At 49.8% G+C, this 128,858-nt stretch overlaps 5 protein-coding genes and 3 non-coding genes across 13 annotated transcripts; 5 read left to right on the plus strand and 3 right to left on the minus strand.

The window, feature by feature from the left end:
- Positions 11,455-11,526, minus strand: TRNAH-GUG. The gene has a single exon. It is a non-coding gene; the product is annotated as a tRNA-His (tRNA).
- TRNAH-GUG lies at positions 12,187-12,258 on the plus strand. The gene has a single exon. It is a non-coding gene; the product is annotated as a tRNA-His (tRNA).
- Positions 13,740-13,811, plus strand: TRNAH-GUG. The gene has a single exon. It is a non-coding gene; the product is annotated as a tRNA-His (tRNA).
- On the plus strand, positions 19,927-40,848 carry SHF (Src homology 2 domain containing F). Of its 4 annotated transcripts, XM_005659641.3 has the most exons (7): positions 19,927-20,450; positions 30,502-30,643; positions 32,797-33,003; positions 34,489-34,629; positions 35,907-36,078; positions 36,209-36,328; positions 40,024-40,848. In XM_005659641.3, exons 1-7 carry the CDS (start codon positions 19,953-19,955, stop codon positions 40,208-40,210), a joined length of 1,467 nt encoding a protein of 488 aa, XP_005659698.1. In that variant the 5' UTR covers positions 19,927-19,952; the 3' UTR covers positions 40,211-40,848. The 4 variants fall into 4 exon arrangements, with proteins under 4 accessions (XP_005659698.1, XP_005659699.1, XP_013848497.1 ...); XM_005659642.3 differs by lacking the exon at positions 34,489-34,629; XM_013993043.2 differs by lacking the exons at positions 34,489-34,629; positions 35,907-36,078 and having other exon boundaries at positions 40,024-40,197.
- Positions 42,724-73,275, minus strand: DUOX1 (dual oxidase 1). The gene is given in 34 exon segments (NM_214096.2): positions 42,724-43,088; positions 44,014-44,142; positions 44,299-44,454; positions 45,601-45,759; positions 45,996-46,228; positions 46,747-46,900; positions 49,385-49,512; positions 50,958-51,007; positions 51,246-51,345; positions 51,888-52,118; positions 52,335-52,513; positions 53,078-53,209; positions 53,882-53,951; positions 55,784-55,959; positions 56,235-56,328; positions 56,586-56,811; positions 58,885-59,070; positions 59,700-59,899; positions 60,611-60,724; positions 61,162-61,299; positions 62,166-62,284; positions 62,468-62,643; positions 64,028-64,200; positions 64,439-64,541; positions 65,572-65,662; positions 68,005-68,101; positions 68,227-68,287; positions 68,645-68,694; positions 68,697-68,810; positions 68,911-69,112; positions 69,262-69,449; positions 70,145-70,309; positions 70,504-70,587; positions 73,165-73,275. Coding segments are annotated over 34 exon segments (4,659 nt in total). The 5' UTR covers positions 73,223-73,275; the 3' UTR covers positions 42,724-42,965.
- DUOXA1 (dual oxidase maturation factor 1) lies at positions 75,333-85,927 on the plus strand. Of its 2 annotated transcripts, none has more exons than NM_001243551.1 (8): positions 75,333-75,480; positions 76,115-76,194; positions 82,329-82,506; positions 82,820-82,877; positions 83,587-83,721; positions 83,972-84,185; positions 84,449-84,666; positions 85,372-85,927. In NM_001243551.1, the coding sequence occupies exons 3-8, from the start codon at positions 82,360-82,362 to the stop codon at positions 85,611-85,613; spliced, it is 1,014 nt and encodes a 337-aa protein (NP_001230480.1). In that variant the 5' UTR covers positions 75,333-75,480; positions 76,115-76,194; positions 82,329-82,359; the 3' UTR covers positions 85,614-85,927. The 2 variants fall into 2 exon arrangements, with proteins under 2 accessions (NP_001230480.1, XP_020935020.1); XM_021079361.1 differs by having other exon boundaries at positions 75,369-75,498; positions 85,372-85,628.
- On the minus strand, positions 86,822-90,550 carry DUOXA2 (dual oxidase maturation factor 2). The gene is made up of 6 exons (NM_001243550.1): positions 90,153-90,550; positions 89,004-89,061; positions 88,574-88,708; positions 88,118-88,331; positions 87,593-87,807; positions 86,822-87,229 (listed from the first exon to the last, which is right to left on the minus strand). The coding sequence occupies exons 1-6, from the start codon at positions 90,297-90,299 to the stop codon at positions 87,036-87,038; spliced, it is 963 nt and encodes a 320-aa protein (NP_001230479.1). The 5' UTR covers positions 90,300-90,550; the 3' UTR covers positions 86,822-87,035.
- Positions 90,659-111,597, plus strand: DUOX2 (dual oxidase 2). 2 transcript variants are annotated; one of them, NM_213999.2, is given in 34 exon segments: positions 90,701-90,795; positions 91,422-91,498; positions 91,776-91,865; positions 92,129-92,293; positions 92,880-93,067; positions 93,217-93,418; positions 93,519-93,685; positions 94,043-94,103; positions 94,524-94,620; positions 95,069-95,159; positions 95,717-95,819; positions 96,252-96,415; positions 97,217-97,392; positions 97,587-97,705; positions 98,072-98,209; positions 98,432-98,545; positions 98,718-98,920; positions 99,211-99,396; positions 100,332-100,557; positions 100,637-100,730; positions 102,652-102,839; positions 103,339-103,408; positions 103,835-103,918; positions 104,434-104,612; positions 104,745-104,975; positions 105,151-105,250; positions 105,952-106,001; positions 106,287-106,414; positions 106,649-106,802; positions 108,436-108,668; positions 108,914-109,072; positions 109,424-109,579; positions 109,736-109,864; positions 110,130-111,597. In NM_213999.2, coding segments are annotated over 33 exon segments (4,638 nt in total). In that variant the 5' UTR covers positions 90,701-90,795; positions 91,422-91,428; the 3' UTR covers positions 110,253-111,597.

Genomic DNA, 128,858 nt, shown 5'->3' on the forward strand with positions numbered 1-128,858 from the left:
TGTCTTTATTCATCTGGTCTATTTTACTTAGCATAATATCCTCAAGATCCATCCATACTGTTACAATTGGCAAGATTTCATCTTTTTATGGCTGAATAATATTCCATCATATACATATATATATACCACAACTTTTTATCCTTTCATCTGTTGATGGGCCGTTAGGTTATTTCCATATTTTGGCTACCTACTGTAAATAATGCCATGATGAACATAGGAGTGTATATATCTTTTCAACAAAATTCCGTTGTTTTAAGCCTCCTGTTTATAGTAATTTATTACTGCAGCCTTAGGAAAGTATACAGTGCCCAAAAGACAGAACTAGGCTAGAACCCAAGTCTCTGAACTCCCTTGGTCTTGCATTTGTTTCCCTGCCATTGCTTCACATCCTCTGAGTTCTGACCTTGTCATAGACATGAAGAAAGTCACACTCTTCACTGCTAAAAATATAACTTCTGAGATGGAGGCAATGAAGAATACTGTAGAGGCTGTTGCTTCCATGAGTTGATGTTTAGTCCATCTGACAACTAAGATTTCTGGGCTTGAAAGTAATATATCTGACTATGGTCTTAAGCATTAGAGAATCATTCTAAGATCTGGAAGAGAGAACTAATAAAATGCAGCCAGAAAGGTAGGCCAGTTTCCAGCAAAGTACATAAAAAGCAGATAACAGGAGTTCCCATTGTGGTTCAGTGGTAACGAATTGAACTAGTATCCATGAGGACAGTGGCTGTGGCTGTGGTGTAGTCCATCAGGTACTGCTCCGATCAGACCCCTAGACTGGGAACTTCCATATGCTGCGGGTGTGGCCCTAAAAAGCAAAAAAAGAAAAGAAAAGAAATAGGTTTCAGAGTTCCCATTGTGGCTCAGCAGAAATGAATCTGACTAGCATCCATGAGGATACAGGTTTGATCCCTGGCCTAGCTCAGTGGGTTAAGGATTTGGAGTTGTCGTGGTCTGCAGTATAGGTCACAGATATACATATGCCACAGGTGCAGTCTTAAAAAGCAAAAAACAAATTAAAAAAAAAAAAAGAAATAGGTTTCACTAAGTCTTCAAGATCTTCCTGAGTTCTAAAGGGCAGATTCAAACAGTTGCTAATCAGGGTAGAGAGGGTATGCAGAATCAAGGGAGGAGCAGTCAAGAAAGGATAGGGCAGCCTTGGGGTAGAGTCCCAGTTCCCCCTCAAGGAACACCCAAAGTGACACCTTTGAGTTCTTCTACAAGAACTATGGCCCCCACCTAGATGAAGGATGGCAAATTTAGACTGAGACCAAGATTCCTGGAGCACCTCCCTGTTGCCTCACCACCAATCAATCAGAGGAAAGTCACACACTCTGTAGCCCTCACCCCAAGTTTTGTCTGTAAAAACTTCTCTTTGAAAACTACTGGGGAGTTTGGGATTTTTGAGCACAAATCACCCATTCACCTTGCATGGCCCTGCAATAAAACTTTCTTTGCTCCAAATTCCAATGTTTCAGTTTGTTTGACTGGGCACATGAACTTGCATTTGGTAACAAGAGGAAGCCACATGCATTTTATAACTTCATCTCAGAAGTGACACGTCATCACTTCTACCTCATTCTGTTCACTGGAAGAAGCCACTGAGTCCAGTCCTCAGTCCTGAGGGAAAGAGGTCCCAGAGGGAAATGAAGCTCTACCTGTAGAAGGGAGTAGTATCAAACAATTTGTGAATATATTTTAAAACCAACACAACATTGCTGTGGCTGTGGTGTGGGCCAGCAGCTGAAGCTCTGATTGGCAACGCCTGGTAACTAGCCTGGTTAACTTCCTAGCCTGGTAACTTCCATATGCTGAGGGCGCAGCTCTAAAAAGCAAAAAATAAACAAATAAATAAATAAATAAAATAAAGAGAATTAAGGGGGAAAGGAGTTAGCAGCTTTGATGATATGGTAAGAAAAAGAAGTCATCTAGACTTAGTCTGAGGCTCATGAACCAAAGAGTAGTCATGCGAAATTATATTTGAAATTTGCATATTCTGTCATTATGTCAGATTCTCAATATTAACAGTGATATGAAGGCAACACAAATACATCTATTTCCATACTATTTTGACTACTAGGACACTAGAAAATATTCCACCTTTGATATTAGAGCTTCCTCTCAAGCATCACATCCATTCCCTTCATCTAACATGTCCATTCCCTCCCCACCACCACCTCTGAGTTCAGGAGGAAAAAACTATGAGTGTGATGTGAGGGAAGATTAGTCCGCTAGATTCGTTCCCAACCCCAACCTCAAACACCAGAGCAGGGGGCTGAAATCCTCTTCTGTCTTTCCTTTGAATTAAGACTGTCCATAACTACCAATTTACACCTCACCTTTCTAAAAGGAAAATGTGAGGAGTTCCCCAATGGCATAGTCGTTAAAAGATCCAGCATTGTCACTGCTGTGGCTCAGGTCACTTATGTGGTGCAGGTTTGATCCCTAGCTCAGGAACTTCCACATGCCACAGGTACAACCAAAAAATAATAATAATAATAAAAATAAAAGGAAAATGTGATTATGTTCTCCTTCTGCTTAAAAATGGAGACTTAGGGGAGTTCCCATTGTGGCACAGTGGAAACGAATCCAACTAGGAACCATGAGATTTCAAGTTCAATCCCTGGCCTCGCTCAGTGGGTTAAGGATCCAGCGTTGCGGTGAGCTGTGGTATACGTCGCAGACACGGCTTGGATCTGGTGTTGCTGTGGCTCTGGTGTAGGCCGGAAGCAACAGCTCGGATTAAACCCCTAGCCTGGGAACCTCCATATGCTGTGGGTGTGGCCCTAAAAGGACAAAAGACAATAAATAAATAAAAAGACAAAAGACAAAAAGGAGGAGACTTGAATGGTCCCACAATGCCCAGAAGAAAGTCTCTGAGCAGCTTTCAGGAAATCTGTGAATTCCTGATATTTTATCATAGCTGAAGAACAAGCCTATAGCTTTCAGTGGATCCCCAAAGCAGTAAGTTACCACAAAATGTCAGGAACCACCAGCTTTCCTGAAAAAGCCCTCTCTCAGTAAGGGTCAAGAGATTCATCAATTTGGCTCCACCCTTAGCAAAAAAATGTTGCCTACCATACCAGTCTTACAAGGATCAAGCCATTAGCCACCCACAGTTGCCCACCGGCAGTGTACCCCGAGGGGAATTCAGAATGGAAAAAACAGGAAACAGTCTATGCTTTGGATATACTGGCCTTTAGATAATTAAGATCTAAGGAAAATTTTCAAATGACCAAGATTCTTGTATCTTCCCAGACACAGAAAAGCACTAAAATCACTAACTTTATAAACAACAAGTTCCTGCTATGTAGCACAGGGAACTAAATCCAATCTCCTGGGATAGACCATGCTGGAAGAGAATATTAAAAAAGAATGTAATATATGTATAACTGAGCCACTTTGCTGTCAGCAGAAATAGGCACAACATTGTAAACCAACCACAATAATATATATATATACATTTTTTGTCTTTTGTCTTTTTTTAGGGCCGCACCCGCAGCATATGGAGGTTCCCAGGCTAGGGGGTCTAATCAGAGCTACAGCTGCCGGCCTATGCCACAGCCATAGCAACACTGGATCCTTAACCCACTGAGTGAGGCCAGGGATCGAATCCGAAACCTCATGGTTCCTAGTCAGATTTGTTTCCACTGAGCTACAACGGGAACGACAAAGAATTTTTTAAATTTACAATTTTTAAAAAATCACTAATTTCAGATATCTGTTCTGTGTGATTAGCCATAATCTTTTGATGCTTGACCACATGTTTTTCCCAGCAAAAAAGTTCAAATTTGTCCTGGCTCCTCCTTTAGGTCTTTGGAGAAGGTACTCACAGCTAGGTAAGGCTTTCTCTCTGGCTATAGTTCTCAGTAAAGTCCTCAGTCTTCACAACTTTACATTGTGTTTTTCTTTCAGTCCACATCTCCAGCCACTCTCCTCTCCATACCTTATGTCATAGCTTTGCCTTGTTTTTTCCAAAGTTGTCTGTTTGTTCAGGCTTCCTTGCCTTTGTTTCTGCCTTTCTCTCTGCCTAGAACACCCTTTTCCCTTCTTTGCCATGAAAATTACTATGCATGCCTTGGAACCCAGCTCACATGTCATATCCTGGAGGAATGAATGATTTAAGCTCCAACAGACTTTGCATGTACTTCTAGCACGGCTGTAATTATTTCTTCACTTATCTGATTAACCCTTCACTGACATGATCTCAGAGTAAGAATATCTTATTCAAATTTATATCTCCAAGGCCTAACACAGATCATACGAGGACTACTTTTTGTTGGGTGGATGGATGGGTGCCAGCCTGGACCACTGCCTGACAGAACAAGAACATTTCTCCTTCTGAGCATTCCTTTGTACACACACTACAAAAGGAGGACCTTTTCTTCTCAGCCTGATGCTTTGCTCACTGGGACCTGTAGGGAGCTTTGTACTTTTAGATTTCTCTGACTGGAAAATTTCAAAAATAATTTGGGAGATTAAAATAGGATTGCCAATTTTTAATTTTTCCAAGTAAAGATTTTTTTTAAATTGTCACATATTTTATAAAAGTCATTGTAAGACCTCAGAATTAGGAGAGGCATAACCTTAGCCTGGAGGATAGTTCTTTGAATTAAACATATTTAGACTCTTGAAAAGCCTCCCATGTTAACCTTATTACTCTCATTTCATGATTTAAAAAACAAACAAACAAACAAACAAAAAACTCATCCCTGTTTAATCAGCTCTAGAATAATGTTTGGAAACCACAGATTTTTTTTTTTTTTTTTTTGTCTTTTGTCTTTTTGTCTGTTGTTGTTGTTGTTGCTATTTCTTGGGCCGCTCCCACGGCATATGGAGGTTCCCAGGCTAGGGGTCGAATCGGAGCTGTAGCCACTGGCCTACGCCAGAGCCACAGCAACGCGGGATCCGAGCCGCGTCTGCAACCTACACCACAGCTCACGGCAACGCCGGATCGTTAACCCACTGAGCAAGGGCAGGGACCGAACCCGCAACCTCATGGTTCCTAGTCGGATTCGTTAACCACTGGCCACGACGGGAACTCCAGATTTTTTTTTAAGTTTTTTTTTTCCCCCCTCCATGTGGAGTGGCTTGATGGGGGATCTCAGTTCTCAGACCTGGGCAGTGAAAAGCGCTGAATCCTAACCACTAGACCACTAAGGAACTCTATGGAAACCACTGATTTAGACCTTTGCTGAATCCTAACCACTAGATCATCAGGGAACTCTGTGAAAACCACTGATTTTACACCTTTGCTTCTGAGAGGTGGTGGCTTCTATAATATTGACTCAGGAATAAGTTTCAGGCCTCATGACAGGAATAGTCCTGCAGGATCTCCCCATTGCTTTTTTTCCGTGGTGTGGAGAGAAGTACCTGGAAACAACCAACAAACAAATGTATAGTGAACACCTCTGTGCTAGTCACTCTGCATGTATGTGAGGTGCACAACTCAGGTGACACATGCAAGAATGGAAAAGGGGCACTTTTACTTATTTGCTTACTGAATTTACTTTTTTTTTTTTTTTCTTTTTTTTTTTGCCTTTTCTAGGGCCGCTTCCGCAGCATATGGAGGTTCCCAGGCTAGGGGTCTAATCGAAGCTGTAGCCACCGGCCTACACCAGAGCCACAGCAACGCAGGATCCGAGCCGCATCTGCGACCTACACCACAGCTCACAGCAACGCTGGATCCTTAACCCACTGAGCGAGGCCAGAGATCGAATCCACAACCTCATGGTTCCTAGTCGGATTTGTTAACCACTGCACCACGATGGGAACTCCTGAATTTACTTTCTATCCAAATATGTTCAACCTGGAGTTCATGTTGTGGCTCAGCAGGTTACAAACCCCACTAGTATCCCTGCTCTCATTCAGTGGGTTAAGGACCTGGTGTTGCAATGAGCTGTGGTGTAGGTCACAGAGGCAGCTTGGATCTGGCATTGCTGTGCCTGTGGCATAGGCTGGCAGCTGCAGCTCTGATTCCACCCCTAGCCTGGGAACTTCCATATGCTGCGTGCAGCCCTAAAAAAAAAAAAAAAATAAGATAAAAATAAAATTTAGGAGTTCCCGTCATGGCTCAGTGGTTAACGAATTGGACTAGGAACCATGAGGCTGCAGGTTCGATCCCTGGCCTCGCTCAGGGGGTTAAGGATCCAGCATTGCCCTGAGCTGTGGTGCAGGTCACAGACGCAGCTCAGATCCAGAGTTGCTGTGGCTGTGGTATAGGCCTGCAGCTACAGCTCTGATTAGACCCCTAGTCTGGGAACCGCCATTTGCCAAGGGTATGGCCCTAAAAAGACAGAAAGACAAAAAAAAAAAAAAAAAAAAAAAATCCTGCAGGTCCATGTAGGTCCCTACAGAGTTCTGCACACCCTGCCCACACAAGACTGTCTCAGATCTAAAGGCTCTTTATGCCACATGTGGGTCACTCTGGGTGTGAGTTTATCTTTTTAGTATAAAACTTTGATCCCTATTAAAAGGCAACACTTACTATTATCAGTCATCATACTTTGTACAGTCCAAGGAGCTGAGTGGGTACAAGGGTGGATAATAGGCAGGGAACAGGAGAATACTATATCACATTATTTTCTACTAGCACAAATTCTTTTACTTTCATTTAACTTTCTTATTCCTGTACTAAATATACATCTATGAGAATAATGCATCTGGAAGTTCCCATCGTGGCTCAGTGGTTAACAAATTCAACTAGGAATGATGAGGTTGCGGGTTTGGTCCCTGGCCTCACTCAGTGGGTTAAGGATCCGGCATTGCCATGAGCTGTGGTGTAGGCTGCAGACTTGGCTCGGATCCTGAGTTGCTGTGGCTCTGGCATAGGCTGGCAGCTACAGCTCTGATTAGCCCCCTAGCCTGGGAACCTCCATACGCCGCAGGTGTGGCTGTAAAAGACAAAAAAAAGAAAGAATAATGCATCTGTCTTATTCATTACTACAACCCCAGAAACTAGAACACATAGTAGGCTATTAATAAATTTTGCTGATAAAATGAATGGGAATGAATAAGATAAAAACACACCAAAATTTTTTTTTAAAAAAAGGAATTCCCTGGTGGCTCATAGGGTTAAGGATCTAGCATTGTCAGGTCACTGCTGTAGCACAGGGGCACAAGTTCAATGCCTGATCTGGGAACTTCTGCATACCGCCCCTGGCCATTCTGGAAGCTTATGTCAGCTCTTCCTTGGACAGTTCCCTTCCACTGTGGCAAGATTTTTTTTTTTTTTTTTGCTTTTTTTAGGGCCACACCTGCAGCATATGGAGGTTCCCAGGCTAGGGATCAAATCAGAGCTACAGCTGCCGGCCTACACCACAGCCACAGTAACACCAAACCCGAACCGCATCTTCAACCTACACTGCGGTCGCGGCAACGCTGGATCCTTAACCCACTGAGCGAGGTCAGGGATGAAGCCCGCAACCTTATAGTTCCTAATCATATTTGTTTCCGCTGCACCACAATGGGGAACTCCAAGAAATGGCTCTTTCTTCTATGGTATTTCTTGTGTTGTTTTCAGATCATTGCCTTTGAGATAGCATTCTCTTCCAGCTGGAAAATAAACTATTTTGGGCAAGAAGTATTGTAAAGAGATTGCAGTTCCCCATGAAGTATAGCACTCTAAGAGCTAAAAATGCTAGTTTACTGAATAAATGAATGACTAGAACTTGAATCCTGAACATACAGAGAATCCCTGAGGAATGAGTTCAGTGTTACAGGGGTTTAGTCCAAAGTAGTGTCTTCTAGATTGTCCTACTTCCTGAGGTGTAGCACCTCCTAGTGGCTGCTGCCTCCTTCCTGGATGCCCTCAAACATGCATGGGGCCTTCAGTAACTCCCTTCCAGAATTCTATCTTCTCATCCTCAAAACTTCAGTGTCACCCCCATCATTGAAGCGCAGTAGATGATAAGGCCCAGGAGATTCAGGCAGGTTTCTTCTAGTAACCCCAAGTATTCACAAATCAAATAATGAAGGACTCTATCAGAGCCAGGTAGTTCTCTAGACCAGAGCAGCACTTCTCAAACTTTAAGGTGCAGATGAATATTCTGGGGAGAATCTTGTTAAAATGAAGTTTCTGATACAGTGGTTCTGGGTTGTGGGCCAAGATCTGATTATGAACTAGTTTCTGGGTGATACCAATTGATGCTGGTCCAGTCTGTACTGTGTCCCTGTGGTGACTGGCAACTATAGCAGTAGCAGCTCCCAGAGGCACTGAATATGGCCAGAGGCCAAGGGGTTGAATGCTTAAGCAAACACTCTGAAGCTTATAAAACATGTCCCCTTTGAGGTTTTCCCCTTTAAGGTTTTTTCCTGTATCTTTCCTGGTGCAAAGCACGTGGTTTAAATCAAGAGGTCAAGGGGAGGGAGCTGACAAACTGCTCTGAGAGTGGGAGCAGCAGTCTTGGTGAGGTCATCCCAGGCCGGGGTCTCAGCCCTCAGCTTTGCAGCCCAGAAACTCCATTTTGGCAGTGCACCCAGAGATAAGCAGACTCAAGGGGAATGAATCATACCAACCGGACTCTTCAGAGTCTAAACTAAAATGCCAAAGGTAAGAACAAATGCCAACTAATCAGAAAACTTGTTCAGAGCAATGCTCTTCCCTGCAGGAATGTCTACATGGGCAGGCAAATCACTACCAAAATTCTATTTTGTGGGCCTGAAATCTGAGCAAGGGGAATCAAGCGAAGAGGATATCATGACATTTTGATAGCTGGAGGCACCCATCTCCAGGGTAACTGTATACCTGCCAAGGTCAGCAGTCGGAAGTTAGAGCACCTTCCCTTTCTATTACTCTTCCAGCAACCAGTAACTTTCTGTTCACTTTCTAAATTATTTATTTATTTATTTATTTTTGTCTTTTTTGTCTTTTTGCCGCTCCTGTGGCATATGGAGTTCCCAGGCTAGGGGTCTAATTGGAGCTGTAGCCACTGGCATACACCAGAGCCACAGCAACATGGGATCTGAGCCACGTCTGCGACCTATACCACAGCTCACGGCAATCGTACCCAAAACCTCATGGTTCCTAGTCGGATTCGTTAACCACTGCACCACGGCGGGAACTCCCTGTTCACATTCCTGCTTTTAGAATATATAGTTCAGTGGCCTTGAATGGATATGAAAAGCTAGAGTGGGTCACCTCCAGTGGTATACGATTGTGGTTTTTATTTTCTTGGTTGACTATTTTTACTCATAATACTCTTAGAAAGTGACTGCCCAGAATTTTTCTCCAGAATGATAGCAGCTCATTGCCTAGTAATGAAGCACCAGCAAGAAAGGAATGGGGATTGGGGGTTGGGCCGTCAGGGAAAAAGATCTTTTCCTTGCTTCCCACCCTGATATCCTATTCCAGCCTGCAAATTTAAAAACCTTTAGGGAGTTGCCTGGTAGTTTAATGGCTAGAACTTGCTCTTTTACTGCTGTGTTCTGGGTTCAGTCTGGGTCTAGGAACTAAAGGCCCACACTAAGCTACTACAGGCTGTGGCCATCCCTCCACAAACACACTCACATAAAACCTCTTCAGTGTAATTACCTTGTAAATGGTCAGAGCTGCAGAAGTTGTCACATACTCTTGGCTGGTTCTATTTTTGCTGGTTATGGTGATTTTCCATATATACAAAACGCTTAAATCAGAGTCCAAAATCTGACAATTTCTAAGGCACCACTTTCCCCATTCTACTGTCCCACCATCTGAGCTGTCCTGTTGTGCAGCTTTAAACTCATCAAATTTAGGATGAGTGTCTTACTTTTACAGGCCATTCAGTGAGCTTTTGCTAACAGATTGCCAGTAAAGGGAGCACAACCTCATCGAAAAATCCATCCTTCCTAAGACTACTTACAAACTTGCTTTGACACCTCTAGGTCCCAAAGCTGGAGAGCCCCGTTGCTCAGGAAGTCCTATCTCATTTCCTCCTTGATAGTGAAACTGCCATTGCCAGCCATCTGAGAGTCAAATCCAAAACTTACTTCCATTTGGCCTAATGCCAAATGACGGACCTAAATTCGAGTTTGGATTTTTGCATGTGTGTGTGTGTCTTTTTTTGCCTTTTCTAGTGCTGCTCTGGTGGCATATGGAGGTTCCCAGGCTAGGAGTCCAATCAAAGCTATAGCCGCCAGGCTACACCAGAGCCACAGCAACGCTGGATCCGAGCCTCGTCTGCAACCTACACCACAGCTCACGGCAACGCCAGATCCTTAACCCACTGAGCGAGGCCAGGGACCGAACCCAACCTCATGGTTCCTAGTCGGATTCGTTAACCACTGCGCCACGACAGGAACTCCTGCGTTTGGATTTTTTAATTAATTTATTATTATTATTGCTTTTTAGGGCTGCACCGGCAGCATATGGAAGTTCCCAAGATAGGAGTCAAAGCGGACCTGCAGCTGCCATCCTTTGCCATAGCCACAGCAACACCCGATCTCAGCCACGTTTTCAACCTATGCCACAGCTCACTGCATCGCGGAGCCCGGACACAGTTAGCCAGGCCAGGCAGGGATGGAACCCTCATACTCATGGATACTAGTGGGATTCATTTCCACTGCGCCACAATGGGAACTCCCAGGATTTTTTTTTTTTTTTTTTTTTTTTTTTTGTCTTTTTGCCATTTCTTGAGCCGTTCCTGTGGCACATGGAGGTTCCCAGGCTAGGGGTCTAATCGGAGCTGTAGCCACCGGCCTATACCACAGCCACGGCAACGTGGGATCCCAGCCGTGTCTACAACCTACACCACAGCTCATGGCAACGCCGGATCCTTAACCCGCTGAGCAAGGCCAGGGATCAAACCCTCAACCTCATGGTTCCTAGTTGGATTCGTTAACCACTGAGCCAAGATGGGAACTCCCTGGGGGTTTTTTTGGTTTGTTTTTTGCTTTTTTTTTTTTTTTTTAATGCTCATAAAACAAACTAAAATTTGCTTTGAACCTGAGGCAGATTAGAAAAAAATCCTCCAGGAGAAAATCCTTCTCACCTAAGAGGCACTGGAGGCCACAAACTCCTCTTTGGCACTCTCACAGTGGCTGTGGGAACCAGAGCCTCCAGAGCGGTCAGATTTTTCACCTGTCACAGTTTACTGTCTAATCTGCACTCTTCTAACCCTTAGTAAATATGTGCACGATGTTCCTAAAATCCCTGCACTCCCAAGTATTGGGTCTTTAGCCAGTATGAGGCTTTTTAAGAGAACCTAATAAATGATTTCACCATTGATAGGAAACAAATGAGGAAAGAGAGAGTACCCCACGGTACAATCTCCCTAAATTTAACAATCATATACAGCAAGGGAGAGGAAGGCTGGCTGATTGACTGGCAGATTGAGTTATAAAGAGACAGTGAAGTCCCAGAATTCATTTTTTGCCGCTTTATAATCTAGGCCCTGACCTAAAGTCCATCCGACGGGCACAATCAGAGACTTCCGAATCTAAAAAGGCGCCCCTGCCGTGCCATTGTTCCCACAATGCCGTGACTCGGATTCGAACCGAGGTTGCTGCGGCCACAACGCAGAGTACTAACCACTATACGATCACGGCGAGCTACTGGGGCGCCACGAGAATCACGTCACCGAGTGTTGTTCCTGTTGAGATGGCTGCCGCTCTAGCCTAAAGTTGCCCAATACCGACCCGGCCCCTCTGGTCCTCATGCCCAGCCTGAAGCCGGGTGGAGGCACTGGGCACTCCCGGCCGACGTCTTCGCTTGTCATCTGCAGGCACCGTATAAAACAGGACGTTGAAAGTGTTTTACAAACTAAAAGACACCTTGGGAGGTCGGGGCTGCAATCCACCGGGGCCCTCACGCAGTCTGCGCATGTGAAGCGCCGGGGCCGTCCGAATGGCGGCAATGGGCCCCCCTTCTCACACCCACCGTGCCCCGGCGCTCAAGCTATCTGAACGGAAATGGGAATGGGGATGTTTCTTAAATCCTACAAGAAGGAAAATCAGTTTGGACCCACCCGCACAACTTCCTTCCAGACGCAGGGTAAGAGAAATTCCGACACGGCCTGCAAGGAGATAGAAAAACGATGGGACCTGGCTCGCGGGCGAGCGCAGAAGAATGCGGAGAGAGCAAGACGCCAGTGAGAAACTGCGAGGTTAGAGTTGGGCGGGAAAGAGCAGTGACAAGGCAAGGTGGGCGTGGCTTTAAACAGAGAAAAGCTTCAGCGACAGAGAAACAGCGCCGGGCCTCGGTAGCTCGCCGTGATCGTATAGTGGTTAGTACTCTGCGTTGTGGCCGCAGCAACCTCGGTTCGAATCCGAGTCACGGCATTGTGTAAAGCAATAACACGGCAAGAGGCTTGTGTTTTAACGCTCTCATCAAATTTTATCTTCAGTTGGTACCACCATTCGAAAATGGATACTACTCTGCCCGTGACAGTTGGAAACAATATTTACGCCAGACGCCTGGCTAAATTGGATTCCGGAAGAATGTAGGCTTCCTGTTACCCTTGGTTACGCATGTCATTGTTCTTCCGGACAAAGCACAGCGCGCTGGCAAGGCTCATAAATGTTATAATTGACATATGTACAAATTTCCATGGCACCAGTGGAAACGGGCTCCCAGTAATAGAAAGAGAAGGATTCGCAGAGGAGGTGACCTTTGAAGCAGCTCTTAACGGCAGAAAGGGAATTTGTCAAGCAGCCAGGGTAATCTAGGGTGCTGAGGCTTAAAGGAGGTCTCTAAAAGGAACTATCACAATTCCTTTTTGTAGGTCTTCTCGCTTCCTCACCCCCACGACTCCCAAAAACCTTGGCCTGACAGGTAGTAGGCACTTCTCAAGGACGTGTTGAGCAAATGAAAACGAGTAACTAGGCAATGGGAAAGGACACTGAGGGAAGGCACAAGATGAGCTGGAAAAGGTAGACAAATTTCCTGCAGTGTTGGGGGTGAGGATAAGAGGTGGAGGAGTGAGATGTTTCTATTCGCGTTTAGCAAGATTCCTCTGGCGACTCTGCAGGGTGGAGAAGGGGGCGAGCGATTAGAGCAGACGACACGGAGAGATGGGTGGGTTCTCTGGATTCACTTGTTAGAACGAGTAGCACGTTCTCAGTTTAGCAAAAAGTCATTGCCTACTGTGGACTCATGGTTCTAGGAGCCTTGGGGACGGGAGCACGGACGTACAAGAAGAAAAATCGGACCAAGTCCCTGCTGGGCCCAGGAACGCAAAAGAGGAGGGTATCGGCTCCGGCGGGAGTCTTGTGGAGCGACGAGTCAGGGCCTTCGTGGGAGTAAGAGAAACTAGGAATGGCGGGGTGAGATGTGTTCATTGGGTCCCTTCTAAGTGGCCTGCCGGGTCCTGGGGGAACCCACGTATTCCGCAGAGGCAGCGTTGGGTCAATCCTGCGGAAATTGTCAGGGAGGAGAAGCCCCGAGGAGCGTCCCCTGCGGTTTGGGGCCGCTGGAATGGTCTCCGAGGCAGAGGAGATGGGCGTCCTTCAAGGAGAGTTATTCAGCTTGTGAACAGTCTGAGCTCGGGCCGGGCCGGGCCGGTCCCTGGATCCCCAAGTGGTCCCCACTGAAAACTTCCACCACCTTTACTGCATTATCTCCACCTTCCGTGGCTGATGGGCCAAAACAGGAGAGAACCCGAGCAGCTGGCAAGGGAGCAATGCGCCTGCGCGTTCTGAGACTCGGCCTTGGGCCGGAACCCGCCCCATAGGTGGACCTTTCAGTGACGTACAGAATGGGAAGGCCTATAACTGTTGAAGTAGACAATCAGAAAGGCGACTCTGCAGGTCCCCGGTAGCTCGCCGTGATCGTATAGTGGTTAGTACTCTGCGTTGTGGCCGCAGCAACCTCGGTTCGAATCCGAGTCACGGCATTGTGGGAACAATGGCACGGCAAGGGGCCTGCTTTTTTTAAATTATTTATCTTTTTGTGTGCCAGTCTAAAACACGTTGTATAAATCATGACTCACTTTCTCGAAATGAACCGCTGCATCTCTATTTTGAAAACTGAGCTACACCTGCGATAGCCACCTTGAGTAATTCTCATTTAATACTCTAAATACGGCTTCAGATCAAACAATTGTTAACCCCTTCCCTCATGAAAAAATCGTTCTCTTACACCAAACAGCGCCCCTGTGGTTTTGCGGGTTTTTTTCTTTTTCATGCATTTTTTCAAAAAAATAATTTGTCCATTTTCAAATAGAGAATAAAATATGCACAAGTCCACTGAAGTGTCTCCCTCTCATTCTTCACTCCTTACCCACCAATTATTGCCAGGTTTCAATATATATTTCTTTGTCAGTCTTTGTATAAACAAATATTTATCTATGTATATATATGCAAATATATATCCCCTTGCTTCTTGCATAATAGAGACGACCTCTTCCCTTCCTCCTCTTCACCTCCAGAAATCAGACTAAACTTGAAGCATTAGATTTTGCATCCTAGGCAATATCCCTTTACTGGGAAGACTATACATACCTAGAGGGAATCTCCACCCAACTGATCCTGTCCTTTTTCTCCAAAGCCCTGGCTCCTGGCTGGGGAGGGTGGAGCACTGTTTGGGTTGATAAGACAAGGGAAAGGAAGTCCTTACTGTGCCCATAAAAAGCTTTTGGATAGGCGCCTGGGCTCTGTTAGGAATCAGCCCTATTTTGACTTCAGGCTGGAAGGGCACAGAAGCATCCTGGGTTTGGAGTTGGGAAGAGCAGCTTCACTTGATAGTTCATTTGGTGACCCCCTGCACTTCCATCTCTTATCTTATTGTCAGGATCCAACTTAAATCACAAACCACTCAAGTTAGAAAATTTTAATGCATTGAAGGGCAGAACTGAATCCTACTATATTTGTATTCCAAGAATACCACCTCTCCATAAATATTTGAACAGAGATTTCTTATTGGATTCATAAATGAGAGAAGTGGCCCAGTTTACTTTATGGTTGTCTCTTACAAGTTGTATTCTTGCAACATAGAATCACGTTATTTTCCTAGCAGTCCAATGGAAAACGTGGCCCAAATGAAGCTCCATCTACATGCAGAATCTCCAAGAACAGAGTGTGTATGTGAGTGTATGGGGATGTGTTTGAACTTTCACGGTTGTGGAGAGCAGATGGGCCCAAGGCAAGGCTGGAGACAAAAGGCAAGAGCCCAGACTTAGAAGGCAGAACCAGAAGGGATGAGAGCTCAGGACAAGACTGGCCATTCAACCTCAGGCAAACAGAAGTAAAGCCACCCTAATCAGTATCCAGTAAGAAAAATAAGTGCTAAGGACTAGGCATTGGGACATGTGCAAATCTAGGAGGTTAAGGGAGGAGGAGAGGATGTGGCTTGAGAGAAAGGAAAACACTGTCATTTTAAAGAAAGTTTGGGAAAAGAAGGTTTCAAGCACAGAGGAAGTCAGCATACTCTGCAAAGGAGAAAGAGGAATAAGAAAGTCAATAGTCTTATCATTTAGAAGTCATTGTTGATGTTTAAAACCTTCTAAAAGAGTAAATAGATAACATGTATCGGGAGTCAGAAAAAAAATGTGCACTCTTTGCCCCAGTAACTCCACTTTTGAGACTCTTTCCAAAGGAAATAATCCTAAACTTGGAAAAGTTATCTGCATACAAATGTTTGTTATAGTTATTTAGAAGGGACAAGAATGGAAATAACGTAAATGCTCAACACATAAAGTGTTGAACTAAATGAAGCTATGTTTATTTGATAAGATATTAAATAGCCATTTTTAAAGTACAAAGTCAATTTCTAAATACCATTTCCAACTAAAAGGAGTAAGACTTCAGAAGTACAAGTTGAGTCTGGAATATATTGTATGAGAAAACAAGTAAATATTTAAAGATTGGCAGGACCAAGTCAAAATAAAGCAAAAGGCTCTTAAAAAGGATTCTACTGGCCAAATCTGGGACAATTCTCAACATCAAAAAGAATAATGAAGGTAATGGATTATATCACACTGAATTTTTTGTTTGTTTGTTTGTTTTTTTGTCCTTTTGGGGCTGCACCCGCAGCACATGGAGGTTACCAAGCTAAGGGTCTAGTCGGAGCTACAGCTGCCAGCCTATGCCAGAGCCACAGAAACACAAGATGTGAGCCGCATCTGCGACCTACACCACAGCTCACGGCAACGCCAGATCCTTAACCCACTGAGCAAGGCCAGGGATTGAACCTGCAACCTCTTGGTTCCTAGTCGGAGTCATTAACCACTGTGCCATGATGGGAACTCCCACACCTTTTTTTTTTTTTTTTTTTTTTTAAAGCTTTTTTGAGACCATGGGGATGGGGAAGGGGAGAAGGAGGAGGGGGAGGGAGGAGGAGGAGAAACTCTTCTTTACAGAGGAATGTCGATAATAAATGCAGAATGACAGATTTAGTCACCATTTTGTACTCCTCACTGTAACAACAAATGTAAGCACAGATCATCAATGGATGCTAAAACCACTGGGTAAAACACTGTTGGGAACTAATAGTTAAAGGTCTAAGGACATCACAACACAACTTACTTTAAATTGTCAAGCAGAGAAATCTGATAGATTCCAACTTAAGCAAGTGATAAGCCTAGCATCACCAATAAAGAACAAAAGTGTACTATTGGCCAGCCTGCCAGTGTGACACACAGCAAAGTCCACAATGTTCCTTATGTACTTTATATACTGGTCTTTTCAAGAATGTCTAACCTGAACCTAATCACGAGGAAACCGTGGAAAGATCCAAAATGTGGGACATTCCATATGACCATTGCCAAAGACACTTTTAAAATGATCAGTGTCAGGAGAAAACAAACTAGCAAGAAAAAAATGGGGAACTGCTCAAATTTAAAGAGATTAAACAAGTGCAACAGGGGGAGCTTGATAAATCCTGATTAAGGACAAAAAAAACCCCCACAGCACTGAATATATAAAACATTCAGGGGAAAAAAGAAAAAATTAATATGAACTGTGTAATAGACAATACTATTATGATAATGGTCTTATGGCCCTATAGAATTCCTTTTTCTTAGGAAATGGCTGCTGAAGTATTTAGAGCTTGAAGGGTCATGATATCTGCAACTTGCATCAAATGGTTAAGGAAACAAAGGAGAGGGGGATAGAACAAATGTGGCAAAATGTTAGAAAGTAGTGAATCTAGGTGAAGGGTATACAGATTTTCAATGTACTTTGAATTTTTCTGTAGCTTTGAATTTTTTTGAAAAAAAAAAGTTAGAAGAAAGTAAAGCTTAGATAATTAAGATGGGGAAATTATGCAATGCTAAGTGGAAAAAAACAAGGACGGAATTGTTTATACCACAATTTTAGCTATATAAAAATAAGAACAAGAGAAATGATCTTTATTCATTTCAACATTTGTTAAGCTCCTGCCACATGACAGGCTCTGCACTAAGTGATGGGAACACCCGGCTTTCTCTTCAGAATCCTGAGTCTATGGTATAATGCTTAACATGCTTAAATTCGAGACTTTGCCATCTGGCAAACTGCACTCAAGGCTCAGAGGAACCTTGCTGTCATGGCCTCACCCCTGTGTCCTTGGTTGCTAGCAAGCTCAACAACCCTTGCTTCCAGGAGCCCACACTCTGGTAGCGGAGGAAAGTAAATCAACAAATAGTTTAAAACAAGAGTAAGTTCATCGTGCACATAAGGTATTACAGCTTTTTAATTATCATTAAACTCTACCCTTATGATATCCTCTCCCTTCCTCATCCAACTTTACTTCTTATTCTTCCTCACTTTGAATCCTCCACTTTTTTATGGTATGCTGCTTCCCATCTCAATGCCTTCACTCAACCCATGCTGACCTCCTGGTTTGTAATGTCCTTTCATGCCTTTGATTTATCTGTCCAAATCCTACCCAGCTCAGGCCTAACCCCCTCCATGAAGCCTGCCATCTTTCATGCAGACTTGGTTGATTCCTTTCCTCTGAACTGACAGCTTAATTCCATATTACTTAAGAATATGTGGCTTCATTTGACACCTACCCATTGTAAGCATTTTACAGTTTACAAAGCCTGTTCATATCCATCATTTCCCCTAACCCTCAATGACAATTACCATGCTGTCATGCCTTTTGCAGATATAAGGAAAGTGAGACAGCGGCATTGAGTACCTTGCCACCAATCCTCAAAGATCTGGCTACAGCCCGTAACTATTGTTGTCAGACACCCAGTGATTGAGGAGACCATCCAATGTGGATCAACTGGACCATTCTTCTGGACCAGTCTTTATTATCTCTATGTCCAGCATTGCTTTGTTAGCCAATTTTTTTTCAGCCTTTCAGGGCTGTACCTACGGCACATAGGTTCCCAGGTAAATCGGAGCTGCAGCTGCCAGCCTACATCATAACCAAGGCAACGCCAGATCCCAGCTGCCTGTGACCCATGGCTGGCTGCAGCTTGAGGCAATGTGGGATTTGTAACCCACTGAGCAAGGCCAAGGATCAAAGCCGCATCCTTACGCATACTAGTAGGGACCCACCGAGCCAAAATGGGAACTCCCTGTTAGTCAATTTTTTAAGCTGCACATTTTTACAATGTACATGGTATTTCCTCTATCATAAGCCATGAAATGAGGAACAATATCAGATGTTTCAGCATCTACTATAGCCCTTCCACTCAGTGTGGTGGGAGGACCAGTTGTATCTGTATCATCTGGGAGCCTGTTAGAACTACACAGGGACCCCATCCCAGCGAGACCTACAGAATCTGAAACTTCAATTTAACAAGTTCCCCAGGAGATTTGTGTTCACATTAAAGTTTGAAAAACACTGTTCTGTAACACCGACTAGAATGTGAACAGGGCAAAAACTCCACGAATATTTTGAGGGCCCTGGGAATCCTAGGGGATTCTCAGTTTTACCATCACATCTTACTCTACTCCAGCTTTAAGGCCTCTTCCCTTTGCGACATCTCTTGAGTCTTTGCCCCCTTACAAGGTAAATAGGAGCCTAAGAATAAGGGAGACACTGAGGCAGTGCCAAGGGGGGTGGGAGTGGGAGTGGGATGTTGGTGAGGTGAAGCTGCTTTCTAACTGAGCCAAAAGAAAATGTTGGCGTCAGCTTCAGGGTTACAACGTTTCTGGGGAGAAACGCTTTATTTCTAAGACAAAAATGCCTATTGCTTGAGCATCCCAGCCTCTGGAAGATAAGGGGTTTGTGATAGACAACATTGGAACTGTTTCTAGACTTGATTTATTGACTTGTCTGTTTTTATTCTGTCACTAATCTGATTGACAATGAAACCCAGGATGTGACTTGAAGGGATTTCTCTGTGCGCACACTGCCCTTAGGGCGGGGAGGAAGAGGGGGCATCTGCTTAGCGCGGGTGCGCCTGTGAGTGGGAGGGATTTGCCTGAGAGAAGGATGTGTGGAAACCCCACGGGAGACGTGGGTGCCTCTAGGGAGTTGACTGTAACGTGAGGCGTATCTGCCCAGAGTGGGTTTGAGTATGTGCGGGCGGGGCGGGCAGTTAGATTGGAGGCAGTAGGTGGGGCTCCCATGGTAGCACGCGGGAGGTGGTGGTTACAGACACATCTTACAGAACAGCCCCTGTTTCATACCCCACCCCAGTTTTTCCTCCTACGATATTATTTCCCAGGTGGGAGGCCTTGGGGAGGGTAAAGGTGGGGGCGGAAGGCTCCGGAGGGCCAAGAACCCTGGAGTCTGAGGGCTCCCCTCTCGGCGTCACGCGGGAGGTGGGAGGTGGGGAGGGGAACATATAAGGACAGGTGCGCCCCCATCAGGGGCACGTTTGGGCGACACATGGGGGATTCATCCTCAGAGGTCGCATTCCCTGCCCTCGGGGTCGCCACTTTACTTCTCCAGTATTCACAAGGGCTGGAAGCCTCAGCCCTTCTTTTACATGGGGCAGGGGAGGTAGACCCTTTTAGGTAGCGGAACCCCGCCCCTCCCTTGTTACTGACGAGCCCTACCCCCTCCAGCCGCCAGTGGAGCTCCGCCCCCTCCCCGCCCCCTCCCCGCCCCCAGCCAGGCCGCTGCTCTCCCCGCGTTCAGTCTGGCTGGCCCCATGTTACTGAGCGGAGCTCCTCCGGCTGGCTCCGGCCCGGGGCCGCGGGCGCAGGGGAGCGCAGGGGGCGGCCCGGGGGGATCGCGCCGGGGCGCCGGGGGTGCAGGAGCCGGCCCAGGAGGGGGTAGCAGCGGCGGAGTGGCCAAGTGGCTCCGGGAGCATCTGGGCTTCCGCGGCGGGGGCGGCGGCGGAGGTGGAGGCAAACCGGCGCCCCCCGAACCGGACTACCGCCCCCCTACACCCTCCCCGGCCGCACCCCCCGCACCACCCCCGGACATCTTGGCCGCCTACCGACTGCAGAAGGAGCGCGACTTCGAAGACCCCTATTCCGGGGGGCCGTCCGGCTCCGCTGCCCTAGCCACCCCTGCCGTCCCCGGCCCCACGCCGCCTCCGCGTCACGGCTCGCCCCCCCACCGACTTATTCGGGTCGAGACCCCTGGCCCCCCAGCGCCCCCTCCTGAGGAAAGGATCTCTGGACTTCCCGCCAGCAGCGACCGGGTGAGTGCCGCGCCGGGCGGAGGTGTCCAGGAGGAGAGGTGGTCAGCGGTCTGGGGCTTTCGAGAGGGACAAAGGTGCCCTGGCCGGGTCCGGGCCCCGCGGTGTCACGGTTCCTGGCGGACACAATTTTAGTCCCGGTCCCCAGGGTTCGGAGCCTTCATCCACCTTTGTTCAGATTCTCGACCTTCTTACCTGGGACGTGCTCCCCAAACTCTGCCTCTATCCCCTATTACTGCCCCAGAACTAGTGACACTCCCCCCCCACCCGCCCCCGCCCAGGCTCTGCTCTCCTCATCGCAGCCCCCGGAGCCTAATCAAGGAGCCTTTTTCTAACGGAATTTGAGCTCCCCTTCTCCCCCTTTTTATGGCCTTTCTGCCCCCTGGGAGCAGCAGCTCACTGCCCTTTGATCTCTGACCCCCGCCCCCAACCCCAGGGCGGCAGAGCTAGCACAAAGCTCCTTTCTTCCTTTTAAGAAAGCCAGAGCATCTTTGTAGGTGCTGAAGCTCCAGGAAGGAGGCGCAGGCTGGGTTTCTCTCTGTGGACACAGCAAGAGCTGGCCTTTGCCTTGCCCAGTGGCACTGGAGCCGGGTGGACTGTTGTTCTCAGGAAGCCAGAACAGGCAGTATGCAGGTCTTCACCAAGGATGCTGACCATTGAGATCCAGGCAGGCCCATTCTTTGTCCCCCCAGGTATGGGAACAATCTATGCTCAGAACCTGTTGCCCATAAGGGGCTAAGCAACTGAGTCCACTTCTCCTTTCCTCTCCTCCTCTTGGCCTCCTCTTGCCCAGGTTCATTCTAAGGGTGGTTACAGCTTTTCATGAATCTGCAGGCTTGGGGTGGAGAGGAGGGCTGGGCATTCACTGTTCCTGAGAACATCCACTGTGCCTTAGAGGCCCCTGTTAGAGAAGCCACCCCCTGCCCAACCCAGTGTGGCCTTATCCCTCCCTGACAGCTGAAAGCCATCTCCAGGTCCCTGTAGCGCTAAATTCTAAGACTATGACTCTGTGGGCTGCCCTGGCGCTGTTGTCCCTCTTCACTTACCCCTGGGAGCTTAGCTCTGGGGCTTTCTCCCCTCTCCTCAGCAGAGAACACAGTTTTATTTGATTGGAGGCAAAGTTGCTGTCTGAATCCATTGGCTCCATCCAGGGTTGAGGCTTTCAGCTGAGAGCATGCCACTGTTCTGCCTGATTTCTTGGGTAAGAAAATTGTGTCAGGGTCAGAACAGTAGCCTCAGGAATGTGAATTATTTTTCCCCTAGTTCCTGCTGTGGGGCATGGCTTCCCATCCTGGGCCAGGATCCTTAGTCTACAGAAGGAAGCTGTGCTTTCTTCACTCATCCTTTGCTTTCTCTTCTTCCTAACTGTTCCCTGCTGTTGCGGGCGATGTGTGGTGATGGTGGCAGTGAGGCAGACAGAACATCAGGCCTTGTTCTTACTATTGACCAGTTAGCCTCCTCCTCCCTGACCACTGCCTGTTGGCACATGGGCCTGAATTGTCCCTGGGCCTCCTCCCCTCTGCATCGTCTTGAAATGCTCCCCTCTGCATCGTCTTGAAATGGCATAACAGGCTGCCCACCAAGTTCTGTGGGCTCCTCCTGGGTCAGGACTGGGAACATATCTTCCTCATATTGTGTCTCTCAAGTACCTGACAAAATGTTTGGCATAAAGAGGAGTGGTGCATAAAAATGTCCTGCCAGGGTGACCTGAGGGTCAGAGACTCTCTTAACTACAGTTTCCCTTGTACATTTCCCCAGAGACCTCCCCCCCAAGGAAGGGGCTGTGCCCACACAACCATGCAGAAACCCACAGATCCTTCTCACGGAGGGCATCCATGCCTCCCCCTGGGTTGCCTCTGTGGTCTGTGGCTTGGGGGCTAAGAGGTATATGACTCCTTTGTCAGCTTCAGGGACAGGATGTAATACAGCAGGATTTCCTTGGAGCCACACAATCTGTTGCTCAGTGTGTGTGTGAGAAGGACCAGGATGCCATCTGAGCTGGCGCAGGCAGAGGGATGCTGACCTGGGGCCCCCCACCATTCAGAGAGCAGCTCCACCCCTTTAGGAGCAGAGTTCAGAGTATCTTCTTAGGGAGAGCCCAGACTATGTACCTAGGCCCCTTATCCTTGCAAAGCTCACAAAGAGTTGTGGCTTCTGGACAGTGAGCTGGCCTGGTCCCCAGGTGGGCTTCTGTTCCATGTGGTTGCTTTCTTCCTGGCCTTGGTTTCCCCTCCTCTCAGCCTTGGCTTGTTGCTTTTGGGTCAACTTCCTGAGGTAAGTTGAGGCTGGGGACCAGGTTGTGCCTTGGACTGGCTCATTTCTCTCTGCAGCCCAGATGTTGGGTGGGTCAGAACCCTCTGAGAGGTGCTGAATGGTGAGGTTTGGTGAAATGGGTAGAAATGCTTCTGTGGTGAACCAGAGACGTTGAGGAGGAATGAGCTAGTGGATTTGGGGGCGAGGGAGAACCCTGAGAGGCCTTGGGGCTCAGGACCATTAGCCTTCTCCCTATGCAGGGCTCTGGCTGCTGGCCCACCCTGAGACCCATGGCTGCAGTTAGCAGGGGTGCAAGGGTGGCCATCTGGGCAGCCCTGGCATGGCAGGTGTGGGAGCAGCAGGAGGCGCATCCTGTACCAGGCAGGCAGGGCCTTGCCATCTGGCTGTGGGAAGGCTCCCTTGTGGTGCTGGACCCTGTCTGGCCAACAGACCATGCTCTGGCAGGGGGGCTAGAGAGCTGCATCTACCCTTGCTTTGCTCCCTTTTCTTAGGCCTTCAATAGGAAAAACCTGATCTGATTAGGAAAGGGGGATGGGGATGGGAGAGGGGCTCCGGCTGGAAGCAGCTTTGAGCTGCCTGTGACCATCTGCACAGTGTGTCCTTTGCCTCCATCATGCCAAGATATGTGTGTGTGAAAGAGAGACAAAGACAGAGACAGAGAATAGAGAATGAGAGTGAGAGAGCAAAACAGAGAGGTGACTTGAACAATAAGACAGTCAGACACCCGGTATGAATTGAAACTAGGGCTCTTGTTCTTAGCTCATGGAAAGACTTCTGGGGTTCATGAACCTCCAGAAATTGTGTGCAGATGTTTGGGTGTACGAGCATTTTTCTGGGAAAAGGCTCAGTGCTCTCAGATTCTCATTGGTGTTCACAGGGCCCAAAATATTAAGAACTTTAAGGAATAGATACTATACTTCATAGATGGTGTCCACAGGGACTTGGATCCTCAAGGACCCAAATTTGGAAATGAGCAAACAGACTGGAAGAAGAAAGTGGAGGATACAAAGGGTGAACGGGACATATCTACCCTGGGGCTAGGAGGGCAGGTAGGGGGCCTCCCTTAGCCTTTGTTCTTTGAGTGTTTGAGTGTCATTAAGCAACACCGGTCTAGGCACTGAAAGAAACTCACTACCTAGAAGACTGGACCCTTGTCTCTCTTTTTTTTTTTTCTTTTCTAGGGCCACACCTGCGGCATATGGAGATTCCTAGGCTAGGGTTCTAATCGGAGCTGTAGCCTCCGGCCTACGCCACAGCCACAGCAACGCGGGATCCGAGCCAAGTCTGCAGCCTACACCACAGCTCACAGCAATGCTGGATCCTTAACCCACTGAGCAAGGCCAGGGATCAAACCCACAACCTCATGGTTCCTAGTTGGATTTGTTAACCACTGAGCCACGACGGGAACTCCATCAGTAGTTTTTAATATATATAAAAAAAAAAGACATCCCAACACATACAAAAATCCTTGGGCTTAAAGGAAACCTAAGTCTGTTACTAGAAGCCTGGTTAAAAGATGCAGCTAAGAAGGAAAATACAGTGCATATTTCTCTAGAGAGCAGTTTTTAAGGAAGTTTAGGGGTAAGAAGTTTAAAGCTAGTTTGATTGGCTTATATCCCAGGCTCAAACTGAACTGGGGAAAGGTCACAGTGCTAGGTATAGAGTAATGGGACAGTGGTCACTACCCAGAGCCTTGAAATGGATCTTGCTGTCATACAATGCAGGCAACAGAGAGTGAGATAAAAAATAATCAAGCTGCCAACCAATATCTTTAGATCGCACATTCATCATGTAGGTCCAAAAGGTGTAGTCATAGGCCTCTTTTGAGTTTGTTTGCTTTATTTTTTATTTTTATTTTTTTGTCTTTTTGCCATTCTAGGGCCGCTCCTGCGGCCCCAGGCTAGGGGTCGAATCAGAGCTGTAGCTGCTCCAGCCTATGCCAGAGCCACAGCAACGCCAGATCCACAACCCACTGAATGAGACTAGGATCGAACCCACAACCTCATGGTTCCTAGTCAGATTCGTTAACCACTGAGCCACAACGGGAACTTGAGTTTGTTTGCTTTAGTTTTCCTTCTTATGACTTCCAGAGTCTGGAGGTATGATCTTTTTATTTCACGTGTGCCCTTGTGTCCTCTAATGGAGATGGAGGAAAAAAGAAGGGTCCAGGTCAAGGGACCTTTATGGGCTGGTGAGACCCCTGAACCCTTTGTGGCCAGGGCTAGCTGTCTCTGCTGCTGGTGGTGCCACCGCCCTTGATGCTTCAAGGAGGGCTGAGGTCCAAGGCTACCATGGAATAGTGTGGCATGCATGTCTACACTGTCCCCACTAGGCTCTCAGTCCTTCCAGAAAACATCTGCATCTTGTTGGCTTGGCCAGTGACTCAGTGACACTGCAGCCCTGGTATTTCACCCATTGGGAGCCAGAAACAGCTGGGACCCTGTGACCATGGATGGGAGCAGCTGGCTGGGGCCCAGGGCTTGGAGGGGTACCTGCAGCCTACTGCAGTTGCTTTCATCACAAAACCAGTGTGAAATGATATGAGAGCAGAGGCCAGGATCCAAGCCCTGCATGAGTGAACCTGTGGTGCCTCCAGAGCCTGGAGCCTAGCCTTAAGGTGCTTCACTCTTTTGGAGATTGTTTTGCTTCTGAGCTTCTAGAGGAAATAGGAATCTGTTCTTTTTTGTATTTAACAATGTAATCGTGGACATGGACTGAACCTCTACTTGTATCTAGCACCATTTGAAGCAGCTGATGTGTATTAGACCAGTTGATCATTACAACAACCTATGAGGAAAAGTCTGTTATTATTCCAGCATTACAAACAGGGAGACTGAAGCTCAGGAATGTTGTCACACCTGGAGTTCCTGTTGTGGTGCAGCAGAAACAAATCCAAATAGGAACCATGAGGTTGTGGGTTTGATCCCTGGCCCTGCTCAGTGGGTTAAGGATCCAGCATTGCCGTGAGCTGTGGTGTACGTCATAGACATGGCTCAGATCCTTCATGGCTGTGACTGTGGCATAGGCTGGCAGCTGTAGTTCTGATTCGACTCCTAGTCTGGGAATCTCCATATGCCGCAGGTGTGGCCCTAAAAAGCAAAAAAAAAAAAAAGGAATGTTGTCACACTTGCATGGTTTCACAGCTAGTAAACTGGAGAGCTGAGGCAGCCAGTGCCTTGCATGGGACCTTTGCACCTGCTGAGAGGAAATGTTCACTAAGCTTTTGCTAATGAAAGAGGGGAAGGAGGCTCTTAAAGAAGGAATGAGGAGGGCATTCTGTGCTGAGTTCACCATTTCCTGAATGCTGAAGGCCAGCACTTGCCACCCGATCCTCAAGTGGCCACAGGCACACCTTATGAGGGTCTTAAAGAATTGGTGGCATGGGAAGTTCTAGCGCTGGCTCAGTGGTTAAGGAACCCAACTAGCATCCATGAGGATGCAGGTTAGATCCCTGGCCTTGCTCAGTGGGTTAAGGATCCACCATTGCTGTGAGTTGTGGTGTAGGTCGCAGACACGCCTCAGATCCCACATTGCTGTGGCTGTGGCATAGGCTTCTGTGGCTGTGGCATAGGCCTTTGGCTACAGCTCCATTTCGACCCCTAGCCTGGGAGCTTCCATATGCCGCCGGTACAGCCCTAAAAAGATAAAAAGACAAAAAAAAAAAAAAAAAAAAAACAGTTGGTGGCATGGGTTGCATGTCTGTGGTGTTTGCATGTTATACAAGCAGGGCATGCTTAGTAATTAGGGAAAGACAACAAATTTGTTGGTGTGAAGGAATTTTCTAGGCAGATAAAATTGGGAAGGCATTCCAGTAAGTGGGAACAGAAGGTACAAAAAGTTTGATCTTGAGGAAGGTAAATAGTACACCATTTCCCAAACTGACAGATTTTTCAATGGAAAGGGGATTTCGTGGTTAAATGCTTTGGAGAAATATTGAATTAAACAAAATCAGACTATTCTTTTGGCTTCAGGACTTCTCACAGCCTTTAACACACTAAGGTGTATTTTAAACCTATAAGTAGAGGAGAGAGATGCTACATTTCCCATTTTGGGGAAGAATCTATGGCAAAGTACAGAGAGTCAGGAGGCCTGGGTATTTCTTGTCTCTGTTGCTACACCCTGCACAAGCACCGGGCTCTGAGACCTTAATGCCTGAATATAGGAGATTATCAAGGCTAACATTTATTGAGCACTGACTCTTGCCAGCCTCTGGGCCAAGGACCTTTTTTACATTCAATGTCCTCTACCCAGTCCTATAAGGTAGGTATTAGTATGATCCCCATTCTACATAATAAAAACCCAGAGGCTTCCAGACATTAAATGTAAACCAAAGAAATGGAGAAAAGGGGCAGCTATGGACTTTGGGGACCTTGCAGAGGCCAAATCCTGTGACATGTGTCCTCCTTTCTTTCCAGGCCTCAAAACCCCATGAGTGGGTCAGAGCCCAGCTGCAGAGTGGAGGGCCGAACCAGATGGCGGACTTGCCTACTACCTTAAGAGAGGCTTGGGCAGGAAGGAAAGTCAAAGCCTGACAGCTGTTTTGGGAGGGGCACTGCCCAACTGAACAGAGCAGGGTCCTGGAGGCACCCTGCTGGCTGGCACAAAGGGAGGGGGGAATCTGGCTGGCAGGAGGTATGGGAGCAAGGGACTCTCTGGGCAACTAGTTTGGAAATATTTCAGCATTTCTACAGCATTCTCACTACCAGAGGGTTTGCCTAAATATAGGTCCTGGCTTTAGGTGCCTTCCCTGACAGTTCCTTCCTTCTGCCCTTGAGTCAGAAGGCTGTGATCCACATCAAATGTTGATGCTCCTGACAGGTTGCCTCTAGAGCCCCTACTCCCTACTGGTCAGTCACAGTTAGGATGAATGGGGATCCGAGCGTCTCTGTCACTCCAGAAGATGGAGTCTAAGAAGGCGGCCTTTCAAGCATCTAGTAGATGTGCACGGAGCACCTACTGTGTGCCAGGCCCTGCGATGGCTTCAGTATACAATTGTGAGCATGTCAGAGTTGGGCGGAGGGCCCGTAAAGTAAGCAGTGTCAGAAGCCTACAGTTTTGTCTCCTCACATGATCTAGAAGCTGCTGGGAAACAGGCCCTATCTCTGACAGGGTCCTCTATGCTCAGGGCAGGTGCTGGTCCTGCCAGCCTTCTCAGCAGGTGTCCCTGCTGCTGCTCCCAGTTCCGGCCCTGTGGGTGGCTCTTGTGGGTGCCCCATCCCAGGGCGGGGGCTGGGGCTTCCTTGAGCAGGGTGTGGAGCCAGGAATGGAACAGAGGAGCCATTGAGCTGCCCACAGAGCTGCCACCTGGGTGCCCAGAGGCCCTGCGGGCTGGTGCTGGGGAGGCCCACACAGGCCTGGGAGGGGTTGCAGCTCCTGGCACTGGCCCAAGACTCCAGTGGGAAGGGTGCTGCCTGACCCTCTGACTGGCTTGGGAAGGGGTTGGGGGGCTCCATGGAGTTGGGGAGGGGGTACTAGGGCTTGGGCCAGGTGCTTCTGCTTACTGAGCAGCTTCCAGGGGCTTATAACCCCTATCTGACTCCCCAGCCAGACTCATGCTTCGTCCTCTTCTGAGTGAACAAGGAAAAGTGCTTCCTTTGTTCATTCTTCCTTCCTGTTTCATATGAACTAATTTAACAGATACTTACTGAGCACTTTTAGGGATTGGGAATATGGCAGTAAACATGGTTCCTGCCCTCAGGAAGTTCACAGTCTGCAGGAAGACAGATAATAAAACAAGTGTTTACTATAGAGTGTGATGATTGCCCGGCACAGAGGCCTAACCACCTGTGGAGGAGAATGGAAGGCTTTCTAAAGAAAAATCATCTGACCCAGGTAAAGGGAAAGCCTTTGAGATAAAAAGAGATTATAGAGCTTTCAGGTAACAAAGTGACCCAGGCTGGGTAGAGAGGACCCAAAGAGGAAAGTGGAATCTTTAAATCCCTTTAACTTTTGGACTTTTTCTTGCAGGCACTGGAGAGCCTTTGCAAGGTTTAAGGAGAGCACATCTGTTGATTCTGAGTGCCACATATGAGTGTGAGGCTGGGGTGGGTACCCAGTGGGCTGGCTCCAGAGCCCCTTGGTCAAGTAGGTGGGGCTGTGGGTGCCTGCTAGCCTGGGATGAGGCAGCTCTGGGTGGGAGTGGATTTCTTTTCTCTACTTCTTGGAGAAAGGAGGATTAGGAGTATAGGGCTCTGTGGGGAGATGGGCAATGATCTAGAAGTGATCTGGTGATCTAGTGCCTACTTTGAACCCAGTGCTTGTGGGAGCTAGAGAGACAAAAATGACGGAGTCCTAGGCTAGTAGGTATCTGGTGGTAGGGATGGGATGATCTGAGGTGGTGGTCTTCTCAGAGAGTTGAGGGAGGTAAAGGAGCTGGAAGTCTGGAACAAGGTGAAAAGAAGTGAGAGCTGAACTGAGGGATGAGATGGTAGGAGCTGTTGGGATACACTTCAGAGACCCCTCGAGGGGTTTGGTGGTGGTGGAGGCAGGGAGCATGCAGATGTAGTCTCTGAGGTAGGAAGTCTTCTTTCTCCACTTCCACCTTATCAGGGATCCCAGATCCTGTCACCCAGGGGCAGGGTGGTCACCTCTACAGCCTCCCTGCCCAGCTGGCTTCCACAGCCCTTATCTGGCCCAGAACCAAAGCCCAGATCAAGAACAGGGGAGAGGCTGGAGCAGCCTTTTCCCCATGCTGCAACCCCAGAGCTACCTCTTGTCAACATCTGGCACCCCAGTGTGCAGTGCTCCCCGCCCCAAGGTACTGGCAGCGCTGGGCAGGTTGGGCTCCGTCTCTGCCTCAGCGGGTCCTCCAAGTCTGAGCCCAGCTTGGAGAAAGGCTCTATTGTCCTTAGCTGCACCCCGCCCTGAGCACCTTGGGCTACTCTGCAGGGTGTGCAGCTTGTGGTTCACTTCACCTTGACAGGGAGCAGGGACAGAGGGGTGGCCATGAGCCATTTGTGTGGGAGAAAGGGGCAGCGTGGGATGGGGAGGGCCAAGGCCATGACTTTCCTGTCCCTGTCCTTCAAGAGCCCAAGGGATTTCAGAAGAGCACAAACCTTGTCTGTCTCAGGACTGTCCTAAAGTGTCTCTCTCTAGCCAGGATGCCCAGTGATAGCAGGTTGGACGCATGATTTTGCATAAAAGGCAGAGCTTCCATTCCTGGTTCCTCCACTTATGTGGAATTGGCCCTGGGCATGTTTTTCCCTACCTGCCCTGAGCCTCCATGTCCTTAAAATGAGGATAGTGATTCCCACACAACATTGTGATGGATGTTGTGAGGATAAACCAGTGAACTGTGACATAAAGTCAGTATTCAGCCCTTTCTTCCTTTGATGGTCAGCAAATATTTATTTGTTTAGCATGTGGGAATGCAGTGGTAGGCATGGACCAAACTAGGATTCCCCCAGTTGCCTACTGTTTTCTGCTACTCTTTGAACTCTTTCCACCAACAGTTCTCTGAATTAATTCCCTCTGGTAGGTTGTCTGATAATAGGTTCTGGTCCTGCCTGGGCCCTGACTGAAGCAGGCCTTAAGGCCCAGAGCCTCATCCTGGCCATTTAGCCTAGGGGATGGCCCAGAGTAACAAAATTAATAGAAAAGAAAGGTGTACCATTGGCAGCCTAGTGGGGAGACTCCTGCAAAAGAAGAGCCAGAGTTTGCCCCCATTCCAGCTCCTGGGCAGCCTGCCCAGAACTCTTGCTCTCATGGACAGAGCATTTGGGGAGAAGCAGAGCTGTCTTTTGTATCTCTGAAGCCTGCTTGCCTCACTCTCTTCCTACAGTTGGCAATCCTGGAAGACTATGCAGACCCGTTTGATGTTCAGGAGACTGGTGAAGGCCCAGCAGGAGCTTCAGGAGCCCCAGAGAAGCTCCCTGAAAATGATGGCTACATGGAGCCCTATGAGGCCCAAAAGATGATGGCTGGTGAGTGATGGAGTCAGGGTGGGAAGTGGGGGTTGCTCCCTGAGGCCTGAGTATCTATCTGCAGAACAGGCCCTGGGACCCACAAGTCTAAGGAATGATTCCTTGGTCCCTAGAAAATATGGAGAAAGCCTTTGCTGGGTCCTTGGGGACGGTGGCCATTTCCTTCTAGATAGCTGTTTTGGAGAAGGAGCTGGGACTTAGGCCTGAGGTGGTAGAGAAGACTGTACAACCAAAGGTCAGACAACAGAAGTATTTGGGATAGTCAGGAAGGGCAGCTAGTGGTGTGGGCTGGTGGTCATTGATCCCAAGAAGAGAATCACTAGCTTGAGGGAAGGTGATGGGTTTGAAATGATGACTATCAAAGTGAAACATCTCTGTGGCGATCGGAAACACATGACTAGCAATGCAGATGCAGTGCGTGTGAGATTGAGCAAGTAGTTCAAGGATTAAGGCCAGGGAGAAATGAATGAGACTCAGCCCTGGGAAAGGGATCCAGGGAAAGAAACCCAACGGGGGTGATCAGAGAGAAGGACAGGGATGGATCAGTGTAAGCCTAGGCCCTAAGGCAGGATGAAAGGAAGGTTTGTTTAGGGGCAAATAATCTTAGTGCTGGGCATGCAGGAGAGCTAAGATGAGAGAGACCAAGAGTGGTGGTGAAAGGCCTCAAAGGATTTGGACTTGCTCCAAAAGGGGGAGAGGAGCCATTAAGTATGCTTGAGGAAGAAAGGAACAGGATGAATATGGCATTTTAAGAGGATTACTGAGGCTCTGGTATACAGAACAGGCTAGAAGAACTGGGCATCATAAAGATGTGTTAGTAGGCTATTGTGGAAATTGTTGAGGCTTAAGGGACCAATAATTAACACCCCTTTCTTCCCCTCTGAGCTTGGAAATAATTGACAAATAGGATTAAGTAAATAGACAGATGGAGATAGCAGTGTCAGCTTTACGACTGCTAAAGTTGATTGGAGAATGTTACTTACCTATGTCACCACAATGGGCTTCTTAATACTTTGTCCAATATTAAACTTGCCCACTCAGGCTTGGGCAATGCGGGACAGCTACAGGCCTCTGCACGGGGGCAGGAGGAAAAAGAACCAGAGTCTTTTCTCTGCAAGCAGGCAGACCTGGGAAAGAAAGGAAGCATCCACTGGGCAATCAGATAAAACTGCTTTTCCTCCTTAGGAGAGGTGGGTGAGGGGCAGAGAGCAGTAGAGTGTTACTTCATGGAGGCCATGAAGCGTGGAACTATAGCATGGAGGTCTGTTCTAGCAGTAATCTAGACATGGAGAGACAAGGGTAAGTGTCATCCAGAATTAGCAGTGAACACGTGGGATTCAGAAAATGAAGGAGACAAAGGAGAGCAGTGTAGTAGACAGAAAAGGAAAAAGTGAGAGGGGCATGGACCTCCAGGAGGTCCTTGTATGTGAAAATCTGCACTTTTTTTTTTTTCCCCTGGGGAGTAGCTCCATGGCTTTTATCAGATTTTTGCTGAGGTCAGTGATCCCCAAAAGAGGACCACAGAACAGACTAGAAGAACTTTGGGAAGTTTGAAACGTCTTTACGACAGTTGGAAATGCATAGATGCAAAGAGTGCCAGAACACTGGGGAGTGAGGGCAGGGAGAAATGAGTAAGTTTTAGTCCCAGGTAACAGATACCAAGAAAGGATCCAGGGAAAGAGAGCAAACAGGGGTGATCAGAGAGGAGGACAGTCCATGAAAATGACCTGTCAAAGGAGACAGTCAAGGAGGGGGTGGTCAGCAGTATCTGAGAAGAAAGGATTTTCTGATTGCGAAACGACATAACTTGGGACATAAGGAAATCAATGGATCTAGGTAGCAAGGAGGAGATGACCCCTGCTTCAGTTTGTTAAATGTGTAAGCCTCAGCTCCTCAGCCCTTGCTGGCCAAGTCACAGGATCTTCTTTCACTTTCAAACATCTCTGCCCCTGCCTCTGTTGAGTCCCATGCTTTTGGACACCCAGAGGTGTTTTGAGGGCAGGGGATCCCACTTGCATGGCCACTGGGCTCCCCCCAGAGCCAGAAGCATCTCCTTAGAAGGCTCGTAGCTGGGGAGCACTACTGGGGTGACGGGGGGAGAGATGAGCCAGGCAGCCAGGTCTCACTCCTCCCCTCCTGCCTTGCCCTGGCAGAGATCCGGGGCTCCAAGGAGACAGCAGCTCAGCCCCTGCCTCTGTATGACACACCCTATGAGCCAGAGGAGGAGGGGGCCACCCCAGAGGGTGAAGGGGCCCCCTGGCCCCGGGAGTCTCGCCTGCCTGAGGATGACGAGAGGCCCCCCGAGGAGTATGACCAGCCCTGGGAATGGAAGAAGGAACGGATTTCCAAAGCCTTTGCTGGTGAGTCCCAGGTGGGGAGGGCAGGTCTGCTGGGGCCTCTGAGTTGCTTTCCAGGCTCAGGGGAATGGGAGGAATGAACCCTAGGGGCAGCCAGGAAGCCCCAGAACTGGGCTCAAGGGAAGTGTTGAGTCTGCACCACGGAAAGTGGTGATTCGGGCATTGTGGACACAGCAGTGTGTATGTACAGAGTCAGGAATTGATTCCCTGTATCACCACCTCTCAGAGGCCAGAAGGCCTGGGCTACTTCCATCTTTTGGGGGGTGGGGTATATTTAAAAATAAAGAAATTCCAAACAAAATGATAAAACTTGTGGCATATATTAAATGATTACACTTAACAAAGGAAGGCATTTAACACTCCAGACAATGAAAACAGCTGTGTGCATAACCTTTAGAGATAGCAGCCCTGATTAGAAGACTTTTCAGTGTCTTCCCAGTGGTAGCTATGCCAGACCATGGGCCCCTAGCCCCAAAGGGATTTCTCAGGAGTAGGAACCAGTGGGGAGAGGGAGGCTGTGAGAAATCCGCTTTGTTGAATGCTCAGGTTTCTCCTGTACTAAGCACCCCAGTGTCCATCCCAGGCCCAGAGTTCAACATGGGGAAGGTCTGAGTGGGTGGTTTATCAGTAAGAACGTAAAGGATTTAAATGCCATTAGACACTCCCACTTCCACGTCCTCCTCAGCCCTCCTTGGGCAAGGGGCTTATCCTGGTGCTGGACCCATTTCTTCCCTCTGTCTTCCACCCTGGCAGTCAGACTGGGAAACCACAGGTTTCTAATTTGTTTCCTATAAAGCGTGCACCATTGAGGATGGGCCGTTTATTTCCAGAAGTCTCCTTGGAGAATCAATACTGTTTGGATTGCTTAATGGGAAAATCTATGCTCATCATTAGGAAACCTAGTTAGCAGTCCTGCAGCCGCCAGTGGCATCACTCTTCTAATTGTCAAGGCTCAGGATTGAGGGTGTAGGGGGTAAATTTCAATAAAACATCTGCCCCTGTGTCTGAGTGTTCCTGACAGGCTGAGGCTGGGCTGTCTCAGGTCTCCCTGCCCATGAGTTCCCAGGCTACAGGTGGAAGGGGGAAGAGAGGCCAGGAGGGGGGGTGCCAGCAGGCTGTGGGGGTGCCCAAGTGGTCCTGGGAGTTATGGGCAGCTCCTTGTCCTGTGTTCCCCTGTCTGGTCCCTTTGGGACCTAGAGGCTTGTGAGAGGTCAGACAAATGGGACCTTTGGGGATCGCAGAACAAGACCCTGTGTCCTGCTGTCTGCAACCTGAGCCTCCCACCCTGGTGTGGTCAGTGTGGCTCCATCCATCCCTCCAAGAATCCTGTTCTTCCCTCAGAAGCTGCCCCTGCCTCTTCTCTGACCCTCCTCCTTTCTAGGCTGTCCTGTGTCCTGGCTCTGGGTTTTGGTGTCTCAACCTCTGCCTTTCTCTGTCTCTGTCTCTGTCCCTGTCTGTCTCTCTTCTCCCTGCTGCTTCTGGCTCCAGTTGACATTAAAGTCATCAAAGACCTACCTTGGCCTCCACCGGTGGGACAGCTGGACAGCAGCCCCTCCCTGCCCGACGGGGACAGGGACATCTCCGGTCCAGCCTCACCCCTCCTTGAGTCCAGCCTGGAGGACAGCAGCGGTGGGTCCTGTGGGGACTTCTGGCCAGGGTGACATGTATTCTCACCCCTCAGGCCCTATGGAATTGGATTGTAGGAGCTGAGAGGTGGGGCAGAGTTCAGAGAACCAAGGAGGAGTCCCTCTTGCCTTGGAGGAAGATGGAATGGATAAAGTACACATTCCTCCTTCCCCTAAAGGTGTGAGGAAGGAATCTTCTAAGGGAGGCCCCTTCTAAGAATCTTCCCCACCATGTCATGAAACCCACTATTTTAAATTCACTTACTTGGGCAGAATTTTGACCAGATCCTTCAGCAATGCAAATAACTCCTGAGCAGAGTGATGCTAGCACAAAAGTGTCTAACTCTTTCGAGTAAAGGAAAGATCTGATCTCTGCCTTTGATGCCGGAAAGACAATGAGGGCTTGAAAGTGCTACAAGGAAAGAAAAAAGAGCCCAAATGGGGAGAAAGAAATCATTGCACACTTTGCTTATGTTCCGTTCTATCCAGAATGGGCAGCCAAGGGTGTGCATGCATCTGTGCCTACAAGTGAGCACCTGTTTGTACATTTGTGCCTGAGTGTGAAGGGGTATTTTTTAAATACAGGATGAAGGAGGGCCTTTGGCACCTGTGGAGGTGTGCTTGTGTTCCTGTAGCCCACTGGCTTCAGACCTCCCCAGGGAGGCTCAGCGGTCAGGCCTGCCCTGGCCTTGGAAGGGCAGAGCTGCCTCCGCTGGGCTTCTGTGAGTGGGGGAGGGGAGCCTATGGGCAGCAACCTTGGGGCGGGGGAGGGGTGGGCTGGCTGGCGGCTTTGGGTAGGATTAGCCTGTCAGGATGGCACCAAGGGGAATCGGATAATTGTTCTCAGATCGATAAGTCATTTCTAGAGAATGGCTTGGCAGGGTGATTTGGAGAACGGTAATGAACTCTGAGGAGGAGAAAGAAACAATATTATCAGCGCTGAAGCCACCCTGAGGGGGATGGAATAAGGGAAGGCAGTCAGCTGCCCCAGAGGGAGAAGCTTAAGTGGTTTCTCATGTTGCTCCTCTCCCCTCCTGCCCAGTGTGGGGACTTGGAGGCCCTGTGTGGCACAGGAGGGCTAAGCCCTGTCCCTACCACTTCCCCCACCAGGCGTGGACCCAGGATACTGTCCCTAGAGCCAGTCAGGCCCAAGAGCATGCCCCACCCTTCCTGAATATTCCTTTGTCCTCTTTTTGCTGGAAATGGGGATGGGGCACTGGCTATTCTATAGGGCTCTACCTCTAGGGTCTTCAGAGTCTGTGACTGGTATGTTCCCCACAGCTCAGTTTGAAGGATCTGAGAAGAGCTGCCTGTCACCTGGCCGGGAGGAGAAGGGGCGGCTCCCTCCCCGACTCTCTGCAGGGAACCCCAAGTCAGCCAAGTCCCTAAGCGTGGAGCCCAGCAGCCCCCTGGGGGAGTGGACAGACCCAGCATTGCCTCTGGAAAACCAGGTGTGAGTGTCTGTGTCCAGCTGGGGACTCTCCCCTCCTGGCACTGTCTCGCCTGCAGGGGAGATCAGAATGGGTGGGCCTGGATGGCCAAGGACCCAGCAGAGATGCCCCCGTTCTCTCTCTTGTTCTCAGCTGGTACCACGGGGCCATCAGTCGAACAGATGCCGAGAACCTGCTCCGGCTGTGCAAGGAAGCCAGCTACCTGGTGCGCAACAGTGAGACCAGCAAGAATGACTTCTCCCTGTCCCTCAAGTGAGTGGGCCGGCACCTGGTGACTTTAGGCAGGATGAACCTGTCAGGATGATTTGGGGAATCTGTGGGAGGAAAACCAGCAGGACAGGAGGAGACTCCAGTATCTCCCCTACGCCCAGCCAAGCTGGGCAGATCATCATCCCTGTGAATATGTGCCAGCTCTGGGCCAGACCCTGGGCATATAGAAAGGTCTGAGGCTCAGCCCCTGCTTCCAAGAAACTTGGTGTCCACTGGGGGAAGCGGTTGAGCTATAGAATCCAGCTCAGGAAGGTTCTGTCACTTTCTAGCCCTGTGGCCGGAGCCCCTTTAACCTCTCTGGGCCTCAATTTCCTTACTTATAAAATAGAGGAATAATAATATTTGCATTATAGGGAAAGATTAAATGAAATCACTACCATCATTCTTTAATGGAAGTCCAAGCAAGTAGATAGGAACTTTGCCTAGGGTTCTTAACAGGGTGAGATGGAGGCTGGGTCCTGGGAGGAGGGTGGAGCAGTGGACACACAGCTATTCTTGTTCACTCTGGAATGGGCAGAAGGTCTGGGTGCTAGAGGCTTTAAAGGGCCCTGGAAGAGGGAGGGGAGGCAGGGCTTTTCCTTAGCCTTCCACTCTGGGCACAGATATGCTCAGGTCAGCATCAGCTTCCCAGGTTCTACTGACAGGATGGCCAGTCCTCTCCTTGGCATCCAGGAGTTCTGCCTGGTAGAACTTGCACCCCATGTGGCAGTCTGTCAGAGTGCCATGTCCATTCACATCCTCCATCACTACTGGGGCATCTGTCCCACTTCTGCCATATTTTCTAGGAGGCATCAGAGCACAAGTATACCTCTACTTAGAACATATCCAATATATGGAAAGTTGGGAGTATCAAACAGATCCATTTGGGGATAATTTATTCAACTTCACCAAAAGATAATGAAGGAAAAAAATGCCAGACTATAGTCAGATTACCTGAATTTCATTCTTTGTTTTAATAAAACTAGCTTGGGAGTTCCTGTCGTGGCGCAGTGGTTAGCGAATCCGACTAGGAACCATGAGGTTGCGGGTTCGATCCCTGCCCTTGCTCAGTGGGTTAACGATCTGGCGTTGTCGTGAGCTGTGGTGTAGGTCACAGACGCGGCTCGGATCCTGCGTTGCTGTGGCTCTGGCGTAGGCTGGCGGCTACAGCTCCAATTCGACCCCTAGCCTGGGAACCTCCATATGCTGTGAGAGCGGCCCAAAGAAATAGCAAAAAGACAAAAAAATAAATAAATAAATAAATAAAACTAGCTTGGAGTTCCCTGGTGGTCTATCAGGTTAAGGATCTGGTGTTTTTACTGCTTGGCTCAGGTAGCTGCTCTGGTGCAGGTTTGATCCCTGCCCCAGGAACTTCCACTTGTGATGGGTATAGCCCTACCCCTCCTCCCCAAACCTAGCTTTATGACCCAAGGCAAATTACTTAACCTCTCTGGGCTTCCATTTCTCCCTTTAAAAAATATGTCCACGGGTACATCTTAGGTTTCTTCCAGTTCTTATGCTTGGGGAGTCTTCACATTATAAAATCAAAGAAGTATTTGGGAAAAATTCATTTGTCAAAATTTGATTTACATAACTTCAGGAATGTGTATTGCTCTAAAAATTCATAGAGCACCTGCTATGTGCCAAGCAGCATATACACCATCACCAAACCAGCTACCATCCTGCAAGATCCAAAGAGGTATGTGACTTGCTCAAGGCCATCAGTTAATGAAGTGCTCAAAGCAGGATCTGAACCCAGCTCAGGCTGACTCTAAGAACCATACTGTTCCATTGCACTGTTCCACCCCTCAAGTTGGGTATGGTCCAAGGGAAGAGGAGATAGCAGGATCTGGCTCCCTGAGCAGAGCAGAACTGAGCCTAAGCACAGCTTTAGCCTGAGGAGTGAAAGAGGGAGGCAGGGCTGGACTCCACTCCAGCCTAGGCTGATCTGGCCCCGCCAGCGTCTGCCTGCCAGAGCCTCATTTGCATATAAATGGGCTTCTTTGAAATACAATTATGGTTTCTCCTCTCTCTGTAATGGAAGGGCTTTCACTGGTAATTAAACAGCTTCCTCCAAAAGCCTGCCAGCCTTGGCCCTGCGGCCCAGCTAGTCCCACCCTGTTTCCCTGAGAGGGTCAGGCAAGGGCTCTGCTGTGTCTTAATGGACCCTTGGGACTTTGTCCCAGGAGGTTAGTTATCCCGATGGAGGCTGAGGTCTCAGCTTCCAACTCAGTTCTCTGACCACTTGTTGCCCTTCATGGCCAGATCTGTCCCTTAAGGAGAAGATACAATATAAAGTGTTTTGGAGACGCAATTCCTCCAAGTGGACTTCTGGGAGGGGGCTGTCCCCAGACTGTGAGAGTGAAGGGCCTATACTGCTGCTCATAGCCTTGGGCCTGGGTCTCACCTGAGGGTGATCATTCACTGCCCCAGAGGCTGTACATTTTCCTCAGGCCTATGTGGGCACTGTCAACTTCAGTTGTTTATCTCAGACCAACAGATGAAGCATGGCCCCACACCCTGACATGCACACCCAGGCTTTGGAGCACTGAACCCCAAGGAGGGAAGGGAGGATAAGGTTAAGGGCCTGTGTTTTCCTCCCATCCTTTTCTTTAGTCTCCCCACTCTCTCTGAGCTTTTTCACTTGTCGGCCTAGTGAAATGGGTCCAGTCAGAGCCCTCTCTTCACAGACATGGGATGCAAGTGAAGAGGTGAGGTGCCAGCCTCACCTCTCAAGGGTGGGGGCCTCACAAGTCCTACCTCCCACACTAGCTTCTGAGCCCAGCCCTTGTCCCCAGGTAGGTCCTGACCAGCAGAGACAAGTACTCTAGCTTCAGGGCTTGCCCAAGCATTGCCTGTCTATGTTTCAGACCAGGGGCCTGGCTGCCTGGGCCTGTGGTAATTTGAACAAAGGTTCTTGCTGGGAGCTGGCCAGAACTCTGAGCAGCAGGGTCTTTGTCTCATGGGCAGGGCTGGGCACTAATGCTGATTTCCTGGATTGTGATGGGGAGATGGGAGAGGCAGTGAAGCGAGTCCTGAGGGAGGGAATGGAGCTGCAGACTCACTGATGATGTCATCCCAGGCAGAAGAGCTGGATAGATGAGCTGGGCAATTGGCCCAAGGCCCAGTAAGCAGGAGGGTGAAGGGATGCCCCCAGGACAAGGCAGCTGAGTATTCCCAGATTGGGGGGCGGGGGGATGTCCAGAGCAGCTCACCCTCCTCCCCTAGTCTCTTCAAGAGAGAGCCCCAACCAAGAGTCCCTTGGTTGTTCTATCTACCCACCCACTGCCCTGCCAAGGGTGTCATAAGGAGCTTTCCCCCCACCCCCTACAGGTGTCCTCCCCCACAGCTCAAGGAGGGGGAGGGTACCCCCTCCACATAGACTGGGGACCAATGGTAACTGGATCCCAGGGTTGGGGGGTACTGCTGATCATTCCTTTCTACCTGTACACACCCTGTACACTCACCACACACCCATTCTTGACACACCCTGTGCCCTCACCACAAAACCAATGCCTACTGCTGCCTACTCACAAAATCCCCTCCATTCCCTCCCTGCTTTTCTGGACTGACCTCCACCTTCCCTAGTTGTTTCCACTCTCTGCTGTCTTGGAACAACCGCGTTTGCTGCTGCCAGGGGAGGAGGGGGGGTACTGGAGAGGGCCCCCACTCACCAGGGTCTCCCCTCCTCTTCCTAGGAGCAGTCAGGGCTTCATGCACATGAAGCTGTCCCGGACCAAGGAACACAAGTACGTGCTGGGCCAGAACAGCCCGCCCTTCAGCAGCGTCCCTGAAATCGTGCACCACTACGCCAGCCGCAAGCTGCCCATTAAGGGGGCTGAGCACATGTCCCTGCTCTACCCCGTGGCCATCCGGACTCTGTAGGTGTGAGGCATGGACACTGTGACAGATCCGGACTCAGCCCTGTGCTCATCCCCTGCCTAAGGGCTGTGGCCCTTTTTGGGCCCCAAGATCTCATACCTTTCTTCCCCCGTGCTTGGAATACTGGAAGGTGGAGATTCCTTAATTTATTCTAAAGGGGAAGGGCTACGGGGGCCTTGGAGGAAGAGGTGGTCTGGAGCTGAGGATAAAGGAATCCCTGGGGAGAAAGGATGGCACTTGGAAGAAGGGGACTTTAGAATCTTCTGGTCTCCTGAGGAGTTTAAGATCGAGAGCTCCCAGCTCCTTTCAGCCCCTAGGGCAGAGGTGGGATCTCCTTAGCCGCCTCTGCTCTTTCCCGCCACTCTCTTGCCCTGGGGTGGCGGTGTGGATGTGGGGTGGAGCTGAACGCAGTAGCCCCGCGGGGCGCCCTGACCATCTCCATCTTTCTCCGCCTCCACCCTTAAACCTCGGCGGGTTCCGCCCAGAGTCTGGTGCGGGCTTTGGGAAGGCAGACCCTTGGGATGGAGATGGCATTGGGGGTGGGGAAGGAGGGGAAGGACTCGGCTGGAGGGAACTTGTGCGGGCCCCGGCCGACCCGGCTCCGGGCCAGAGGCAATAAATAAACCCGGTCCTGCCAGGCACAGCCGCGTCCGCGCTTCCAGCGCCGCTCCCCGGGCCGACGTGGGAGGGAGAGGAGTGAGTACAGATTCTGTTTATAAATCAGCTTTGGAGCAGAACTGGGAGGCTGTGAAAAGCACTTTCGAACCATCAAGTTCGTTCCTTTGACGAAATGTCAGAACATCCCCCGTCCCCGGCTGTGGGCACCCGGAGCGGGCTGGCCCCGCGGCGCCCCCTCCCCGCCCCCCGGGCGAGCGCGGCTCCCCGTGAGCGCGTCCAATTTCCTGCCAACAGCCATTTGTCTGGGAGGAGGGGAGCCGCGGAGAGACAAAGAGGCAGCACGCCAGCCGGGAGGGAGTGGGGCGGCCCTGCCACGCGGAAGCCGCACGCCGGCGGGGGCGGGAAAGCTGGCGCGACAGACTGCGTTTCCTTCCCAGAGGAAGAGCGGAGGCCGCCGCGCCTCCCTCGGCCCCGGACGGGTGGGTCCGGCCCCGAGACCTGCAGCCGGCCGTCCTCGGCCCAAACCGCCTTAGCGCTTACGGCGCCCGACGGGGCCGTCCGCGCGCGCCCTCTGCTGGCCATGCCTCTGCCCGCGGGGCCGCACAGCCCACAGCCCTCGTGGCTCCGAGCCGGCGCCCACAGCTGCAACCCGCAGAGGCAGGGGGCCCGTCCTTGGGAGCACCCCTGGGCCGCCAGGCGGAGCTGCTGTCAAACCACTCCAGGCCCGCCCTCCCACTCCTACCGGCAAGCTGAACAGAAACTGGCTGAACACCCTCAGGACAGCGGCCCTGGGAGGGCAGTCTGAGGGCCTCCTTCGAATCCAAAACCTCCGACTCCCAAGAAAAGTGTGAAGCAGGGGGATTTGGATTTTCTAATCCAGGGGCTAGTGTATCGACATCGAGGATATGTGATCTGACAAATGTACGAATTCTGGAGGGACAATGGAAAGGATCACTTAAAACTGGATCCTGCTTCAGAAATTCGCCCATAGAGCTTGCCTTGTCTGTAAGTAGACTTGGAGGGCATTCAGTTATTTGCAGATGAGAAAAGAGAAGCTCTCTGGTTAGGTGTTGTGCTCCCCTGTCTCCTGTCATTTCACTACATAGAAGACTCATGTAAGCACAGGTACTCGACCTCCCATTGCTCAGAGAAGGACTGGGAGTAACTGAGGTTCTAGAGCAAGCCAAGTGAACTCTGGCTCCCTGTAGGCTCTTGCTGTGTCCTACTCTGCTCTCAGCTGTGTGCCCAGCCCACCTTCTCCAGAAGCCCCAGTAGTTCTCTGCCCCTCCTGATCAGGCCTCAGAAGCCCCACACTAGCCGCCCTGAGAGGCTGTCAGGAAAGGTGCCTCTGAGCAGGAAAGAGCTCGCTAGCTGGGGCACTTGGCCTTAGGGGAGTTCCTTTATTCAGTGGATAATAGCAAGCTCAGGGAGAATGTCTGGACCAGCCTTGGTGAGCTGGCTGCCAGTGCCTGCCCCATCCTGGAGCAGAGTAAAGAAACCCTAAGGGCAGAAAAGTGTTCTATTTATGAAAGAGACTATAAGAACAGGAAGAGGAGAGAAGAACTGAGGAGCACAAGACATTCTAACTACAGTACATGTATAACAGGAGAAAAGATCAACTGTGTTCTTAGAATAGGGTACAAGGGGGTTCCCGTAAGTTGCTCTCTGTGGGTCTACCCTCTACGCTCTCTAAGGCATTTGTCAGTCCTTTTGACAGTGGGGGCCCAGAGGAGGGGAGATTTGAGGAAAGGGGTTTTAAGATGCCAGCATCTGTGCTCTCACTTCATCCTCAGGCTCACAGTCCCCTACACACACACACACACACACACACACACATACACACTTTCCAGTCTTTTGAGGTTTTTTCCTTATTTTGGAAGAAGATGTGCCACTTTACCCCAAAGCAATAATAGCAGCTCTCCTACCTCCCAACCCTTAGTCCCCACGCAGTGCCTCGCATTTGTCCAGTCTGGGAGTTTCTGAACCCACGTGGGGCGACTGACCATAGCCACCTGGACCAAGGTGGGGAGTTGGGAATGGGGAGATGGCTTAGGGAGCCAGGAACAGGAAATATAGAGGTAAGGTATAGGGTCAGACTGCTGCCCATCTGGGCAGTAGGCAGAGGCCCTGGGCAGGAAGCCTAGAAGTTCTCATAATGGTGAGAAAAATGAGTCCTGTCCTGCCTGTTGATGAGCTGACAGGCCTTTTCCACGTTCTTGGTCATGCCAGGGGGGCCACAGCTAAACACCCCAATCTTCCGGACCTGTTGAGAGAAGAAGAGTGAAGGGTAGCTCAGTGTTCAGAGGGAGGGCTGGCTCCATGTCATGTTAAAGACCAGCAAGAGTCCTTGGTGAGGACTCATTCCATCTTCCTGATGGAGGTTTACTTTATACCACATGCATGGTGAAGGCTGGCTCCATATTTATAAATCTAGCTTAATTTTGGTAGACTTGCTCTCATGAGTCTAGCCTCTACGCCCCTCCAAGGCACATGCCAGCTTTAAGCGCAAGACAAGTATTTCTTTTTTTTTTAAGGGCCTTACTCATGGCACAGGGAAGTTCCCAGGCTGGGGGTCAAACTGGAGCTGCAGCTGCTGGCCTACACCACAGCCACAGCAACACAGGATCCAAAACACATCTGTGACCTACACCATAACTCATGACAACACTGGATTCTTAACCTACTGAGTGGGGCCAGGGATCGAACCTGCATCCTCATGGATACGAGTCAGGTTCGCTACCACTGAGACACAACAGGAACTCCCAGATCAGTGTTTCTAATAGGGCCCAGGCCAATCAATGTCCAAGATGAGAGATAGCTCAGTGCCTCATTGAGGGCTAAGCACCCAGTTTTCATGAGAGTGTGGCTAGCCCAGTGTTCATGGCAAAGATTAGCTCAGCGTCCATGGTGAGGGCTGGATAGTAAGTGTATCTCTGAGTTCATGGTGAGGATTAGCTCAATCACCAAGCCCTTCCTTCTGGACAAGGCATCTTAGCTTCAGAGGTGGCAATTACCTGCTGGCTGCTTTCTCCCTTAGTCCCTCAGGGTGACCCATAGCTCCCCCTTTCCATTCCATTACCCCACCAGTCTCCCAGAGGGTGGGTTCTCCTTCCCTTATGGAGTAGGTTTGGGAGCTTTCCTTAGCCCCCAAACAGTGAAGAAAACCTGAATATGGGGTGGGAACTGACCTGTGGGTGGACCTCCTGCAGGGAGTTGAAGAAGGGCTCAAAGGGAGGGCGGCCAAAGTGGGTGATGGAGCGCAGGCCCGTGAACAGACTCCGGTTCAGCACCTTCTGGAAGTGCCGCTCACAGATGTACTGGAGGAGGGAGTAGAGGAGGAAGGTCACAGCCAGCCAGAGCCAGGATCAGCTCCTAGTCTAGATGGTGGTTCAGCCACTGCCCCTGGCCATCCTGCTTTGCCCTGCCAACCCACATACCCACCGAGCTGCCCTACCCGGCCAGCCCTGACGTACCAGCATGGTGGTCCTGAGGTCAAACTTCTCAGCCAGCTGGGTGATGTAGATGTGCACAGACACCAGGTCCCGGTGGTCATTCTCCTCCACCTCCCGGATGATGTCAGCCAGCCATTCAAACTGCCGCTGGGTCCGTGTCACCCAGATGAAGTAGATCTGGGACATAGGGCTGGAACTTAGGACCTAGCTCATCTCAGGCTCCCTACATCCCAGGAATCACCACACTATTAGAACTCTTCCAGTCTCCACCAGCTTGTGCCTCTTCCCAGGGAGCCTGAGGAGATAGACCATGCTCTGAGGCAGGAGAAGGAGTTGCCCCAGGGCGCGGAGAGGTGGAAGTGAGCAATAGCCTGGGGCATGAGAAAGGACCCTGAAGGGAACTAAAGGTCTGATGGGGTGGGAAGCAGCTTTCTCTTGTGGAGGCTGACCTGCCTCTCCCTCCAGGGGCCCTGCTCAGGCTGCTAGGCTCCCAACCTATAGGCTGCCCAGAGGAAGAGGGTTCCGCTAAAGGATGTGTCATAGAACAGCCTCTGGGAAGACCCAGCTGGTTGCCTGGAGTGGATGGGCATTGGCTCAAAGAGAGACCAGGGGAGGGGAAGTACCCTGAGTGACCTATCTCCAGCTTCTGATGGGGAGAAGTGGAGCTGTGAGCCATGGGGAAAGGAGTGGGTTAAGCAGAGACAGGGCTGGCTCAGACAGAGGAGCAGGGGAGCTGTCACCCTCAGAATGCTGACAGCATATGGGCTAGGCCTCTGCCGGCTGCATTCCTGTGTCCCTGACTCACCTGTTGTCAGGCCCAGAAAAACAAGCAGAGGCCTGCCAGCAAGGCCAGGCTGAGGTGAGGGGGCCTGGTATGGAGGGACCTGAGGGCCTGGGCTGTGTTCTTGGAGCAAGCCCAGGCTCTACCAGCCCTGTCCTGCCACCTCTCCTCCTCTTCCTCTTAAGAACAAAGCCAGTTTCACTTGTTCCCTACCCTAAATGTGCCACTCCCCCTCCCAACCCAAGAGTGCTTCAAGCGCTGGCTTCCTCTGTAAGAGGGGATGGAACCCTCTCCAACCCCGCCTGGAAAACTCTCAGAAGCAGTTCCTGAGTGGGGTACCCCATAACTGAGGGAAGAGACTGGAAGCATTAGTGAAACAACTCTGTCCTTTAGGGTCTAGGAATATCCTGACTCCCTTGGAGTCAGATCACCTTGGCCTTGACGAGGTCAAGGAGGCCAAGAACAGAGGCAGGGGACAGTCAGAGATGGACACAGTGATAGGGAGCAGGGGTCCTTGGGCTGGTGGTATGGGGGACACTCACTTTCTTACAGAAAACTTGGCAGCTGACTGATGACTTGAAGACCAGATCTTTAAGGATAGAGGCAAAGGGGGTGACCCCAATGCCCCCTCCCACCAACACTGACACCTCGAACTTATGCCACTCCTGATGGCCCTCTCCAAACGGTCCATCGAGGTACAGCTGTGGAAAAAGGAGTGGGTTTGAGTTAAATTTGGCCAGTCACTACCAGAGTTATGAAGCCAGAAATGGGAGGCAGGGAAATACAGGAGATTATTTATGGAGTGAGGGAGAAGTGGGGGACTTGTAGCATCATCTGTGACAATCAATCTCTGGATTGAGGGGAAGGGAGTAACACTGTGGGGAGTCGGATGCTGCAGGACAAAGGCTTGCTAAGGGGAATGTGGGAGCATGGGCACCTTTGGGTATTTGGCACAGTTGTCATCTGTTGGAGGTGAGTAGATCTCCCTGAGGCGGGTTGTCCAGGGGCCAGCGGCCCGGATGTGCAGGCTAAGTGTGTCCTCGTGGGGTGCAGAAGTCAGTGTGAAGGGGTGGTACTCTGTGGTCCCCAGAGCCAGGCAAGCGATCCGCACCCACTGTCCTGACTTGTACTCAAAGCCTTGGGGCCGCTGGAACTGCAGATGGGTCACTCCTGAGGAGGGGAGGTAGGAGAGAGGCTGCTGTCCTGAACACAGCAACAATGTGGCCTCCAGAGAGTTCCCCTGCCTGCAGCCTCAGTTTTTTGTTTTTTTTTTCATACTTATGTATTTATTTTTTATAATGATTTTTATTTTTTCCATGATAGCTGTTCTGTCAATTTTCTACTGTACAGCAAGGTGACCCAGTCATACATACACATATACATTCTTCAGCCTCAGCTTTGCTTTCGGAATATGACAGGGAAGGCCTCCCCCCATCAGGCATGTCTACCCTGAGGCGGCACTAGGTCAGCAGGGCAGGGTGGACAGCCTGGCCAGGATTCCTCTCTCTCTGCTGTGAGAGAGGCTTGGGCCCCCTGGCAACTCCTCTCTCATTTCTACCACTACCAGTCTCCTCCCCACTCCACTGGGCCAGGCCAGGAGATTGCAAGGTCTAGGCTCTGCCCCTGTCCTGTCAGCTTCCCCAGTAACATCCACCAGTCTGCCCCCTCGACAGCCTCTAGGTTGGTACCTGAAGGCAGCAGCTCCGCCTTCACCACACTGATCTCCACCTTCTTCCGGCTCAGGCTCACCAGCTTGTCCCCCACATAGATTAGTGCTGGGACCAGGAAGAAGATGTGGAAGCGGGGCAGCTGGATCAGAGCGAAGCTGCCATGGATGATGAGCTGGAGAGAGCAGAGAGTACAGCTGAGATCCAAGGCACACCCACATCAGTGTGGGCCTTATACCCCTGCATCCTTCTCCAATTGGTCCATCCAATCCCCCTTATCAGGTGCCATGCTCCTTCCAGATTCTAAAACCTAACCACTCCCAACCTATCCTCCAAAGCATCCAAGTTAATGAGCCTACTTACATCTCCCTGCACCATCCTAGACCAAGCCACCTGCACTCATGCAGTAGGCTCCTAACTCGTCTTCCATTGTATTGTCCCACTGTGATCCAGTCTCTTCAAGACAGCCAGTGCGACTTTCTAAAGTTCATTTCATCATGTCATTCCCAGCTCAAAAAACCTTACAGGATTTCCCAAAGTCTTCCTTAACCAGTTTGGCCCAGATGAAACTCCCTTCAATGAGCGCTTGTAACTGACTGACGGAACACTCAGCTCAACAATTAATCCTGTAGTATCTGTTCATTTGATCATTTCACATTTCACGTGCCTGGCACTTATCTCTGCAGCAAATCCTCAGTTCCCGGGGCAGAGTTTAGCATCTCCCCCTCCTCTGTTGGGCCTAGCACAGAATAAGTATATACTAGAGCTCAGCAGATAACTGTTAGTGAACTCTGGTTCCTCATTCAGCTCTCCATTCCCAGCTGAGTATTCCCCAATTTTTGAGCTTTTCCCCACAGAGCTAACTCAAACCTCTTTGGGCTCCAGTTTTCCCAAGTTCATCTTTCCTTACAGAGCACCCACGCCCAACCCCAAGGCTTTCTGAGCATCCAACCAGGCTGAGAACAATGTCAGGATGACTTCATACGCCTTTGTTTATACACCCTCCCTGCTTGGTGCTGCTGCAGACTCTTGGTTGACTGAGGAGCCTGGGGAACAGCTTGCCAGCTCAGCTTCTGCCTTGCTAGCTCCACCTTCCACAGCCTAGATCAGGAGCCCGGACACCCTTCCAAGACCCTGGGACACTGGGGTCATTTACTTACAACTTCTCTTTCTGCCTGAGGTCAAGTGACAACACCTGGAATAAATGGGCAGACAGGGGTACTTTGACTCTGATTTCTCCCCAGGGCTCTGCCAGGGCTAGGAGCCCACCTTTCCAAGAGGCTAGCTTCCATGCTGGGTCCCCCAGTGATCCCTAGAACCCAGAGATAAATCAGAAATGAGTCTTGGTCTCAGGGAACCAGGCTGACAACTCTTCTGGGTCGCCTATCTCATTCAAAAAAAGTTCCTGCTTTATCACTGGGAATAAGACCCTCATCTCCACCCCCTAACAGAAACAGTAACCCAGATGCTAGGGCTCTACCCATTATCAGGAAGGGAGGGAGGGAGGGATAAATTAGCAATAGCTTCCAAAGAAGGGAGAGATTTCTTTGGAAACAAAAACCATCAGTTCCTAGGAAACATCCTAAGCTGGGGCTGGGCAGTCATCTTCAGAACCATGAAGTACTGAGCCTCAGGCAAGATGGAACCAGATCCACCTACCTACTAGGAGAGACAGGACTGCACCTGGGAGAAGGCAGGGCAGACAGCCAGAACCAGCCTGACCCAGGCAGTGATGACCTCTCTCCCTTTGTCTCAGGACAAAGGAGACTCCTGTGTGTAGGTTTGCCTGGAGCCAGGTGACAGAGAAGGCAGCTATCTGGGCTCTCCTTGAATGCTGGCAGCCATGCTATCACCATTGGGGATGTGAGAGCTTTGGGACTTGGTTTAACCTCTCAGCAAGGCCCTCAGGGTGCCCTGTGGCAAATGCCTGTGTCTATGAGAAAGGCAGACCAAGCAGAGCCATGACACAGGAGCAAAGATGAGAGTCACCTCTGAGACCAGCCAGCTGAAGCAGTTGATGACAAAGCCAGCAGAAGGTGAAGGGAACAGGAGAGGAGAAGGAAGGGAATCTGAAGGAAGGAACCTCTCTCTCCAGGTTAGGGAGAAGGAAAGGGGAAGGGGGCGTCTTAAAAATCCATTTTATCAACAGACCAGCTGAAGACATTTCGAACCATTCATTAACTTTGAAGGTGACACTTAGCTAGCAGGGTGGGGTGGCTAACACCCCAGAAACAGATCAGAACAGAAGTGGCAGAATCCACTGAAGTTTCTCTTTAAAAAGGTGATGCTTCCCTAGTGCAGACAGTCTACCTAGGAGCCCAAACCACCACCCAAAGTGGGGAAAGACTGGCTGGGCAGAAATGATGTGGGGGTGTCTCCAAGGAAGGTAGATTGGACTGGTAAGGCTGCTACTGCAAAACCCATGCCAGGGAGTCATTCTTCCAAGTGCTGCAAAATGGGTCCGTTTACCTGAGAGCCCCCTACAGTCTTTTAAGAGGGACTGGGAGAAGTGAAGAGGGTACTTGAAATAACTAAGGGGATGGAGAACTGGTGTCTCAGCCGTCACTGCACGTCCCCCCTCACCCCCCTCCCCCGTCCCCCGCCACCAAGAACACCTGTCTAGACTCTGCTGGTCTGGTTTAAAGCCCAAAGTCCTCACCAGCATGTAGAGCAAGATGTAGAGGTGGTGGGTCAGCCAGAAGCCCCGGAAGCTGCAGCGCCGGAAGTGGTGGGAGGCAAAGACATACATGATGGCCAGAATCAGGAGCAGCATGACTCCTGTGAGGCCTGCAAAATGAACACTGGGTGAAGAATAGAGGAACAGGCCCTCACAGAGGGGGCTTTCTGAGGTTGCCAGGGTCCCCTTTCCATGCCACCAGTCTAGGTAGGGGCCGGAAAGCCCAGCATCCTTCCCTCTTGCTCTCCCTGACACTGCCAATCACAGGTGTCTTTCATTTCAGCAGACTTTACTTGTCCTTCATAGACCTTGTCATGATTTGTTATTTTCCAAACACCTGAATCATTATTTGTTTTATGCCTGTCACTTTCTTGACTCTCAGGTTCATAAGAACAGGGACCAGGCTAGGCCGGTTCACCACTGAATCCTAGGGCCTCATGCAAGGCCTGGCACACCATGGGCATTATGGAAACTGTGCTGAATGAGTGAATGCACAGGGTTGCCACCCTAGGCCCTCTGGACATTACAGGCCCTGCCCTCGGGGAGTCGAGGCTTGGTCAGCGTCTGGGCAGCATTCCACACGGCAGCCACAGCACAGCATATGAGCACTGGTACCATTAGTGAGCAAGTGGGACCATGCTGTCCCTGCTTATCACTAGAGCACCCCTGGGTGCCACCCAGACCTGGTGGGAGACCTATCCTCTCACAGGGATCCCAGGGGTGCAGAGGAGGGCAACACTGGTGCCATTCCAGAGAATAGCCCCTCAGGTGATCAAGGAGAGAGGCAGAAGTGGGAAAGATTAGAGCCCTGACATGTGGAAAAGTAGAGGTTAAGAAGGGATCTAGCCAAAGACTGTAAAGTCCTGAATGGAGAGAAGGGTATAAAAGCAGCCTAATCCACTGAACTCCAGTGTGCAGGAAAAAGCACTCTGTGAGGTTCAAGACAGATTGTTTAGGGATTTAAAAAAAATAAAAAACCAACATTCTGTGTTTCACAGAAAGGAGTGAGTGAAGAAAATGTGTTACCCCCAAGGAAGAAGACTGAAGATATAAATAGCTTCAAGAAGCATTTGAATATATTCACAGCTGATAGCTCTAAAATGGGTGATTATGGGGAGTTAGGAATATGCCCCTAAACAGCTCTTGTCAAGACAGACCATGGGATGAAGGGGGTGAGGTGAAGGGGGTGTCTGCCAGACTCCACAAAGAAGGGGGTGTCTGCCAGACTCCTGGTCCCTCCCCCATGCAGCTGGGGCACAGCATACCTCAAAATCATAGTCATGGTAGGTGTGTGTGTTGGGGGTGGAAGGGTGTACTCCCATTCCTCAGATGAAGGAACTAGTTCAGAAATAGGGCGGGAGCCCAGCTAAGCTCCTGAGAGAAGGCCTGCAATGCAGAGTTTCCTACTGCCCAGGAGAGCGCTCAGAGCAAGGGGCAGAGCCTGGCTCACCATGGCTACCTAGAGTAGACTGAACTGCTGCCCATGGGAGACAGAACCCAGAGCCTGGAACTCAGAGCCAGGCCTAGAAATTCACAGAGCAGAGAGGGCTCTCACCTGGTACGGTCTGGAAGAACCACCAGTAATACTTCTGGGGGAACTCAGACCTATGGGGAAGGGAAAAGAAGGAAGGATCCTGTAAGGAGATGTCTGAAACTTCCAGAAACGACCTTCCAGGGGAGGCACCCCGACCCAGCCACCAGTCTCCCTTTCTGCCAACTTGAGACTGGGGGCTTAGGCTCATCATTGTCCCATAAGCTTGAAGGTGACATACTCCTCTGAGCCAAGAGAATTTCTGTGAAGAATTCCTCCCCCACCCCTTGGCCCTGAAACACACACACTCACCCATTATCATGGAAGAGGCCAGGGAAGAGGCAGGAGAGGACGCTGAGTGGGCTGATGGAAAAGAGGTACACATTCACCACATGGCCTGCACTGTGTAAGACTGAGGAAGACCAGACAGGGTGGGGGTGAGTCTGGGTCAGCCCATTGAGGGTGCGTAACCCATTCAGCCCAAGGGGGAGGACTCCAGACGGCCAGAGTTGGGGGCCTGAAGAAGGACCTGAGCAACATGGACTTCTGCTCTCTAATCAACCCCCTGTTCCTCCTCTGCCCCATATATACACCATCCATGAGAACAACTGCATGGGTCTGATATTATACCATTAGAAATTCATTCCTTTGGTTTCTCTCACAGAATTATGTTTTAAGACATAAAAACTGGGAGAGCACATACATCATATGTACGCATTCTGGGGTGTTAGTAACTGGTCAGTGGGAGGCTGGTGAGGTGCGAAGAGGCACTGGTGGGCCAGTGGGGGCTCCTGGGCTTACTTTATGCCATTGTGGGGGCTACCATCATCCAATAAGAAGGACATCCAAGATGCACACTCAAGTGCAGGTAGAGAGGAGGGACCTTGCAGAGGAGGGGAAGCCTGCAGGGGGCTTGAGGACATGGAGAGAATCCCCGGGACTCCCAGGCCCTGCCTGTGAGGATGATGGCAGTGGAGGCAATGAGGCGATGGAAGTCCACAGCGGCGTCGAAGGGCACGTAGCGGTTGAGGAAGGTCTCTCGCAGGAAGGTGATGAGGTTGCGGCACATAGTGAGCAGGATGTAAGAGAACATGAAAGAGATGCTGGCTGCTGTGCCCCGTGACAGGATGATGCCCACACGGGTGGTGTCCGTGATGCCCATGTGGTGAGCTGCAAAGGCGTAGTCTGCGGAGGGCCCAGGCGGGTGAGGCCACCACTGATGCCTGACAAGCCTTCCACAGTCTCCATTTAAGCAGGCCCCTCACCCCACTCCCCAAAAGGGCCTGCTCTCAGGGCTGTTGGTCACTGCTCTCAGGGTCCACTCCAGGGCTGTCCATTACTCATAGTAGGCCTCCCACCCAGGGCTGTCATTGTAAGCCTGTCCCCACCACTGTCACTCACAGTAGGCCCTCTCCAGGAAAAGGCCCCCAGCGATGGTGTAGAACACAGCTAGGCAGCCGATGTGGCGCCGGTAGTTCTCCACAAAGCGCTTGAACTGCTGCACTGTCTGGTGACGACGGCTACGTTGAAACTTCTCTCGGTGAGCCTCGGTGAACAGCAGGGGCTGGAACGATGTTACCCTGGGAGATGGGAAGTCTTGACTCTCAGCTAAGGCAGACCCGCTCTCCAGAAGGGAGAAAGGAGCACTGAGTCACTCAAGCTAAGTAGAGTTCAGACCCCAAAGACTCCTCAATACCATACTCCTCAAGCTGCCTGTCACTGAGTGGATGGCTTGTTTCATCCCAGTGGGTGCACTCCATCTACCCCAGCTTCCACTCACACTCAGACAGCCCATTCTCCTTCCAGTCTGGGGCTCTCAACTCCCACCAGCACCGTTCTCATGCTTTACTGGAGGCTCCAAGGATGCCTCTTCCAGGAAGCCTTCCCTGACCTCCCAGGCAGAAGTGAGCACTTCCTTGAGTTCTGAAGCCCTTTGTTCTCACCACTATTATAGCATTCATCAGTGGGACACTGTAACTATCACTGTATCAGAGAATCTTATCAGACTGTGATATTCTTGGGCAGGGACTATTCATCCTGCCTGCACCCCCAGTGCCAGCGCAGTGCCTGGCACCAAGTAATCAATGTATGAATGCTGAAGGGATGGATGAACTGCCTGGTCATAAGGGGAGAAGCAGCCGTACTTTTTGCCAAACCTCCGTCGAATTTCCTGGGGAGGGTCTGTGTCTGTGGGGCACTGCAGTTTCCATGGTGTCAGCTCCACCTCGACATCCACATTGCTGCGGGGACAGTGAGCGCTCACTCTGGGAGAGGGACTAGGACAGGAATGAAGGAAATAGGATGGACCTTGGCTATCTGAGCCACCTGGTCCTCTGCTGCCCCTGGTCTGCCTCCAGACCCACTCTGTTGAGGAAGGGTCAGAGCTCTTAGCCAGGGAACAACAGGATTCCCACAGAGACCTAACCAGAGGATGAGTTGGATCCTAGGGGGTCCTGCCAAGATGTCAATACAGTTGTGCCACTCAAAAGGGCATCTGATCCAGGCACCAGGTGAGTGCTGAAATCCAGCAGGCTCTCTGTTCTTCTCCTTGAGCCAGACTATGTCTGCCTTTTTCTTTTTCTTTTTTTCCTTGTAAGGCCACCCCTGTGGCATATGGAAGTTCCCAGGGGTTGAATCGGAGCTGGAGCTGCCGGCTTACACCACAGCCACAGCACCACTGGACCCCAGCCACATCTGCGATCTACACTGCAACTTTCAGCAACACCGTATCCTTAACCCCCTGAGCAGGGCCAGGAATCAAACCCACATCCTCATGGATGCTATGTTGGGTTCTTAAGCTGCTGAGCAACAATAGGAACCCCTGTCTGCCTTTTCCTAATTTGCATGAAGGCACTGCTAGTGAGGGTCCTGATCCCAATCATTCTGCGGAAAGGAAAGGCATCCCCCTGACCCCAGCCCTCCCCAAACATTCCCAGATGAGGGCTCACCAGAGCTTCTCCTGGCTGATGTAGGAGGCTCGTCGGCAGAGGTCCTTGATGACTTCAGGCACCTCCACCCCTGCAATGCAGAGCTGGGCTAGTGAGAAGCTCAGGGCCCAAGAGCCCAGGAGGACTCATCTAAAATACCTAGTATCCACTCTATGCCCAGACACTATAGAGGGTCCCTGGCCAGCACCCTGCCTCTAGGTGCCCCAGTCTCAGCCTGTGCCCCCATTGGCAGCTAGATCCAGCCACAGGTGGTCAGGGAGAAGGCCTGAAACAAAGTTGGCTGGGCAGACTCCCCTGAGTGTGTTTCCTTCACACCCAGTTCTGGTATCAGGCTTGTGTGGTAGGGTTCAGGAGCTGTATGCAACGCCTGCTATGGCTACTCAGCCACAAAACCCTGCTAAAGAGCCTCCAGCTTAAAATCTCCCAGGAGGTAAATGTAAAATCCAGGTAGTGTAAGTATATATATGAGAAATCACTGTAAAATTCTTTTCACTTTTCTACATTTGAGAGTGTATTTTCATAATAAAATGTTGCGGGGGTGGGGGGAACCCTCCCAGGAGCCGCCAGCACTGAGCGGCAGGGCAGGACTGAGCTGCAAATCCAGGTTCTCACAGTAGGCCTGGGCATCTCCAGGTCACTTCCAAGTGCTAATCCAATCTTGATTATCCTGGTTTACAGCCCTGAGGCCAAAAGTCATTAAGCTGAATTTAATGAAATGAGTATTTAATGCAAAGTATAGATGTCTATCCTCTCAAATGGTTCAGCAAACAGCAAATGTGGCAAAATGGTAACAAATGGCAAGTCTAAGCAAAGGGTAAAAGGATGCTCCTTGTGCTATTCTTATACCTTTTCTGCAGATTCAGGATATTTCAAAGTGAAATATGGAGGAAACAGCAATTAAAAGTGAAAAAAAAATAGTACTCTACTTAATCCTCAACCCCCAATCCTGGTCCTCCCTCCATTCCAGGGGCTGGATGTCTCCAGGATTCTGGCCTGGGCTCACTTCCAGGCACCTGTCCCTGTTCTGCCCTCGGGGCCCAGGTGCCTAAGGCCCTGGCCCTCTGGGAAAGGTGGAAAATTGTAGCATCACAAGTTTTGGGTCTGCACTTTACCAGCTTTCCTTTCCAACCAGAGGCCCAGCCATGTCTTGGACGATTAGCCTCTTATCCATATCTGGGCTGCTCAGCCCCTCAAATTCTCATAATCCTGGGAGGGGCTGGGTTTGGTCTCAACATGTCCTAGTGATGATCCCAGGCTGTGAATACACCGTAACAGCCTAGAGCAGGCCACAGGCAGTCCCTCTGCCTGCTACCTGCCCCCTCCTCACCCTGACTCTAGCCACCATCCACCTGTCTCAGACACAGGTGGGGCAGGAAGAAGAGGGAGGGACAACAGAAGTAGATCTCCACACACTCAGCAAACATTTAATGAGCACTCCTCCAAAGGATAAAGCAGCAAACAAAACCAGAACAGCCCACCACCACCACACCTCAGGTGAGATGGGTATAGTCTAGGTAGGGCTGTAATGAGGAGACCCTCATCCCCCCTGATCTGAGCAACAAGCACAGGGTGTTTGACAGGATAGCAGAATTCCAGCCACCATCGCCCACCACATCCTGACCCTGCCCACTCCACCAGCAGGGCGGTACTATGACTTTTCTGGGCTGTAGGCACTACTGCCTGCTTGCACAAAAAAAATCATATTTTATAATTATGTTGATCTAAAGAGGAATGTAATCCAGGCTGGATACATCACATATTTATTATTACTATATTTAGTCTTTTTTTTCTGACTTTAAAGAAATGTAAGCATTTCTACGGGCTCCTCATAGTATGTGGGCCCCAGGCATGTGCCTGCAGTGCCTAATGGGTAAGTCAGCCCTGCCCAGAAGGTCACCTGACCTTTGACACAGAGCTGTGTGAAGCGGAGCTCGCTGTCGTGGTCCCGCAGCATGAAGTGGAAGTCCTCCCACGTCAGCTCCTGCTTGTCCTGGAAGCCAGCCTCCCGGAACATGGACTCCACCACCTCGGTCAGCTGGGCCTTGGACAGGCAGTTGTTGGAGATCTCGATGAAGGACCTGGGGCCAGGGGGAGAGGAGCCATCAGGCCCCAAGAAAGGTCCTGGGGCCTAGGCGCTCAGACCTGCTGGCCATCCCACCAGGCCTTCAGAGCAGAGCCTACATGGAAGGACTGACCAAATCCTGAGCCCCCTCCTAGTTATAAAGTCTCTGGCTATAATGGTGAGGATGGGGAGGCCCCTGCTCTTCACCCTCTTGCTTCCTCCTTCATGTCCCACCTCACTCCACCCCCCTACCCCCAGTCCATATTCTCCTGGCTCTCCCACAGGACCAACCTCAACATCCTAATGAACTCGTCCTTGGAAATGAGACCATTCCCATCAAAGTCATACATGCGGAACATGAGGCGCGACTTCTCCTCAGGGGAGCCTGAGAAAAGGAGACCCAGTGAGAGCCCCAGCCCATCTGCCTAAACCCTGGGCAGGCCGGGAGGGGCCTCACACTAGAGTGACTCACTGCTGCACACAGCAAGGGGTCGCTCTGCTTTCTGGCCCCTACCAGGGCATTCCCAGATATCTGCCATGACTGGAGACCTGGCTCCAGTGCTTCTTTATCTCCAACAGGTCAGCTACACTCCAGCCCCTCCCACATCTTCCTATCTAGACAATGGCTCCCTTTTCTCCTACCTTTCATAAAGACCACCAGGATGTCCAGGAACTCTCGGAAGGACAGGTAGCCATTTCCGTCCTTGTCAGCCAGAGAGAACATGGACTCCACAAACATGTCCTGGGGCTTGAGGCCCAGGGACTCAGCAAACTCGGCCCGGCTCAGCTCACATGTCAGGGCCTCCCGCACCTTCTGTGATGAGTCCAAGGGCAGGGCCCCTGCATCCGCCTGGTCAATGTCTAGCACCTGCACTCGGGCAGCAGCAGAGGGTGGGAGAGAAAATGACAAGGCTTCCTTGACTTGAAGGCCAGCAGAGGTTCTTGGTTCTACCTTTCAAGGTGTCTGCCCAGCACTCCCTCCCCTAAGCACTACCCCATCAACACTCTGACTCATATGTTCTACAGAGACCTGGACCCTTGGCATTAGCTGATTGGACGAGGGATGCACATCTGTTCCAAGCAGAAGATCTAGAATTGGGTCTGAGAGGTCCAGACCTGAGCACAATAGAAGGTGCGGACTACCCTGTTCCTTCAAGTGCTCAGAGACAGAGAGACAGAAGGAAGCAGGGGCACAGAAGCAGTCTGAGACAGGAGTGGCCTTGCTTGCTGATAGCTTTCCTTTTCCCGGTCCCTTCCAGGCCAGGTCATAGTCCTCCTTTTGGACTTTCTGAGACACCATTATGTCCTCAGAGTCAACTGCCCCTTTGTCAATTCTAGTTTGAGCAGGTTTCTTCTATCTCCAAAGGAGTCTGGGCTGAGAAAAAGCCTCAGCTGGGTTGAGAAAGATTTGCGCTTGGGAAGGGGGCATTCTCATCACAGGCCATCTCCAGCCCCCTATAGCCCCCTAGCCCCGGGGGGCTGCCACGGCGTAAGAATAGACAGTGAGGGAAGCAGGGCACAGAACCTGTCTTTCCTGTCTATCAACAGGGGGCCCCTAGTCCAGGCCTGGCCATGATTTAATGAGCTAAACTTTGTTACTTCAAACAAGGTGCTTTAGTGGGGCTAGAGGCAAGAGACCTGGGTTCATGTCCTAGCTCTGCCACCTGCTCAGAGCATGACCTCAGGTAAGTCTCTTCAGTTGTCTGGCATTCATTTCCTTGCCTGCCCCACTTATTTCACAGGGTTATTGTGAGAATCAAGGAGAGCTTGTATGGAAAATGCTTTGAAAGCTGAAAGCACTGTGCAGATAGAAAGGATTGGCATCTGTATCCAAAGATACAGTAACATACCCTCAGCTCTCAGCACAGGGAGTTCCCAGAGCCCTAGATCCCAAACTGAGAGGAGGTGCCCAGGTCCTGCCTGGGCCCTGGCAATGAGTCATCCCAGCTGGGGTCCCTCCATTCTGGTGCATACTCAGGTTCAATTTGTTGGAGGAGTGAGTGACATGCCATGTTCCTGGCATATAATGAATGACCATTCAATGGTGGCTTCCCTCATAAATCTTCTCCCCAGCCAGCCAACCCTGCTCCTCCTCAAACAATTTTTTGCCCTTCCACTTGCACCTCTGCTCAGTCCTTCATGCTTTTTCCTTCTGAGCCAAAATTTTTCCAACTTTTTTTGAGCATTTGCCAAATCTCACCTCCGCCATGACTTTACACCAGCCTGAAGCCTCGCTACACTTTCTGAACTCCTAGACCACTTATTTCCTGAATCTCTTTTGTAGCTGTCATCCTTTGCCAGTTATCTTCCTTTCTACACTTGTCCCATCTTTCCACTGGGATGATAAACTTCCCCAGTGGTAGCCCATGATGAATTTATTACATTGCCCAAGCTTCTCCTCTTCACTGTTTGGCTCCTAGGCTGCCTGGGCATATAGGAACTTGAGTCCTTGCATTTCTCTTCCTATATTGTTTTCCCACATCCTCCTAATAGTCTCAGAAATCTTCAGGGTGGGCATTAATGTCCCATAGAGGCCTCTGGCAGCTGTGCTGTCCCAAGGAGGGGTGACCAAGGGCTCTCACTGCCTCTCTACCCCTTACTGCTCATCTCACCCAGGCTTCTCTGCAGCCATCTGGGCAGGATGAGCTGAGTAAGGGCAGAAAAGTGGGCATCCCTGAGCAGAGAAGTGGCACATGCCAAAAAGCCCTTTTCCTGGGCACTGTCTCCCTGGAGTCTCATAGATGAGGATGGCAATGGGAAGTGAGCAGGAGCATCTCCTTATAGAAAGGTCAGGTGACTTGGTCAAAAATCACAGTAGAGATGATTATTAGCTGAGAACTCAGGGCTTCTAACTTTCCCTGGAGTCACCCCATGGTCTCATGCAGATAGGGGCACCACCACAGTCAGACACGCAAGGACAGATCTGATCCCACGTACACACCTGGGAGAAGAGGTGCCGGAAAAAGGTCTCCAGGAGGTGACTCCGCTGCTCCCGCGTCACAGCTGCCCTCATCAGCTCCTGCTCCCGAAGTTCCCACTCCTGGAAGCTCAGCCCACTCTCCTTCAGAGCGCTCTGAAGGTTTTCCACCATCACCTGCCGCTCCTCCTCCAGGTCAAACATAAGCACCTATGGAGGGAGCAGTAGGGAGAGCAACCACATGTCAAGGCCTCATGAGGCCAAGAGCTTTACATGAATTTTGTTAGAGACAAGGATGGCACTTAAGAGAACCCCTTCAAAAGAAATATTGTTATCTCCTGGGCTCAGTGAGTTAAGTGGCTTGCTTGTAGGCATAGGGGTAGCGTTCAAGGCTCATCTGCAATGCCATTCTCCCCTCTTTGTTCCTTACTGGAGAAGAGAGGGGAAGGCAGAAGGCAGAGGTGAGTCAGAGCCAGAGCTGAATATCAGCCTCTGATTGAGCTTACTCCCTAATCTCTAACAATTCACTGGATCCTGCAAACTGGACACCAAAAAGAGGGCTTTACTTCTTTCAAGTACTCCCAGCTAGGGCCTGCCAGGGAGTCCTTAAAAAAGAAAAGGGCATACTATATCTGCAAGGTTAAGAAGGGACTGCGGAGACCATGTCATCCAACAGGCTCAGAGCAGGACAAACATGTTTAAATTTATCTCTCTATCAGGAACTACAGCCAGGGATTAGAAGCCAGAAACCCTGCCTGGCCCAATGTTCCCTCCCCTCCACCTGGCTACCTTTTTGGCTCTGGCTGTGGACAAGGAGCCAGGGGCTGGCTAGGTCGTACCAGGTCATACTCCTTGGGGATCTTGAGCAGCAGGGTGCGGCGTCCGTGGTTGCTGGACAGGATGAGGTTCACCTGCTGTGGGGGCCGCAGCTGGATGGTGCGGAGCACGGAGAGCCTGCCATCCATCACGTGGATCTGGCCGGACTGCAGGTGCACAAGTACAGGCCGGCAGGGCTCCTTGCGGCCCTGCCATTCCAGTGCTGGAGAGAGACAGGGCTGGGTCAGCAGGGGTCTGCGTGGTGGGGAGGAAGAGGTCCAGCTCTGGGCTGGAGTTGGATCAAGGCCTCTAACCTCCTTGCCCCTTGTGGGATACTGAGGGTCATCCACTCCCGACAATCCTGCTATGCCTCTTGCCCATGAGAAGTATAAGTACCATTTCCTGAGTATTTACTATGTGCCCAACATTGCACCAAGTGCTTTGTATGAACCTCCTTTATCTAATCTTCATAAATCTATGAGGTAAGTGCTACCATTATTATCATTTTACAGATAAGAAAAAAATGTTTTGGAGAGATTAAAAAATTTGCCGTTTCCAATCCTCAGTGAGCATGACTCTAGACTTTCATTAATCACTTCTCTGTTGCCTGAAATTCCGGTGTGAGACGCCACATAGCAGCAGCTGTCAGGAATTTGTGCGTCATAGTAACCCTGTGAAATGTAGGCAGGGTCCTGTGACTCCTCCCCATGAGTCTATCACATTCTTTCTATTTGGGACCACTGGGAGGAGCTAAGGAAGACAGAGGACTCCAGGTCCAACTTCCACCTAATGTCTCTATGGCTCTTCTCACCTGCCCTAGCCTGCCTGGAGGCCTAGAAAAGGGAAGCCTTTTCCTCAGGCTGCTGTGGGAAGAGGGGTCTATAGCCCAGAGTCATGTCCTCCCCACTCCCACCCGAGCCAGCCCCAGGCCTACCTTTCATGCCCCCCACGAGCTTCTCACACATGATACTCTGGCGGTTCTGGACCTGGAGCCTCTTAAAATTTCTCCTCCGGAGCTGGGCAACAATCCAGGCACTGAGCAGGCTCACTGAGAGGGTAGAGGCAGTAGGATGCTCGGAGGAAGGTGGGGGTCTGGGGAGATCAGTGGCTTCTTTCCCAGGCTCCTTGGCAACACCCCCTGCTTTCTCACCTCCTAGGTTACCCACTCAATTGTCTCAAATTATGAAGCTCCCTGAGGGAGGAGTTGCTTTGGGAGGCTTTGGGTAGTATCTAAGAGGCCTGCCCAGCCTCCCCTGCTTTCATCACTCAGGTCCCTTCCCAGCCAGAGACTAAGGCAAGAGTCCTTGTGCCAGAGCCTGGACTCACTCCGCCAGCCATGTCCCTCCTGCTCTGAGGTTTTCTTCATCTGCCCAATGCAACAGTACTCTGCATGGCTAGTTGGTCGGTCATCGTTAATGGAAACACTTCAACCCCACCCCCTAGCTTCCACCTCTCGCCCAGCCCCTCCCTGCCCATAACTTTTACCCAGGGGGAAGCAGCACAGAGTCCCAATGGTGACCCCAAAGCCAAATCCACTGCCTTTAAAATAGTCCCGCATGATGAGGGGAGCACAGGCTGGCAGGTCCTTGGTGCTGAGCTGTCTTGGCTGTGGGCAGGGGTCTCCTGGGGAGACAAAGGAAGATATAATCCTCGGGGTTTCTGGGCCACAAGGATCACTGAGAAGGTTAGGGTGGCAGAAAGAGTTCTGAGTAGCAAAGGGCAGGGGGCTTCTTACCCCTACCATTGTACCAAGAATGTGGCATTTGCCCTCTTGGGTAGCAAGTGGGATAAAAAAATGAACCTCAACCAGAGTTCCCATCGTGGCGCAGTGGTTAACGAATCTGACTAGGAACCATGAGGTTGAGGGTTTGGTTCCTGGCCTTGCTCAGTGGGTTAAGGATCCTGTGTTGCCATGAGCTGTGGTGTAGTTCACAGACGCGGCTCGGATCCTGAGTTGCTGTGGCTCTGGCGTAGGCTGGCAGCTACAGCTCTGATTAGACCCCTAACCTGGGAACCTCCATATGCCTCAGGAGTGGCCCTAGGCAAAAGGCAAAAAGACAAAAAAAAAAAAAAAAAGGAACCTCAACCTATCTCTCCTTTACACATATGTACACACACACACACACACACACACACACACTCTCACACACTCACACACACTCTTCCCTCATCATTGCTGTGGGATTAGGATATCCTTAAGATATTCTTATTGTACTTCACCCTCCTCCTGTTACAACTATCCTGGCCAAAAGCTGGCCTCCAGGCCAGATCTCTCTGCTTCTCAGTCCTGCCCTTGCTTGGGCACCTGCTGGAGTTGTGGAGAAGGGAACGTACACAGCTGTATGTGGCCACCCAGGACCACAGTTCCCGAGGGCAGAACCACACCTCACTGTCCTCCTTGGAATCCAGCCTCACTGAAGCAAGCTTACAGCTGAAGAGGGATGAGGCGCCAGACCCCAATCCCTGCCAAGTGCCCCCTGGCCACTCACCAGCATGCCAGAAAAAGACGTTGGGCTGCAGGGCACCAGGGGTCATGTTGGTAACAGCTACTAGAACATCCCGTAGGGAAGTGTTTCTGATCTCTGCGATCTCTTTTTCAGAGAATAGCCTGGATGTGGGAGAGGTGGGGAGCTGTTGAGGTGAGAGAGAGAGAGGCAGGCCCCCAGGTCCAGAACTCAGAGGAAGAAAAAGACCCAGAGGGGTTGGGAAAGGAGTGATGGGAATCAAGGGCCCATGGGTGCTGTTTACAGGCTGAGGTAGAGTCTAAGGCGGGAATCCAGGTGGGCCTTACCCATTCTTGGTGTTCTCAAACCAGTAACGGTCACCATCCCTCAGTCGCACAAATTGATCGAGGACAATTGTGCTGAAGAGGGGTCCAGGGTCCCCATAGCTCTCCAGGAGCCCCCCAGGGAGTAGTTCCAGCCGGGACAGGTCCTGGTTGTACAGAGCAGCTGTGGCCTCCAGCACCTGGGGCCAAGGGACAGGAGTGAGTGCAAAGACCTAGCACCTGCCCTCTGGCCAAGAGGTGGCTCCCAGGGATCAGCTTCAGGGGTAATCATAATAAATGACAGTGATAATAACTCTCTTATCTCTGGGTACTGCTTTGAGTGCTTTCCATACGTTAATTCATCTACAAGAACTCTTTCACAGATTCAGCTGCCTATTTTATAAAGTTGGAATGAAACAGGCAGTCAGTCCCCTATGTTACTTGTTTTGAAAGGTATGAAAGTTGAAGGGTCAAAATCAGCACAAACGATGAATGGTAGAAAAGGTTTCTCTTCTTTAGAGGTAAAAAAAGTTTTTGAAAATCAAATTCCTGCATATACACTGCCTTTTATTTTATTTTTTTATTTTGTCTTTTTAGGGCTGTACCTGTGACATATGGAAGTTCCCAGGCTAGGGCGAACCAGAGCTACAGTTGCTGGCCTATACCACAGCCACAGTATTCAGCATCCAAACTATGTCTGCAAACTACACCACAGCTCATGGCAACACTGGATCCTTAACCCACTGAGTGAGGCCAGGGATCAAATCCAAGTCCTCATGGATACTAGCAGGGTTTGTTATTGCTGAGCCACTACAGGAACTCCTATGTTGCCTTTTAGAGAGAGTCTTCAACAGTATATGAGCGGTATCGTCTACCTGACCTTTACTTTAGTTCTTTTCTCCACAGGCAAATAAGCACTTAACCAGCTAAATTCCAGTGAGGCCCAGTTGAAGTTAAAGATTTGCTACTTTTGGGTACAGCTGTTGACTCCTATCTACCTACTGATTTTATAAAGTTTATAAGCCCCATGTGCATATCATTTCTTTACAGCCTTTCAACAATCTGACAAAATAGTAAGGGAAAAAGCAATTAAATAGGCACACAATTGTAGAAGCACTGCTGTGCCAAGATGCTAAGACAGCTAAAACTGGTCTGTTGGCTGGCAGTCAATGCCACTTGCCTAGGTGATAGCTCAGGGTATGACAGGGGACGCCCCAAAAGCAGCTCAAATATCACTGGACAAAAGTATATGTTGTTCCTGAGTCAGGAACCTTCTAAGCCAATTTAGGGAGCTGTTGGGAAGAGTAAAAGAGTAAATGGTATGAATGCTATTAAGTGCCTCACATGCAATAGATGCTCAATAAACACTTGCTGGATCTGCACAGTCAGAGTCTAAAGCTTAATTCTGCTGGTTTGGTAACCTCCATCCTGGTGTATGATACTGGAAAAAGTGACCTGGGGGAGCCCTGCCCCTCTCACCAGGTGCTTGTCTCTGGTGCCTGTGTCTTGCTGCCCATCTTCCATATCTCAAACCAGTGTGCTCTGGTCCTCCCACCCTGCCCTCTGGGTCCCAACCCTCCTCACAATGCCATCACTCCGGGAGAGTGCAGGGTTGATGTCCTGCCATCTGGTAACTGGAGGCAGGCCCAGTCTTGCCCTGGCCTTCGTGTAAGAGGGCAGGCCCAGATCCCGGCCCCGCTGCAGGCAACTGGCCAGGTGGTCTGTGCGAGAAAACTTCAGTGGCCCAGGCCAGAAATCTGGGGATGAGATACCAAAGAGTCTGAGGGAGCTCCTCTAGCCCATGCCCCAGGTGCCAGCCAGCACCAGGGGGGCCTGAGCATAGAGAAGGAGCAGTGGTCAGCAGATCAGAAGCTCTCAGCAGTGAAAGGATGCAGGCTCCCAGACGTGGGCACCCCTCCCTGCCTGGCTCTGGAGGTCCAGTTGAACCTCCTCCCAGGGGCCAGGGGTGCATTATAGGAACAGTTTCAGCCTCACCTTGCACATCCTCAACCACCATGTGGTCCTCTCGCTCAGCAATCTGGGAGGCCATACCCAGCAGCAGCGCATCCACATCTTCAGCTCTTTGTAGGTTTGGGTGCTTTGGGGAGTGGGGAGGGGAGAGGGATGTGGCTAATGAGGCTAGAGGTTGGGCAGCCAAGCTCCCTCCACCTACACAGTCTGTCTTCTGGGTCCACCAAGTCCCACTGTTTGCTCCTATAATCACCCTCTTCTACAGGGTGATTCCCCACTCAGGGTGAACAAGGTACCCATCCAAAGCCCATGCTGCTAGGACACAGGTCTTCATAAGCACAAGGGATCTAAAACTTTACTTCTCTTTTAGGAAATTTGATGGTATGGTTGACAAAGGCATAAGATCTAGGTCTTGGTCCTTGCTCTGTTAGTAACCAGTTGTGTGACAGGACCTCTCTGAACTCAGTGTCCTGCCTTCATGAAAAGGGCATTAGGGATTAATAAAATAATAAAATAAGTAAAATTAAAAAGGGATTAACAGGGCAAAAAGGTCTCTTACAACTCAGCTCCATGACTCTGATTCTATGCTTTCCTCCCACTTGCCTTCCCCTCTTATGGACACTCTACAAAGAGTATCTGATTTTGCTTTTAAGTCAGTGCTCTTCACCCATACTGGCCTGGTTCAGATGGACAGATTATCCCTGATAATCTCTCGGAATCCCTCCCTCCACCTTCCCCCAACACACGCACACATTCATGTGCTGCCCTGGGTGTGTCTAATTGGGAAGTTTCCTGGGGGGCTGGGGTATCCCAGTGCTTACAGGAGACCCAGAGGTATCAAGGAAGCAGGAAAACCTAAGAGGAAGCAATGGACGTAGAGCCACACATGCACAGTCTCCACTATGCCTCAAACAGCCCTAAGGTGGGGGTGGAGGGCTGACAGGTGGAGGGCTGACGTTTGACAGTGTACAGCTACCTGGTCATCGCAGACATTGGGAGGGGAGATGGCTGAGGCACCCCAGGCTTCCTCTTCCACCCCAGCCCAGCCCAGCTGGATGCCTCAACCCTCCTTCCCACCTTCACACACCTCAAACACAAACACACCCACACCGCAACATACACATATACCCATCCACATATGTGTCCCCAGCCCTGACCTCTCGGCTCCAGTAGCTGTTGCAGACCCGGAGAGCTCTGGAGACACTTGAGTTCCTATTGATGACCCCCTGGAAGTGGCAGCTGGCGTTTCTGAAATGCAAGGAGCAGGTTAGTGGTGACTGAGCCTATGAAACCCTAAAGTCCGGCATCAGCTCTGGTCTCCAAGGCTAGAGGCAAGGGCCCCAGGCCATTGCTTCCTTGAGGTGGTATGTGTTCAGGGTAGGTCCTGAACAGTCTGATTTTTGAAATGTCCCTCTCCCCACATCAGATCAGACATCTAAAAATGTAGCCTATAGTTTGCCACATTCCTCCCTCTCTCTCTTCACATATATATGTAGGTAGATAGAGAGATATAGATATATAAAATCTGTCAACTGAAAGAAAAAAATCCACAACATAAGAGTTATGAGTTTCAATTTTATTGGTGGACCTTACTGAGAACTATAGCCCAGGAAACAGCCTCTCAGTAACTGAGGGGACTGCTCCAAAGAGCATACATATATGATTTTGGTTAGGAAATGGGTGCAGTCAAGCATACATCTCAGTAAAATGATATTGCTGGTCACAAGGATCAGACATATTAGTTAATGATTTTGTGTTTTACTATTTATGGGAAGATGCAAGAATCTGGGTTCATTACAATTTTTTTCTTGAACTATCTCTGTCTTTCTACCTGCTTTTTTTTTCTGTTTGTTTTTGTTTTTTTCTAAACTGTCTTTCTGTTTTTCTAAAGCGCAGAGTGCCTTATCCTGTTTTTTGTCCTGAATTCCTTTACACAGTGCACTGTCAGAAGGCAGCTTTAGTGACTAATGACTTGATCCTTGCAGAAGTGAACAGTGGGAAACATTCTTTATATATATAAATATATAGATAGATAGATATACACATTCTTTATATATGTATATAAATTACAAAATTTAAAACAGATTAATTATTCTTTTGAAATTACTTGTTTATGGATAACTCAATTACTGCAATTTCTTGACCATCATCAGCCATATCCTGAAATTGGCTCTTGAATAATGTAAAATGTTTTTTTTTTTTTTTTTTTTTTTTTTTTTCTTTTTAGGGCCGCACCTGTGGCATATGGAAGTTCCCAGGCTAGGGGTCGAATCAGAGCTGTAGCTGCTGGCCTACACCACAGCCACAGCAACACAGGCTTCAAGTCAAGTCTTCAACCTACACCACAGCTCACGGCAACGCCCAATCCTTAACCCAATGAGGAAGGCCGGGGATTGGACCTGAGTCCTCATGGATACTAGTCAGATTGGTTACCATTTTGCCAGGGTGGAAACTCCATGAATCGTTTTAAATTATAATGCAATCGTTAAAAAAAAAAAAAAAAAAAAAAGACTGGCCTGCTTTACTTTATATTCTTTTTTTTTTTTTGGTCATGCCTGTGGTGTGTGGAAGTTCCCAGGCCAGGAATAGAACCCTCGCCATAGCAGTAACCTTTGCCACAGCAGTGACAACTCTGGATTCTTTTTTTTTTTTTTTTTTTTTTTTTTTTTTGTCTTTTTGCCATTTCTTGGGCCGCTCCCGCGGCATATGGAGTTTCCCAGGCTAGGGGTCTAATCGGAGCTGTAGCTGCCAGCCTATGCCAGAGCCACAGCAACGCGGGATCCGTCTGCAACCTACACCACAGCTCACGGCAACGCCGGATCGTTAACCCACTGCGCAAGGGCAGGGATCGAACCCGCAACCTCATGGTCCCTAGTCGGATTCGTTAACCACTGCGCCACGACGGGAACTCCACAACCCTGGATTCTTAACCTGCTGAGCTACCAAGGAACTCTTATATACTTTTAATGTAATATATGTATTTTTAAAAGTTCCATTTTCTTTTTTTTTTTTTTTTTTGTCTTTTTGCCATTTCTTGGGCCACTCCCGCGGCATATGGAAGTTCCCAGGCTAGGGGTCTAATTGGAGCTGTAGCTGCCAGCCGAGCCGCATCTGCAACCTACACCACAGCTCACAGCAACGCCAGAGCGTTAACCCACTGAGCAAGGGCAGGGATCAAACCCGCAACCTCATGATTCCTAGTTGGATTCATTAACCACTGCGCCACGATGGGAACTCCTGGGGGTCCTTACTTTATGAAGAAAGAGAGAAGATAGAGGAGAGAGAAAGGAAGGGCCCCCAGATTACAAGGAATAAAAAGGGAAGTGCTGACACAGCAGCTGAAGGCTCTCTAATTCTGTGTATTTGGGGAAATACAAGCTGCAGGAAAGTGGACACGAAGGTGCTTAAAAGCTACAATTATGTATGTTTTTAAACAACTGTTGGTCTTCTTCCCCTCCATATTCACTGTTCCCCGGGAGAATGGGCACACTTCAAACTGATAAGCTTGTCCTGAGGGCTCCTAAGGGCAGATTTTTCTCAACTGTCACCTTCCCCTTCCAAACACACAAACATCTAAGCCCCTCCCTCACCTCATGTAGACGCCAGGGGGCACCATGGTGGAGAAGAACTGCTCAGAGGCTGCCAGAAACTCTGGGGAGATGCTGGGGTCCAGGAAAGGGCGGTATCCTTGGGGGTAGTGGAAATGAGAAAGAGGACTGGTAATATTTAGCCCTTAAACCACCCAACCTTCTACCAGACACACACCATAAAAGCTCCTACAAGCTCTCCATCCTCTCTCCCCTTCCCCTCACCTGTATACTCCTGTGGCATTTTCCGCAGAAAGCTGGGCAGCCACTCATACATAGTGATGCTCTGAGGGTCAAGAGAGGGGAAAGGGGAGGCCAGCGCTGGAGCTGCTGTCCTGAAGGGATCTGAGCCCAGGAAAGGCCTAGGTGGGAGATGAGGACCAGGCTGGGGCAGTCAGGGGAGAGTCACTCAAACAGGAGAGGGGCAGAGGTGCCTGTCCCCCACAAGGAACCAGGGGGTCGGGGAGGGCGACAGCTAAACAATAATCACTAGGAAATCTCTTGTCTAAGTAACGCTTTGCCTCCTTGTCATTTTCAGGGAGACAGTAGCTCTCGGGGAGGGGGAGGGGTGTTTCTCCGTGGGGTTGTGCAAGGAGGGACGGCTCTGGGGACCAGGACGTGGGCGAGGAGCCTTGCGACTGACCTGGTAGGTGGCGATGACCCTCTTGCGCGCGTGCTGGAAGAGCTCCTCGTCCCCCAGAGCGGGTGCTCGCGGGCCAGCTTCTGCGCGCACAGGTTGTGGTAGCGGAACCAGAGCAGGCCCAGCGCCTGCAGGAAGGGCTCGCGGTTCCCTTGCTCCGCCCCGAAGGCTGCACGCGCCGCGGGGACGCAGGGGAGAAGGTGAGCGCCGGTGGGACCGAGGCGGGTGCACCTCGCCGACCCCCGGCCCGCGTCCCCGCCCGGCCTCACCGTACAGCCCCTGCGGTCCGCGCTGCCCTGTGGCAGGGTCGGGCGGCGTCCACATGAAGAGCGGGTCCTGCGCCTGGCGGGGGAAGGCGGGGTCGGGCCCCGACGCCAGCTGCCCGCCGGAGAAGCTCCGCAGCTCGTCGCTCCAGGAGTGCGAGGAGCCATAGATGGCGCTGCCGTCCAGCCAGCCCGTCACCTCGTTGGTCTGAGGGGACGGCGGGAGCGGAGGTGGGGGCTGAGCCGGGGGTCGGATGGTCGAGGCGGGTCAGGGAGGGCGAGGGTCGGGCGCGGGTGGGAGCCTCTCCCCACCTGCCTCGGGTCCGGTCCCTCGGCCCTGCCGCCTGCCCTGCTCACCAGGTCCCGGGGGTTGCTGGGGCTCTGTCCGGTGTTGGGATCCCAGCGGCTCCTCTGGAAGGGCAGCACCACGTCCCCGCTCTTGTGCGGGTCGAACACGGGGTCTCCGGGCGGGATGTGGATGTTGAGGAACTCGGCTGGGCAGCCAGGCTTTTCAATGCTCACCAGGTCCGAGAGCACGTGGTAGCCTGCCCGCAACAGGGGAGGGCGTGGTAGGGCCACTCAGCCATGTATTTGACCCTCTCACCCCTTCCTTGAAGCTTCAAAAGCCTCAACAGCCATTATGGGCAAGTCTAAGCCTTGACCTCCCCACCCCTTCCCAAACCTCTGTCCAAACTGTTTTCATTGTCAGTAACTGGGAGGTGCCCAGTGAGGGTGCCTAGGCAATAGGGCTGGCAGCACCTGCTCTGACATGCAGCTGGGAACAGCCTTCCTAGAGGCTTCCAGTGGGACCCTGGAAAGCAAGTGTGGCACCATGGATGGCCAGCAGGAGTCAGTCACTGTGGTCAGGGTGGCTCCCATTTTGCCAGCTCACCCCAAGTGGTATTACCAGAATCAGAACCTTGCCCTGAACCTGTCCTAGGAGCCCCAGGGGCAGAGTGAGAACAGAGTCCCACCAAGAGTCCCTACCAGATTATTTCCATGCTCCTCTATCCCCACTCCCATCAACGGCTCAAGGTGGGGGCAGATCCCTGTCTCCCCTAACCAGACATTCTCTCCCTGCTCCCACACCTACCCCAACCCATTGCCTCCCCTTGCATTTCTCAATCCCTCCCTCAGACCCTCCATCACTTCTCTCTCTCACTCCCTGACTCCCCCCTCGGACCCAGAGGTGTCCAGCTAGTCCTACTGGCCTCCTTTCCCCAGAGGTTGAGTCCCTTACCAAAGAAGACCCCCAGCACTGTGCGGTTTCTCAGGGAGGCCTGCCCTGCAGGGCCCCTCATGGCGGTGTTGCTAAGGTCTCGGGGGTTGGGCAGGTGGGGCTCTCCCAAGGGCTGGTACACACCATCTGCATAGCTGGCTGGAACCAGGCGCTGCAGCCGAGAGCCTAGAGAAGCAGGGGCAAGGACAAGGATGAACCCTCAGGGAGGCCCCCCTGACCTCTCTCCCAGGCTCTCTCCATATCACAGATCCTAAAACTTAGGAACAGGTGAGCCTTTGCTGATACCTGCCAGCCCTTGGCCCTTAGCAGTGGATACCACCCTGATCCTGGGGCTCTGTCTCCACTTGGCTCTCACTTACCTTTGCTGCCCCACTTGTGCTCCATGAGGTTGTTGTACCACCCATCAAATCGCTGCACCTCCCATGAAATGGAGTTCCGAGCTCCTGTGCGAGAACAGAGGGAAGGGGCAGTTTGAATAAGTCAGTACATGAGAGCACAGGCAGGCCTGCAGGATATGGGTCTTGTGGGGCTGGCACTTGGAGCAGCAGAAAGTGGACAACCAGCACAGTGTGGGAAGTAGGGTATAAAGGGAGATCACCCAGGACAAAGTGATGCCCAAACTCAAGCTCAATTTTTAAGGCTACTCAGTGAGGAAAATATGGCCAGGAGCACTAAAGCAGTGGTAGCCAGTGTGTGCTGATAAGTGGCCTCAAAGAGGAAGAGGAGGGTGGAGGAGAACAGTGGTGATGGGCAGGGAGCTTTCCTACTGCCATCACACCTTTGCTCCCTGCGGGACACAGCAGGACAGAAACTACTGCCAGTCCTAAAACATCATGCAGAGCAAGGACCAGCCACTCTTCCACCTAGGCAAGGAAAGACATGTCATTCCGTGACTCATTCCTGGGCAGGGGCCGTATGGAGAGGGGCTTGGCCCTTTCCTATTGAGCAGAGCCCAGAGTAAGGGCATGAGCCATGGGCTATGGCTTTGAGGCCTGCTGCTGCTCTGGTCTTTTCCCTAGTTTCTTGGGTGGGATCAGGGACCGCCTGGTCATGTGGATAACCTTGCCACCTCCTCTTCCAAGTCATCATGTTCCCCATATAATTCCTCCTATTGACCCTATTATATTCTCCAAAAACTAGGGTCTAGGAGGAAGCACTCAGCTATTGAAGGATGAACTCAGGCAGTGGGAGCAGAAGGAATGATCCACAATCAGAGATGGAGCAAGAGTCCTTTTGGTCAGTAAAGCAGATGACCAGCCAGATTCCTTTCCCCAAACTAGGAGGCTATAGGGCTAAGGCTCCCTCTCTGCTTACCTCAGAGAACAAAGAAAAGGACTCTCAGCCAGAAAGACCCATCCCTCTAGTTATCTCTCCCCTCAGATCGAGGACAGGATCTCAGAGCTACCTTCCTGCCCCATGCTAGAGGAGTACTCCTGTGAGTGCCTACATACACTCATCAGGGGGTCTGAGAGGGAAGAGGACTCAGGGCCTGATGTTGGAGCAAAGAACTAAGGATCCAGGACTTGGGGCAGGAACGAGGGCAGCCACATACATGTGATCTCTAAAATAAGATGAACTGGTGGCAGAACAAGGAAGGCACCTCTTGGGGAAGGTATAGGGGAGAATGCTTCTTGGGAATAAGAGCCAAAACCTGGGGGAAAAAAAGGGAACTCCAAGGCCAAGGCAAGGAGAGGACTGGGAGGAATGAGAATGTGAGCAGTTTTGGCCAGGGAGAAGCTGCAGGAGCCATCTCACCATCCTATTGCCTCCAGCCAGGACTGATCATTCCATAGATCTCTGCTTTCCCCTCTTGCATCCCCATCCTGATGATCAAGGACTTGCTCTTTTAACCTAATTTGTGGTACCTTAAGCCCAGTTTTCTCCTCAGAGACCCAGACTCTAGACAGTGGCCTCAGATTCTAGTAAGAGGCTGTCCAAATCTGAAGTAACAAGATGAAACTCAAGGATTTTGTTGGGTTTTGTTTTTATCATATTGCTTTAAAACATTGTTGGAGTTCCTGTCTGTCGTGGCGCTGCGGAAACGAATCTGACTAGGAACCATGAGGTTTGGGGTTTGATCCCTGGCCTCGCTCAGTGGGTTAAGGATCCAGGGTTGCTGGGAGCTGTGGTGTAGGTTGCAGACATGGCTCAGATCCCGCATTGCTGTGGCTGTGGCTAGGCCGGTAGCTGTAGCTCTGATTCAACCCCTAGCCTGGGAACATCCATATGCATGGGTATGGCCCTGAAAAGACAAAATAAAAAAAAGTAAAAAAAAAAAAAACTAAAAAGAAACATTGTTGACTTCCTTTGGGTCCAATCTGATTTCAAGATCCTTTTCTATCTTGTGTGTCTAATCAGTTTTTTCCTCTATGAGGTCAGGGGTCCTTATTTTATTTTATTTATTTATCTATTTATTTATTTATTTATTTACTTACTTACTTATTTATTGTCTTTTTGCTTTTTTAGGGCCGCTTCCTGCGGCACATGGAGGTTCCCAGGCTAGGGGTCTAATTGGAGCTGTAGCCGCCGGCCTACACCAGAGCCACAGCAACGTGGGATCCGAGCCGCGTCTGCGACCTACACCACAGTTCACAGCAACGCTGGATCCTTAACCCACTGAGCAAGGGCAGGGATCAAACCCGCAACCTCATGGTTCCTAGTTGGATTCGTTAACCACTGTGCCACGATGGGAACTCCTGGGGGTCCTTACTTTATGAAGAAAGAGAGAAGATAGAGGAGAGAGAAAGGAAGGGCCCCCAGATTACAAGGAATAAAAAGGGAAGTGCTGACACAGCAGCTGAAGGCTCTCTAATTCTGTGTATTTGGGGAAATTTTTCATTCCATTATCTACCCATCTAGTGCACACGCTTGAAATGAGCACCCATTCTGTGCAGCATGCTGTGTTAACTGAGGAATAGGGATACAGAGGTGAATATGACACAGCTTCTGTGCTTGGAGGATCCCAGAGGATGCTGGTTTCCTCTGCCCCTAGCCATGCTTCTCCTCCAATCTGTACTCACCCATGGGCATCCATGGCCCAACCAGGAGTGTCCATGCCAGAGCCAAGCGGAAGCCCATGATGAAAATGTTAATAGGGCTTAGGTATTAGAACACCTTAAAATGGAGACCCTAGAAAAAGACAAAGGACAGAAAGAATGAGCTTCAACATTGAGCATTCAGAGTCAGGATGAGGCCGCTGGAGACCCCTGTGAATCCAGGCATGGGGCTGGGCCAAGGCCACAGTGTGTAGTGAATGGCAGGAGACTCACTGTCTCCAAAAAATCTTTCATTCATTCAACCTTTGATAAGCACCCACTACATAGCGGGCACTGATCTAGGCACTGGAGATTGACAAACAAAGCAGACAGAAATCCCTGCCTTCCTGGACTTTACCTTCTAGGATTAATTGGAAACTTGTTTGGCCCAGCTTCCTGCAATGTGTGCTCCTTGGGCAGATCCTTGCTTGGGGGCCAGAACACGGGGTTGAGGCCAGGATACTGTGCTGCTGCCAGTCCTCTAGCATGATCTTAGGGAAGTCATTTATCTCTTCTGGGCCTTGATTTTCTATTCTGGCTACAGGAGTAAACATGCCTGAACGGTCTACTTCCTAGCCTGGTGGCCAGAATTAAATGTGAGAATGAGGTTCAAGGCAAAGCAAGAAAAGTGACAGGTATTAGGTAAATGTGATATAAAGAGGATGGGATGGAACATGGCTTCTCTGGGTGGACTCAGAAAGGATGCAGCCGCCATGCTCATGTGTTTGGTGCTGGCCTTCTGCTCTCACTCTAAGCCAACAAATCACCTAGGGATGACAGGGATACAGAGGCAGCAGGGGACTCAGGCTGGGACTCCTGAGTGGTGCAAGGAGTGCCTAAGGCCATCAAAGACCTCTGAAAGGTAATGGAGACTGGGGACAGGGAGAGGCTGGGAAACTATCTAGTAGAAGAAGGTGGGAGCTCAGGGAAAGCCTCATCTCTAGTCAAACCCTCAGGACTCCTGGACAGGTTGTCTAGTCACAGAGGAGGGAACCTAGAGGAAGATCTCCTTCTCACTTGCCATCTCCTATGAAATGAAAAAAAAAAAAAAAAAAAAAAAACAAACTAGACCCGGTCATAATTCAAAAGCTGAGCATTCCACCCCCTCCACCCCCATAGACCGTCCAGAAGTAGGCCTTTGATAGTGCATGAAATGCAGGGCTTTGGATGGTTGAAGCCATAATGGTGGACATGCTGAAGTGGCCACAGTGGCCCTTCCCTGATCAAGAATGTCTTGTCCCTCCCTCACTGCCACTATGTCTTCAGGATCCTTGGCCCCAGCCACCAGTGTACCACTTAACTGGAAAAAGCATGCAGTGAACTCAGGCCAGCCTGTGGGGACCATCTGAAGGGGAAGGTGGACAAGCTTAATAACCACTCCTTTTGGATGGCTAGCCACAACCATTTACACAGCAACACCAGTTCTGTAACTTCCCAACAACCTTGAAAGGAAAGCACAGCCTCATGACAGAACAGTGAAACCACAGGTACTGGCAGAACCAGGAGAGAAAATAGGCTGCCTGGTTCTTGCTCCACATGGCTGCTTTTCCAGCCTAAAGTCATAGAGTGGTGTGACTTTGGGGAAGGGGAAAGATGAGTCAAGGCCATAGGTATTCCAACTTGGCCTCAGGGGAGGGGGTGCTGAAAGGGAAATCTTGCACTCTAAATGTTCAAAGCTCCCCCCCCCACGATGTGCTGGTGCCAGGAGGAGCTCCAGAGAGAGCCCTTAGGCCCAAGCAAACTAGGCCACCCCAAATTCCCTGTTCCCAAAGAACCCAGCCTCCCAAAACCTTGGTGGAGTAGAGGATAGGCCCTTACGGGTTTCATTTTAGCTTCAGGCTCAGAACAGATGGGTCAGGAGGGTAAGAAGAAATTCTTCCCTCAAAAACGTGGCAGAACTGGGGCACTCGCCACCGTGGTCAACACCCCCCCTCCGCCCGCCCACCCCCCAGCGCCTGGCCCCGCGGGCTGGAGAGGCCCTTCCGAATCTGACCTGTGACCACCCTGATCTCTCAAATGTCGACAGCAGATTGGCTCCCACCTGAGACTCCTGCTCGGGTCCAGCTCCGTCTCCGGCTCTGTGCGCCAGGGCGGGCCGGGCTCAGGGGTGAAGAGGCGAAGGCGCGCCCCAGTTCTTAGGCGGGGCTGGGCGGGGCGGGGTGGAAGGGGATAGAAGCAGGCGCGCGGGGGGAACCGCCGAGGTGCGCCTGGGGAAGCCGCGCGCACAGTGAGAAGGCACCAGCTCGAAGGACTCAGATCGGGTAGATGTCGACTAATGCGGCCGCGTGGACAGCGAAAAGGGCAAGTCTGCTTCTACAGGTTTGCTGGGGCTGAAAAGAGGGCAGAAGAGAGGAAGAGGGTGCGAGAGGGCGAAGGAGGCGCTCCCCAAATCCTCCCCACACGGGCAGATCTGGGATCTTAAGACCAAAAGGATCGGTAGACGCCCGCAACCCAAGCCAGGCATTCGAACAAGGCATCGGTCCTAAGACCCTGTAAAAGTCCGTGTTAAACCCTTCTCCGGAGTTCTTTATGAGATCTTGGGGTTCTCACCGATCTCGAGCCCCGCCCACCGCCCCGCCGGATTGCATTGCTAGGTTTGTGCCAGAACTGCCCGGGGGTCTGCAAGGGGCAAAGAGAAAGAGGGGCTGGAGGGATGACTGCAGAGGAGATGGTTCTCGTGCACCGGTCCCCTTTCTCTGTCCAGACCCGGACCAGTACAAGCACAGCGCCTAAGAACCTGTGGTGCGGTCTGAGAACATTGAGAGCGACTTGAGGTGGAGTGGGGAAGCACCCGGACCCGGTTTGTCTGGTCATAGATTAGTATTTAAGTGAATTAGAAGAAGAGTAGGGATTGGAAGGGAGCCCACCAAGAGAGAGGGTGTGCGGTTTTGGTGACAGAATGTCCAACCTTGTTCCTTCTTTATCCCACCCCTAGAAGTGCTGCGTGTGAGGTTCCATCAGGAAGAGGCAAGTGGCGCGGGACTGCTAGGCACGCGTTGTTTAGAAGAGTCGAAGGTAGGAAAACAGTAGTCCGAGTTTGAGCGGCTGGGGTGGGGCTGCTGGGGTCAGTGAGGTTGGGTTGGGTTTTGGGGAGGGCCTTGAAATGCTGCCCCTGCCCTGGCCCTAGGGGACCACTCCCAGCCTCTGCCCAGATCAAATTCAGATCAAGTGGGAGTTCAAAGAGAAAGTTCCATGAGAAATTAAGAAGAGGCAGCAAATAAACAAAACAACAAGAAAAAACTTAATAAAGCCAAAAGGTTTACAGACAAATCTTTTTCTTGGTTTAACTGGAGTTTAGATAGTTTTGGCTGACATGATTCAGCATCCCTGGGCTTACCCACCCCAGCTCCCACCCAACTTTTTTTTTTTTTTTCCGTCTTTTTAGGGCCACAGCAGGGGCATATGGAAGTTCTCAGGCTAGGGGTCAAATCAGAGGTGTAGCTGCTGGCCTACACCACAGCCACAGCAATGAGGGATCAGAGTCGCATCTGTGACCTACACCACAGCTCACAGCAACACTGGATCCTTAACCCACTGAGCAAGACCAGATATTGAACCCACATCCTCATGGATACTAGTGAGATTTGTTACTGCTGAGCCACAATGGGAACTCCCCAACCCAACTTCTAAGATTTTGTTCTATTTCTTCACTTCTCCTTTGGTGCAAAAGCATACATACACATGCCCACACCTTCTTTGAGAAAAGAGCCTGGGACAGGATCCCCTTAGGCATCCAGAGCTGTAAACTTGTATGGGGTCAACCCCAACCAGAGAAATAAATCATCACATTCTGGTAGCTATGCATCACTAGTCAGAGCTCTTAGTGACCCCAGGCATGTCTCCCACTCCCACTTTGGAGAGAGTTAGTAATCTTTATGGGTTTCAGAAGAAGCGAGAGACAGTCAGGGAAAGACTTCCCAATGAAATGCCTGTGAAGTTACCAGAGAAGCCATGGAGCCTTAAGAAAGCACATAAGAACTTTGAATGCTTAAGTCCGGAGCTTGTACTAGGCTATATTTTCTTAGAGATTGTAACTTTATTTCTTGCCCATGCCTCATACACACACAGAAACCCTATTTCATCTTGTGGTAAGTAAAGAATGGGTAACTATCTGAAATACAACTGAGCATGAGAAATGCTTTAGTATTTTAAGAGGATTCAGAAAGAGAAAAAGGTGTTCCTCACGTCTCCAGCCAGGTGAGAAAGGAGGACCCCCAAGTGGGAAAGCACCTCAATTTTGTCACAGGAGCCTCAGATGGAGGATTTTTGTGTCTAGATGTCTATGTTACTTGGAACTCCTTCCTTCTTGTGTCTATATTTGTTTATAAGAACATATAGGTGTATGTCTGACTGTATCTTGTGTTTATTTATATTAATATATACCTGTGTCAATATTACAGTCATGGTAGTCGGCTAGGGGAGAAGTGGTGGAGTAAAGATTGACATGAGATTTTTCTCAGATTAGAAGAAATTCTACTGTCAGACCCTCCTTGGCAAACCAGAGATGTTCCCAAGGGAAACTACAAGCTTTACGGGAAAAGCAGAATTGCTGGGCGTGGTGATGTGTCTTTTCAGTGCCACCTCTTCATGCAGGAGGCCTGTTAGCTTAATAATTAAAACCAAATTATGATCAGGTCATCAAAAATTAACTTTAAATTGGGCAATGTAGATAAAAGAAGGCCTAATTCATTAAATTTAATAGGATAAAATTAAACAAGGCCCAAGGAGGAGGTCCATATGGAGACATAAATTTGAGAAGCATCAACTCTTACTTTTGCTTTAGTCATCTTTAATAAATATTTTGGAGAATTGGAAATAAGTTAACATTGTTATTCTATACTTAAGATACAGAAAGCTTTTTGTTAGTATTTCTTTGAAGTACCATGTTAATAGAGATGAGCCATTCCTATAAAATATTTTATAACCTCTCTTTGACATAAATGCAGGAGTAGTGTTAATACATGACCCTGACCAAAATATTTCACACCATTGTTATTGGGTTATATTGCAAATATTCATTTTTGAAATTCTAGCGTATAACATGTACTCTTACTTGAATACTATGTATTCAAACTTGCTTTATCTTCCTATCTTATTAACCATAATAGTCTACATTTTACAGCCTTTTCTAAAAAATACGGCCTTCCATCAAAATTGCAATGGCCTCGGTCTAGGTATCATAAATAAAAAAATTCTTAGACCAATAAACATCTGCTTTAAAATAAGTATTGCTGTCACTTATTTTATAAAATAATCCTCAAATTCTTATTCATCTTCAGCTAGGGTTGAAATATATGTTTCAGATTCAATTGAACATAAACACTCATGCTTGAGAGATTCCAACTATTGAAAGAAGCTTTCTGAAAATGTTGTGAAAGCACTAAAATTTGACAGGGTTGGTCAGATCTCTTCCTGCTCAGTCCTTAGCCCTGTATTGGCTAAACTTGTTTAATGTTGAATGAGTGTGGTATAAAACAGTGAGGGAGAATAGCTCCCTCTTATGTTGCAGAATGGAAATGCCACCAGTAAGGAGGGACTCATTCATATATTCATCCATTCCATCCACAGACTAATTAGTAAGTATATGCTACATACAATGGATGCAAAGAAGGAAAGACAAAGTTCTCGCCCTTAAGGATATTAGAAGCCAATAGGTTCTAGATGTTCAAACAATGAGAGTACAAAGTAATTATTGTGATTGTGGAGGTATGTTCAAAATGCAATCAAAACATTAGGGAACATCCACCCTGGCCTGATGTCAGAGGAATCTTTACCAAGGAGGTAATTCGAGCTGAGACTTGAAGGGTGAAGAGGAGTTTGCCAAGGGAGGAAGAGCATTCCAGGCAGTGGAACTAGCATATACAAGGCATGAAGACTTGAAAGAGCATGCCAGATTCAGGGAGAGGCTTGAAGTTTTGTATGGCTGGAGATATGTATGTGCAAAAGATGGAGATGGGAGTTGGGGTTGGAGGGAACCAGATCACAAAGAATTTTGTGTGTAATGGTGAGGAAATTAGATTTAACCCAGAGCAAAGAAAGGAAATGATTATATTGGCTTATCAGAAAAATTGTGCTGGCACCAGGCAAGATGGGATGAGGTTGAATTAGGGCAGAGGCAGTATGGACAGAAATGCATGGACAGTTCCAAGAAGTATTTAGGAGGTAAGGTGATCCAGTTTTCTGGCTTATTTGATTGATGAGGTGGTGATGCCAAAGAGACAAAGAAAACAATAAAAAGCAGGGTGGGCATCAGTAGAACAGCTAAGTGAAAAATGTACTGTCCACAGAGTAAATGGCTCTTTTTTTTTTTTTTTTTTTTTTTTTTTGTCTTTTTGCTATTTCTTGGGCCGCTTCCGCGGCATATGGAGGTTCCCAGGCTAGGGGTCCAATCGGAGCTGTAGTCTCCGGCCTACGCCAGAGCCACAGCAACGCGGGATCCCAGCCGTGTCTGCGACCTACACCACAGCTCACGGCAACGCCGGATCGTTGACCCACTGAGCAAGCGCAGGGACCGAACCCGAAACCTCATGGTTCCTAGTCAGATTCATTAACCACTGTGCCACGACGGGAACTCCATAAATGGCCCTTTTCTGTTTGGAGCCCAGGTAGGAGGTCTCTGTGGAGACATAAATTTGAGAAACACCAGCCACAGGAATGTACGAGCTTGTCTAGGGATTCATGAAGAGTGTTAGAAGAGAACCAGGATAAAATCCTGGAAAGCGTAAGCATTTAAGCATGGAGGAAGGGCTAGCAAAGGAACCACAAGAGGGAGGGGCATACGCAGAAGACCCAGGAGGACATGGTATCATGGAGGTCCAGGGAGGAAAGCTGAGGGAAGAGGAAATACCACAGAGAGGTCAAGAAAGATGACAAGTGAAAAGTTCCTTTAGATTTAGCACTTTGGTAAACTACTGGAGAAGTTGGGGATGGGGGAAAGCCAGCTTCCTTGGGCTGAGGAGATAAGGCAGTGGGAATACATAGACCATTCTTCCAAAAGGTCTGGCTGTGAAAGGGAGAGGATGGGAAAAGAGAGTAACTGCGGGGGACCCAAAAGGTCAAGAGAAAGAGTCCCTTTTCTTTGAGTTCTTAAGATGGCAGAAATGTAGGCATATCTTTGAGAGAAGGAGTCAGCAGAAAAAGAGAAACTGAAAAGTCACCAAGAGAAAGTGGGGGGCAGGTAACTGATAAGAAAGGTAGTGGTGAAGGCAGGCAGGACTGGGGTCAGAGCCCAACAGGAAAAGAGATTCCTCTGGGATGGGAGAGGAAAGAAAAAAAGAAAAGAAAAGAAAGAAAAGAAAAAAAAGCAAAACTTCATGTTAAAACTGAGATGTGGAAGTTATTTGACTTGCCCAAAAGATAGGATTAAAAGTTTAAACTGGGTCTCTGCTCGGTACCATGCTACTCCCCCCACCCCCCACCCCCCCATCAGAGATAGTACCAGGAGGTAGCCAACCAAGGAGAGGCAGAGGCTGGGAGCTATGGTGTATTATAGAGAATCACAGAAGTTAGAACTAGAATGGATCCTGGAGAGCATCATATCCAATTGCAGATGAGGAAACCAAGGAGGTTGTTATTTGTCTGTCCAGTTATAAAATCAGTATATGAAGAGCTAGGATTAGAACCAGAACTGATTCCAGCCCAGCGTTCCCTCCAAGAAGGATTGGAGAAAGAGAAAAATGGAGTAATGAAATGGCCCCTCTTTCCCAAACTTGAAGCTTACACTTATTAAAAGTATTCTGTTCCAGGTACTATACTTAACATTTTACAGACACAATCTTGTTTCATACTCACAATGACCCTATGAGGCAAGCATCATCATCATCATCCCTATTTTTAAAAGTCTATGCTTGAGGTCAGGTAACTTGCAAGGGGCAAAGGCAGAATTTAAATACAGACCTGCTTAACTCCCAAGCTTATTCTTTCACTGTATCACTTAATAAGATACTACCTGGTCAGACTAAATTATGGAGCTTCCTGGGTACCAAGGCCCCAGATCATACACAGGGAAATGAGCGGAGCTAGGTTCATTGATTATAAGATGCACTTTTTTTTTCCTCCACATTTTAACATCTCTGAAATTGCAGTATATCTTACCAACAATGGCTGTCATGGTTTAATTGATAATGATTCTCTCTCTCTCTCCTTTTTTTTTTTTTTTTTTAAGGCCAATCCCTGCATATGGAGTTCCCAACCCATGTTCTCATGGGTTCCTTACCACTGAGCTACAACAGGAACTCCCATCTCTCTTTCTTTCTTTGGGGTATATAAAATAATAGCATGTCTTGCAATCCAGTCTGGATTTAAAAAAACACAGTAAATTCAGGTCCTATTTTCCCCATAGCCTGTCTGCAAAGGGACAAACTAGAGCTAAACTGGGTCTGAGAACAGAGGATGGACAGAAAAGAGCTTAGCAGGGTTTGAGCTGAAATTAAGCCTGGGAATTTAAATCAAGGAGGAAAGCCACTGTTGATGATGTGTGGGGTAGAAGGACCTCTGGACCCAGCCTGGTGAAGGGCAGTCTCCTTCAGTGCTTGTTGAGGTGAACTCAGTTCAGCTTGATTGTTCTGGAGTTGCCAGAGCAGAAGCCAAGAGCTCCAGAAAGCTGGTCAGACCAGTGTGGGCAGTGCTAGGTCTTGGAATCAGCCCCCTGATGATGTAGTTGGATTATATACTTAGCAAAGCTGTCTGGCCTTTGTTCCTTTGGGGACTGAGGAAGAAAGCCAATCTTTTTGTAATCTGTACCATTTTTTAGCCTTAGGCCTTCCCTTGATAGTAAATATAGTTCTTTTTATGTTCTGTGACCTTCTGTTTATGCTGGAGGCCTGAGGGAAATGAAAGAGAATTATATTTCTTAAGACCGTCCCAGAGGAAGCAGAAGAGCCTCAAGGGTAGTGGTGGCACTGATGTATGGGACCTGGGGGTTAGGAAGGGAGCAGCAGGCGACAGAGACTGATTGCCAAAACCCTCATTCACCCACAGCTAAAACATGCATGGAGAGGTGATGGCTGAGGGGTAGTGGAACGGCAGTAACAGTGGAGTCTGGTGAGCTCTGGAGAAGAGGGGTCTGGTTTATTCTCTGCTGCTCCAGCATGGAGAATAGTGCCTGGCACGTAGAGGCCACTCAATAAACACCTATTGTTGTTGTACAGCTTCCACCTCCCACTGAACAACCCCACCAAAATGGCTGCTTTTGGACACACCTTCCCTTTCTACACTGGCCGCAAGCCGACCTTCCCAATGGACACCAGCTTGGCCGTCATCATCGCCATCTTTCTGACTTCACTGGTCACTTTCATCATCCTCCTGCCAGGCATTCGGGGCAAGATGGTGAGAAACAAAACAAACCCCAGAGACCTCAGCCCCACAGAGACCTTGGCCTCGAAGGGAGGGGGCCGGACTTTCTGGTTACAACCAGTTTTAGGAAAAAGATTCTAGTCCTGAAAAGTATTACCCACTCTCTCAGCAGAGAGCTCCCTATTTGTTGATTCAACAAAATATTGAGAACATATGATGTGTCAGTCACTCTGATCTCAATTGACTAAGTGACCTCAGTTTTAGAACACCCTCCCCAAGTCTGGAAAGAAAAGGCAGACTTGGAAGGAGGGTGCTCCATCCTAAACCCACCCACCCTGTGACTCAGAGGCTGTTCTGGATGCTGCGGGTGGTGACCAGCTTATTCATTGGAGCTGTGATCCTGGGTGAGTGTGAAGTGCAGCTGATGTGGACAGCTGCCTCTATCCTGTCTAGTTCCCTGCAGCGGCCTCTTCTTTTCATGGGTTTTCCCGTGGCAGCAGCCTCTGCTTCAGGGTGGGCTTCCAGACACTGGCCCCCATACCTCCCTCTCTGTGGTCTAATCCTCTCACTCTTGCACTTGCCCTGAGAGGTGCAGGCCCAGGAAACCATGCTGCTTACATTTCTTCAACCTTCCTAAAATTTTTATTCAGAGGAAAGCAAGTCAAAATGAGTGTCTGTGGGGAGAGAGTCTCTGGAGGCTGGAGGGAGAGAATGGTGGAAGGCTACTTGCTTTGCTTTGAGGATTAGGCAGTAGGAAAAACAGAAAATCTCTAGGTTAAAGCTGTGTTTGCCCAGCAGTTTTTTTAATGTTAATGTTTCCTCCCCCAGCCGCATGAATAGCTCTCTTTAATTGGCAGAGGTGTGGAGGTGGGGAGGAAGGAGGGAAGGGGTAAGAGGAGTACAGTCAGGGGAGATCTTGGATTTTCACTCATTTATTCATTTATTCATCTCATACATATTATTGGCAGATTTACTGTAAGTCAGGTCCCAGTCTAGCTAATGATATAATTATGAATAAAACAGAAATGGTCCCCTTGTAGCTCTCCCTCTAATACAGCAATGTCCAGACCCCTATGTCCCTGAAAACCTCTATGTCCAATTCCCCAACTCCAGCCATGAATTTCAGTTCTGAGTGGTCTGTGGGCCAGGTCAGCACCAACATGTCATACAAGGCCTTCAGTTCTGAATGGATCAGTGCCAATGTTGGGCTTCAGATCGGGCTGGGAGGAGTCAACATCACACTCACAGGTGAGGGATAGCTTTTGTATTTGAGGGAGGGGAATGGTGCTCTGTGTCCTTGAGATCTAGGTTTGGGGTGGTCTAAAGAGGTATAGGATGAGGAAGGGATGGTGGGAAGGTGGGAAGGGAAATTCTCAAATGCCTTCTCTTATTTGAGACCAGCACCTGTCCCTCTTGCCCACTGTGGCAAGCCTTTACCCAGATAAATACCCACTCTGGCCCTTGGGTCCCTGCTGAGCACAGCTGCTCCATTCCCCAGGGAACCCAGTGCAGCAGCTGAATGAGACCATCAACTACAATGAGGAGTTCACCTGGCACCTGGGCGAGAACTATGCTGAGGAGTATGCACAGGCACTGGAGAAGGGGCTGCCAGACCCTGTACTCTACCTGGCTGAGAAGTTCACCCGAAACAGCCCATGTGGACTGCATGGCCAGTACCGCCTGGCAGGACATTACACCTCGGCCACACTATGGTGAGGGTGGGATGGAGGCCCTGCTGGCCTAGATCCAGGAATGGGGTGTCTACCTATCTCTCTCCACTCATGAGGAGCTCCCTGGTGGGACAGTCTGGCACCAGCCACCATGGTGCTTGGTTGGGAAGCCCATGCCAGGAATCTCTACTTCATCTCTTTGGGGTATTCCTGGGTCCCTGAGCCTCTACCTGGGACCCTCTGGGTAGAAGTTCACCCCAGGTAGAGGTGCCTGGGCCAGCCTTCACCAGGTCCTGGCCCTCCAGGGTGGCATTCCTCTGCTGGCTGCTGGCTAATGTGATGTTCTCCATGCCCGTGCTGATCTACGGTGGCCACATGCTGCTGGCCACAGGCATCTTCCAACTGTTGGGGCTGCTATTCTTCTTCATGGCAACGTCACTCACCCCACCCTGTCCTCTGCACCTGGGCACTGCTATGTTGCACACTCATCATGGGCCTGCCTTCTGGATCACGTTGACCACAGGTGAGGCCCAGTCCTACAGACAGGCAATGGAAGGCTCAGGGTCAGACCAATTATGTCAGTGGGGCTGAGGGTCTGCCTCTGGGGACTGGGATATCTTTCCTCTCTATAGAGCCCCCTCCCTATCATATCCCTTATCTCCTGGTTTCCCTTCCTTAGGTCCATGGCCCTTCCCTCCTCATATAGGCCTACTTCCCTGTGTCTTATCTCCATCTCTGCCATGTTCCTTGACCCCTCTTTCTTCACTCAGCTCTTTTCCAAATCTTCTGATCTCATGTCCCCTCTCTCTTCACCCATTCTTCTCTGTGTCCCCCATTTCTAGAACCCTTCTTTGTCCCTAACTCACATAGCCTTAAGTTGCCCTGCAGTTTTAGTTTCCTATCCTGTCCCACGGTGTCTGCCTCCTCGTACCCTTTCCTACATCTCTTTCTCTGTGTCCTGCTTTTCCCGCAGGGTTTCTAGGTTTCCAGAATTCTGTCCCCACCCCCGCCCCCGAAGTAGCTGAAGGAGCACTGGGTTTGGCATCCAAAAACTCAGAACAGCAGAGCCACACCAGCCTTATGACCCTAAGCCAGTCACCTCTCAGAGCCTAAGTTTCCCTGAAGCAGAGACACTAGGCCTCCCTTAAGAGGTGTCCTGATGCTCTTAAGATGTTCTTGGGAGGGTGTTACTCTCACTAAAGCCCAATATTCGTTGCCTCATCCCCAGGACTGCTTTGTGTGCTGCTGGGCCTGGCCATGGTGGTAGCGCATAGGATGCAGCCCCACAGGCTGAAGGCTTTCTTCAGCCAGAGTGTGGGGGAGGAACCTGTGCTGGAGAGGAATCCTGAGGAAGGGGGACTCCTGAGCCCTCGCTATCGGTCCACAGCTGAGAGTCCTGAGCCCCAGGACATTCCTCTGTCAGAGGCTTCCTCTGAGGTACCTTGTGAAGATCCTGATTGTGCCCTGTGAGGTTCCTCTTCCTGGTGGCTACCTGGACTGCCAGTCTGGCTTCAGACTTTGCCCCATAAAACCACCAGAACTGCCCACAGGATGGGTTGTATCAGCCTCTCTGCCCCAATCTGTAGGTGGAGTAGAAAAAGAGGCTCTACCTATTGATATTAAAAAACAAAACAAGGAAGTTCCCATGTGGTGCAGCAGATTAAGGATCTGGCATTGTCGCAGGTGCTGCACAGGTCACAACTGCAGCATGGGTTTTGATCCCTGGCCTGGGAACTCCCACATGCTGTGGGTGCAGTACAGGGGGGGAAAAAAAAAAAAAAAAAGAAGAAGAAAGAAAGAACAAAAAGCCCTAAGGTGCTGAACAGACATTGGGACTGCCCCATAAACCCTGTTGTCATGATAAGACCAAGCAGAGGCTGCCCCTGTTTCTGCACAGCAAGCAACTCTGCCCTCCTTTGGTACTTTGCCTCTTCGAGGTGCCATTTACTGAAACCCAGCTTCACCTACATAATGACTTATGTGTGTGGGAGGTTACAATGTGATTCTCCTATGGTCCCTCTCATTCCTCTGCACCTCATTTTCCCTTTTCCTGGGTCTCTTTTGTTCTTCCTTTACTTCCCCAGCTTGTGTGATCTCTTGGTGGAATAAAAGCACTGCAAGGGAGAAGTAAACTTCTTGGCCCAGATCTAATATTAACTGATTGTGCCACATTCTCTGAGCTTCAGTTCTCAAACTTGTCAAATAGGAGTGTATTGTAGGATTTGCCAAAGACCTAAAAAAATCCCAGGATTACATCTTTATGCCTTGCTGACAACTACCTTGGCCCTCAGACACCACCCCTTTAGTGAATAAACTGAAGTTAGTGAATAAACTCCAAAATGCCATTTCTTCCTAGCGTACTCAGGTGGGCCAGCAGAGGAGGATCCCACTGGCCCAGTGGGGGGATGACCTACCTGGTCACTGCTACCTACCTAGAGCCACTTGGGGAACTCAGGAAGATGTGGCTTCTACCAATTCTGCTCTGAGCTCACTAGAGGGCACCCTTTTCCAGAGCTTTTCCGGGGTTACTCTGCCTTCTTCAAACAGAACTGACATCGGTGGCAAGGCAGAGCAAGAGTGTACTAGGCTGCCTCCCGCCCAGGGAAGTCTCTCCAGAGCTCGTATCCCCCAAGAGCTTTGAAAAGCCATGGAAAATAATGGGGAACTGTTTTTGTTTGTTTGTTTTTAAAGAGAAAGAATGTATTTACAGCAAACCTTGGGGGACTCTTTCCCAGGTGCAGGCAGCACATCTGGGGCCACCCGGCCTTTCTCACCACGCCCTCAGCACAGTGCCCTCCTCGAGCTCCCTGGGCCAAGGCCAGGCGGCACTGCTCCCCGGTCTCCCGGGAGAGGGGAAGGAGGCAGAGTAGGAGTCCGAGGTTGAGTCCTTTTTCACAGGTTAGTACTGATGGTTAAGTCCGAGGTCCCGGACTGCTTATGCAGTGGGTTGTTGAGGATGAGAGGCGAGCTACCTTTTGCCTGACTATCGCAGTCCTTGATACTTCCCTCTAAGAACGTGCGAAGAGCGCTGGGTCGAGCGTAGTGGAGACTCACCACCGCTGCTCCGAGGAGGAGGCACAGGATGCCTGCGGGGGCGCAGTTGGGGGTCAATGGGGCGGTCAGAACTCCAGAACCCGCCCCCCTCCCCCGTCTCCATCTATTAGAGGCATCTGCATTTCCTCCTGACACACACACCACAAAAAGACCTCTAATATGGAATACATGCTACACGAGTTCGCACGCTCCCTTGGGGCAAGATATCGAACCCTTCCGAACTCCCTTCCTCTGGCCTGAAGAACAGGCATAACAGTGCCTGCCTCTACAAACTATTGAGAGGGGCAAATTAGATCATATATGTGAACTCATTATGCAAAGTGGAAAGCGCACACCGATATAAAACCCCACCCTCCACCCCGCCCCGGCACCGGGGCAGTTCTCTCGGTCCTCACCGGTGGCCAGCGTGATCCAAAAGGCAGCACCGTAGTGAGTGGTGAGTTCGGAGGAGCCGAGGCGGAGCTGGCAAAGAGGCACGCTGGAGATAGAGGCGAAGGCGAAGACAGAGAAGAGGGCGAAGGCGCCGGTGATGAGGAGAGCCAGGCCTCCATAATGCGGGACCGGCATGGAAAGCAGCAGGTTGGAGAGGAGCCAGAAGCAGAACGCCGTCCTGCGGAGAGGGCCCCATCCGCGCTGTAAGCCGTGTTCCCACAGGCTCGTTTCCTCTACATCCCTTCCCCAGAGCGAAAGCCGGGGGCTGGGATGGTGGAGGCGCAGGGAAACCCTCCCGGGGGGAGTAGGAGGGTCTCAGCTGCTGTCTCGTCGGATTCCGGTGGTTGTAGAGACCTCGTAACCATCCACCCACGAGGCGGTAATTCTCACCCCAAGCCCGTCAGACTGTAACTGTACCTCACATTCTCCGGCTCACAGCCCCACCCCCACTCCCGCACACACGTAAATTGCCTTCTCTAAGCGCTCACCACAATGTGGCGGAGGCGTAGTGTCCGGCTAGGCGATATTGGCGGTAAACCCCGCAGGGGCTTCTGGGAGTGAACTTCTCCGCCAAGTAGAGAACTGGGTCCGGCAGCCCCTTCTCCAGAGCCTTCGCATACGCCGCCGCATAGTTTTCGCCCATACGCCAGATGAACTGCTCGTTGTAGTCGATGGTCTCATTCAGCTGCTGTACCGGATTCCCTGCGGAGAGCGGCGGGGTCACCGGGTTGCTTACAGCCAGGACCCGGCAATAAATGGATTCAGACAGGAAAGAGAGGATCCGAGAGAAATGGGTTTGGCAGCGGTTGGAGAAAACATAAATCAATGAGGACCAAAAGCTATTTGAGCTTGCGGGATCTGTGAGGTCCTCCAGCTGCCCCTTCCACACTCCCCCCAACCATGGTCTCCGCAAACCCCAGATCACTTCGACACAGACCCCTCACCTGTGAGTGTGATATTCACACCCTCCAGGCCCACGTGCAGACCGAGGTGGGCTTGGACACGTGCCACACTGAAGGCCTTGTAAGATGTATTGCTGCTAACTTCGCCCACGGTCCATTCTGCGCTGAAGTGCACCGCTGTGGGGAGAGGCACACCGTGGGGGAGGGGAAGGCTTAGGCGGAAGATGGGGGGGATGGAATTGGAAGGGTAGTGATGGGAGGTGGGACACTGTAGAGAGAGAGGAGAGGTCTAGGAGTACAATACGGTACACATGGCAAGGGCAGAAGAGTGGTCACTAGAGCGTGCCCACTAGAAAGAGAATGGTAAGAGGGATCAGGAACCCAACCCCTGTGCTCCAGTTTCCCAGGCACCCTCTGGCCACCTCCTTCCTCACCCCAGGTCCTCTTCCCATCCGCTGCATCACACACTCACCCACAATTTCTGCGCCTATGAACAGGCTGAGGAGAACTCTCACCAACCAGAACCAGCGCTGCAGGGACAGGCACCTGGTCAGGTCTGGGTACTGCCCAACCAGAGTCCCCAAGGCCTCCCTTGACCCCATGCCACCCAGGGCCTTTATTGCCCGTGCAACTTCCTTCTCTTGCCCAGTTTGCTTTTCCCAATTACATTCCTGACCTTTAAAAGCTGAAGTCAAGTTGTCCAAGTCCCTCCGAACCACTAGCATTTCTAATGTTTCCTGACATCTGTGTTTCTGCCACCCCACCCCATTTCCCAGTTCACCTTGCAACTGGGTTGTCTCAACCTGGTGCTTTCCCATCACCTTCACTCCCTTTCCTCTCCAGCTATCTGGCTCCTAGCCCTGGTCCCACCTACTGCTCCAGTCACTGCTGTGATGAGGCTCATTAAGTTCAGAAGTGCTAGGCAGGCAGGGGTCACCTCCCTCAGGAGAGGGAGGCCTCAGGGTCTGGTCATCAAGTAGAGGATGTGGGAACACAACCTCTTAGATATTCTTAGATGTGCCAGGCTTCCCAGAAAACCAAGATAAGTCAGGTCCTACTGGACTCTCAAAACAGAGAACTTAGGTTCTGGGAGAGGAGAAAATTAAGAAAAAGTGCCCAATTTGCTATAACTTCAAATCCTGTGCAGGAATCTCTGAGTCTTTAGGATGAGGAGCACCCACACACATCTCAACCCAGTGCACAGGCAAAACACAGCAGTCTGAGCGGCCGGTTTTTGTCCTCTTGGGCGGAAGATCACCACCTGGAGGTCAAGACAGGAGTGGGATGGGAGTGGAGATGCAGTCTGGGGAAAGGCAGGAGACCCCTGCAGCCTGTGAAGACCAAAATTGGCCCAAGATTACTAGACTGGGCACTCCCTCTCACTGCAGCAGCCTCCTGAATGATCTAGCTGGGATCAGTCTCTAGGATGTCTTGTATGGATCTCTCCCTGTTCTTGGGAAGGGGTTCTTCCTGGACCCAAATTCTGGGTGTGCTCCACCTGTGCTTCTCTGGTTCAGTGTTTCAGTTTTGGCTATTCATGAAGGGCCTTGCCACAAGGTCCAGAGACAAGCTGCCCATGATGCCCTCCACCCCCAGACCAGAATTTCTAGCATCTCCTTACCGAGTGGCCACGAATCCCGGGCAAGATGAGTAGAAAGCTGGTGGCTAAGGCCAAGAACACCAGAATAACGATGAGTAGTGGGACGCTGAAGCTGGCGGCATACCGAGGCTGAGGGTAGAAGGGCAGCACGCCGTTCCACAGAGTCATGCTGCAACTGGGAGGAGGGGAGTCTGCTCCAGCTGGGAGAGCAATCCCTGGCGTCCGTGCCTGGGTCCTTCTTCCCTTTATCCCACCCCCTGTGTGCGAGGATTGGACCCAATGAGCAGTGAAGTCTGAGCTCCTTGGCAGGCTTCTGCTGGCCCCTAAGGAAGCTCAGAGGCTGCCTGTCCTCAGGCGTTCTGAGTTGGCTAGAAAGGAGTCAGGCAGGAGAGCGGGCTTTGCAGGTTCTCTTTGCATTTGGAAGTCACAGGGGAACTGCCCCCCTTTTATAGCAGCATGGGCACCTTGCCAACAGCGTAGGGGTGTGGCAGCCAAGTCTGAGCGGGAAGAGATCATGCAAATAAGGGGTGGAGGTCACTATGTAAATGAATGAGCGCCACCTGCACAGCAAGAAGCAGAGCCTCTGTCCAGATGCTCACACCTGGTGCAGCTCTGGTCTGAGTGGACACCTGCGCAGCTGGACTCAGAGGACCCAGTGAGAAGGGTAAGAGTGAAGCCCTGGAGGCTGAGAATCTGTGGAGCTGGGGAGGAGAAGCAGGGAGAGGCGGGGAGCAGAATAGAGAAGTAAAGATTCCAAGAAAAAGAAGACGAATGACCCCAGTGGGGGTCCTAAACCAGAAGTTAGACCGGGGGCCTATTAGGGCCTGATCTTCCCATCCCTAGTGTCCATGCACAGGCATTCACTGAGGAATACAAGGGACTGCAGGTCCGAGGCTTTCAGCTCACTAGCCACTTTACTTTCCCTGCCTCCTCTATGAGAAGCAGTTCCTGAAGGGTTGGGATTCAAGTCTTTGTGAGGGACCTGGAAGGCTGGAGGTAAAGTTCTGCCAGGGACTGACAAGCCCCAAAGGACTTATGCCCCAGGGGTTCCTGTGTGTGGTGAAGGTTACTTCAACAAGGTGGTGGAGAGTGGGGACCAGTGACAATGCCTACAGGGCTGCTTGTGCCCTAAAAAGAGTGGCTACGGGTGCTCTGGTGATGCTTCTAAAAACTTTGCTCTAGAAGTGGACACAGCTGGCACCTTCTCCCCCACCGCCAGCTATAGGTGTGGGTGTGGGGGATGCCTGATCAGTGCCCCTCACGTACCACCTCCCACCCCTCTGGCTTCAGGGTAAGCATGCTCTGCATAAGACCAGAGGCACTGGTGCTCTTAGGAGCTCTGCTGACTGTACCCCTGGATCCAGTAGGTAAGTATCAGGTGCCCCTAGCTTCAAGATGAGATGTCACCTAGTCCCCCCTGGTTGTTGGGGAAGGGAGAAGTGAGGGTAAGAGGCTCCCTGAGGCTGGAAGATCGGGTCAGATCGCTGAGTGGGTCAGCCTGGAGAGAAACTTCCCAGCGCAGACGCTGCCCAAGTATTGCCACTTGGGTCGGGTTGCGGGCAGCCGGTGGCCTTGAGAAGCACTGGCCAAGAGTACAGGGCCCCAGAGAGGCTAGCACTGAAGGGATCACTCTCTGACCCACAGGTGGCCAGGACGCACTCTCACTGACTTGGGAAGTGCAGCGCTATGATGGCTGGTTCAACAACCTGAGACAACACGAGCATGGTGCTGCGGGTGCGTCTTGCAGTCTGGGAAGGGGGTGGATGTAGAGGGTGGAAAATGGCTAACGGAGGGCAGGAACGAAGGAGGTCCTGTGCTGAGAAGCCAAGAGAGAGCATCACCAATCACCTGCCTGTCTGCACAGTGACTCCACTCCAGGGGCAAGAAAAGCGGTCTCATCGGAGGGAGTGGGGACTTTGAGGGAGGCTTAGGATGAGGTTCCTGGGCTTGCTGGGAACAGATTACTCAGACAGAGCCTGGTTCCCTATTTCCCGCAGGCTCCCCGCTGCGGCGCCTTGTACCAGCCAACTATGCAGACGGTGTTTATCAGGCTCTGGGGGAGCCACTGCTACCTAACCCGCGCCAACTCAGCCACACAACTATGCGGGGCCCAGCCGGGCTTCGGTCCATCCGCAACCGCACGGTGCTGGGGGTCTTCTTCGGTGAGGGCAAAGTGGAAGAACACTGGGGTTGACCTGGCTCTTTGCTCACTGCCTGGGGAGAGGGGCCCTGAGGCCTCTTTCCAAGTCCATGGGAGACCTACCTGACTCTGAACCACCTCCCTCCCCCACCGAGCAGCACTTCAAGGCTTTCTCCCTCTTGGAGGGCCTTCAGGATGATGATTCAGAGGTGCTTGCTCTCCTAATTTTTCTGTAGCCCCTTACTCAAACCGGGGAGTGCCACTAACCCCCATTGCAGCTCTTAGGAGCTGAGTCCCCTGCTGCCCCTCTCCTCCAGTTGTGATTCTAACCTCTTTCCCTGGAAGAGGGATGGGGAACCGATATCTATTAGGAGATGGGGACTGGTCTGGGGGAGCACTTAGAATAGCTATATTATTTTGATTCTCACAACCTATGAAGTGGGTGAGGAGGGTACTATATAACCCCACTTTAAATACCGATTAGAAAAACATTCTAGAGCTGACAGCGAAGCTTGCACAGGAACATTTGTCTTTAGGCTCTTAAGAAATTGGCATCAGCTCTGGCTGTGGGAGTAGAGATCTCACGAGTTTGCACCCCATGGCCTCAGGCTACCACGTGCTCTCGGACCTGGTGAGCATTGAAAAGCCTGGCTGCCCAGCCGAGTTCCTCAACATCCACATCCCGCCCGGAGACCCCGTGTTCGACCCGCACAAGAGCGGGGACGTGGTGCTGCCCTTCCAGAGGAGCCGCTGGGATCCCAACACCGGACAGAGCCCCAGCAACCCCCGGGACCTGGTGAGCAGGGCAGGCGGCAGGGCCGAGGGACCGGACCCGAGGCAGGTGGGGAGAGGCTCCCACCCGCGCCCGACCCTCGCCCTCCCTGACCCGCCTCGACCATCCGACCCCCGGCTCAGCCCCCACCTCCGCTCCCGCCGTCCCCTCAGACCAACGAGGTGACGGGCTGGCTGGACGGCAGCGCCATCTATGGCTCCTCGCACTCCTGGAGCGACGAGCTGCGGAGCTTCTCCGGCGGGCAGCTGGCGTCGGGGCCCGACCCCGCCTTCCCCCGCCAGGCGCAGGACCCGCTCTTCATGTGGACGCCGCCCGACCCTGCCACAGGGCAGCGCGGACCGCAGGGGCTGTACGGTGAGGCCGGGCGGGGACGCGGGCCGGGGGTCGGCGAGGTGCACCCGCCTCGGTCCCACCGGCGCTCACCTTCTCCCCTGCGTCCCCGCGGCGCGTGCAGCCTTCGGGGCGGAGCAAGGGAACCGCGAGCCCTTCCTGCAGGCGCTGGGCCTGCTCTGGTTCCGCTACCACAACCTGTGCGCGCAGAAGCTGGCCCGCGAGCACCCGCTCTGGGGGGACGAGGAGCTCTTCCAGCACGCGCGCAAGAGGGTCATCGCCACCTACCAGGTCAGTCGCAAGGCTCCTCGCCCACGTCCTGGTCCCCAGAGCCGTCCCTCCTTGCACAACCCCACGGAGAAACACCCCTCCCCCTCCCCGAGAGCTACTGTCTCCCTGAAAATGACAAGGAGGCAAAGCGTTACTTAGACAAGAGATTTCCTAGTGATTATTGTTTAGCTGTCGCCCTCCCCGACCCCCTGGTTCCTTGTGGGGGACAGGCACCTCTGCCCCTCTCCTGTTTGAGTGACTCTCCCCTGACTGCCCCAGCCTGGTCCTCATCTCCCACCTAGGCCTTTCCTGGGCTCAGATCCCTTCAGGACAGCAGCTCCAGCGCTGGCCTCCCCTTTCCCCTCTCTTGACCCTCAGAGCATCACTATGTATGAGTGGCTGCCCAGCTTCCTGCAGCAAACACCTCCAAATTACACAGGTAAGGGGGTTGGGGAACACCTGGACTCAGGAGGATTTATAGAGAGGAAGAGGTAATCAGGATTCACAGAAGAAAGAAGACAGATGGGTGTATGTGATGCGAGTATGTGAACAGAGTTCCCTTCGTGGCTCAGTGGTTAATGAATCTGACTGAGGTTGTGGTTACGATCCCTGGCCTTGCTCAGTGGGTTAAGGATCCGGTGTTGCCCTGAGCTGTGGTGTAGGTCACAGATGTGGCTTGGATCTGGCGTTCTTGTGGCTCTGGCATAGGCCAGAGGCTACAGCTCCAATTAGACCCCTAGCCTGGGAACCTCTATATGCCGCAGGAGCGGCCCTATAAAAGGCAAAAAGACAAAAGAAAAAAAAAAAAAAAAGAGTATGTGAGGAAGGAGCTTATTTCTTTTATTACTCTTGCGGGCAGAGTACCGGCCTTTCCTGGACCCCAGCATCTCCCCAGAGTTTCTGGCAGCCTCTGAGCAGTTCTTCTCCACCATGGTGCCTCCTGGTGTCTACATGAGGTGAGGGAGGGTCTGACTGCGCAGCACACTGGCAGAGGTGAAGAACCAATGGCCTTGGGGGCCTGGGGTCTTTTATATACCCCCACAATTCCATAGGGGAAGAGAAGCAGAATTTGGTGCCCTGAAACAGAATGCTGAGATAGGAATTTCAGTCTTAAACAGGGAAATCTCCTCAGTTCTTCCTAATGAGGCTGAACTTCAGTTGCTGAGAGCAGGATTTGTCCAGCATCTGGGTCAATCCCTTCTTCCCCTCCTACCCTGTGTGGACAAAGAGAAATCTCTACCTTCCACCCACACTGAACATATGTCAAATTCCTACTGTGTTCAAGGACATTCAAGGACCACTCCTCAGTATTGGCCAAAAATTCTCTGAGTCCTTTACCTCACTCAACCCCGTCTCAGATTCTTCCCTGCATTCTCTTACCACATCCTTGATTCCCCATTTCAGAAATGCTAGCTGTCATTTCCAGATGGTCCTGAATGAGAGTTATGGCAGTTTCCCAGCTCTCAGAGTATGCAACAGCTACTGGATTCGAGAGGTCAGCCTGGGACCAGGGGCAGGGGAAGGTGGTTAAGGTCAGTCTCGTCACACAGGCTGGGAATTGCAACAATTCCAGTTCTTGGGTGTTACTGCTCCAGGGTTGTGGGAGATGAAGGGTAGAGCTATCCAAAAACTATCTGGGGGAGTTCCCGTAATGGCTCAATAGTTAATGAATCTGACTAGTAACCAAGAGGTTGCTGGTTCGATCTCTAGCCTCACTCAGTGGGTTAAGGATCTGGAGTTGCTGTGAGCCATGGTGTAGGTTGCAGAGTGGCTCGAATCTGGTGTTGCTGTGGCTGTGGTATAGGCTGGCGGCTACAGCTCCAATTTGACCTCTAGCCTGGGAACTTCCATATGCCATGGGTGCGGTCCTAAAAAGCAAAAGGCAAAAAAAAAAAAAAACCCCAAAAAACAAAAAACAAAAACCTATAAGAGAGTCTAGGATTGGCCAAGGGCCCTTTGTCCTGAGTGCCGCAGTGGTCCTGAGTGAGCGGGACCCAGCTTTTGAGAGGGGCCTGAGACCCTACCTTGAGTGTGTTGCTTGCTTATTTTCAGAATCCCAATCTGAACAGTGCCGAGGCAGTGAATCAGCTGCTGCTGGGAATGGCCTCCCAGATTTCAGAGCTGGAGGACTGGATAGTGGTTGAAGATCTGAGGGGTGAGCTCTGAGGGTCCAGAGGCCCGGGAGGTACCTACAATGCAGGAACACAGATAAACACACAGCCAACAGCCATTAGAAGAAAATGAACTTTATTCTAAATTACCTAAGTCTGAATATGTGGGGGAAGGGTAACACCACAATCTCTGGTGCTTTAGGTCTCTAAATGTCTTTAATCCAGCCCTGCCTTGAGATTAAGGAGGTGGGCCAGGGAATTTACTGGTTGGTGACTAGAACAGTCCTGAGTCTTGGGGGAAGAGTCTTACCAGCAAAATTGGCCCTGGTTGTACATGGTGACCTTGACTCCATACCAAGGCAAATCACATGCTGAGGAGTATTGAATGTGGGTAGTGCCAACAGCCAATTCAAGGCTGCTGGGCTGAAAAAGGTTAGGGGAACTGAGCCCATAGCCTGATCCTCTCTCCTCCTTAGATTATTGGCCTGGCCCTGGAAAATTCTCCCGCACTGACTATGTGGCCAGCAGCATCCAACGTGGTCGAGATATGGGGCTGCCCAGCTATACCCAAGCCTTACAGGCCTTGGGTCTAAATACACCAAAGAACTGGAGTGACTTCAATCCCAACGTGGACCCTCAGGTCAGGAATATTGATGATAATAATGGCAGCTAAAGCTTTCTTGTAAAGATACTGTTCTAAGTTGTTTATATATGTAACACATTTAATCTACATCAAGAAGATGTCACAGGGTAGATACCATCATTATCCCCATTTTACAGATGACATAAGTGGTAAATCAGTCTTGGAGGCAGGATTTTTTTTTTTTTTTGTCTTTTTGGTATCTCTTTGGGCCGCTCCCGTGGCATATGGAGGTTCCCAGGCTAGGGTTCGAATCGGAGCTGTAGCCACTGGCCTACGCCAGAGCCACAGCAACGCGGGATCCGAGCCGCGTCTGCAACCTACACCACAGCTCACGGCAACACCGGATTGTTAACCCATTGAGCAAGGGCAGGGACCGAACCCGCAACCTCATGGTTCCTAGTTGGATTTGTTAACCACTGCGCCACGACGGGAACTCCCGGAGGCAGGATTTAAATTCAGGCATCCAATTTCAGAGTATTCTTACCATTACATTATACCATTTCCCCAGAGCGGCTCATGGGTTGGGTGCCACTGTCCTATTCCTGCAGTATTTCTCCTCATGTGTTGGGTGACGGTGAAGCTGCTAACTACAGGCAATCTGGCTAGTGACATATACTGGTCCTCTAAACTTGTCACCACCTGAGGGAGGCTGCCTAGAAAGAGGAGACTCCTTCAGGCCTGAGCAGTAAACCAGGCAGCTGATAGGGTCCTATGTTTGAGGGATGGGGCAATAATGACTGCCCTCCTAACACAGAAATACATATACTTTCACACTCCTCACCTCCTGTGGTGCCCCAGGTGCTGGAGGCCACAGCTGCCCTGTACAACCAGGACCTGTCCCGGCTGGAGCTATTCCCTGGGGGGCTCCTGGAGAGCTATGGGGACCCTGGACCCCTCTTCAGCACCATCGTCCTAGATCAGTTTGTGCGACTGCGAGATGGTGACCGTTACTGGTTTGAGAACACCAAGAATGGGTAAGGCCCACCTGGATTCCTGCCTCAGACTCTACCTTGGCCTGGGCCCCAGACCGTCTGCTGGTAAACAGCTCCCACTGTCCCACCACCTGTCCCCAATCCCTCTAGGTCTCTTTTCTCATCTGGGTCCCTGAGTCTGGGTTTGCTGGAGACATGTGTCTCCTTCCAGCAATTCCTGGCTTTCTCCAACTTAGGCTCTTCTCCAAAGAGGAAATTGCAGAAATCAGAAGCACCACCCTTCGGGATGTGCTGGTGGCTGTCACAAATGTGAGCTCCAGTGCCCTGCAGCCCAATGTCTTTATCTGGAATGAAGGTAGGTGGCCTGGGAGAATGCAAGTGATGGTGGCCAGAGAAGGGACAAAGTTTGGGAGGGGAATCACTTGGTGCTGTCTAGGGAACTAGGCCCCAGGCATCTCCTTCTGTGTTAGGCTGGAAGGCCTGCCTTAGGCCGCCTCCCCCACTGGAGACTAGACTGGTTTGCAGGATGTACCTTGTGGCCACCTTGAGGTGGGCACTGAGAGATGGGATGTGGAAAAGGAGTTTTTTGAGGGGAACAAGTTCCAGGGAGGTAGGCCTGGGAGGGAGAGGGGTACCTAGTCCTTTACAGGAGAGAGGGGAAGGATGCCTGGCCAAGGAGTGGGATCCTCAGACTTTGAGGTCTTCTTTTCTTTTCCCTCAGACTCACCATGCCCTCAGCCCCAGCAGCTCACAACCGAAGACTTGCCGCACTGTGTACCCCTGACTGTGATCCAATACTTTGAGGGCAGTGGTCCCGGTTTTGGCATCACCATCGTAGCTCTGTGCTGTCTTCCGCTAAGTGAGCCCTTCACCCTCCTCACCCATCTCTCTTCTCCTGGCTCCCCTCCTCCCCACAGGCTGCCCCCACCCCTCATTACCCACAAACCTGTAGGGCTAGCTCCTAGGTACATTTGAAGCCAGGCTCAGGGGGCCTTGGGAAGGGCGAGGCAGCAGCCAGAGTGTCAGTGGCGCTATAGGCAAGGGGCTCCCCTCCCCACTGGCTCCTTCTGACTCCCTTCAGTGAGCCTGCTTATCTCTGGGGTGGTGGCCTATTTCCGGAGCCGAGAGCGCAAGAAGCTACAAAAGAGAGGCAAAGAGAGTGTGAAGAAGGAAGCAGACAAAGATGGAGTGTCAGGTAAGATGGGGTGGAGGGGAGGGAAGGAGGAAGGGGAGAGATGAGAAGGGCACTGGGAGAAAGAACAGGGCTATAGGTGTGGGGGGTGTCAGCTCAGACTGAGTGGAACCGTACTGAGGGCAGGGGCCTGAAGACCTCTGCTGAACCACTCTGCCACATTGTTCTTTCCCAGCAATGGAGTGGCCAGGCCCCAAAGAGAGGAGCTACCCTGTCAGCATCCAGCTGCTCCCAGACAGGCATCTGCAGGTCCTGGATAGGCATCTCTCAGTGCTCCGTACCATCCAGCTGCGACCCCGACATCGAGTCAACCTCATCCTGTCCAACAACCTTGGGCGCCGCACCTTGCTGCTTAAGATCCCCAAGGAGTATGACCTGGTATGACCCAGCCGGCCTCCCCTGCCTGGGCTGCCCTCACAATCTCCTTTCTCAGGTCACCTGCTTCACAGCTACAGAGCTCACCTGTGAAGGCTGATGCTGGGGAGAGACACTTTCTTCCAAGGTCTCCAGACCCCACCCAACTCTCCCTCTGACCCCCTTGGGCCACTCACCTGGCCCCAGCCTGACTGGACTGGGGGACAGCTTTTCTCTCCTTCTCCCAACCCAAGCCCGTTTGAGAGGAGGCTCAATCAGAGGCTTGAGCACTCTCATGGCCTTCCTCCCACCAGGTGCTGCTGTTTAACTCTGAGGACGAGCGAGGCGCCTTCGTGCAGCACCTGCAGGGCTTCTGTGCGAGCTGTGCTCTGGGCCTTGACATAGATGAGATGGGTGAGAGCGAGCTGTTCAGGAAGGCTGTGACCAAGCAGCAGCGGGGCCGCATCTTGGAGATCTTCTTCAGACACCTTTTTGCCCAGGTGCTTTTTGGAGATGAGACTCGGCCAGGGGTTGGAGGGAACATGGGCTGGACAGGACCATATGTGTGGGGTGAACTGAGCTTCTTCTCTGTGGACTGGAGGCAGACAGCGTTAGTTGAATTGAGGCTTTGCCACTCACTAGCACATTGCCTTAGGTAAATTACATAATCTCTGCTCTATATTTCAGTTTCTTCATCTATAAAATAGTGATTAAAATAGGATCCATCCCCTTGGGTTGTTGTGATGATTCAGGGAGATAGTCTACATCAATGGTTCTCAAAGTGTGGCTTCTGGACCAACAGGAGCAGCCTTACCTGATTTGTTAGAGATGCAAGTCCTCAGGACCTTCCCCCAGACCTAGGAAATCAGGAACTCTGGGGTTGGGCCCCAAGCCCTCCAAGGGATTCCAATTCACTCTAAAGTTTGAAAAACACTTTCATATATAGTGTTTAGCCCAAGTGCTTGGTACATTGCATAGGCATTTAGCAAATGGTAGTTACATGTATATGACTTTTAAAATCAGGCACATGGCAGCCCTGTTTGAAATGACAAGAGAATGTTGTCTCCAGCCCCTTCTTGCCTGTTCACTTGTGTCTACTGTGGCTTCTGTCCCCAGTGTAGGCTCCGTCACTGCATTCCCAAACTTTGCCCCTCCTTTTCCCTACTCTCTCCCCTGCTGCAGACCAGGCACCATTCCTATTGTATAAGGCTTCTGGTTCTTGGGTCCAGGGGGAAAATGGGCTGGTCGCTAGAGATTTGAGTCACCCCCTCTGCAGAAGCATAGAGGCCCAAGTCAGAAGTTTAATGACCAGGAGCAGCCACCAGGGCTCACCTGTTCAGATTTGGACTTTGGGGAGATGTGAGGGGTCACTAAACTGCTTCCATCACAGGCCTCACCTCCTTCTCTCCCACCCTCTGCTGCTGCCCGAGTGCAGGTGCTAGACATTGACCAGGCGGATGCAGGGGCCCTGCCCTTGGACTCATCACAGAAGGTGCGGGAGGCCCTGACATGTGAGCTGAGCCGGGCCGAGTTTGCTGAGTCCCTGGGCCTCAAGCCCCAGGACATGTTTGTGGAGTCCATGTTCTCTCTGGCTGACAAGGACGGAAATGGCTACCTGTCCTTCCGAGAGTTCCTTGATGTCCTGGTGGTCTTTATGAAAGGTAGGGGAAGGATGGACCATCCCAGGAGCCAAATGTCTTTCAGCAGAGAGGTGACTGGCATCCCCCTCTCTCTTCCCAGGCTCCCCAGAAGACAAGTCCCGCCTCATGTTCACCATGTATGACCTTGATGGGAATGGCTTTCTCTCCAAGGATGAGTTCTTCACCATGATTCGGTATGGGGTAGGCCCCTCCCATCTTGAGGCTTCCTGATATTTTAAATAGGAAGACAGGTCAGAGAAGAAGTAGATAAAGAGGTTTTGTGGCCATATGCATTGATAGGTGGCCTAGGTACTACATCTCAACACTCGGAGCACACAGATTTAAAAGTTTATCTGGTCAAGCCCCTGCCTCCAGGAGGGTCTATATCTGCACTGTCAACACCAACCAGAAAATTCTCCTTAGTTACAAAAAACAACCAACATCAAGATAACCAGTAACACTTGGGTCATTGCTGTGGCTTGGGTTTGATCCCTGGCCGGGGAACTTTCATGAACTGTGGGTGCTGCCAAACAAAACAAAAACAGAAACAACCACTCTAAAAAAAAAAAAAATGAGAAGTGTGGTATGAGGAAGAGTCTATATGATACTCTAAGAATAAAGTAACAGCTACATCTGATCTGTTGCTATGGTAAGACAATCTTCATTTGGTAACTTAAAACTGTTAATGGCTAAAAAAAAAAAAAAAAAAAAAAGATCAGTAACAAAGCCCACTAACCCCTTTTAGATGCCTTTGGGTCTCTGCTAACTTTTCTAACACTGTGCTTTACACAGTGAAGTAGTGAATCATGGGGGACGGATGCCTTGGTTACTGCCACTATTAATCACCACAACAGGCAGGAGAGACATGGAAAGTTCTTCTATCTTCCAACGCTTCTGTCTTCCTGCTACTTAAGCCATGTGTGGTTGTGGTGTGCCAATAAAGACCAGATTTGAGCTCATAGACTTCTTATTCCTAAAGACAGTCCTCCAGTAACACAGCTGCCTGCAGCTCTCTAAGGACAGGGTTGATACCTCTCTTTGTTTCCTGTTGAATCTATCTCCTCCACACTGTGATTGGCACATAGCAGACATCTAATACATAGTTAACTGAGTCAAATGAAACAAATAAGTAAGTGAATAAATAGAATGCATAAAATATCCCAGATCCTTTTCACTTTTCTAGTCTTGTAACCTTCCCATTGCTTTCAGCATTCTCCTTAACTGCCACATCCTCTTATACTCCAGATACCATAACTGGACTTGGGCTTCTGAAAGGGGTAGGGTGAAGTGGTCATCCCTCGCTGGGTGTACCATGCCACTGCAGGTGGGCTCTAGGGAATCTAGGGGAGGGTTCCTGCCCCCAGGGACTGAGCCCCCCTCTACTCGTTCTGTACTCAGTGTGGCTCTTTCTCAGTCTCACCCTGAGAAAGTGGGATGGGGTGTGTGTGTGTGTGTGTGTGTGTGTGTGTATTTTATGTGATGGTAGTCCTTGCTGTGCCATGCATGCAAAGGTCTTTTTCTTCTGGATTCACTCAAACTTGCAGTTTTGTTTGCTTTTGTTCCAAAGTACATTCTAAGAAAAGAGCATAGCCACTGTAGCTGCTACTGTGGGTGCTGTCACATTGGGTGTGGAGATTCTGCTGACTGTGCCCTGGGGTTTTGGCATGAGGAAGCAGCAATGATTGCAGCCACATCTCTTTCCCCTACTTCTGTTGTCTGTGCCCCCACTGGACTGTGAAAGGGGAGCTTGGCGGTGGTGTGGGAAGTATCAACACAAGAGAGTGGGCAGAGGGCCTGCCATGCAGGCGAGAGGGCCACAGCACCCCTGGACATATCCTTACACTAAGTGGACTTTCATCCCAGCTGTAGATGCCCCCCTGTTTGAGGACTGCTTTCTTTAATTGGTCAAGGTCACTTTCAGTCTTGTTCTGCCTTTCAAGCCTAGGGCCACCCCACCCAGCTTAGTGTCAGCAGCAGGCTGGATGAACACCTTCTCAGTGCCATTTCCCGGGTCACTGTTAACCACATTAGATAATCTGAGTCCCGCCCTACCCTGAACCTGCCTGAACTTGACCTTCCGGGTGACAGGCTGCTTTCTCTCTGGTCCTCCCCCAGGTCCTTCATCGAGATCTCCAACAACTGCCTGTCCAAGGCCCAGCTGACCGAGGTGGTGGAGTCCATGTTCCGGGAGGCTGGCTTCCAGGACAAGCAGGAGCTGACGTGGGAGGACTTCCACTTCATGCTGCGGGACCACGACAGCGAGCTCCGTCACACGCAGCTCTGCGTCAAAGGTGGAGGTGGAGGTCTGTGAGTTTAGGAGGAGTCAAGGAGTCTTCAAAATGAGAGTTCTTGTTTCTTTTTTAGTCCTTGGTGCTTAGTACAGAGGTAGGCACATGTAATGAAGGATATCACATACAGTTGTGCAATATGTGCACAAAAGTGCCCACTGAGGGGTCAGGACGGCTGAAATCCAGCCTACGTGCTGCTCACTTGCCATGCACATTGGGCTAGGGTGTGTCTGGTCAGAGGAAAAGGCCCTATTTTCTTTACACAAAGGACCTGCAGGGTTTCATCCACCTGGAGGAGCCCCCTTTTCTAATTGCACAAAGTCACCACATTGTCTAGCAGTGGCTGCCCTGTGTATAGTGGAAGCTCAGTGTGGGCAGTGAGGGGAGCAAGGCTGGAGCCAGAGATGAGGACATGACCAAGTCACTGGCAAGTGCCATGGCAGCTTCCTGGGACAGTTTCTCTATGCCACGCAACCCTCCTGGGGAAGCCTGTCCAGCTTCTTGTTCTCCCCAGGTGTTGGAGTCATCTTTAAACCAGACATCAGCTGTCGAGTGTCATTCATCATTCGGACTCCTGAGGAACGGTGAGCAGGAATGAGGCACTGGGATGTGACCTGGCTGAGTCTCCTGCAGAGAAATGAAGGAAGCAGGGCTGGTGGAATCAGTTCCTGGGCTAGACATTTGCCCTCTGAAAGTAGCTCTCAGTGCATGGTTATTCCTAGCTCAGATTCCAGCTGCCTCACACACATACCCCTTACCACTCAAGAGCCTGGCTCTCTCTCTGCCCCTCCAGGACAGACTCACTCTGTAGAACAGATGGTCATATCACATTAATTTCTTCTACTTTGCCTCCTGTCCAGCTTCTCGCCACCAATTTTGTGGGGAGGTTCTATGGGTAGAAATGAGTCCTAGGATCTACCCCCACCTACCCATCCTCCAAGCTTTGAACTGGGAGTTCTTCTGCAGCTGCAAAGACAAGGGGAGAATGAGCCCCATTTTTCTTTTCTCAGCTCCTCCCCTCAGGGAGTGAGGCTCCCTGCCTCAGAAGCCTCAGAGTTGGGAGGCCCTGTGCTGAAGAAGAGGTTTGGCAAAAAGTAAGTGTTTCCCAGACCTCTGGCCCAAGGAAATATGGGGAGAAGTCTCAGAGTTTCTTGCCTGTCCATACCTGCATACACAAGGCACCATCCATGTGTCTGTGACCTGATTTGCAGGCTATAGAGTTGAACGACTCTTCAACCTCCTCTAACCTTTTAACCCTAATCTTTAGCCAAGGGGCCTGGTTCTCAGATGCAACACCAAGAAGGCAGTGAGGAGTCTCCTGGCTTTTGCCTGCTTTGGGCACAGCAGTGAGGCCTGTGTAGGGAGCGGGAAGAGCTAAAGACAGGCAGACAGGAAGAAGAGGAGGTGGAGTAGTGGGGGGATGGAAGAGTGGGCGGATAAGGCAAATAAAGATGAGAAGAAGTGGAAATCCACTTCCAAAATGCTTTTTCCTTCATCTGTTGTGACCCATCCTGATGGCTGCCAGATCACCAGGTCTCCTTCACAGGGTTGCATTTAGGAGAGACTAGGTTGTCCTTACCTCACGGCTGCCTACCTACCTTTGTTGCAGGGCAGTGGTGCCCCCTCCCCGACTGTACACAGAGGCATTGCAAGAGAAGAAGCAGCGAGGCTTCCTGGCCCAGAAGCTGCAGCAGTACAAGCGCTTTGTGGAGAATTATCGGCGGCACATTGTGTGTGTTGCTATCTTCTCAGCCATCTGTGCGGGATTATTTGTAGAGCGTGCTTACTGTAAGAGTTCCAGGTTGTGGGAAGGGAGATGTGAGAGTTTTCTGGTTGCTCTTCCACTCCTCAGCATCTGGATGGGGGACCCCAAGGATTGTGACTCTGTGCTGTGCTGACCCACCCCCACTCTGCCCCCAGACTATGCCTTTGTCTCACCACCCTCGGGCATTGCAGAGACCACCTTTGTGGGCATCATCCTGTCTCGGGGCACGGCAGCCAGCGTCTCTTTCATGTTCTCCTACATCCTGCTCACCATGTGCCGCAACCTTATCACCTTCCTGCGAGAGACCTTCCTTAACCACTACGTGCCCTTTGACGCTGCTGTGGACTTCCATCGCTGGATCGCCATGGCTGCCCTTGTCCTGGCCAGTATGTGGCTCCTGGGCACTCGCCACTGCTGCAGCCCTCTGGATCTAGCTGTGAGGGAGACAGTGGGGAGACTGGAGCTAGTCATACTTCTTTCCTCCATGTGCCTCCTCTCTCCTCAGGGCCGGAGGTAGGGTTGGCACTAGGAGACATATCTAATAGCATTTGTCTCTTTCAGTTTTGCACAGTGTTGGCCATGTGGTGAATGTCTACATCTTCTCAGTCAGCCCCCTCAGCCTGCTGGCCTGTGTCTTTCCCAGTGTCTTTGTGAATGATGGGTCAGTTCTGGAGAGGGTCCCCCTTGGGAAACCTGGGGCAGGCCTGAGGGTACAATAGAAGATATTAGATGGCCCTAGACCCTCTACTCTTTCACTGAGTGAGGGTGAGAAGCTAGCCCCCTTGCAGAAGCTGAGAGGTGACTTCCTTGACCACAGGAACGAAACTGGCTGTGATTGGCTAGGAAAGGAGTTTGGGAGGTGAAGTTGGAGACTTTTTCCCACGTGTTCCTGACACACAGCTTGCTATCCTCAGCCTGTCATCCACTCACTGGGCAAACATTTATGTTGCATGTCTTATGTGTCCATCTACCAGCCAGAGAGTAGGGATGCCAAAATACATGCAGTCATTCAACACATGTTTATTGAGCATTTATTCTGTGCCTGGCATTGTTTGAGCGCAGGGATAGAGCATGAAGAAAAGCTCCCTGTCCTCATGGAGATTATAGAATATGAACCATGCACTCAAGGAAGCAAAAGTCAGATGCAGTAGGAGAATTCAACAGTAGGAGGAAGACTTGCTGTGAGATCAGAGTGTGGAGCTGCAGGAGGCTGGGTGCCATGTTCTTTGGAAGGATCCCTGGCCATCTGGGTAGAGGCCCAGTAACCTCTGTGTTCAGGGTCAGCAGGAACAGAGTCACATTGTGACAGTGGTGGAGCCCTTCCTGCCCTAGCCTGAGGCTCTATGTGCCTTTGCCCTACAGGTCCAAGCTTCCCCAGAAGTTCTACTGGTGGTTCTTCCAGACAATCCCAGGTAAAGAGTGGGCTGTGTGTGAAGTCTGGGGATTCTGTCTGAGGACTTCTTTTGTCGCCATCTTCCCATGAATACACACTTGTCTATAGTGGTCATAGGTTCTCTTTGCAGCCTCCAAGATAAGCCTTCAGTTCTAGCTTCTTCACGCAAGCTGTTCTGGGAGCCAGGGAGAAGGAGGGAAGTCGGAGAAGGAGAGCAGAATTGGGAAATAACTCTCTGATATTCTCAGCCAAGGCTAAGGTTTTGAGACTAGGGACTCTCTGACCCTGTCCCCACCATCCCCAGGTATGACAGGGGTGCTCCTGCTTGTGGTTCTCGCCATCATGTATGTCTTTGCCTCCCCCTACTTCCGGCGCCGCAGCTTCCGTGGCTTCTGGCTCACCCACCACTTCTATATCCTGCTCTACGTGCTGGTAAGGGACTTCTCTGGGCAGGGCCAGGCCGCTGGGCAGAGACAGGAAGCAGGCTGAGTTGGAACTAAGAGCTCAGACTGAGACTCCAAGATCTGATACCACAGTCTGTACAGACTATGCCAGCCTCATCTACTTAGCCCAGGCCCAGGGCCCAGGCCGGAAGTATCTGGGTAAGGTGGGTACAGGAAGGGTGTCTGGCTGGGCCTGAGCTTTACTAACTGGCCATGTCTCCAGCTCATCATCCATGGCAGCTTCGCTCTGATCCAGCTGCCCCGCTTCCACATCTTCTTCCTGGTCCCAGCACTAATCTATGTGGGGGACAAGCTGGTGAGCCTGAGCCGGAAGAAGGTGGAGATCAGCGTGGTGAAGGCGGAGCTGCTGCCTTCAGGTACCAGGCCTGCCCTGACCCTGGGTGGGGAGCAATGGAGGTCAATTCATAGGACGTGGGAAAACAGCTCTCTAGAACTCCTCATCCCATTACTGCCTCTGATAGCATGTCAGGGACGCCTGCAGCTTTCCTGATGGAACTGCAGCCCTCAGAAGGGCTGTGCTTAGTCCCCAGGAGGTGTAGACAGTGAGAAGTAACTATGAGAAGAGGTGGCTGAAAGTGCATTCAGAAAGTTTTAAGGGAGTTCCCATCATGGCGAAGTGGTTACTGAATCCGACTAGGAACCATGAGATTGCAGGTTCGATCCCTGGCCTTGCTCAGTGGGTTAAGGATCTGGCCTTGCCGTGAGCTGTGGTGTAGGTCACAGACGTGGCTCGGACCCTGCATTGCTGTGGCTGTGGCATAGGCCGGCGTCTACAGCTCCAATTAGACCCCTAGCCTGGGAACCTCCATATGCCACGGGTACGGCCCTAGAAAAGACAAAAACAAAAACAAAAACAAAAGTTTTAAGGACAAGAAAGACCTCGCTTGTGTGCAGGGCAGGGAACCATATATCTGTCTCCTATTCCTTTATTTAGAAAAAGAGACATACAAATGGTCAGGACTGAGGATCTGTTGTTGAGAGTCAGTATTGATCAGAGTGGGGATTCATATCACTGTAGAGGATGGCAGAAAAGGATTTAAGTGTTGTGGAGCCATCTAACCTTCAGGACTCACATAGTAAGAAAATAAACCTCACTACAACTTTCTTTCAATCATAACTATTTAAGAGAAAAATCTCAGCATGGTGTTAGCGTGCCTTTTGCACCATCCAATACTTGGAGAATCTCCTTTCCCACAAAGAGGCTCAGCTGTGGTCAGGCAATTAACAGTATCCCGCTAAAATTTGATAAAACATGGTGCCTTCTATTTAGAGCACATGATACAGGTTTTCTATCTACATTAGTGACCTAAATGTTCTTGTTAACGTAAATTGAATTGAAAAAGTAAGTCAATTTAAAGAAAAACATGAGGGAGTTGCCATTGTGGTGCAGTGGAAATGACTCTGACTAGTATCCATGAGGATGCAGGTTTGATCCCTGGCCTCACTCAGTGGGTTAAGGATGTGGGTTGCCGAGCTGTGCAAGTTTCGGACATGACTTGGATTCTGCATTGCGGTGCCTGTGGTGTAGGCTGGTAGCTGTAGTTCCAATTTGACCCCTATCTGGGAACTTCCATATGCATTGAGTGCAGCTCTAAAAAGCAAAAGAACAAAAACAAAACAACAACAACAAAAAACCCACACACATGGCACATCACAAAGGTAACTCTTAAACTGTGGAGGTTTGGTAAACACTGAAATAGTACCTGGGTTGCCTAAGGTCCCCTGACTTAGTAAGCTGGTATCCAGGACAGTGCTATCAGACCTGAGCAGCAGAGAGGAGGGGAGGGGCTAGAACAGGGAATCAGAGAAGCCTAGCTCTTGAATAATCCAGGAAACAGGAGGAAATCCTCCAACTCTCAGCAAAAGAAGCCCTACTCACTCAGATCATGAGGCTGCTTCTGGTGTGTGGAGAGGACAAGGTACTTGCTAGTCCTTAGGTACTAGGAGCAAGCTCTCTAATCCCTGCCCCTCCCTTCCTATGATCTCCAGGAGTGACCCACCTGCAGTTCCAGCGGCCCCAAGGCTTTGAGTATAAGTCAGGACAGTGGGTGCGGATTGCCTGCCTGGGTCTGGGGACCAATGAATACCATCCTTTCACACTGACATCAGCACCCCATGAGGACACGCTTAGCCTGCACATCCGGGCAGTAGGGCCCTGGACCACCCGCCTGAGGGAGATCTACTCACATCCAATGGGTGATGGCTATGCCAGATATCCAAAGGTGCTCATCACTGGGAACCACTTTTGGGGCTCTAACATTGACAGAAGGTCTCTGCTCTCCTCACCCTTTAGATAAGAAGTCCCAGCCACCACAAAGCCAGACTGGGAGAGGGCTGGGGTGACTCAAAGAGACAAGGATGCTCCCATATCCTTCTTCTCCCTGTCCCATCTACCTCTCCTCTGCTATTTCTAACTTCAGAGCTGGGGCAAGGCCAGGCTTACCATATATTCCTCTTCTGTTGACAGCTGTACCTCGATGGACCGTTTGGAGAGGGCCATCAGGAGTGGCATAAGTTTGAAGTGTCAGTGCTGGTGGGAGGGGGAATTGGGGTCACCCCCTTTGCTTCCATCCTCAAAGACCTGGTCTTCAAGTCATCTTTGGGCAGCCAAATGCTCTGTAAAAAGGTGAGTGTCCCTCTCCCATTCTTCAAAGGAATGGAGACAGACAGCCTGACTGTATCCTCACATCACAGCAGAGTAGCATGAGAAAAAGCCCCTGGCTTCTAGGCACTGAGTCTGCTGAGGCCACTCATATGCAGTTGTCCAAATGCCAAACATTTGAGGGAGGGTAGGTGGTTTAGATAGAAGGACCTCTGCTGGGGTGTGTGGCTAGAAGCCTTGGATCAGGCTTGTGGGTCCTGCCAGAAGTTTGGTGGCTGTGAGTGGTCTAGGAATTCCCAGCCTCTCAGGTAAAGGCATTTGAGGCAGAGGAACCTTGAGCTGCACGGAGTTTGAGTCCTAGTCATGTGTCCCCAGATCTACTTCATCTGGGTGACACGGACCCAGCGGCAGTTTGAATGGCTGGCTGACATCATCCGGGAGGTGGAGGAGAATGACCACCGGGACCTGGTGTCTGTGCACATCTACATCACCCAGCTGGCTGAGAAGTTTGACCTCAGGACCACCATGCTGGTACGTCAGGGCTGGCCGGGTAGGGCAGCTCGGTGGGTATGTGGGTTGGCAGGGCAAAGCAGGATGGCCAGGGGCAGTGGCTGAACCACCATCTAGACTAGGAGCTGATCCTGGCTCTGGCTGGCTGTGACCTTCCTCCTCTACTCCCTCCTCCAGTACATCTGTGAGCGGCACTTCCAGAAGGTGCTGAACCGGAGTCTGTTCACGGGCCTGCGCTCCATCACCCACTTTGGCCGCCCTCCCTTTGAGCCCTTCTTCAACTCCCTGCAGGAGGTCCACCCACAGGTCAGTACTACCCCCACCCATCCTTCCCCTGCCAGGACTTCCTGGCCTTTAAGCAGCTTGCAGCAGAGGACCCAGGATGGGGTGGAGTGTTGAAAGAGGGCCTTAAACCCTACCTCCTGCCTCCCCAACACAAGCATCCTCCTCATGGCCTGGGGTCCATGCCCTGGTCGTTCCAGCCAGGCTTGAGAAACAGCTCCCTCCTTGGGAGTAAGCATCTCAAGCCTGAGTGCTTCTCCTTCAGCCACTACTCCCCACGACTTAACAGGTGCGGAAGATTGGAGTGTTCAGCTGCGGCCCTCCAGGAATGACCAAGAATGTAGAGAAGACCTGTCAGCTCATTAACAGGCAGGACCAGACCCACTTTGTGCACCACTATGAGAACTTTTGAGCCCACCCTCCCTGGTTCCTGATTCCTCCATGGGCCAGCTCTGCTGGCAGTTTCTGTCAGAACTCACTTCAGGCCTTAGCTGGAAAGCTGGAAGAGCCTCTCCCTCATTGCCCCATCTGTTCCCATGCTCTGAAAAAGTAGAGAAGACCCTTTCAGCAGGCTGTGCCAGATGAAGTGTGTGTGGGGGGGGAATAGTCCCTGCCTTGTGACAACTGTGGAGGTGAAAAGATATGACAGGATTTGCCTCTGATAGGTCCCCGTGTCTGTTTTCCTTCCATAAAATCAATGTATTACTTTGGTATTTTCTTGGCCTAGGCATTTGAGGGAGGACAGGGTGGAGAGCCTAATGTGAAGAGAGGGCTCAGAGTGAGAATCTCCTCAGAGCCCAGATTAGAAGCCACAATGCTTAGAACCTGGACAGCCTGACCACCTCAATTCAGTCTCCAAGGCCCTTTCCCTCCAGCTCTAGCCCCTGCCCCTTCCTGCTCCCAGGGAGTCTTGATGTTCCTGGTATGTGCCAGGAATGCCTGCTGCCCTGACCTCTTGGCAGGCCCTTCTCTGAGCCCACTAGAGAATCCCCTCAGCTCCAGGACCAAGGGAGTCCAGCCTCTCTGCCAGTCATCCAGAGTCCCCTCTCAGCTCCTCACCTCCACAGGAGTTGGATGACCAGCTGTCTTGCTTTGCCCAGGATTCTCTAAGTCTTAGCACTGAAACTCTCTTGTCCTAGGAAACCCCTCAGTCCCAGGCAAATCAAGACAGCTGATGGCCTTCCACAGGAGTCATCCTGGAGCATCACCTCTATACCCTTTAAGACCCTTCCTTTTCCTTCTTCAACTGAGTCTTTCTCAAAGCCAAGCTTTAATTTTTTTTAAAAAATTATGTATATAAAGCTGTTTCAAAATAGTTGCATAAATAGGATGTAAAAAAAATTATGTATAATTTGCCAAAAGTAAAGTGTTCAAATTTTAAAGTTACCATGTACTGCATGTAGTACTACAACACAAGTCAAGATATAGAACATTTCCATTACCCCTGAAATTTCCCTGTACTCCTTCCAGTCAGCCTCCCCCAACACTTAGAAGCTACCCATCAATGTGATTTTTTAAAATTGCTCTAGATTCGTTTGGTCATACTGAATGTACTCTTTTGAATCTGGCTTCTTTCACCCAACACAATGTCTCTGATTCATTCATGTTGTTGTGTGTATCAATAGTTTGTTCCTTTGTATTACGTGTTACATAGTCCACTGTAAGGATATACCAAAGTTTGTCCAATCTTCTGTTAATAGACATTTAAATTGTTTCTAGTTTTTGATAATTATGAATAAAGCTGTTATGAACATTCTTGGATGTATCTTTTGATGAACGTAATGCACTCATTCCTCTTGGATATACATCTAGGAGTGGAATTGCTGGGTCACAGAGTCCTCTAGCCAATAGGGCCTGTGTCAGGGAGAGTTTCAGGCCATCTCCACATTGCTGCCTTGGGCTTCTCTCCTTGTTGGTCCTACCCTCTTCCAACAGGTCAAATGCCCTTAGTTTCCTACTCTCTGTATTGAAGGAATCTCTCTGGAAGGGAGAGATTCCAGATCAGAAGTCAAGAGACCTGGGTACTGCCAACTTTTCCTAGAAGTAGCTACAGAGGAAAATCCTTTAACTTCTCTGAGCCTGTCTCCTCATGTATTAAAATGTCTGTGTGGGTAGTAGGAAGACAGTGATACTGGTCCAGAAAATTATATAGATGAGAAAATGTGGAGTTCCCGTCGTGGCTCAGCGGTTAACGAATCTGACTAGGAACCATGAGGTTTCAGGTTCAATTCCTGGCCTCACTCAGTGGGTTTTCATGTTGTTGTGTGTATCAGTTGCCGTGAGCTGTGGTGCAGGTCACAGGTGCGGCTCGGATCCCGAGTTGATGTGGCTGTGGCGTAGGCTGGCAGCTACAGCTCCGATTCGACCCCTAGCCTGGGGACCTCCATATGCCACAGGTATGGCCCTAAAAAGACAAAAAAAAAAAAAAAAGGTGAGAAAATGTATGAGACTATATTATACAACTGCAATGTGTGATGATAATTTATCTACCTATTTACAACAGGCCTCCAGCCCTCCAGCCCTCCTGCCCCTCCTTGGGTTTACAACCAGTTATTAATCCCAAACTCCAGCCCCTTAAGTCTCAGCCTTAGCCATATTCCCAAATCTGGCCAATCATTGCCTTCCCTTTTCCTTTCTAAAGATCATTCAACATATTTATCGGTCTCATTCTAATTAACCTATCTTTGCTAGACTAAATGATGCTGTTAATGTGTTGTCATGCTTGTCCATGATAATCTCTACTCAGCCTTATCCTCCCTACCATGCTTGGGCCTGAGTGAGGGTGTACTGAAGTCTCCATGATCACTCTTGCCTAGACCCCAGACAGTGCCACTTGCATGTCCAGCTGGATAAAGAGATATGCCATCATGATCTTGAATGGCCTTGGGTGACACAAAGACTGGCTGGCCCCGGTCCTGACTTCACATTCCAGCCGGGTTCTACGTGTCAGCTCTAAGCCTGTATTCATGTGATACAGCTGTTGTCTAACCTTGTCTAGTTTCCAGAAAGCCATTTGTTACTGGGATAAAAGTCAAGGATTTGTAAGGAGGAGGAAAGAAGTGTCTTTAGCCTGGGCATTCACCACAACTTCAACTGGCCCCACCCTTCCTGGAACTCTGTGACAAAGTCTTCTTGGGTAGTGAGTTAAAAGGCGGGATTGGGCAGCTAGTAGGCAATGTACTTTTGGATTGAGAAAATGAGGTCACTGTCTGTATGGATATAGGCGAGAGGTTATACTCTGGAATATACATAAATGCAGTAGGCTGTAAAAATGTCTCAGAGAAAGAGAACTAGGGAAGAATGGCTCAGAAAAAAATTCACAGAAATTTTTATATAGACTGTGGAAAAAAAAAGTAAATCTTGGGAGTTCCCATTGTGGCTCAGTAGATTAAGAACGCAATGCAGTCTACTACAGGAGGATGCAGGTTGATCCCTGATTCCTGGCCTCAGTGGGTAAAGGATTAAGGATCCAGATATGGGTTTTTTTTGTGTGTGTGTGTTTGTGTGTTTTGTCTTTTGTCTTTTTAGGGACGAACCTGCAGCACATGGAGGTTCCCAGGCTAGGGGTCGAATTGGAGCTGTAGCTGCCGGCCTATACCACAGCTCAGAGTAATGCCAGATCCTTAACCCACTAAGCAAGGCCAGGGATCGAACCTACATCCTCATGGATACTAGTTGGGTTCGTTAATCACTGAGCCATGACAGTAACTCCAAGGACCCAGTTTTGCCACAAGCTGCAGTGCAGTAGATTTCAGATGAGGTTCAGATATGGAGTTGCTGTGGCTGTGGTGGAACAGCTGTAGCTCTGATTCAACCACTAGTCTGGAAACTTCCACATGTTACAGGCACGGCCTTAAAAAGAAAAAAAAATGTATAAAAAGAAAGTAAACCTTCTCTACCTCAGGTTACTGACATAGGTCTTACGACAAATCCCCTGTCCCTGCCCCACGCAGAGATTGCTGTGTGCCCAGTGCTATTCTGAGTGCTTTAGATTCTTTAACTCAATCTTTAGAACAACCTGTAAGGTAGATATTCTCCCCATCTTACAGATAAGGAAGCTGAAGCACAAAGAAGACTCGAATACATAGCCCAATATTGCCCAGAATATAAGTGAGAGGTCTATATTTGAGCACGGAAAGTTTTAACCAGAGGCCAGGCCCTTAACTATCACTTTATCTTGCCTCTCAAAAGCAGGCTGCATGTTCAGGCAAAGATAATGTATGGAGAGCCTTTAACTCTGCCTGGCACTTAGCAAAATTGTTGTTGTCATCACCATCATTATTACTAAGAGAAGTCGAGACTCCAAGAGGCAGAGCTCCATATTCTGAGGAGTTTGGAGTGTTTGGGGCTTGAGTGATGCCACGTGACTTGTTCTGAATCCAGGCCTGTCCTGTACTGACCACACCCTCCCCTACCCACCTCCCCAGGAAGGGGGATGAGGAGGGATGCCCTAGCCTTTAGGGATACCAGGTCCCAAGATCTCTGGAAATCACTCCATCCTAGCCTTTCCTGGAATGTGACAAAGAGAGCTGACCATCTCCCCACCCAGTGTCCAGGAGGTTGTAAAGGGCCTGGGAATCTCTCCAGCTGACTTCACAGGAATTGTTTTCTTCCCCAGAAAGAGACCTTGGATGACCCATAACATGAAGGCACTCCCTTTTCTTACAGTAAGAGGCCGGCAATAAAATTCTGGAAGAAGTTGCCTCCAGAGAACTGGATGCTGGATTGGGACCTGAGTTCTGTTTCCAGCCCTACAACTAAAAATCACTGTGTAACCTTAGGGGAATTACCTGAGTTCTCTGGGCCTTAAATTTTCTCACAAAGAAAATAAAAGGATTAGGCTAAGACCTCTTCCGGACCTAAAATTTTACTGTTTCTCTCTACATTCATTATCCTAAATGAATGGAAACCTTATGTTGGGAAAACAGCTTGCTTATATTGGGAAAAAAACCCTTGGTCTCCCATTCAAATTTCAATTGGCTAGGTAAAAAAACCCCTAACATTTAAAGGTTTGTAGGAGTTCCCACCGTGGTGCAGGAGGTTAAGAATCTGACTGCAGAAGCTCAGGTTGCTGCAGAGGGGGTTGGATCACTGGCCTGGGGCAGTAGGTTAAAGGATATGGTGTTGCCGCAGCTGTGGTGTATGTTGCAGTTGTGGCTCAGATTCAATCCCTGGTCTGGGAACTTCCATATGCCTCATGTGTGGCCTAAATACATAAAAAGTAAGTAAATAAGTAAATAAAGATTAATATGTGTTTTAGATCCTATACCACATTTACATAAATTACCTTATTTAATCTTCACAATAAATCTTTGGAGAAGGTATGGTTGCTTTCATTTTACGGGTAAGGTATTACTCATGGCTCAGAGAATAAATTGCCCACAAACATCCAGGAAGTAAGAGGCAAAAATCAAGATTCGAACCCAGGTCCCATGAAATCTCAGAATCTCTGCTTTTTCTATTCTGGTGCCTCTACTGGTATAGAAAGTGAAGGCAATCAAGAAGCAATCAAACTATAGCCATGCTGACTATAGTTAATAACACTGTATTGCATATTTAAAAGTTGCTAAGAGAGTGGATTTTTAAAGTTCTCATTACAAGAAGAAAATTTCAAACCTATATTGCTGATGAATTTTTTTTTTTTTGGTCTTTTTTTTTTAATGGTTGCACTGGCAGCATATGGAGGTTCCCAGGCTAGGGGTCTAATTGGAGCTGTAGCCGCTGGCCTATGCCACAGTCACAGCAATGTCAGATCTGAGCCATGTATGGGACCTACACCACAGCTCACAGCAACACTGAACACTTAACTCACTAAGAAAGGCCAGGGATTGAACCTGCGTTCTCATGGATGCTTGTCAGATTCGTTTCTGCTGGGCCACAATGGGAACTCTGGTGATGAGTATTAATTAGATTTACTACGGTGATTGTTTTATGATACATACAAATATAGAATCATTATGCTGTATACCTGAAATGAATGTAAATGTCATATATCAGATATCTAAATTAAGAAAATAAACAATTAAACATTTTCATAAACTAATTCTCATTGTTAATTGATTGAATGGTACTTATTGAGCAACTGCTATAACCGCAGATCATGTTAGAGCCCACAGGGCCACAAAAGAAGGCAAGAGATATCCCCAGCCCTCTGGGAGTGGAAAATCAGCTCAGCTCTGGGGAGAAAGTACAGTAACTCATTACACTTGTAAGCACAGTGCTTATCCAAGGTCCATCTTTTCCTGTAATGCTGTAAGCTCCTAGAGGGTAGACACTGGGCTCATGCTGTTCACTGTTGTTTCTCTATTGCCTAGCACAGTGCTGGGCACAGAGAAGATTCTCACAGGCTTTTGGGTGAATAAATTACACTACACAATAAGTGACTGACTAAATGCCAAGATGAGTGGGAGGGCTGTGAGGGAGTTCAGGAAAGGTCTCTGGAGGAGGGAGATTGTAAGCTAAACCTTGAAGGATAAAGGTCAACTGTACAAACTCATCTCTAGGCTAGAGGCCACACTCTACTGGTTCAGACTTGAGCTATGTTCCCCTTCCACAGCCAGATATTCCTAAAGATGGTATTTTCATAAAGAAAGAACATCTCTGAATTCCTACTACCTTCAGATCTGCCAACGCCCAGTGTTATAGGACTATCTTGTCAGTGTCAGTGACCTTGACAAAGAATTGTCACCTTAGCACATCACTTTATGGGAAACAAAAGTTTCATCTGGTTTGGGTTCAGGAGAGGTTTGGCCCCCACATAGGGAGAGGAGGCATTTAGGCCAAGTTTTCTGAAGGACAGGAATGCCATTATCTGGAGGGGCTGAAGAAGAGGGTAGGCAAACAAGGTAATGGAGATCCTCTCTGAGTCAGGCCCGGGACCAGGTTCCCTAATATGCATTCTCATTTAATTCTCTAAGCAACTGTATAAGGCAGCAATAATCATCTGGATGTCCAACAGGAAGGGAATAGTTCAATAAACTGTACAATCAAATGGAATATGATCTGAAAGACTAACTGAGGTGATGTCTAATGGCATGAGGTCTAATTAAATGGTACATTAGATATGATACTGTGAGAGCTAACAGGGGAGTAAATAGGAATATTTGACAGGGTGTTTTAGACAGCTATGCAGTACCAAAGGCTCAGTAGGGCTGGGGAGAAAACACTTAAATCCATATCTCTAAAGCAAGATTAAAATAGAACTTTAATTGTTCATAGAAATTAATAATAGGAATGATAAAAATATTCCATTAAAGCTTTTTTTTTTGTCTTTTGTCTTTTGAGGGCTGCACCGTGGCATATGGAGGTGCCCAGTCTAGGGGTCTAATCAGAGCTACAGGTGCCAGCCTACGCCAGAGCTATAGCAATGCCAGATCCAAGCTGCATCTGCAACCTACACCACAGCTCACACCAAAACCAGATCCTTAGTCCACTGAGCGAGGCCAGGGATTGAACCCTCATCCTCATGGTTCATAATCAGATTTGTTAACTACTGAGCCATGATGGGAACTTCCCCATTACAGCTTTTTAAGGTAAAAACCAGTTTTAAAAACTAGAAAGATGAGATAACATTCTCTTTTGACCTAATTTAAAAGGATCTGGAAAACACAAAGTTCTTCATAGAAATCACATATGGGGTAAAGGAAGCCAAAGAAGTAACCAAAGCAGGTCTAAAGGATGATGAAAGCACAGACACCATAATCAGAGGCATAAATGAGACCATGTGAATTCTTCTGAAAATGGAAAGGCCTTTGATTTGAGTCAAAAACATGGACCCTGCAAAATGTGGACCAAAGTGTACAGGCATGTGAAAACTAAAGGGAAGACTGCCAAAGACTGCTCCACTTTGGGTGGCTACTCTGTTGGCCATCAGATAAAGGAGGTGATTAATTAAGAAGACCAAGAGTTAGGGCAAGGATGCAGTCTCATGACTAAAGCATGCAAACAGCTCACTTCTCAGAATCCGTTGTTCAACCTCATAGTCCTAATGCTTCACCAGTGACCCCTGGGCCCGTGATATAACAGGTTACCTTAACCGGTTGTCCGAGGTCTTCTAGGGGTCAGCGGTGGGGTTGTCATTGAGAATGGCTCCCTCCCTCTACCTGCTCCTAGAAACTGGCTTCAGCCAAAGGATTTCTGGGAATGGAGTGTCTTCTGCCTTAGGGGGCCAAGCCATTTCTGCATTTGAGTCCAAAAATCCCAGTGAGTTGTGACACTGTTATTCATTTTTTTAAATTACAAAGTAATGCATAATCAGGGTAAAGTCTTTTTTCCAGTCAATAGAGGAATTTATATAGTTAAAAAATGAAAGTCCTCTTGTTCCCCTCCCCTCAAACACCACAAAACTCCAAAATCCTCTCCTGAAGAGTTAACAACTATTAGCAGTTTGGTGTTTACCCTTCTTGACAATTTTCCTCACACATATTCAAACACAGGTATGTGGTTGTGGTAGAGGCAATCCGAGGCAATTATTTAATCACTCTATCTCAGTTTTCTCAGCTTTAAAACTGGGGGAATACTACTAATTCCACAGGGTTATTATAAGGACGAAATAAGTTGTCTAGTGTTCTTGGACCATAGTAAGCACTCAGAAGTTAGCTGTTATGATTATTCCCTCATTATTTTTCTTTTCTTTTTTCTGTCTTTTGGTTTTTTTTGTTTGTTGGTTTGTTTGTTTGTTTTTTTGTCTTCTTAGGGCTGTACCCGTGGCACATGGAGGTTCCCAGGCTAGAGGTCGAATCAGAGCTGTAGCCGCTGGCCTACACCACAGCTCACAGCAACGCCAGATCCTTAATCCACTGAGCGAGGCCAGGGATTGAACCCTCGTCCTCATGGATACTAGCTGGGTTCGTTAACTGCTGGGCCATGATAGGAACTTCTCCCTCACTATTTTTCACAGTAGCTTAATATCCTACTGTACAGATGCCTAAGAACACACACAAATTAAATCGCTCTCCTAAAATTAGTGTGTGTGTGTGGGGGGGCGGTTGGGCCCAGAACCTAGGATTCTGCCTGTGGTCCAGAATTATTCACATATCACAGGGTTCCCCACAAATCCCTTAAAGCCAAAGAGGCCTGGAGAGGGCAGCTGGTCTCATTCCTTGTCCTTCAGTGAAATCCAGCTCAGTTGCCCCATCTTATTTGGATTCCAGGCTGTCTCTGATAGGTTTCCAAGGCAGGGGGCTCTAGGCCCAGCTGAGCTCTCTTATTACTGTGTTCTCCGGATACACTCCTCCTGATCCTTGATGTTTCTACACAGTAAATCATGCTGAGGACTCCCAGCTGCTTTGGGGTTAGCTCAGGCTGATTGGTGGGAAGGCAATGGCTTAGAGTTGAGAGATCAGGCTCCCTGATAAGGCCACAGGGAGGTCCTAAATGCAGTTACCTCATTCATGCTTCTCCTCCCTGCCTGGCCTCCATGTCTACTTCTGATGCCATCTCCCTTGCTCTGACAGGTTTACGGAAGAGTAGGGGATGCTGGGTCATGGCCAAGCTGAGGCCTTTTTTATCACCCTGGGAACTTTGTTGAAGCACTTTTGCAGACTTCAGGCTCAGAGCTGGAAAGTCTTGAAGATCATCCACCCTGCCCATTTGCTAGCTGGAGAAAAAAGGTTTGGTGAGAAAGGGGCAAGGGCACAAACACAAACACTGAGCACTATCACGGTGCCATTCGCTATGCTGAAGATTTCAAGATATCTTCATTCTGCCCTTATGGCAACCCTGAAGTAGATAGCCTTTCCCACCTTAAAGAATGAGGAATCTGAGGCTTGAAGAAGCTAAGTGAAGCTAAGTGAAGCTAAGTGAAGAAGCTAAGCTCAAGGTCATAAGAAAATGGAATAGCCTAAAGCCTAATTATCTACTTACTTTCTTACTATAGGGAGCCCAAGACATCCAAATACCCTACTGGCCTCTTTCTTTACCACCTCTTCCAAATGTGTAAGAGGTTTTCCGCTAGTCAAGCCAATGATAAGACACATTGGATGACAGAAACTCCTCCTCAGCCAACCACCTCCACAACGTCTGTCTTCTCACTGGAAGATTCACTCCCTCTGGAGCCCTATTCTGAGAGAATGGAATACGGCTTTAGGGACCAGTGAACAGAGCAATAGTGTTCCTCAGGTTCTAGTTTTGTAGGATTTGCAGCAAGGTATGGGAATTTTGTATATTGGTACTAGGGGAGGCCAAGTCCAGGGTGCCCAGGAAAGCTCTGTCTAGAGCCTATCTGCCCCTGTGCTGTGCTGAAAGCCCAGCTATTGTTCCCCAGAAGGGGAAGACCCAGTCTCCAAAACCCAGTTCTGGGTCACTTTCTTTACCCTGCTCTGGGTTACTAGTTCTTTTGCCTCTGAGCTTTTGCCTCATTCATTCCCTCTAAGGCCATATGTTGTCTCCCATTCTGTTAACTGATAACAGTTTTTCCCAGAAGTTTCTTAGAATCATCAACCCTTGAGATTAAATGTGGGCAGTCCCATCTCATTCCACATAATCAGTGACAAGGGAGATGATTCACTTTAGCATTCCTGAAAGCCCATGGAATGAATAACCAAGTACACTTGAAAATTTATATTAAGCTACATAAGCACAGCATTAAATATATATGTGACTAGAGATTAAAATATCAATTGATGATTGTATTTGAATCACTCACAGTCTTAAGTTCCTTAAGAGTACTATAAACTGTCAATCTGTTAGGGTCTGAGAATTCCGAGATTTGTATTTTATTAACTACTCCAATCCCTTTAATGACACATTGATTTGCATACTTACAAGAGGCTCTTATATTCTATACACACCACCCTCTCTTCTTCCTAGTGACTTATTAAAGTAAATGGTTATCAGAGTGCCCTGGCACTGAGATTTGGTGTAGTGGGGAGAGTCTTCCACTATAAGTTTATTTATGGAGCTCACTGCTCCACAGTAATCCAGTCACAGATCATGAATCCTAGATAGCTATTTGTAGTCATATCCTGCTATAAGGGACTGCTGAATTTACTCATAAACAGACTAAAGCCTGAAGAAATAGTGACCTGTCCAAGCCTCCAGCTTTCCCAGGGTTGGCCTGATGCCAGAGAGCCAGTGGTTTCATGGCCTATCTTCAGCAGCCTATGAAAGTTCTCCTATTCCCCAGAGTCCTCTCACATTGTACATGGACTAGGGCACACCCAGTTTCAGATTTTCATAAAGTCTTGATATTTTGCTTTCTTGTCTAAGTCACTTTTCTTCTTCTTTTTAGGGCCGCACCAGGGCCATATGGAAGTTCCCAGGCTAGGGGTTGAATCAGAGCTGCAGTTGCTGGCCTATACCACAGCAACACCAGATCTGAGCCTCATCTGTGACCTACACCACAGCTCATCATAACACCGATCCTTTTTTTTGTCTTTTTGTTTCTTCTAGGGCCACTCCCGAGGCATATGGAGTTTTCCAGGCTAGGGGTCTAATTGGAGCTGTAGCCGCCGGCCTACACCAGAGCCACAGCAACACGGGATCCGAGCTGTGTCTGTGACCTACACCACAGCTCACAGGAAGGCCGGATCCTTAACCCACTGAGCAAGGTCAGGGATCGAACCCACAACCTCATGGTTCCTAGTTGGATTCGTTAACCACTGAGCCACGACGGGAACTCCAACACCGATCCTTAAACCACCGAGCCAGGCCGGGATGGAACCTTCATCCTCATGGATACTAGTCCGATTCGTTACTTTGAGTCACCTTTAAAATGTGTATACTCTTTTTTTTCTTTTTCAGCCTCACCTGTGGCATATAGACATTCCCAGGCCAGGGATAAAACTGGTAATGCCACAGAGACCAGCCAGATCATTAACCTGCTGCATCACAGTGGGAACTCCATAAAATGTGTATACTCATTTTTTTTTTTTTTAAATGTGTATACTCTTCAACTCAGCTACTGTCATTTTAAAACATAACTTTGGGAAATAATAAGTCAGAAGTACAAAAATGTATGCACAAGGATTGTCATTGCAACTTTATCATAAGCCCTAAACCCTGTAGACTACCCAAATATCCAAGCTACTATGATTTGCTTTATAAATAATAGTACATCTATACAATGGGATATGTTGATAAAAATTGATGATGTGTGACATAGTGATAGGAGTGGACAAGATGGTGGAGTAGGAAAACCCTGAGCTCACCTTCTCCCAGAGGCACACTAAAATTACAGCTATTTACAGAGCAACTATTAATGAGAAAGGACTGAAGACTAGTGGGGAAAAAAATCTACAATTAAATACATAAAAAAGGAATCACAAAACAGCTAATAGGGTGGAGACACAGTATAGTAAGTCCCATACCCCCATGTATATGACCCACAAACAGAAGGATAATTATGATTGCAGAGATTCTCCCCAAGGAGCTAGAGGTCTAAGTCCCACATCAGGCTCCCCATCCTGGGGGTCCTGCATGAGGAAGACAAGTCCCCAAAACATCTGGCTTTGAAGGCCATCAGGGCTTACTCACAGGAAAGCCAGACAGCTATAAGAAATAGAGATTCCTAAATGGCATACACAAAACTTCACCTGCTCCAAGACCCAGGGCAAAAGCAGTATTTGTTTTGTTTTGTTTTTTGGCAGCACCCGAGGCATGCAGAAGTTCCTAGGCCAGGGATCAAACCTGCGTCACGGCTGTAACCAGAGTCACGGCAGTGACACAAAAGCAGGAATTTGAAAGAAGCCTGGGTCAGATCTGCTGATCTTGGCAGAGCCTCCCAGAGGCAGGAGGCAACTGGGGACATAGATGTTGGTGGTGGCCATTTTGGGGAGCTCATTCTACCGTGAGGACACCTGCTGGCAAGAACCATTTTGGAATCTTCCTTCCAGCTTATTAGTGCTAGGACCCAGCCCCAACCACCAAAGGGCCCTGGACCTGGACCCACTCTCCAGTGCACTAGCACTAGCCCCAAGACCACTGGGGCCCTTCAGGAAGCCACTGGGACAAGGCATCACCCACCAGTGAGCTCGTACCAACTCTGAGACCCGCAGGGCCCTGTAGCCAGAGACCCTGGAACCAAGCTCTGCCCAGCAGTGGCCCCAGGACGAGCCTTATCCACTAGTGTGCAGACACGAACCCCAGGACAGCAAGAGCCCCATAGCCTTCTGTATCAGGATCCAGCGCAACCCCTAGCCCTGGCACTCCTGGGGTTCCATAGCCAGTTGACTCATGACCCAGCTGGCAGCCTCCACACAAAGCAGGGCCTGGCAGCCAAGTGGACCAAAGGACAGCAATGTTTATCAGACCATTTACAGTTGTCAGCCTGCCACAACAAAAGGAGCCATACAGTCCACATAAGAAGCACTCCTAGAGTGTACAGCTCTGGTGACCAGAAGAGAATGTGATGCTGGGATGCAGAGAATTATCTCCTACAAAGGGCTACTTCTCCAAGATTGGGACAAATAACCAACCTACCAAATACATAAAACTAAAGACAGTGAATTAGGCAAAATGAGGCAGCTGAGGAATGTGTTCCAAATGAAGGAACGAGATAAAGCCCCAGAAGAAGAACTAAGTGAAGTGGCGATTAGCAATCTACCTGATAAAGAACTTGAGGTAAAAATTGATATCTATAATAACCTATAGTGGAAAATAATATATATAACTGTATCACTCTACTGTACACATGAAACTAACACAACATTGTAAATTAACTACAATTTAATTTTATTTTTGGCTTTTTTTTAGGGCCATACCTGCAGCACAGGGAGGTTCCCAGACTAGGGGTTGAATCGGAACTGTAGCTGCTGGCCTACACCACAGCCACAGCAAAACGGGATCCGAGGAGTTCCCGTCGTGGCGCAGTGGTTAACGAATCCAACTAGGAACCATGAGGTTGCGGGTTCGATCCCTGCCCTTGCTCAGTGGGTTAACGATCCGGCGTTGCTGTTGAGCTGTGGTGTAGGTTGCAGGCGTGGCTCGGATCCCGAGTTGCTGTGGCTCTGGCATAGGCTGGCAGCTATAGCTCCGATTAGACCCCTGGCCTGGGAAACTCCATATGCCACGGGAGCGGCCCAAGAAATGGCAAAAAGACAAAAACAAAAAACAAAAAAAAAAAAAACGGGATTCGAGCCACATCTGTGACCTACACCACAGCTCCCAGCAACACACCACAGCTCAGAGAAATGCCGGATCCTTAACTGAGTGAGGCCAGAGACCAAACCTGCATCCTCATGGATACAAGTTAGGTTCATTTTCCGCTGAGCCACCAAGAGAACTTCTATATTTCAATTTTTTAAAAAAAGGTTAAGAGTTCCCGTTGTGGCGCAGTGGAAATGAGTCCAACTAGGAACCATGAGGTTGCAGGTTCGATCCCTGCAACCTCAGTGGGTTAAAGATCTGGCCTTGCCGTGAGCTGAGGTGTAAGTCGGCTGAGGTGTTAGTCGCATACTCAGCTCAGATCATACAATGCTGTGGCTGTGGGGTAGGCTGGTAGCTGTAGCTCTGATTCAACCTCTAGCCTGGGTACCTCCATATGCTGCAGATGCGGCCCTAAAAACCAAAAATTAAAAAAATTAAAATTAAAAATAAAAAAAAGATTAAAAAGAGAGAGACATGTCAAACACATGCAGTAATTAATTCATTTGGATCCTGACTCAATCAAACCAAGTAGAAAAGGTCATTTTTCTTTTTTAAAGATAACTAGGGAAAGTTGGGCTTGGATTGATTAGATGCTCTTAAAATTTCATTAATGAAAAATTATAAAAAAAACAAACAAAACAAAACAAAACAAAAATTTCATTAATGAGAATTGTGATTTTTTTTATTTAAAAAAATTTTTTATTTTAATACTGTGTGTGTGATGGTTTTTTTTTTTTTTTCTTTTAAAGTCCTTATTTGTTATAGGTGAAAATAGGGGGAAAAAGTAGGTAAAGTATATCCACATTTCTGGTTATAAATACATGTATATGTTTTATATGTATAGAAATGCATGGGAGTTCCCATCATGGCTCAGTGCTAACAAACCCGACCAGTATCCCTGAGGCCAGCCAGGTTCGATCACTGGCCTCGCTTAGTAGGTTAAGGATCAAGCATTGCTGTGAGCTGTGTTGTAGGTCTCAGACGAGGCTCTGATATGGTGTTGCTGTGGCTATGGCTGGCAGCTACAGCTCGGATTGGACCCTAGCCTGGGAACTTCCATATACCACTGATGTGGCAGAAAGAAAGGAAGAAAGGAAGAGAGGAAGAAAGGAAGAGAGGAAGAAAGGAAGGAAGGAAGGAAGGAAGGAAGGAAGGAAGAGAGAGAGAAAGAAAGAAAGAAAGAAAGAAAGAAAGAAAGAAAGAAAGAAAGAAAGAAAGGAAGGAAGGAAGGAAGGAAGGAAGAAAGAAAGAAAGAAAGAAAGAAAGAAAGAAAGAAAGAAAGAAAGAAAGAAAGAAAGAAAGAAAGGAAGGAAGAAAGAAATGGGGAGAGGTTGGAGGGAAGTACTCCACCTTATTAGCATACTTGGAGAATAGATGATGGCTCGTTTTTTTTTTGTTTGTTTTTTTTGTTTTTTTTTACTTGTCTTCATTTTAACAATGTACTGACTTGTGTGATAAAGGCAAGTATAGTCACTGTCACCTCCTAGTAATCAGGGCACTGCAAACAGTTGATCTGAGGAAGTTCTTGGGATTCCCGCAGGGAGGAAGAGCTGAGGCAGGGCTGTTGGGAGAGGTGTCCAGGACTTGCGAAGCCTAAGGGGAACTATAGCTGGTGGCTCAGTGCATAAAGAGCCTGAGAGGCCAGGGCAGGACACACAGGATTTAAGCACCATCCACCTGAAGCCTGGAGCTGGCCCAAAGAGAGCCACTGTGTCTCAGTGGTGCTAGATGCAGAACAGTCAGTCCTGCCTTTGGCCCAGGCCCACTTTCTTCCCACAGCTTCCTCCCTCACTATGGGTATGCTGGGCTCCCCTACCCCCAGTGTGGCTATGCCTCTGCCTCCAATCCTCCATGGAGTACAGAAAGGCCAATAGGGAAGTCAGTAATGGAGCCAGACCTCCTCAGGCCCAGCTCTGAGCATGCAGAACCCCTGGGGACCACACCTGCAAACCTGAAGCTAAGGAACAGAACAAGGTAATGATGAGAAGGCAGATGTTCCCACAGACAGCTCCTCTCACTTTCCTCTGGCCACCCATTCACACACATAACAGCTGGAACTGAAACCTAAGAGTTCTCAGGTCTCAATCCTGAAGGACATCCCCTATCCTGAAGGTCCTCATTCCACAGGGCCCCTGGTTGATGGGAACTCTGTAAAATATCAGTGCTGGAAGAAACTTAAGATCATTCATTAATATCAGAGGAACCAAGGCCCAAATCGAGAAAGTGACTTGGAAAATCACACGGAGTTAGCTGCAGACCCAGGATTAGGTATAACACAGGACTTCTGGCACCAAGTCCTTTACTACATGCTATCTCTCATAGGACTGATGGGTGCAAGACCCAGAGGACAGAGGCTTCAATTCATCACCTTTAAGAAGGTCCCACTGATGGTAAGATCCACTTTAAGATAAGGTAAGATCCTCTTGACAGGAACATCATGCAACCAGCCTGTACTACTTTCAGATGCCCACTGAAGGAACTCAATGTCTGACTCAGACAAGTCTTTAAGAGGAGAGGAAAGCCAGGAGTGAGATAGAGGCTGTTGGAGTGCTGCTGTGCTGCTTCAATATGACAGTGGCTGCATCAGGGAACATCTGCTGCTGTCTTAAAGTCATATCCCTCAGGTGATGAGCTCCCAGTCAAACCACTTGACTGCTGCCCCTGTTCCATCCTGCTCCCTCCATGAGCCCTCAAGGACCTCAGTGTGGAGGAGGAGGACAGGAAGACAGAGATCTACCTGCCACTCAGGGATATAGGCCCTGTCTTTTGGCTTCCGTACCCTAAACCCAGACTGAGATCATGTGCAGAGGACAGTTCTTGGAAAAGGAAAATACCCAATAAATCCTATCTGCCTCCTAACTTCTGGCCCAGCCAAGTTCCCATGGGCCTCCCTTTGCTCTCCCAAAAGGGAGCAAAACAGGATCCAGGAAGGAAGAGGCAGGCCTGCGCTACACAAAAGTGAGACTGGGATGACTTGATAATGAGGACTGTGAATCCAGAAGTGACTTCATTTCAGCATCCACTATAGCAAAATGTGGATGGCAAGAGGGAGTGGCTGAAACTGTGTCCCCTTGCTCTTTTGGGGTCCACAGGGCAACTTCCCCCTTACACCCTCTAGTCTGCCGGTAGGATCCTTCTTCCCAACTCTGCACCCAAACTGGGAGTGCCAGCTGGGTGGGGTCCTCAGTATTAACTGGTGCTAAGAACAAAGAGGTCAGGAAGGCCTTCCAAGTTTGGGGAGTTTGTGGGGAATTCATATTCTTGCTTCCGGGACTGATTCACTGAATCAATATTGAACTTTTAGTGGAGGTGATGGGAAAAAAATTCCTGGGCTTCCTGCAGCCCCTTCCAAACAGTGGAGGAAACATTTCAGTATGGATACATAGGCAAGAGAGCCCTGGCACCAGCTCATTAACTGGGTTGACCAGGGCCCTCTTGCTACCTAGAGGACTCACTAGCAGCTCACCCATACTGCTTCCTCTCCCAAACTCTACTCCTGCTTGGGAAGTTGTGAAACATCACAGGTTGAGAGCTAGGCACAGTGGGGGGTGGATTTGGGAATGCAAAATTCCCTGAACTGCTGGTTTCGATCAGTCCATTCACTCTTTGTAGCTGCCCACATGGAGGTATCATGAAGTCCATTTAACAGACCAGGGAGTACAGATTCCATTCCAAGACATTGACTTAGAAGATCCAGTCCGATCGCCACTGTGAAATGTGTCACATGTCTTTGTCCTTGGTAATCTTACCTTTCCAGGAGTCCTCACTGTAACTCCTAAGTCCCTTTCAGGTTCAGTGGCTTCCTCCCTCCACCAAATTACAATCAGGAAGAGTGGCTACTTGTGAACTTAACCCGGTGAGTCCACTTCCTTTAGAGGCATTTCTATTCAAAGACTTTCATCTAGAAAGGGAAGAGCCTTTCTCATTCCACATTCAAGGAACTTTGGGCATCACTGAGCTGTAAAGAGAATTTCAAGAGAAGGGAGTCAGCAAGTTTGACTCTATCTAAACAAGGCTCAGAGAAGGAAGCAGTGTGGCTCTGGACTGTGTATATGTGTTACTTGTGGACGGAAGTCTCAAGATCCCACCCTCCTCCAGAGATAACAGGAGAAAAAAGCAGTGTGTGACCTTGAGCAAATTACTTGATTTATCTATTTTCTTAGTTATAAAGTAATCATGGGTTTGGCTTGCTATGAGGATGAGATCATTAAATTTTCAACCATCAAGAGAAATGTATTTGATGCAGAAAATATGTCACTCTCAAAAATCCCAGATGCTTCCTTTTATGAAATGGGTAATATAAGCCATTTCCTCCCTAAACAGGACCACAAATTGGTGGCAGCAATCAAATACTAGAAGCAGAATGTATTATCCAAAGCAATAAGGAATTCCAGACACTGGTTATGGCCATCCCTGGTCACGAGAAAACCACAACTTCTTCAAACTCACACTCCACCCCCAGCTGAAGTAAGGGATTCGAGTGCAGCCCAAGTTATGTCATGGTTACATTCTTGACTAGTAATCTCAGTCACAAATGGCATGTGACTTGGATCCAAATCTTACTGAAGAAAACCCCATGATTAAAAGAGACAAGGTTGGAGCTTATCAGTTAAACAGATAGAACAGTACCAAGACCCTTAACTGACTCTGAGAAGGGGAAAGGTTTTCTGCTCATAATGACCAGAATTAAACCAACAGGCATAATCATCCGTAAACTTTGTGTCTAGAAGGGAATGCTAATCCTGTGCAGTGGGGAAGATAGGTGCACTTTCCAAACCCTCCAGGGCTAGTCAGAAGGGTGACTGAAGTCTCCCATGAGGACTCTTTGTGGCTGTCCTTAGGCAGGCACCTTCTGGTTGCTTAGTGACAGAGAAGCCTATAGTGGCTGCCTCTGAATGTGAATAAGGGTGGGGGCAGGGCACAAAAATCAGTT

This window comes from Sus scrofa, chromosome 1, assembly GCF_000003025.6.
Source record: "Sus scrofa isolate TJ Tabasco breed Duroc chromosome 1, Sscrofa11.1, whole genome shotgun sequence".
Classification (NCBI taxonomy): Eukaryota; Metazoa; Chordata; class Mammalia; order Artiodactyla; family Suidae; genus Sus; species Sus scrofa.

Bases quoted from the DNA above. Each gene is read 5' to 3' on its own strand.
- DUOX2 (XM_021082558.1), top strand. From the start codon at position 92,233: ATGCGGGGCCCAGCCGGGCTTCGGTCCATCCGCAACCGCACGGTGCTG. The intron at 106,415-106,648 runs GTAAGGGACTTC...CCATGTCTCCAG, and splicing joins ATATCCTGCTCTACGTGCTG to CTCATCATCCATGGCAGCTT. The intron at 109,073-109,423 runs GTGAGTGTCCCT...ATGTGTCCCCAG, and splicing joins GCCAAATGCTCTGTAAAAAG to ATCTACTTCATCTGGGTGAC.
- DUOXA1 (NM_001243551.1), top strand. From the start codon at position 82,360: ATGGCTGCTTTTGGACACACCTTCCCTTTCTACACTGGCCGCAAGCCG. The intron at 82,507-82,819 runs GTGAGAAACAAA...CCTGTGACTCAG, and splicing joins CAGGCATTCGGGGCAAGATG to AGGCTGTTCTGGATGCTGCG. The intron at 84,186-84,448 runs GTGAGGGTGGGA...CTGGCCCTCCAG, and splicing joins TACACCTCGGCCACACTATG to GGTGGCATTCCTCTGCTGGC.
- SHF (XM_005659641.3), top strand. From the start codon at position 19,953: ATGTTACTGAGCGGAGCTCCTCCGGCTGGCTCCGGCCCGGGGCCGCGG. The intron at 30,644-32,796 runs GTGAGTGATGGA...TTGCCCTGGCAG, and splicing joins GGCCCAAAAGATGATGGCTG to AGATCCGGGGCTCCAAGGAG. The intron at 33,004-34,488 runs GTGAGTCCCAGG...TTCTGGCTCCAG, and splicing joins GATTTCCAAAGCCTTTGCTG to TTGACATTAAAGTCATCAAA.
- DUOXA2 (NM_001243550.1), bottom strand. From the start codon at position 90,299: ATGACTCTGTGGAACGGCGTGCTGCCCTTCTACCCTCAGCCTCGGTAT. The intron at 89,062-90,152 runs GTAAGGAGATGC...CTGTCCCTGCAG, and splicing joins CCGGGATTCGTGGCCACTCG to CGCTGGTTCTGGTTGGTGAG. The intron at 87,808-88,117 runs GTGAGCGCTTAG...CCCTCTCCGCAG, and splicing joins TACGCCTCCGCCACATTGTG to GACGGCGTTCTGCTTCTGGC.